Below are 144,179 nucleotides of genomic sequence, written 5' to 3' on the forward strand. Positions count from 1 at the left end.
TCCTCCACTAAAGCCCAAGAACTACTAGACACATAGTATTCTCCACTCATAGGACTAGGCTGGTGAACTTTGAAGCACACCAATACGGATAGCGAGTGAGACCCCCTCGTGCTTAGCTTTTCGACCTTGCCCAAGGTTGAAACCCTAGTCTATTGAGCTTCAAACCTAATGACTATGAAAGCTAGAACTGGTGTGCTACTTCTATCTAGGGTGTGCCCTATGGTTCACTCACTACTAACATTCTTCGACTTAGAATGGCCTACTATATGACAATAAAAGCATTAGTTCTCCTATGTGAGGTGGGCATCAATATCTCCCTGGAGGAGTAGTAGTAGTTAGTCCCTCTTCTTCTGAGCAATCGAAAGAAGCTACTATACTGGATTTTAACAAGTCTTTCCTTAACTAGCTAGGAAGTGATGGCAAACCAAGTTCTTCTTGCCACCATGTGGTATATCACTTCTTGTTTGGCCTTCTCACGGGCCTGCATTGGTTAGGTTCAACGATTGATCCACAACTTTCTGTGGGCTGGTGAGGATAGATTTGCACCCAATTTAGTACGAGCTTGGGAGGTGAAAGCATGATAAGGTGGACTGAAAACCTGTGTCTAGGACAATGGTTTACAACTGGTTGTAAAACACTTTTATGCAGCGTTAAAGAATTAAAACATGGTTTACAACTGGTTGTGAAACACTTTTATGCAGCGTTAAAGAATTAAAACATGGTTGTTTAATCTTGTTTCACATTTATTAGATCTAAAAGTCACTAGATAAATTGCTAAATACATCTTATGCGGATATTAAATCAACTAATATTGGTTATCTTCAAGTGTGGTAGCAACCAATGTAGCTGGTAGAAAGTGTACCCCTTATCATGCTTTCACCCTGGGATCATCTCAAACCAAGCAACACTCCAAGTGGTGGTCGGTGTCGAAGGCTCTCTCGTCTCGATGTGAGGCATAGCACTACAAGAGGTGGTCAGTGTGTTCGAAGGCTCGAGTCGGTGGATGCAAAGGCACTCTGAGGTGGTAGTGATATCCCAAGATGTGTCCTGATGATAAAACTGAAAGAGTGCATAGAGCGGAAGCAAGATAAGCACTAGAGTGTGTTGATCAAGAAGTGCGAGAGAGAGAGAGAGAGAGAGAGAGAGAGAGAGAGAGAGAGAGAGAGAGAGAGAGAGAGAGAGAGAGAGAGAGAGAGAGAGATGAAGCAACTATATTGAATATACTGCAATGAAGCAATCCCAAGAGAGACATAAAAGGTCTCATAAGTGGGGGATACAAAACAGGACTACACTATGAAAAATGAGGGAGGCATGCCCGACTATAAATAGGTCATGAAGGGCCTGGCCGACTGGACAAAGAGACATAGACAACTGGAGAAATGGAGATGGCCGATTGAAGAGACACCACCCAGCCTAAGAAAAATACCAAGAAAAAAGGGAAAAATGCCAGGAAAATAGGGGTGGCCAGCCCACAACCAAGGGGCAACTTGTACAAGCCACTATCCTAGACTCCCTGAGCCAAGATGCTACCAGTCTCCTTATCACGAATAGTAATCTCGTAACGAGACAAGATCACCTCTGCACCCTAAGCTATAATACCACTCACTAACAAAAGATTAAATGCCGAATCTGGAATGTATAAAATGTCAGAGAAGTACCTCTTGTCCTCGGAGGACCGGAAGATGGGGATGGTGCCACGTCCATGAATTGGCACGGAAGAAGAATCACCCAAAGTGATATTTCATGTCCTGGCAGTAAATTCCTTAAACCAATCCCGATGAATGTGTCATGTGAGCAGTAGCACTGCTATCTACAATCCCAGACCATGACTGAGAAGTCACAAGAGCCAGTACACGACGAGCATCGGCTAATACATCCTTCTTGGTCTGAGACACCGCTGTAGAGGTAGAGTCCTTTGCTTCTTCATCTAGCTTCTTCTTATGACATTGGGGCTATTTATGACCCTTCTTGCCACAGTAGTGACACTCAATGTCCTTGTTTTTAGAAGATTTATTTTTGTCTTTGTCTTTATCTTTGTCGTTATCCTTGGAGTTCTTGTCAAAACCCCCTTTCCATTTCTTGTGTCAATTCTTTCCTTTATCTCGAGCAACCAAACCTCCATCGGAACTATCAAAGGTGCCGGGCCGCTCCTTAAAGTGAGACTCAATCTCCATAATGGAGGGGAGAACTTCCTCCCAAGTTACTGAAACAGGACAAGGAGAGGAAATAAGTGCCTGAGGGCCACTCGGAGTTGAGGTTTTTCTTAAAAGCTTCTTGTGAAACTGTGCATGGGTGTGCATGAGTGGGACACATCTTTGTCACTTCATAGACTCAAACCTAGACTTTACCTTTATGCTTATTGCTGCATCTTATATAAACGACTTGACTTGACATTTAAGCTTATCCTTCTAACACAAGCGTCTTCACTTTGAAAATGATAGGAAGGACACGATGTGATGTGCTTAGGATTTACACTAGAGATATTTTTTGGCCTAACTCGACTCTAGAATCTTATACCGTATGTTTCGGCCTCCAACAACTTAATCTTGGCAGGTTACACACCTATCGTTGTTTTCTTCTTTATGTTTCCTAGGTGAGCAAAAACTTCTTATGTCCCTTGATTTGACATGTGGTTGATAGTAAACCCTTTATCACCACCATGTATGATGTTTGCTTTCCAATAGGCTCTTTTGCTCCCACCAAGTAAGAAATTAAGATTTGAGGGTCTTGGGGATTCCTAGGAATGAGGATTTCTTGCCAATAGTCTATTTTTCTCCCACCATCGGTGTGGAAATAGGGATTGCTGGAATAGGAATCTCCCTTAAGCAAGCATGAGGTTGATGGGAGTTTTTTGGATCTTCTTATTATAGATTTGTTCCCTTTCTCGCTCAGTTCATGGCTCCTCTACCTTGGCCTTGTCTTTGTTAATCTTTTTAGGCATCCATACCCTACTTTGGGATAGGCTAGTTGGTGTATCGTCTTTGAGCACAAATGATTTTTTATATCCTTTTTTTCTCATGCGCTTTTGGTCACACCCTTAAGCTCTTTCCAAACCTAAATATAAAACATGTGGTGGATCTCCTATCATAAACATCAATTGTCCAATCAATATCCACAAAAGATTCCAATTCAACATTTGCATCCGTCTCGTAAAATAAAACTTATTTACATATCCTTCTCAATATATCATGATATTGCTTTCTTGGTTTACCACTGTTACCAATGATGGGTTCTATTACCAAAAACAATAATTTTGGGAATATTTGAAAGATTTCTTTAAAAATATGGGGTTTTTATGCCACGTTAAAAAACCCATATGCATACTTAAAACTTTTTGTAGAATGACATGTTTTTTGCCATTTTTTTATGTATGCAAAAAACATTTTTTTAAAAACCTTTACCATTTTTAAAAAATAGGCAATGGCGAAGCATCTCCTTGTTTTGCATTCCAACCCCTCCATAACCTACAAATGAATCAATGTAATCTTGAGCCTCTATGGAGGTACTCACTAACCAATAATAACTTTCTTAATAGTTTATTTATTTTTTATATAACTTATGTCCTTGTTTATTCATATGCATTACTTATGGAATAATTCTAATCTCTTTGCATCTTCTCGAATTAGGCCAACTCTAGTTCAATGAGATTAGCCTCTAGGCATTCTAGAATCAAGCTCTTCTTTGCCGTAAAAACATCTTCGAATCCATAAGATCCCTTGCCTCTCTATTAATAACTACTTTTTTATACTTTATTCTTGTACATAACTTATAGCTTTGTTTTATTCATACTTTATAATTACTTTATAAATATTTTATTCTTATACATAACTTATAACTTGTTTATTGATACACATTCTCTTTACATTGTTTACATTAAAAAATACTTCTACTTTCTTATGGAACAATTCGGATCTCTTTGCATCTCCTCAAAGTAGAGTTGCAATATCGTCTTGGAGTTTAAAGAAACAACCAACTATTGCTCTGTATCAGCATAAGTCAGCATAAGTCAAGCATAGGAAATTGAGTACACTTTGGTTTGATAGGTTATGTGAAGATTTGACACCCTCTCAAAGGCCAATTGTTAAATTTGGAGTATGTGAGTTCAATTATGTCGTGACAATACAAAACATATTGAGGTGCAATATCATTTTTTTGAGAGAAAAAGTACTTGATGCTTTGATTGATTTGAAATTTTCAAGGACACATGAGTAGCTTCTAGATATCTTCACCAAAGCCTTGTTAAGAGACAAATTTGAAATATTTAAATATATGCTTGGATTACATCAAGTCAATTTGAGCTTGAGGGAGAGTGTTGTGGATAATGAGCATCTCAAGTTAACAAGCAAAGTTTATGTTGGTTGGCTCTAATTTCATGGAGGTTTTACATTGTGTTGTTAGATATAATTTCGTATATAAAAAGTGGTAAAAGTAGACACAACGCATGCAAAAATGTGGAGTTCAAAGATTTCAGTGTGGAACTCTCTTTTTAGCTCCATGTTGTACCACTTTATGAAAAACAAAAGGCCAAGATTTAACAAAAATAGAGAAAAAGAAAAACTAGCTCAAAAAATAGCACACAACAGCAACCTACAAAATACGCGCATGAAGGAATCAGAACATAGGAGAGCAACCCACAATACGTGCATGAAGGTTGGATTTTCAATGAAGTTTTTTAAACTTTTATGAAATTTGTATGAAAAAGCACACATAACGAAACACACCATATTATATGAAATTTGTGCTTATATTGACATTAGGAAATGTAACTGGTGCATAAGTTGTGTGCTGCTACTATAAGTGCTAAAAAGATTGTGCAAATACAAGTGTCAATATAGGTGCCGATACAAGCCCTAATAAAGGTGTCCATATAAGCATTAGTATACACTATTATGTGCTCTATAAAGTTGTACATTTCAAGGAGGAAACCCTAATCTATTGCATGCTATTATACACAACTATGTGCTCCATAAAGTTATACTTTTTTAAGAGGAAACCCCCAATCTACTATTGCATGCATAATCCTAACAAATGGATAGTATTTGAGGTATAGTCCCCCTCTTAAAAGGGCATCTCTTGAAAGGAAAATCCCTATCTCAAGATACTTAAATCTTAAAAGTTATGAGCATAAGGACCCCCCCTCCTTAAAGGCACATGCAAGACCAACCTTTAGATTGCCTGCACACTTTAGCTTGCCAAGTTTGGAGGTGATGCCCAGGTGGGGGCATGGCTAGGGAGTGAAAACGGGCAAATTACTTGCTTTTCCTAAGTCCTCCCATTTGTTTTGTCTAGCTTCACACCAACTTCAAGTCAGTGAATGTTGGGCCTATGGTATGTAAACAGATGTTGACGTGGTGCCCCATCTCACAATACGAGTACTACACACCCATGTATTATTGGGCTATAATTGATGTGGGGATTGAAAAGGTGTGAAAAAAACTCGCGTACAATGTAATTGGACATTTCAAAATTTAATTTTGAAGGATAAAAAATTGGTAGTTTCTAAGAAATTTTAGTAACATAAACCTGTAAATTTTATAAAATATACAAAGATTACTTGCACTTTTGTGAGATGGAGATTTTGTTTTTTGGTGAGAGAATTTAGCTTGCCAGATGGGCTTTTGTTCGATGCCGGGGTTTGAACTTGAGCCCTCAGTGTGACAAGCCTTGTGCTGCGCTGACCTAGCCCAATAGAGGCACCCATGAGAGAATTTATTTTGGGCGCCAAATTCTTTTTTTGAGGAGTGATAAGCACTCCCACAAATTAATTTTTTTTTGAGAGCAGTGATAAGCACCCACCCTACAACACACACAAATTTAATTGAGCACTAAAATGCATTCCACGTCAGCTTGCAAAAATGAAGTGACGTGCACGTGACGTGTCCTTAGCTTAAAAAATAATAATGCAAAATGTATATACGCTCGTGATTGCCATTTTGCGATTATCGAAATCCTGTTCGGGGACAGATCTCTCTCGTCTCTGCGCAGCAAACCCTAGCTTGTCCTCTCTGTTGCATTTTTGCGAGACAATCCGCCCAGCTTTTCTTGGAAAATTCTCCACCTTTTCTCTTGCCGATAATACCCAAGGTATGTGCTTTTTCTTCTTCTGCAATTTTTTCCCAGCCTTTTTAACTCCCGATCTTGCCATTAGGGTTTCTCTTCTTCAGCAGAGTGAAGGATTTCTCACACTGGTTTCTGCTTTTCAATCTTGCCTTTTTAGGGGTAAGCTTTCAAAGCTGCTCCCAGATTGCCGTACATTTGTCAGCTCACCGCAGAGATGGTAGGTCTCCGCTGGCCTGTTGCTGAGGAGGGTCATCATCAAGCTGCTGCCCAGATCATCAGGGTTCAGCCTGCAGAGCTGGGTAGAATGGCAGAGATAGAGGCAACATCTCATTATTCAGATGACGAGCGGTCCCTGGCTGCAGATTCGTGGTCGGTGAAAAGCGAGTATGGCAGTGTGTTGAGTCTGGAAGATCAAAGACAGACTGATACGGAATGCTTGGGTACTTCAAGTTTCCGTACCATTGACTACAGGTTAGTGTTGATGTAATCAAGTACCATGACATGCATGGACCTTTGATTATCACATTTCATGGTTAAAACTAAATGTTGGAGTCACAACTGCTGGGTACCCATGACATGCATGACACTAGCTAGCATGGTTATGGGCAATGGAGAAATAGAAATGGAAACAAGAACTTCAATTTTGAGGGGGTTGAAATGTGGAAAATGACACTTCAACAAAGGAGATGCAAAACACGGGGACGGGGGAGAAGACGGGGAAGGGAAGAAATACATAAACATGTTAGAATTTTGGAGAGTATATGACTAAAGATTGGGGAGGAGAAGGAACAAAAGAGAAGTGAATATTGGCAGGATTTTGCAGGGGAATGTCATGTGTTGTTAGGAAAGGGAACGTTTCTTGCCATTCCTCCTATTGGGAAGTGTTTCCCCAATGGGAACACAGTCCTGCTTGCAAGCAAAGGGGAAACATTATTTCCTCCTGGAGGGATGTTGTTTTGTCCATTTCTTGTAGCTATGCTAGCTCATTGAGTGTCTTTTTCACATATAATTTTTGCTTTCAAGGGATTAAATTGAATGCAGGCCATTGTCCATGGGCTTTTCAGGCATCCATTGCATTTAAGCTATCAGCTGCCTTGGTAGACTTTGAGCGCAACATGCGGAAGAACTGCTTGTCTTAAGAACTATGCAAAACAAAGGCGAAGAGAGAGAGAGAGATGTTGCTGAAAGTGTTTTCTATATTGATATATATATATATATATATATATATATATATATATATCAAGATGTACATAGATTCTAGCCAACATGGCCTCTGGCCTCCAATTGGAAAACACCTAAGCTTAAGACATATATTGCCTATTAGGGATCAAATGAAGACAAAAGGAATTGAACTTGCCTATTTATAGGCTCCTAAATATCCCATATGCTGCAGTCGGCTAGGTCCTTGGACAAATAAGTTGTCACGATTGTGACTTAGTTCATTATACACAGTCTCCTCATGGTTGCAGATACTGAAGTGACATGATTACAGAGGACCCCTACACTTGGATGGTCACGACTCTTCGCTCTAGAGACATGCCTCTTCATCAAGAGCCACACTCCGACGACTGGTCACACCCCTTCGCTCTATGGTTGCAACTCTTCACCCAATGGTTGTAGCTATTCGTCCAAAAGATGTGTCTCTTCGCCTAGAGTCATGACTATTTGTCATGGGATGTGTCTTTTCATTCGTGTCTCTTGGACTCCTATATAAGGAGCCTGTTGTATCATAGTTTCATTCAATCAATCAATCAAACATCTGTGCTCAAGTCTCTCGAGTCTACTTTCAGTTTCAGTCTTAAATACACAGATAATTAGGATGAAATACTAAGTAGTAACAGAACTCCTCACAGTGGTATCAGAGCAAAATTTTTTCCGGGCCTACGGTTGTGAGCCTCTCACCCTCTCCGCTCTACTCCCCTACCCGGCGTTGTATGGAAGCAGAAGAAAGATGGAACCTACACTTACGAGTATGAGGTAACCCTAGAACTTCTTTACTAATTACACATACATGAGACAGATACACAGATGTGTGTGTGGGGCGTACCTGGTATGTGTGCGGAGGTGACTTGCCGGTAACCCTTTGTGTGCCTTTTCATCGGGTCGTGCCCTTTCATGCGTACTTCTTCCATCAGCGCTGGTGCCTCTTCATCGCATGGTGCCTCTTCACCGCAGCCATCGCACCTCTTCCCAAGAGATGGCACCTCTTCACGATGCCCCATGGCTGCGCATTGTCAGAATATACAGCGGAAATGATATCCAAAATTGGGTAGACAAGAGCAAGTAGACTGCAGAAAATAATCAGCACAAGAAACACAGAGAGATGTGTGTAAACTCTTCTCTATACACAAGATCCCGGAAATACTGAATGAGAAAGTGGAGGAGGATGAGGGGCAATATATACAATCCCATGAGGGCAGTCGGCCAGCTCTAGAAAGTGCCCACGACTGAATAAAAACCCACGACTGCTGAAAATAGCAGTCGGCCAGCTCCAGATGCCTACGCCTGAGCAAATCAAGTCGGCCAGCACTCCTACAGCCCACGACTGATACAGATGCAGTCGGCCAGCTTCAGAGTGCTCCTGGCATCACCTGGCAGCCCTCCAGCCACTAGAAAAAATGGAAAAAATAGGAAAAAAATACGGGGAGTGTGGAAAAATGATATACGGGCGGGCACACCCACAACAGAGGCCTTGGTGTATACAAATAGACAGGAGATGACTTCTAACACCCCCTCTCAGCTCCTGGCTGTGAAACCAACCCCAGGGAGCTGGAGTGCCGCCTGACCGTAGCCTGAGGTAGAGACTTCGTGAAGAGGTCCGCCGCATTGTCCTCCGTCGAACAATAAAGTAGCAAGATGTCACCCGCCAAGATCTTCTCACGAACAAAGTGATACTGTATCTCTATATGCTTGGTCCGGGCATGGAAAACCGGGTTCCGAGCAATAGCTATACAACTCTGGTTATCACACTGGATGACTGTGGGCTCCCTCTGTGGAAACCCCATCTCGCCTAGTAGCCTCCGCAGCCATACAACCTCACAAGCAGCACCACAAGCAGCCCGATACTCTGCCTCTGTCGAAGAAAGGGCAATAGTTGGCTGCTTCTTGCTGCTCCAAGAAACCGCTCCTGAGCCGAGGGTAAAAGTGTATCCTGAAGTAGACCTCCTCGTGTCTGGATCTCCTCCCCAATCTGAGTCACTCCAACCTTGGAGCTTGACTCCATTCCCTCCTGTGTAAAAGAGTCCCAGATCCTTCGTACTCTACAGATACCGCAAGATCCGCAATCCTGCGTCCCAATGAGTCTTCAATGGCGTCTGCATAAAAGAGCTCAACAGCCCCACGGAGAAGCTCAAGTCCAATCTGGTGTTCAGCAACTAGATCAATGAACCAACCAACTTCCGGTACTGCGAGGCATCAACTGGCTCACAAGGATCTGTAACGGTTAACTTTGTGTTCGGGTCTATCGGCGAAGTAATAGGCTTGCAGTTCTCCATCCCAAAGGCCTCAAGCAACTCATGAACATACCGCTGTTGAGAGACGAAAAACCCCCTCTGGGTGTGCCAGATCTCCAATCCCAAGAAGAAGTGGAGTAAGCCTAAGTCGGTCATCTCAAACTCCTTTGACAAGGCAGCCTTCGTCACTCCAATGTGCTCCACATGACCGCCGGTGAGAATGAGATCATCCACATAAAGGATGATGAGTGTGACCATGCCGCGTTCCCGAAAGAGATACAGGTTCGGATCTGCAACCGATCTCTGAAATCCAGTCCGAATGAAGAAGGAATCAATCTTCTGATTCCAAGCCCTGGGAGCCTGCTTAAGACCATACAAGGCCTTACGTAACCTGTAAACCATCCCTTCCGATCCTGGAACAATAAAGCCTGGAGGCTGCTCAACGTACACCTCCTCCTGCAGGTCACCATTAAGGAACGTCGATTTTACATCCATCTGGTACATGGGCCACCTCTGAGAAGAAGCAAGGGCAAGAACGGTCCGAATCGTGGTCATCCGCGCTGTCGGTGCAAAGGTATCCTCGTAGTCGATGCATGGCCGCTGAGCATAACCCTTAGCCACGAGCCTGGCTTTGTGTTTGTCCACCGACCCATTAGCCGCGTACTTGGTCTTAAAGACCCATTTGACACCAATGACTGACCGCTTCGACGGCCTCGGTACCAACTCCCAAGTGTGGTTCTTCTCGATGGCGTCCAGTTCCACCTGCATGGCTTCCCTCCAAGTATCTTGTGAAAGGGCTTCCTTTACGGAAGTGGGCTCTTTATCCCGCATGATACGAGACATAAGAGCATAGTTCACCTGAAGAAGCTCCGCCGTGTTGCTTTTATCTCGAACTCGATGTGATCTTCGAGGACCGTCCTCTGTGGTCCACTCGGAGGGTAGCTCCGTGACACCTGACTCCCGAAGGGTGTCTAACAACCACCTAGGTACTCGAACAGATCGTGGAGCCTCTTGTGATCGCGGGGGCTCAACTCCAGCTGCGGGCTCAACCTCCTGTGATGACTGAGGTGGATCAACTGGAGTGGTAGACTGGGAATCATCATCAGACTCCTCTGGATCTCCAAGAAGTGGCAGCTCCTCGACAGTGGATGCTGGAACATGCTCGTCAAAGACCACATCCCGGCTGACAACAATCTCGTTCCTCTCTGGATCATACAACCTGTATCCCTTGGAAAGAGAGTTATACCCCACAAATGCCAGCTTGCGGGACTTGGAGTCAAGCTTCCCCCTCTGCTTCTTCGGAATATGTACATACGCGTCACTCCCAAAGACACGGAAGTGCGAGACATCGGGTTTCCTGCCAAAATATGCCTCAAATGGAGTCATATGGGGTACAGAAGTCGTCGGAGAGCGGTTAATGGTATGGACAGCTATTGCCACAGCCTCACCCCAAAGTGGACGAGGAAGATCACGATGCTCCAGCATGGTCCTCGCCATCTCCACCACAGTCCTGTTCTTACGTTCAACAACTCCATTCTCCGAAGGCGATCCAGTATTTGCCAATTCCCTCTTGATGCCATGATCTGCACAAAACCGGAAAAATACAGTCGAGGAGAATTCACCTCCTTTGTCAGCCCTGAGAGTCTTGACTTGAAATCCAGACTCTTTCTCCACCATCACGTGCCAATCCTTGAACTGAGCAAAAGCCTGGTCCTTCTGTGAAAGAAAGTAGACCCACGTGAATCTGGTACAATCATCAACAAGCAGCATGAAGTAGAGAGATCCTCCCAAGGATGGTATCTGCTGTGGTCCACACAAGTCAGTGTGAATCAACTCCAAAGGTTTCGAAGCCCGCCTGGAAGCCTGCTTCGGAAAGGATTCCCTGTGCTACTTACCACGTATGTAAGAACTGCAGCGTCCTTGCCTACTACCAACATCTGGCAAGCCAACCACCATCTGGTCCCGGAAGGCGCGCCGCAAAGCATCCACATTTAAGTGGCCAAAAAGAAAGTGCCACAAATCTCCGACCTGAGAGCCTGTCAGTGAGGAGAGTGCAGAGAGCTTGTAGATGCCATTCTCCACACCGCCTTCCCAAACAACTTTGCCTGTCTCACGGTCCCTCAGAGCAATTGAATGCTCCTCAAATTCCACCCGAAAGCCAGTCTTGCATACCTCATGCACTGACAAAAGATGAAAGCCCAGAGCAGGGACATAAAGAACACGGGAAGCATGCTTGCCCCCCTTGCCGTCGGGAATAATCTCCATCTGGCCCTCACTATGTATCGGAATAGTGGAGTTATCGCCAATAAAGATACGACCTGACTGCCGTTTCAGATCTAGGAAGAAGTCACGGGATGGAGTCATGTGCTTGGAAGCACCACTGTCGAGAATCCATTCCCGGGTATCCTTTGCGGTGAAGCCAACTGCCTCCTCGCTCGAAGATGATGAAGCATCGGAGTCCACCATCTCCAAGTGCACAAATGCCGGAGTCTTCGCAGCTGAGGCTGAGGACTCAACACTCTTCCTTGTCCGTTTAGGGCACTTCCTCCAGTAGTGGCCTTTCTCGCCACAATCATTACACGATCTTTCGGCCTTCAGCTTCTCTCGTTCTGGATCAGGCTTCTTCTCGGAAGACTTCTCCGGTGAAGCCTTCCCTTTGCCCTTGTTGGTATTACGGCCTTTCGACCGTTGGCCAGTTAAGGCCTCCGAACCTCCGCCGTGAGGAGGGTTCGTGAAACGTTCCTCCTGGTCCAAGACCATTGGCACAAGCTCCTCCCAAGTAATGGTGCTGAGCTTGCCACTAGTGATGAACGAGGAATAGAAAGCAGAATAGTGACCAGGCAAGTGGGAAAGTAACGTGATGGCCATATCTTTGGATGATATCTCTTTCCCAGCTTGAAGGACTTTCTGCTGAAGGGCCTGCAGCTTGTTAATGTGTTCCCGCATCGTTGAAGACTTTGCAGGGTTCATAACCCGCATCTGCACTTCCAAGGATATCCGCTTCATGGGTGACACCCTGTTGTACAAAGAAGCCAAGTGCTCCCATATGCCTCTCGCCAGCGTCATGTGCTTCACATGGTTAATCACCTGTGGTGTGCAATTGAGGAATATCTTTCGGCCTAGATTTTCAGGTCAGGCAGCAGCCTCACAAACAAGATCCTCTTCCAACAACAACAATCGAAATCGAGGACGCAACTGGCAAGGTCGCCGATCCAACAATCGTCGCAATTTTCGCGGCGATACCTCAGTAGGTCAGCAAGCCTCTACATCGGCACCTTCAACCTCTCAAGACAACCCTCCAGGTCTTTGCACAATTTGCAATGGACCACACAGGTGGTATGTGTGCCCAAAGCGTAATTCTCGCCAGAATTTCATAATGGAATGTTGTCCAAAAGGTGAACATGGACATCATCATCATCCTTCTGCGCCAGAAAAAGGCAAGCAGGTGGTTCATGCAGTGCGAGTTTCTAAAGTTGTCAGTGCTTTAATGTTAAATGCCCACAACCATACTTCAGTGTCTATTAACCTTTCCAATCAAGTTTTGAGCTTATTGGGATTTATTGGCCAGCATCCTATCAATGTTCTTGTTGATAGTGGATGCTCAACTAATTTTGTGGGAATTGCTCTCGTCAGCAAGTTGCAATTACCTACTCAGCAGAGTGCGGAAGTTTTCCAAGTGGAACTTGCAGATGGTTCTTTCTTGCATTGCAGTAAACGGATTCAGCAGTTGCATTTTCAGATTCAGGACTATCAGGATCAACTGAATTTCTCTATTATGCCTTTGTCGCACTATGACATGATCCTTGGACAGTCTTGGTTATATGAGTACGATCCTTTGATCAGCTTTCGAGATCATTTCATTCGACTTTATCATAATCATCGAGAAATGAAATTACGAGGTCTGTTTAATTCTAAGCCGATTACTGTGGTTTCTGCTATGCAAGTCAAACGCTTAGTGCGAAAATGCGACAGCACTTCTGCCTTAGTTATGTTGCGAGAAGCAGAAGACAATACAGTTGATCAATCCGAATCCTCGCCATCAGATATTTCTTATTTACAGCAGCCCTTCTTTCAACCTTATATGGATTTATTTCCTGACGAGCTGCCAACGACATTGCCTCCTCGACGTTCCGTAGATCATACGATTGATCTAATCCCTCGACAACCACCGCCAGTTCGAGCTCCTTATCGAGTTTCTTATTCAGAGTCTCAAGAAATTCAGAGACAATTGGTAGAGTTGTTGGATAAAGGTCATATACATCCAAGCAAAAGTCCTTTTGGTGCTCCAGTTTTATTGGTCAAGAAGAAGGATGGATTGAAGGCAATGAAGTGTTAGGGTTAGGGTTTACACAAGCTTCAAGCAGGCATGGAAAACCAAGAGAGAGAGAGAACACGACTTCAGTATATGCTTAATGATCAAAGTGAAGTACAATAGCCACATAATAGTGACCCTAAAGATAAGTGTTCACATGTCCGGCCATAAAATGTGCCGGGTGGACCAAAACACTTATAAACTACATATAAGTGAAACTGAACTAAACTGGGGGAAAAAACCTCCACTAACTGAAGTAAAAAGTGTCCCAGTAATCTACTGATGATCACTAGCACTCCTCTGGGTGCATACACAGCATAAAACCCAACAAACCCCCCTGGAGTGATATGTGATCACTGTACATCATCCACCAAAAGGAAACAAATTCAAAGCATTGCGGAATGCTTCAAATTTCGGACGTGGTAATGCCTTGGTGAAGATGTCTGCCACATTCTGATCTGTAGGACAGTAGATCAGATTGATATCTCCTGCCTGGAGTCTCTCCCGAACAAAAATTCCTGGCCACAGCAATGGCACTCTGACTATCAGTATAGATAGGTGTAGGCTCCTCCACTGAAATATCCATATCAGTCATGAGACGACGCAGCCAAACACACTCAACAGTAGTAGTGTAGGCTGCTCTGTACTCTGCCTCACAAGACGAAGTGGCCACTGTGGTCTGTTTCTTGCTTAGCCAAGAAATGCATGAAGAGCTAAGAAAGAAACAATTTCCACTAGTGGAATGTCTGGTATCAAAATCACCAGCCCAATCTGAATCACTGTAAGCGTATAACTGCATGTCACCCCCCTCAGGATAAAGCAATCCAAGAGACAAGGTACCCTGCAAATAACGGAATACACGCTTCACAGCTTGCCAATGTGACAACCGCGGGCTGTGCATGAATCTGCTCAACTGAGAGACTGCATACTGAATATCTGGCCTTGTATTACACAAGTAAATAAGGCACCCAACAGCCTGAGCATATGTAGTGGCATCAAAGGAAACACTGTCATCTTGTAGTGACAGTTTCATCCCAGGCTCCATAGGAGTCCAAATAGGCTTGCAATCCTGAAATTTAAACTTCTCCAGAAGTTTAGCAACATAGCGTGATTGCAACAACCCAATGCCTCTGTTATCCTGCACAAACTGTATGCCCAAATAGTAATGTACAAGGCCCAAGTCAGACATGTCAAATGTCTGTTGCAGTATCTCCTTAAAAGCTGCAATTTTGTCATCATTTGATCCCATGAGCAAGAGATCATCCACATAAAGACTGATGACCAGCAGATCTGTCTCTTCTTTCTTTACATACAGAGTGGCCTCTGATGGACTGTTCACAAATCCCTGAGTGAGTAGAAAAGCATCTATTTTTGCATACCAAGCTCGTGGAGCTTGTTTCAAACCATACAAGGCCTTTTTCAGCCTGCAAACTTTCCCCTCATGACCATGTTCTGCAAAACCCATGGGCTGAAATACATAAACTTCCTCCTCGAGGTCCCCATGTAGGAATGCAGTCTTTATGTCCAACTGGTGAACAACCCAACCACGATGTGCAGCCAATGCAATGACACACCTAAGTGTCGACATACGGGATGTAGGAGCAAATGTCTCCTCATAATCAATGCCCTTCTTCTGTGCATAGCCCTTTGCAACTAGACGGGCTTTGTACCTGTCAATGGATCCATCTGCATGTCTTTTCAACTTATAGACCCATTTAGTACCAATTGCTTTCTTGCCTTTGGGCAGATCAACCAAATCCCATGTTTGATTCCTTTTAATAGAATCAAGCTCATCCTGCATGGCTTTGTTCCAATGCACATTATCTCGTGCATCCACAAATGAATCAGGCTCATCATCATCCTGTAAACTGGCTGCCATAACCAGATTCAAATCCATGATGTGTGCATGCTCATTGGTCCTTGTCTCCCTACGAGTACGACCAGCAAGAGGACCCTCTAAATGGCTGTCCTGTAATGTCCTCATACCATCTAGGTATATGTCTGACCTGTGGTGCCTGCTGCCCCATATTTGGTTCAGCTTCTGGCTCATTTGGCTGCTGGATTTCTGCACCACCTACATCATTTGCTGGCTGTCCTGTACCCTCATGAGTTGGATCACCAACCATGGAATGAAACTCCATGGGTAGTAGACCTTCAAACACATCATTTTCAGCCTGATTTGCCTCATAACCAGCCATGGATATTTCTGATTTTTCATCAAAAATCACATCCCGACTAGTGAATATCTTCCTGGATAGTGGGTCATATAACCTGTAGCCCTTGCTCTCACGGCTATACCCAACAAAAATGCATTTTGTGGCTTTATCATCCAGCTTCCTCCTCAACTCTTTGGGTATGTGTGCATATGCAAGACACCCAAAGATACGAAAATGCGATACAGAAGGCTTGCGGCCATGCCAAGCCTCAAAAGGAGTAATAGAAACCAATGCCTTTGTGGGACATCGATTCAAAATATGACAAGCACACATGATTGCTTCCACCCAAAAGATATGTGGTAGCCTTTTTGCCTTTAGCATACATCTGGCCATCTCCATGAGTGACCGATTCTTCCTTTCTGCAACCCCATTCTGCTGTGGAGTGTAAGGAGTAGTATACTGATGTTTTATACCTCTACTCCCAAGAAAGGAATTCAGCATATGTGACATATATTCCCCCCCTCGGTCAGAACGGAGAGTCTTCACCTTGCATCGTGACTCTGTCTCAGCAAGTGCTACAAAGGCCAAAAATGCATCATATACCTGTGATTTCTGTGTCAAAGGATAGACCCAACATATACGAGAGAAGTCATCAATAAATGTTGCAAAATAGAAGCAACCACCTAATGACTTCGTCTGCATGGGACCACAAAGATCACTGTGTATAAGTTGCAACTTTGCAGTTGCTCTTAGCCCGTGGGAAGGAAAACCTGTGCATTTTTCCCAAAATACATCCTTCACAAATGTGATTTGGAGGCTTCTCCTTGAGAGGTAGATCTGTAAACATGTTATGTCGCTGCATAAGCATAAGACTACCAAAATTTACATGCCCCATGCGAGCATGCCATAACTCCGCATCAACCATAGCTGGAGTAAGAGTGAATGCATGATAAGCAGACTGATCCACTGGCTGAAATGCATCCAACTGATAAAGTCCATGACATAATGTACCAGTAAGCATCAAGGTCAAGGCATTAGCTTTGTCTCTGACCATGCATTTATCATCATCAAAGTGGACTTGCATACCACAATGTGCTAAAGAAGAAATGGACAACAAATTCTTCTTTATCCCTGGTACATATAAGGCATCTGTAAGGCGGAGAATGGAGCCATCAATGGCTGTGAGCTGAATCTCCCCAATACCACGAATTGGATATGAAGCATTGTTGGCACATTGAACAGTTTTGCCAACAGGGGCAGGGCCAACATGACTAAACAAATCCCTGCGAGATGTGATATGCTTTGAGGCACCACTATCAAAATACCAAGTACATGCATGCTCTGTCAAACTGAGTGCCTGTGAAGACCAAGAGGCATCATAGCTGCATGTATAAAAACAGTAATCCCTGTCCTCAACAAAAGAAGCAGTCTCTGGAGGAGCTTTAGAAGCATCATTAACAGACATCCCAGCTTCCTTTGCCTTCTCTTTGGCAATCCTCTTCCTACATTCCGTGATGTAGTGACCTGGCTTCTTACAGTAATGACATTTGCCCTTCTTCTTGGGCTGTCCATCACTTTTCTTGGTATCCTGTGAAGAACCACCATCACCTGAATTTTGATTTGCACTCTTTGGCTGAGTTTTTCCTTTCCCCTTTTGACCTGTAGTAAATGCTTGTTCAGCATTTGTGTTCATATTCATATTCTTCCTCATTTGCTCCTCTTGTAGTAAGAGAGCAACAAGTTACTGATACTTGGGTTCAACAGCATTCCTCATGCTGAGGTTCAAAGAGGTATGAAAAGCCAAGTAAGATCTTGGCAAAGAGTGCAAGATGGTGGACACAAGCTGTGTCTCAGGAATAATCTCATCCACATTGATGAGTTGTTCTCTCAAATCCTGCAGCTTGTTTAAGTGGCTAGACATATCATCTCCTTCATTCATTTTCTGATTTTCCAGCTCTCTTTTCAAAAATGAGATCCTAGCCTCATTACAAGCAGCATACATCTGCTCCAAAGTCACCCATGCATTCTGTGAAGAGCCAGTTGAACGAATATGAGGTATAATGGACCTCTGTACTGACAATGCAATGAGTGACAAAGCTTGTGCATCCCTGGCATCCCATGTCTTTTGAGCATTTGTTCTTTGAACAGGCAATGGCTGTCCTGGAGCCTGTACCTGTTGTCCTCGTCCACGAGCACCCCCTTGGGGAGGAGTCTCTGGAGCCAATGGACCTGGACGTGGTTCATCACCACTAACAAAATCCCAAAGACCTTTTGCCACAAGCACATTTTTCAGCATAAAACTCCACAAGGAGTAGTTCGTGCCATCCAATTTGTCTTCCTTAGACAAATATGTGAATACATCACTTTGTTGTTGATTTGCCATTATGCTTACGCACAATGTTGTACCTGTTTATCAAAAAACCCAATAGCAGAAACCCTGAAAATAACTGTACTCCAGTGAATACAGTTCACCCAAATATGCCTGCACTCTCAATCCTCTGAATGTGCAGTTCAAAGCACCAATGATTGAGTAGAGCAGCAAATGGCGTACACAATGCCAAAATGCCCCAAAAATGCCCAAATTTGCTGCACCCAAACTGTGCAAAAAACCTGTATAGTTCTTTGCTAGAAAATCTGCCTGATGTGCCTGTATATTTTCACAGAGAAAATGAAAATGCCCAATATTTAAAACTTGCAATGCTTACCACAGTGTGATGTTAGCAGGTACAAGTTGACTTCAATGCGAATAGACTGCAGGTACAGTTGAAGTACAATGAATGTACTCTTACGAAGCACTGTATTGAACAATGCGAACAGGTACTCTGCAGGTTTGGTCAAAGCAGGTACAGTGTTGAAACTTCAATCGAATGTATAGAAAGTACAGTCGACTGGTACAGAAGGTACGCAGCACTGAATGTTGCACGGTTCTCTGCGCAGGTGACAGTTGGCGTTGACAGGCACGGACGTACGTAGCAGGTACATCAGCGCTGACAGGCGCAGTCTATCGAAGCTGATACACGTGCGCTGACAGTACGGAAGCAAGTCGACGCCTGTTGCAGCAGTCGACTGAGTACACTAAGGCGACCAGGTACAGATGCTGACGGCTGCGAACAGTTACGGCAGGCTGCAGGCGACTATTTGCAGGCGGCGCACAGGTGTACGGGCAGGTACAGTAAGGCGGCGCTGACTGTACGGAAGCACCTATCTGCTGCGCAGAGCTGGAACAGTACGGGCAGCAGAGTTGTACGGCGAACTGGTACGGACAAGTACTTATGTACGGGCTGGACAGAAACTGAAGGCTGCTGTGTACTGCAATGGCAAGCCTTCACTGCTCTGATACCAAATGAAGGCAATGAAGTGTTAGGGTTAGGGTTTACACAAGCTTCAAGCAGGCATGGAAAACCAAGAGAGAGAGAGAACACGACTTCAGTATATGCTTAATGATCAAAGTGAAGTACAATAGCCACATAATAGTGACCCTAAAGATAAGTGTTCACATGTCCGGCCATAAAATGTGCCGGGTGGACCAAAACGCGTATAAACTGCATATAAGTGAAACTGAACTAAACTGGGGGTAAAAACCTCCACTAACTGAAGTAAAAAGTGTCCCAGTAATCTACTGATGATCACTAGCACTCCTCTGGGTGCATACACAGCATAAAACCCAACATGGATCTATGCGACTTTGCATTGATTATCGTGCCCTTAATAAGCAGACAATCAAGAATAAGTTTCCCTTGCCTCGTATCGATGAGCTCTTTGATCAGTTGCTTGGTGCGAAGGTATTTTCGAAGATTGATCTGAAGTCAGGCTATCATCAAATCAGGATTCGAATTGGAGATGAGTATAAGACAGCTTTCAGAACAAAGTATGGACATTATGAATTTTTGGTCATTCCTTTTGGGTTAACCAATGCCCCAGCTACTTTCATGACTTTGATGAATGACATCTTTGGTCCTTACTTGGATAAGTTTGTCATCGTTTATCTGGATGACATTTTGGTCTTCAATAAGACTTTAGCAGATCACAAGCAGCATTTGCAGATTGTCTTCGAAGTACTCCGTACGAATGTCTTGTACATCAACAAGAAGAGTCAATTTTTCAAAGATCATGTGGAATATCTTGGACACATCATCTCTGGACATGGTATTGCAATTGATCCCAAGAAGATAAAGGTCATTGTTGATTGGCCTTTGTCACTTACAATTTCAGATGTGCGATCTTTCTTGGGATTAGCAAATTTTTACCACACCAAGGTTCACAAGTTCTCAGATATTGCTGCTCCTTTGACGGCCCTTACAAAGTTAGATAAATTACACTGGTCACTTGAAGCTGAAAAGTCCTTTAATGATCTTAAGCATGCGTTGACAACTACTCCTGTTTTGGCTATTGCGGATCCAACTTAGCTGTTTCATGTCATGACAGATGCTTCGGATAGAGCATCTGGAGGCGTTCTTATGCAGAATGATCGTGTTATTGCTTTTGATAGTCATAAATTTTCGGCTATTCAAATGCGATATCCCGTTTATGACAAGGAATTTTTGGCAATTGTTCATGCTTATAGAACGCGGAAGCATTATCTTCTTGGTGCAGATTCAGTGGTTAACACAGATCATCAGTCTTTGACTTACATCTTTACTCAGCCAGTGATGAATCCTCGTCAAGGACGATGGGTTGAATTTTTGGCGAATTTTCACATGGCGATACTCTATGTTCCTGGATTACAGAATGTGGTAGCAGATGCTTTGAGCCGCATGCCTCCAGCTACGAACTTTGCTATCTCAAATGTGCAGATGGAGATTCCTGCGTGTTTTAAGCATGAGTATTTGACAGATAGAGACTTTGGAGATGTCTTTCGAGCTCTCAAATCTCTTCATCCTACTGTTGCAGAAATGAATATGTTTGCCGCATATACAATTGCAGATGATTTACTTTATTACTTAGATCGCATTTGTGTTCCTCACAATGCATGTTTGCGGAAACTCCTTATTCAAGAGCATCATGAAGTACCCTTTGCAGCTCATCCTGGAATTAACAAGACATATCGTCTGTTATCAGCAACATACTTTTGGCCTCAGATGCAACAGGATGTTATTAAGTTTGTTAAAGCTTGTCACTCTTGTCAAATTATGAAAGCTTCACGACAACTTCCTCAAGGATTGCTTCAGCCTTTGCCAGTTCCTCAGGAAAGATGGGAAAGCATAAGCATGGATTTCATCACTACTTTGCCGCGTTCGCAGAAAGGCAATGCTCAAATTTTAGTAGTGGTTGATCGGTTTTCAAAAATGGCACATTTTATTCCTTGCAAGAAGACAGTTTTTGCTCTAGATCTTGCAGCGTTGTTCGTACAGCATATTTTCGGAATTCATGGATTGCCAAGATCTATTGTTTTAGACAGAGATCCAAAGTTTACTGGACATTTTTGGACTTCCTTATTCAAATCTCTTGGTACGAATCTCTTGTTCAGTTCTGCTTATCATCCTCAGACAGATGGACAGACAGAAAGAGTAAATCAAATTTTGGAAGAAATGTTTAGACATTATATTCAGACAAGATTAGCTTCTTGGGAAGAATACTTGCCTCTTGTGGAGTTTGCTTACAATAATTCTCCGCATTCAGTCACTGGAATGACTCCTTTTCAAGCAGCATATGGTCACACTCCGCTTGTGCCTACAAACTTTGTTCTTCAACACAAGGTGGCATTAGCAGATCAGTTGGTTCAAGAAATGCAAGATTTTCTTGTGCAAGTTCGAGACAGACTGGTTCATGTTCAGCAGAAGTATCAGAAGTATGCGAATAAGCACAGAAGGTATACTGAGTTTCAAGAAGGTGACTTGGTTTTGCTTTATGTTGCACCGCATCGATATAAGACAGTAAAGTGAGTCTTTCCGAAGTTGCGACCGCGTTTCTATGGTCCATTTAAAGTTATAAAGAAGATTTCAGTTGTCAGTTATAAGTTGGATCTTCCACCATCTTGGGGAAAAATTCATCCGACATTTCACATCTCTTGGCTCAAGGAATACATACAAGGAGATTCATCTATTCCAGAGTTATCTTCTTATGTTCCTGAGATTGAAGATGATCACATTATTCTTGTTCCTGAGAAGATTCTTGATGTTCGTCAGAAAGAAACAAGACGGAAGATTACTACAGAATTTCTTGTTAAGTGAATGGACTTGGATGAGTCAGATTCTACTTGGCAGACAGATGAAGAAATGCAACAATATCCTCAACTCCTCCAAGAATTCTTTGGCAGACGACAGACTCATTTAATCACATGGGTTTTATTTTAAATGGGAGAGAATGTCACGATTGTGACTTAGTTCATTATACACAGTCTCCTCATGGTTGCAGATACTGAAGTGACATGATTACAGAGGACCCCTACACTCGGATGGTCACGACTCTTCGCTCTAGAGACATGCCTCTTTATCAAGAGCTACACTCCTTCGACGACTGGTCACACCCCTTTGCTCTATGGTTGCAACTCTTCACCCAATGGTTGCAGCTATTCGTCCAAAGGATGTGTCTCTTCGCCTAGAGTCACGACTATTGGTCATGGGATGTGTCTTTTCATTCTTGTCTCTTGGACTCCTATATAAGGAGCCTGTTGTATCACAGTTTCATTCAATCAATCAATCAAACATCTGTGCTCAAGTCTCTCGAGTCTACTTTCAGTTTCAGTCTTAAATACATAGATAATTAGGATGAAATACTAATTAGTAACAGTAATCCTCACATAAGTGCTAAGATACTAGTAAAATGCCAAAATTCCAGGTTATGTCCTCCAGCATTTTCTAACTACCTTAGGTAAAATACCATGGCTATTTATTGTCCCAAAAAGGTGCACAGCCTAAAATTAATCATGTCCACATGTTGTGCATGTGACATCCCCTTCTATGAAGCTTGATGACGGGAATCCAACTGATCTTGGATGAATGACATAATTCCCTTAATTGCATGTGAACTCCTTCCTTGGCATTCTACTTCCAAAACTTGAGGCACTCTTGACCACGTGGATCTTGTCTTGAAAATCTGCTGCTGCAACCTTGGATTGCTCCAATCTCTAATGTTGTGTTATGTGTTGAGAAATGTTCACTTGTTCTTCTTGTCCCCTATTGGGGCGGAAAACTTGTACCTTTCTTGAGCTAAGAGCCAGATCCCTTCTTGGAAAGTTGCAACTCCTTGTTCCTCCCCTTATCCTTGTACCATGGCTGTTGGGCTGAGCATCATGGGGCTTCATACCCCATGATACCCACATGGGGGCTCGCCACTCTATATCCCATGGCTGCCCTCATTTTGGCACCATCCGGTTACTTGATGTTGAAGAACCATTTGGCTGCGTTTTCTTGTTTTGACCAAAAGCAATCTACTATGGATTTTCCAAATTTGCACTAATTTGGTACCTGTAGGACTTCCACTAGGCTCTAATATTAATGTAACATACGGAAGAAGCGCATGCCTTAAGAACTATGCAAAATGCAAAGATGAATAGATATTGGAGAAATTCAATACATAGCTTCACGGGTATCCATTGCCAAATCCTCCATGCCAATGCATATGAAATTCAGCATTTAGAAAACAATGGTATGTCGATGTAGATCACCAAGGAGCTGCCTTGATGCCCGGCCTGACTTCAGTGCCCATATTCTCTACCATTGGCTCTATGTTCTACCAAGCAAGGTCATAGGACAAGAGAAATACTACACAGGGCGGCTAAACAAGGAGTCCTGTCCTTCTACTGAATAAGTAACGACAACACATTGTCCAATTAGCTTACGAGTCTTCATAGGAGTTGTTGCAAGCGGAAGCCTTCGCGTTGGAAGCTTTTGGAGTGTTGATATCTTCGATTTGCCGCAATCCTTCGCGACAAAAGTCTTCAAGAGGATGAAGGGAACCTTGGGAAAGCTTCCCCTATGGTTCAACTTGAGAAAGGAAGGCTGAAATTAGGGTTTTCAGCAAAAAGACCAGAAATTACTGCAAAAATGAGAGCTGTTTTGCTGAATTTCAGTCATTGGGAGTGAGTAGGAGAGTGATTAGCACTTGGAAACACTCTTGGAAGCTTGGAAAACACCCTAGCAAGTTGGGTATGGCTATGGAGAGCTTGGAAATGGAGAGAAATGGTGGAAAAACAGAGTTTTCAGCCTCCAAAAATCTTCATGAAGAGAAAACACGAATTTTCTTTCTCTTAATAAGTAAGTGAATTGGGGTCCAATCAGGTGAAGGGACATGGGGAGATGCCCATTTATGAGTAAAAGGGGAGGATCAGGTCCTGGACATTGAGTCTTGTCTGCCGCGGGACTTCAGTGAGTGTGAACTTGGAAGCGGTCATAATTTATAAGTGACTTTTGGGTGCCCAAACTTTAATGAAGTGGGAATGCACTCACTTATAAATATTGGCTAAGTTCTAAGGGCTATTTGAGCCTAGATTGGGTAATACTTACCACCTGTTCACATGCCACACAACCATGTCAGCAGACAGTTTCACACGCACGGTTCACGGGCGGGCGTCCCCTAGCCCGGAACTACACATAGGCCATGCAGGCATGAAAACAGCATGCAATTTCATTTGCAGGCAAGCACATAAAGATGCTATGCAATGCAACATTGGCATGAGCAATTTCCGTTCATGAAACCATATAAGACCAGGCATTTCTAGGCAAGTATATGCGATACCAGACCCAGTGGAAAGCCAATGCTCCAGGCGTTTCCGGGCATGTACACAAAGGCACAAGTCCCAGCGGAAAGCCAAGTCCTCCAGATATTCCGGGCATGATAAAATCAAGTCCCAGCGGAATATCATATCCAACTATACAGCATGACATGTGTCAATCACATGCATAGGCACATTCCATAAGCCATGGACACCAATCCAATATGTACATAGTGTGAAAGCAAGAGTGAACCATTTGGATAAAAACGCAAGAGAGAAAGCAGTGACCTAACCTACTCAAAATCTTATTAATATACTTGTCTGTTACAATGCCATGTTGGAAGCTTAGCTTCCCTTGAAAAAAGGTCACTTGTACTCCTACCTATGACCCAAGTCCCAAGTGGGAACTTGAATGACTGACTAAGAGATCTGGCCCTCTTTATATAGGCCCTTATAATCTGGCCGACTGGACCAAACCTGGCTGACCAGCATTTAATGTTGCCGACCAGCACTTCTGGGCGTTTTCCTCCTGTCGGGTTGCTGCTGGCTGCCTACCGACTGCTGGGTGCACTAATGAAAGCTCCATGCTGCCCTTCACAGCCTTGTCAGGCTACCGCCTGGTCCACGCCTTCTCATCCACTGGTGCTGGTCACTGGCTACAGTCCTCTTGGTCCCACTCAGTCCTAAAAAGGTGTCTGACCCTGTCCTGATCAGAAGAAGCATGTCCACGTGGCATGCACGTGACATCCCCCCTTGCTAAACTTGATGACGGGGATCCAACCTGCCTCTTTGGATGACTGTCATCATCCCTCATTCCCTGCCGTGTCTCCTCACTGTCATCCTTGGACGTCTGGCAACTTGACTTGACTTGGAAACATCGCTATCCTCCGTGATTGCTCCGCTTGAAGAACTTGCATCTTGATCCACTGAGTCCCCCTGCCTTCATGCCCTTTTCCTTGAACACGGGGTCTTGGTGTCCTTCCTTGAGGCTGATCACTGGCATCGTCGCTCCACCCTTGAATGACTACCATCCCTTGGAACCAGTATTCCTATGGGCTCACCGGTATGCCCTTTGGCATCCACCCATGGACTGCCTTTTCCCTATGGCTTTGCTGAACACCGACCATCCTCCTTTGGAGATCTACCCTTCGCTGTGTTCCCTGCCTCGGACTATGCACCTTCTCTTGGGACTGCTCTTGGAGTATTGGAAATCCTATTGAGTGCTGGCGTTGTGATACCAATGTCACATGCGGAAGCCTCTGTGGCCAGATCATCACTCGTAAGAAAACGCATCACTCCCACTAGATGCTTGATGCACAAACAACCGGATAAAAATGCAAGAGATGTCAGGCTGTTGCCTGGTCCACGCCTTCTCATCCACTGGTGCTGGTCACTGGTTACAGTCCTCTTGGTCCCACTCAGCCCTAAAAAGGTGTCTGACCCTGTCCTATTGCCTGTCCTGATCAGAAGAAGCATGTCCACGTGGCATGCACGTGACATCAACTTCCCATGCTTCCACTTATGGGATAATCCAAGGCACCTTCTAGTCATAGATCACAAGCTCGAAATCGCCAACCTTCCAACACCCTCCCTCGATTCGAGCTCCGCAAGCCACCGAGGCACAAGGGGGTCGCCCAGGACCACACACGCCTGAGCCGCCCAGGACCACACACGCCCGGGCTCTGATACCATGATAGAATGTGCAACGGAGATGATGACCAGATCTGGGAACACGAGCAAACGCAATGCAGAAAACAACAGCACAAGAGAGAGAGAGAGAGAGGCGTTGAACTCTGCTCTATATACACAAAGAAGATCCCGGAATGATACAACAGTGGCAAGGGGTTGTGGGGCCATTTTTTATGGCCCCCAAACAGCTGTCGGCTTGCTGTAGGGCAGCCGACAGGGCCTGAACCTCCATGACCAGCCATGATCACCAATCGGCCAGCAACAGGGTGTTGGCCAGCTCATGTGGGAGGTCGTGGACCTGAAGCATCATAATCAACCAGCAGCAGCATGTCCAAATGCAGTCGGCCGCCACCCAAGCCACAGAAAAATAGGGAAAAATGGGAAAAAAATACGGGGAGTGAGGAAAAATGAGAAAACACCTACAAGGGCGGGCACACCCACAACAAAGGCCCTGGTGTCAACATAAAGACAGGAGATGACTTCTAACAGTTACCACCCTAGAGATACTTCGTTGGAGAAGCTTGTGAAGATGGCCTTTTCAAAAATGTCTCTACATGTCTAAAGTGGAGGTCTGGGTCTTGTTTTGAAGAGAATGACGTAGTCCTTGCTCGGTATTCTTGAGCACAATGGGCTCATAGTTTCGAGCCAAAAAAAGAGCTTTATAAAAAGGTGAAGGCTTTAGCACATTAATGTAGCATTTAATAGTGTGAGGAAGCTAAAATGCAAGGACTTTGGGTGGCTCTCTCTTGACTTCTACAATTGGACACCAACTGGTGTGTGGCTTTGAAAAAAGACAGTCTTCTTGGCGCCCTTGTGTGCATGTTCTCTAGTAAGTGTTTATGAAGTGGTTTTGTGGCTTCATTTTAATGCATATTGTGAAAGGATTAGCCCCACAAAGATTATTGACTCATGCAATACATAATTGGAACTTTTCACAAAGATAATATAAATAATATAATGTACAATGAAATAGAGAATGCTGAAGTCTTGAGCACGTTAATGTAGTGTCTAATAGTGGGAAGGTCTCTGGGTGATTCTCTCTTGACTTCTACACCTGGACATTGCGCAGCTTTGCCACGTTGGAAAAAAACCATATCAAGAGGACATTGGAGAAGGAAGCTAGATCCAAGCAGAGGGGGAGGATGGCCAGAAGAAGGCCCAACTGTAGTAGAGCATGCTATCGTAAATAAATGTTGTATATGTATCTTGCGTTCGGGTATCTTGTATTAATTTGATCTTTTTATAATGTTGTTGCATCTTATGGTAAATTTAAGTTCTTACTTGCTTTAAAATGTAATCCCTTTTTAAGAACTTGGTGAGGACTTGCTACTAAATCTTAATCATGTAGGCATATGTGGTGGGAATGGTGTCATGTGCAAGACATGTGTAGGGCTGATGTCAAAGCTAATCTTGAAGGGCAACAAGATAAAGAACTTGATTTTGGAGCATGTGCTGCTTGGGTAGGTAGGGAAAGACTTGTGGAGGACACTAGAAGGTTGTCGGCCAACGCTGGAAGGAGACACCTGTCGGCTGTAGTATTTTTGGGAATGTGTGTCCAGGACCTAGCCGACCAGCAGTTGGCTAGTCCACTAGGACTTCCCAAGGCCCATCTAAGGTGCATGTTGCTCTTTGTAGATCTCATTCAGTCCAGCCAAGACTGAGTCATAGATTTAAGCATAGATCTGTACTACCGTTTTGTACTATATGAATATACTGAATACTCGGCTTCTCTCTCTTCTGCATGCATTTTGCATCAGCATGTTCCAAGATGGTGTTTAGGGCTAAAGGAAGACTCCTAGAGCTTCCGCATGTGACATTGGTATCAGAGCTTCAGGTTGGTTCTGAGATATTGTTGTTGCCCATGTCCCACCCGCCCTTACTTCATCGTGCGTGGATGAAACCATTGCCCATGTCTTGATCTTGTGGTGGTGTGGGGACCAGGCAACATTGTTTCAGCATCAGGCCCATAAAGGCTAAACACTGATTCAATCCGAGATGAAGGTGTGCAGGTCCAAGGTACAGGAAAGTGCACATGTACGAGGCCCAAGGAAAGGAACACGTTCCAAGGAGGTTGGTTGGTGGTATTCCACAAAATCCAAGGGAATGGTAGGCCTGTGAGTTGGGTGCCACTTGGGGCACACATGGAAAGGCTTTCAGGCAACGGTTCCAGGGGAGGATGATCCTCCAAGGGATGGAGTGAGAGTGCGAGACTCAATACTCAAGAAAGAAGTCCAGAGAAAGTGTTCAGGGACAAGGCAGGAATGGAAAGGGGACAGGATGGAACAGATGCAAAGATCTTCATGAGAGTTAAGAGTGGATTTGGAGACCGGGCAGCGTTTTCAGTGAAAAGGTTGCTAGGAAGGGAAGGATGACAGGTTTGGGACTCTGTGAATAGACAATGGGATGCTGACAATCATCCAAGGACAGAGATTGGAATCCGGTCATCGAGTTTAGCAAAGGGGGATGTCATGTGCAAGGCTGATCTCCAAGCTAATCGTAAAGGGCAACAAGTTAAAGAACCGGAGAAGAACCTGATTTTGGAGCATGTGCTGCTTGAGTGGGCAGGGAAAGACTTGTGGAGGACTCTAGAAGGTTGTCGGCCAGCGTTGGAAGGAGACACCTGTCGGCTGCAGTATTTTTGGGAATATATGTCTAGGACCTGGCCGACCAGCAGTGGGCCAGTCCACTAGGACTTCCCAAGGCCTATTTAAGGCACATGTTGCTCATTGAAGATCTCATTAAGTCCAGCCAGGACTGAGTCATAGATTTAGGCATAGATTAGGTTACACAGCTGCAAGATCTGTACTACCTTTTTGTACTATATGAATATACTGAATAGCTATCTCTCTCTCTCTTCTCTCTCTTCTGCATGCGTTTTGCATCAGCATGTTCCAAGATGGTGTTTGGGGCTGAAAGAAGACTCCTAGAGCTTCCGCATATGACAAATGGTTTCCTATGTTAGGGAAAGACCCGTTAGTTAAGTCCCTTTTGAGGATTCCTATAGAAACGGACACCATTTGTCACTAGTCGTGCCCGTGGATATTGCTTACAAGCTTTGGGAATGGGAGATTATCCAAATACAAGGGTTCTCCGGCACCTTGGAACCTTGTGAAGGGACACTCGACAAGAACTGGACTTCGAATGCTTGGTTTTGCAAGTGGCTGTTAGTGTGTAAAAATGGCATTTTGCCAGCCCTAAAAAACGGATTTTACTGGATTTATTAGGTTTTATTCTTGTTTTTTGGGTCTTGCTGCTGGCTGACTGCCCCTTGCACTGGGCCAACCAGCAGCCCCCTTACTATATATAGCATAGATTGACCATTCAGCAGTTCTACCACTTCATAGACCACATAAGGTACCACATCTGCCAGTGTTGCTGCTGCTGGGCCCTGCACTACATCTGCATCATCATCATCATCATCATCAGCTCTTTGCTACATAGAGCACACCAACGTTTTTACCTCAGCTTATGGGACAGCAGCTCTCTCTGCTACATAGAGCACACCAGTGTTTTTTACCTCAGCTTATGGGACAGCAGCCCTCTCTGCCACATAGAGCACACCGGCGTTGTTACCTCAGCTCATGGGACAGCAGCCCTCTCTGCTACATAGAGCACATCAGCCTTTTTGCCTCAGCTCATGGGACAGCAGCCCTCTCTGCTACACAGAACATACGAGCATTTTACATCGGCTGAGGTAACACCGGCGTTGTTACCTCAGCTCATGGGACAGCAGCCCTCTCTGCTACATAGAGCACATCAGCCTTTTTGCCTCAGCTCATGGGACAGCAGCCCTCTCTGCTACACAGAACATACGAGCATTTTACATCAGCTCACACCTACTCTCTACTACATTACAGCACATCATTGTTTTATCGTTAGTACATATCTTGGGACAGCAGCCCGCTCTTTGCTAGTACATAAGCGTTTTTCTTCTACAGTTCTCCTTGGGACAACAACCCTCTTTGCTCACCATCTCACATCATCGTGACGGCAGCCCTCTGCTCCTTTCTCGCACTCAGGTATTGCAGCACCCTTGTCACCAGAGCTTGCACCACTTCCACCACCTGGGATGGCAGCCCTCTTTGCTCCTCACCACCACTCAGGTATTGCAGCACCCTCGTCACCAGAGCCTGCAGCACTCGGGATGGCTGCCCTCTTTGCTCTTCATCACCCTTCAGGTACCGCAACACCCTTGTCCCCAGAGTCTGCATCACTTCACCTTCCGCTGCCCACTACCACCTTGGAGTGCCTCTGCATTTGTAACTATTTGGTCCTCCAAGCTCTTTTCACATGATAGAACTCATGCCCGGACACATGGAGAGGATGATGGACACATGGAAATAGGGTCTGTGTGAAAACAATATTTTTCCCAGCCCTAAAAAGGGGATTTTTTGGGGTATTTTTTGGTCTTTTTTGGGGATTTTTTGTCTTGGCTGCTGGCCTACAGCTTTTAGGCTGACCGACCAGCAGCTCTCCTCGGTATATATATAGCTTAGCCTCATCATTCTCTTCTGTGTACCACTTCATTGCACATATCAGGTATCATATGTTGCTGTTGCTGCTGTTTATGCTGGGCTCTACACAACATAGCTTTATCCTCCTTGCCTGACATTCAGCACATAGCGTTTCTGGTCTGGCCACACATCGGGACAGCAGCCCACCCTCTGCTACAGGCCACACCGTGAGACAGCAACCTTTTTTTTTTCCCATGAAAAGATCCTTTCATTAGTTATTAGAAAGCCCAATGGACTACAAACCCTCTCCTGCTCATAAGAAGGCAGAGCAGAGACCAATCAAGGCAGCTAGGGAGACTCTCCCTAGGTGCAGAAAAGTACAAATAAACTGAGAGGCTATATCATACAATAGGAGGGGGGAAAATCCAAACAGGTGGCCTGTAGTGCCAACGGGGGGTACCCGCGTGTAGAGTATAGAAAGGGCCGCTGTGCCAAGTGGTGTGGAAGGCCTGGCGCCGCAAGATCGCTGGATCCGAGTCGCCCTGGATGCGGTCATATTGTCCTCGCAGGGTGTGAATCAACTCCTGCCAGATATTCGAACAGTCTCTGCTGGTGGCTCTAGTCTCCCCTCAAAGGCCCTGAAACAACGGGCTCTCCAGGTGAACCATATGGTGAGGCTGCTGAGGAGCTCCCATCGTAAATCCCTCTCTTGTGTCCCGTCGGCTGTCGAGAAATCCGGTGCAGGAACAAGGCGAGGCTGGCCCCCAATGAATCTGATGGCCTGGTTGTCCTGCTCTGTCTTGTATCCCAAAGCTGGCCCTGACGAAGTCGACCAAGCAGCGGCTCCCCACGTATACATGCCCTCTGGAGAGAGGGGGGCCAAAATGCGCAACATCCTCAGCCAAATCTGTTGCGCCTGTGGATAGTCCCATAGGCAATGTCTCTGTGTCTCCAATGGGTGGCCGCATCGGACGCAGGCTGGCGGAAGGCCATTGTAGACAAGCCAGGTGCCAACTGCAGAGCCCCTGTGGGCAACCAGCCACTGGAAAGCCGAGATCCTGCGTGCCTGTCTGCTAGCCCAGAGCTTGGTCCAAAAATCCTCCAGGAACGCCTGTGAGAGTCCCTGTAGCCGCCAATGCTTCGATGCAGCTGGAGAGACCATCCTCCTCGCAGTCAAAATATGCCTCCCCAACCGAACAGTGTACTGAAAAAAGGTGATCTCTGTGGCCTCGAGGGACGCATAAGGATCATGCCACTTGTACTCGCCAGGGTTCCACTGGAGCCGGGCCAAGGGGCGCGAAGCATATGCCCATATTCGCCAATCAGAGTCCACATCTGAGGGTCTGGATCAATATGCCACTTCCGAGAAGCGGCGGCCACTATCCGTATCCTCTGAAAGATGCACTCTGCAACCAAAGGCGACTCCGCCTCCACTCTCTGAAGTCTGCCCTCATCCTGTATCTCATAGTAGAGGCATCTCAGTGCAAGCTCTGACAGCAATCAGGATCTCCAACTGTGTAAAGGCTCCCTTCCACCGTGGGGCCGCTGGCTCGAAAGGCGTGAACCACTCCTCAGTGAGTGCCTCCTGAATGTCATCCCTCATAATCAGCCCCCCTTTGAAGTGACTCGGCCTCTCCGCCTGGATCTCCTCTGGGAGACTGCAAAAGGCCTGCCAATCTCCAAAACTGCGTGCTGGGCCTGCCGCCAATGGTCCCCAGGCTAGACGAGGCCCATAACCTAGCATATGACCGTGTTGTGCGTACTGCGGGGCTCCAGATGAGCGGCTGTTTGGCCCGCTCCTCATCACAAGTGGGAGGTCTCTGAGAAAGCCCCGGTCTCAGCAACTCCCAAGCTCGCAGGATACTCAAGGCAAATCTGTCCTCCCATCCTCTACTGAGGCCTGTCCTCCTCATCTCTGTGAAGATCCACTGAATCTCTGGTGCCCAAGTGCCCCCTGCTGGGGGAGCTCTAGCCTGCAGCCGCTGAAAAAGAAGCTCCTTCCAAGGCTCATCACTTGGAAGCAGCCCCCGAACAATAAACTTCCCCAACAAGGCTCTACTCTGATCAGCTGGATCTATAATGCCCAAGCCCCCGTGGGCCAGCGGAAGAGTAATAACTGCCCAAACAACCTTAGCCCAGGCCGGCTGACCATCCCGCCTAGACCAAAGAAAGTTCCCGATCAGCCTCTGTACCTGGCTGATGGAAGAGCTCGAGAAAATCCAGTAAGACGTGATATACCACATAGTCGCTAAAAGCACCTGATTTGTCACCACCACCCTCCCAGCCAAGGATAGCCGAGCTGTACTCCAATATAAAAGCTTCTTCCGAATGCTCAGAAGAAGCGGGGCGATCTGTTGCTCAGGTGACAAATCAAGTCCAATTTGGCATCCCAGATACCGCACTGCTGTGCCAGGAGGAATCCATCTAAAACCTGGGTCTGGGCTCCATGCCGGAGCGGGAGCGCTACTGATCCAAAAAGCCACTGTCTTGCGCCAAACCCAAGGGCCAAAACCTGCAGACCAAAATATGTCCCATCTACCAGGCATCACCGAACCATATCTCCGAATCTTGCTCTCACTCAAATGGTGCTCCTGCATCATCAGAATATCAATACTGCCCCCAACCAGGCATCTCTGAAGCTCCTGCCTCAAGCAGCCACCCACGATAGCGTACATACTACATAGTGTGCACCGCTAAGGCCCTGTACATTCCATGAGATGATCCTCATGGATGACCTGTTGAGGTGGAGGTTGTCTGAGCCATACGGCGGGCCTTCGCAAGCGGCTTGGATGGAGAGTAATCCCCATCCGAGCGGCTACGAATCTGCCCACCCGGTGTGCTGCAAGAGTCTCGGACCAGGCGCCAGTGGCTGTGTCCCATAGTGACTGCCTCCCGGTCGGAGAGAGAAACCTCATGTATGCATACATAGCCAGGGTCTTGCGCTAGGTCTGCCACTATGCGAACCACCAAATGTCGATTCCCGGAGGCATCCGCACTCCCGGTATCAAAGAAATGTGCCAACTCCCAGAGTTGGCCTATCACGTCTGTCATCTCCAAATCGCTCACATGGTGAGAAAACTCAACTGCCTGTGTCTGCAAAATACTAAGAGCGAGATCCATAGTCCACTCCCGGTCACTAGTGCCGCAAAGAGGGAAGGAGAAGGTCGCTGCTGAATGAAGTGCCTCCTCCCCTCGGGCCGGAGGTATCACCACATGAACTCTGATGGGTGCTGGCTCATGGGGGCCCTTCGCTCCAAAAAGGCGTGTAAAGGAGTAGTCGAAAGAGTCCGAGCGCTGTCTAGTGTCGAGACTACTCAGCCAATTGCGGATAGAGGATATCCGTGAAGCATGAATTGGCATGGTAGGTCTCCTCTGCGGTGCACGAGCAAGGTCGGTGCTCAGTGCTCGCCGGACTGCAGGTGAGCGCCAGGGCACTGCCAGTGCCTCCCGGGGAGCTGAGGCGAGCGGAGGGGGAGGAGGGGGGGGAGAAGGGGGTGGGGAAGGAGACACTGGAAATGCGGGAGCGGGAACGGGAGGAGACGAGGGTGGAAGCGAGGCGGGAGGGGGGGACGGGGGAGGGGGGGTGGAGGTGAAGGGGGGGGGGGGTGCTGGTATCTCCTGATCCTCAGTCTGCGCTGGGGTCTCCTCCTGGAGGGGAGCAAAGCTGTTCCTCACTGGAACCCAGTGATGCTGAGGCTGTGTCTGCTGCTGCGTCGGTCTCTGGGCATGCTGCTGTGGCTGTCTCCCTCTACCGCGCCCTTGTCCAGGCTGCCAATCAGAGGTCTCTGTGGGCTGAGTAGGTGTCCCGGAGGCTGCCTGCCGAGCCGCATCTGTGGGCGGGCCATCGGAGGTCTGCTGCTGCTGCGGTGAAGGTCGGGGTCTCCTGCGAGGGCAGGCCTTGGCCAGGTGGCCGACCTGCCTGCATATAAAACACTGGTTCGGGAGCCCCGAAAACTCCACTCTTTGATCGATCCATGCCCCCCCCTATCCTAGGTAACTGAATGACCTTCGGAAGGGAGGAGATGTCAGGAACCAAAACTCTGACGGCCAGCTGCTCTAGCCACCACTGAAGCTGCTGTGGGACCGGTCTCAAGCACTGAGCCCACCAATGATCCTATCCTAGAGAGGAGCGGAAGGTACTCGCGGCGAAGTCCAGGAAAGCAAACTGTGACATGGAATAGGCGCTCTCCCTGCTCGGCCGCTGCTGGGTCGAAACCATGCTGCCAATGTCTGAAGAAGGCCCGAGCGCCCCCGATGTCAAGGGGACTCATGGCTAGGACCTGGGCCATGCTCTGGGCTGTCTCGAACTCAATCTGGTAGTGTCCGCGGCCCAGTAACTGAACGTCCAGGATCTTGCCCACATCTGCAAGAAGGCGGGCCTGGAGAAGATCCATGATCTCCCCTCTGCTGGGGCGAGTGCCAACTATACGGCAAATGGTGGAGTGTGCCTGGAGGCGTTCCACCTCTGCGGCGAGGCTCGCTTCCTCTTCTGGCGAAAAAGAGAGCCTGATGGGGGTATCCTCAGGGGCAGGCGAGGGGGCTGCGGAAGAGTCCCTCTGAGGTGGGGCGGGAGGAACCTCCATCAGAGTCTAAAGCTGAGTCGAGGGCGAAGCGAAGACGGAGGGTCCTGCAAGAACCAAGCTGCACGAAAACGGAGCGGGGAGGGGAAGAGGGGGGAAGGGCGGAAGACAAAAAAGGGGGGAGGGGCAGAAGACAGAGCTTGACGTCACTTTAGGTACGTAGCACCCGTGTCACCAGAGCTTGCACCACTCCAGACGGCAGCCCTCTCTGCTCCTCACCACTCAGGTATGCAGCACCCGTGTCACCAGAGCTTGCACCACTCGGGACGGCAGCCCTCTCTGCTCGTCACTACCCTTCAGGTACACATCACCCTTGTTACTAGAGCTTGCACCACTTGGGACGGCAGCCCTCTCTGCTCCTCACCACTCTTTAGGTATGCAGCACCCTTGTCACTATAGTGTGCACCCTTCAAGTCTTGCAGCACCCTTGTCATCATCAGAGCTTGCTCCACCACCACCACCACCACTCGCGACGGCAGCCCACTTTGCTCTTCATCTACCACCTCAGGTGCAATAGCATTCTTGTCACCAGAGCCTGCATCACCTCATCTTCCGCTGCCACTACCACCTTAGAGTGCCTCTGCATCCACCGACGGGAGCCTTCGACATCGACCACCTCTCAGAGTGCTTTGCCTCACATCTACTCGAGCCTTCGTCACCAGCCGTGCTTTAGCTCCGACATCATCTCTGCTTCTGCATTGGTCTTTCTACTCAGAGTCACCTCACATCAGAGGGCTCTTGTACATATGTTCACTCACCATTATATATATAGACTCACTCACTTATTTCATGTTGTGTTGTTTTGCTCTGATCTCTCGTACATGTTGTCCTTTTGCCCTTACATGGTATTAGAGCTATCGTGAGCAAAGGGATTGAAGACCTCGAGAGCACACAACATGGATCGTCTACCCGCACTCCCGGAGGACCAATTCTTCTCACCCGAAGTTGATTCTCCAAACTCTAATCTGGACCACACAGGGAATGGGGCTTCTTACTTAGTGGAGAGTCCTGTTCAAGATCTTGCTTTGGGAGACGATCAACCATGTACATCCACTCATCTTCATCACCTTTTCCATCACGATTGCCCACTTTGACTTTATCAGATTTTGTTTCCAGAGGGGGATACATTCCTTCTGCGAATGTGTCAATGTGGGACCCTGGAATCCATCATCTTCTCTCATGGTCCCCTTTTTGGACTGAGAGGGGGTGTGTGAAAACAATATTTTTCCCAACCCTGAAAGGGGATTTTTCTGGGTATTTTTTGGTCTTTTTTGGAGATTTTTGTCTTGGCTGCTCACCTACAACTTTTAGGCTAACCGACTAGCAGCTCCCCTCAGTATATATAGCTTAGCCTTGTCATTCTCTTTTGTGTACCACTTCATTGCACATATCCGGTACCATATGTTGCTGTTGCTGCTGCTTCTACCGGGCTCTACACAACATAGCTTCATCCTCCTCGCTTGACATTCAGCACATCAGCGTTTCTGGTCTGGCCACACATGTATCTGACTTCGGATCATGGATGTGGATTTATGGCTGAAATATTATGGATTGGCAATGCATCTACTATACTTGAAGGATATGTTAGTGGTATCAGGTTTATACAGTTGTGGACGTCTTTATAAGACGGAGGGGATGTCACCATTTGGTCCCTTCACGAGTCTTGACCAGTGTTTCACACACTGAGTGGAACCAAGGTGTGAACGAGGATTTTCCACAGAAGAAAGCTAGAGCATTTTACTGGCATGGTTTGGCCAAAAAGATGGCCATACGGCATGAGTAGCATGGGATTTTATTCATCAAAGTGACTTATAATATTTATAAGTTGGTGTGTTCACTTATCATTAATGATGGCTGGACATATTATTGTTTTTGGGCTTGGACAGGTGGACAAAAGGAGGCGCCTAGATGAAACTTGGGCATCAAGCGAGGAAAAGCATAAAAGTTGATATATTTGGGCAAGTTCAGTTATTTTTGGGCCAAAACTTGGAGTACAAGCCAAGGAAAGCATAAAGTGGATATTTTGGGTTGGTTCAGCCACTTTTAGCCAAAAAGGGGAAAAGCACTTCAAAAATAGAGCTAGTTGACTCTATTAAAGTAGGTTTGGGCTATTTCATCATCATGCGCATCCCTCCAGGAGATTTTCTCTCCTCTCTGCTGGCCGACTTGTTCCAAAGATGCTACAGGGCTGGTCGACTTCCTCCATAGATGCTAACAGGGCTAGCCAACTGCAGATTTTATCTCTCTTCTCTGTTGCACTGGCTGTACAGCATATAGCCCTGTCTTCCCTCTTGCGCAAGCCTTACAGAGGCTGTACAACACCCCGTCTTCTCTCTACGCTGATTGTATGCATGGTACAACAGCCATACAGTGGTGCTGCAGCCGTACAGAAGGCGGTACAAGTTTCCACAACAAAGGGCTATTTTTGGCTGTTTTTATGGAGCTATTTTTGGGACACGTTTGAGGTTTTCTTCGGGGGTTGATTTGAGGCCCAGTTTTGGGGCTGATTTGGCACGGAGTTTGGGGCAGCTTTTGGCTCCGTACCAGGCTGATTTAAGGATGGTTTATGAGCTGATTTTTGGGGACTGTTTTGGGACAGTTTTGGACAGCTCCTAGAGATGTTTGTATCTTGGCACTAGATAGATTATCTGGACAAGATTTGTGCTAATGCTGTTACGACCCTGTGTTTTTCCCTCTGGACAACAAGCAGGTGGGCACGGGCACGGGCACGGGCACGGGATGGACAGTGTGGACAGGCATCAGTTTGAATGTGAAAAGAAAACTCATAAGTGTGGCTAGCCCAAGTGTGAAAGGGGACAAAAAGAGATTTATAAGGTTATAAGGTTTTTAAACCTTTGATGGCTAAAAATATTATTATTTATTTTGAAAAGCATGTGTTTTCTTAAACTTTACTTTTGGCGTTTTTGAGAAAAAAAACGCATCACCTCTTTAAAAGGTGAAGGGTGGCGAGCATGAAGGTGGCCGTGTGGTGGTCGCTGTATGGATCTTCAGGGGTGGCCGGATGGTTTACGCAAGTGTATCCCCTAGGGTGCTACTGCTGCCGCCGTCGCCAGGAGCTGCTGCTGCTGCCGCCGTCGCCAAGAGCTGCTGCTGTCGCTATCGAGTGCTGCCGCTGCCGCCGTTGCCGGGCGTTATTGCTGCTGCTGCCGCCGTGTTGCTGCTGGGCGCTGACAAGGGGGCTGAGCGCATGGCTACAGCTAGATGGATTGCTGCCAGCAACATGACACCTAACATGCTATGTGCACGGGCTGCCAGCGACCAGCGACCAGATAGGTGGACAGCCAGGCAAGCGTCAGTTAGGCGGACAGCTAGTTGGGCAGCCAGGTGGACGCGAGGAGTGGGAAGGCGGTGCAGAGGATGGACACACAACAGTGAATTTGTCCAGGTACTGGTGGTCGTGAAGCAGGCTACTTGTATGTGACAGCCAGGCGGGCAGGTTTTCTGCAGCATGGAGCAGACCGCATCACTGAGGCATCTCACAGCCAGACTGGACAGGCTTAGACTAGCATGATGGAAGCGGGTCTATGGGTTTTTGGCATCGTGATTGGATGGTGCATATGTGGATTTATTTGTCATGAAAACAGGACATTGGTCTGTTGAGAAGGAACAGGACTTTGGTATCGAGGATACAAGACTATGGTTTATGGATAGAGGTCTTTGGTTTCGTGTGGAAAGCATGTCTTTGGATTCATGTGAACAGGTTCTAGTTTTCTCGAGGTTACATGCAAGCTGTGATTGTAGGAAGGACATATGGTTTGGTACAGCCCTATTGCTGTTTGGGAAAGGGTTCGTGGGATCCATGGTTGAGATGGAGAAGACCTTTTCAAGCAGGAAGGTGTCGTACAGGTGTGCCTTCTCTATGGAATGGTTTGCTGTGATAACGAGAGTTTTTATTTGGAAGCCGTGGGTGAAAAGCTAAAAGGGATCCTATTGGTAAAGGATTCGACAAGTTGTGCTTTGTACTCATTTTTGATCAAGTACAGAAATACCGCAAGGGGTGCCACTGCGTTTTGGGGCCAATCGGCATCCTTGTACTATTTGCAGGAGCATTCTATGTTTGTTTTCCTTTTCTAGGTTCTCATGGGTGATGAAGTGTTTTGTGTGCGAGTGTTTGTTCCACCACTCGTCAGGTTTCTGAAGGCCGGTTTCAAATGCTTTGTAGGAAAATCCGGTGCTGTTTGCACCCGCACCTTGGTATCTTGTAAAAACTTCTGTGTGAATAAAGAAGTTCCTATGGGGAGCCGGCCGTTCTGGCTCAATGCGGTGTTTTTATATTTATATGGTTCTTCCACTGTGTTTTTCATGCTCTGTTTGATATTTGAAGTGTACATCGTCTATTACCGTTCCGAGTCCCCTACCTATTTGTGATAGTATCTGCTACATTTGGAGTTTTCTTGTAATAGTTCCAAACATTTGGCAATTGGATTTAGTCCCTTTATGTTGATGTATGGATTTCAGCCTAGATCTCCTATGGCCGTAGGGCTAGAGAAGGAGAAGATGCAACTCGTGCGAGATTTTATCCAGGATATGCTCAAAGTAGCATGGGATAGCGTTCGTAGCGCACAAGATCGTGTGAAGGCTTATGTGGATAAAAACCGCAGGCAGGTAACCTTTTTCATTGAAAAAGGTGATCGAGTCTTTTTGAAAGTCTCCGCAAAGTCGGAGACTCTCAAAACGGGAAAGTGTCAAAAACTTTACCGAGGTATATTGTGGTCCATTCACTATCCTTAAAAGGATTGGTAGTGTGGCTTACAAACTCAAGTTGCCGGAGAGCTCTCAAGTGCATCCAATTTTTCATTTTAGTAGACTATGAAAAACTGTGGATCAACAGGATAACGTGGTTAGTCCCGAGGTTTTCGTTGAATTCATAGAACCTCCATCACTTCCACACGAACCAGAAAAGTTTCTTGAGTTTGGAAATTGGAACACGAGGCATAACGTGTATGGAGAGGCACTTGTTAAGTGAAAGGATAGGTCGGAGGACTCAGGAGGCCTCAACATGGGAACGATTAAGTACGCTTACCCAAAGATTTCGCCAGTTTGTTTTCGCGGACGAAAGAGTAATGTTACATAGCGTGTAATATGCTTATGGCTCGACCACTAGCGGAGTCCGGGTGCATTGGAGTATGACCAGCGTGGGCTGGTGGGGTTCAGGGGTGAGACGTCTAGCGGTCGGAGAGTCGGTGTTGCCGTAGAGCGGGATGGCTGGGTGACCAGGTTGCTGGAGGGCCGACCATGTGTGAAAGACGAGGCAGGCCTACACATGACTAGGGGGTGTGTGTTTGTACACACCTTATCTCTTTGGATGGGTGATGAACAAGGGGCCAATCAGTCTTTCTTCTCTCATCCTACAGTTTGCAGGAGAGACGGAGAGGGTCACCTTCATGAGGAAGAGGGTCATACTACGAGGTTTACAGGGAGCTCCTATTTTCTTGGATGATGATCTCACGAGGATGCAGCTTGAGCATAGGAGAGCTTGCATGCCACGAGTCTTACACGCGAGGAGAGAAGGCAAGAAGGCCTTCTAACGAGATGGTCGGGTCATCATTGATGGCTGGCCCATGGATTAGCGGTTTGGGGCCTATGGGACACAGACCAGGCCAGTGACAGAGATACACATGGCAGTATGGAACTGTAATGCTTCACTATGGGTGCAGCCTCGACGACTGGAGCATGTTATGGTGGGGAGAGACATCATACTTTTGACAGAGACACATCAGAGCCCAGAGAGAGGGCTACCTCGAGTAGAGGGATTCCAGTGGGAGTCAGCATACAGGAGGACCACACGCCAGGGTACCTTGAGAGGGTCGGGGGGAGTAGCTGTTCGTTTCAGACGGGAGCTACAGGGGAGACTGAGAGTGGTAGCACAGGATCCAGAGGCCAGATACATGTGGATCAGCTTACAACTCTCACAGGACAGGGTTATATACATAGCTCTATGTTACTTTTCTCCATCAGGATCCTCCTATGTCATTACAGAGGACATGCCACAGGAGGAGGAGACAGGAGCCTCGCCATACACTTGTCTGTCAGAGGAGATTATGCATTATTCTACACTAGGGGAAGTATTTCTTACGGGCGACTTCAATGCCCACACACAGAGCAGACAGTGTGAGGTGTATGACTATGATGACATGGAGATCCTCCACCCTGTGGATCCAGAGGAGATAGCGTCTGGTCGGGCATCAGAGGACACTGGATCAGACAGAGGACATTATGGGAACCACTTACTAGAGTTGGGAGCCAGGCATCGTCTGGTTATTTATAACGGGATGCTACAGTGGCCGAGATCAGGAGGGCTGACATGCTTCCCACATGGGGGTCATACACGGACCGGAGGCACGGTGGTAGACTACATTATGGGGTCTTTGGAAGCATCACAGCTTGTCACCTCATTCTCCATTCCACATCGTCCTATTGGGGCAGATCATACATACTTGGCATTTTCACTAGCCGGATCACAAGTATCACCAGCCCCCCACATACCGACGCCACACACTACCATCTACTTCACACATGACATGGCAGACATATACACTGGCAGAGTAGAGGATGGGCTCCTACTCATGGATCCCCTGGCACCTATGGATACCATTACAGCCTAGCTGGCATCACTCCTACACACGGCTGCATTACAGAGCTTCCCACATCGTGTCCACTCAGGAGAGCCTGCGAGATCTGGGACTATGCCCCAGAACAGATGGTATGATGACGAGTGCAGAGCCCTATACTCACGGCTCCGCATACAGAGAGCCTTGGGAGCCATCACAGAGCAGGAGTCGAGGAGAGAGATGAGGAGACTTACTCGCCGCTAAAGGCGGGCCTTCGCAGAGATACAGGAGCTAGAGATCTTTCATTTCTTCATGAGTAGAGATAGCCCTGTCTCATGGTGGCACTTCAGAGAGCCCCGGACACCGACACCTATTGCAGACCCACAGACATGGCACACATATGCAGAGGGCCTATACCACGCCCCACAGCAGCCACCTATACCTCAGCCACAGGAGCCTCAACCTACCACAGCTAGCTTCTTTACCCACTCGATGGTACAGGAAGCTATCCGCCGCCTACAGCATGGACAGGCCGCCGACCATGTGGGCCTACAGGGTGAGCATCTCATATATGCAGTAGATTCTTTGGCTCCTTTTCTTGCACACCTGTTTAACAGGGCAAGCAGAGGGTTTGCCTGCGGAGTGGACGATGCACACCATTGTGCCGATTCACAAAACAGGGGAGATGCTCGATCCGAGCAACTACAAGATGGTTATGGTTGGCCACGTGCTGGCCAAACTCTATGGTGCAGTGTTGGAGCAAGAGCTTAGCTTATATGCTGAGCGAGCAGGTTTACGCTCATCAGGGCGGCAGGCAGGCTTCAGGAGAGCTCTCTACACTGACCAGAGTGAGGAAGAGAAAGCTATATTGCTGCTTTGTGGATTTCTGCAAGGCATTTGACACTGTACCATGAGAGAGGCTCTTTCAGCGCCTGCAGTCATGGGGCATCTATGCATTATATGAGCAGGTTTTTGGGCGAGTCAGATGTCCAGGAGGTATGTCCGAGACTATTGCTAGCACCATTGGTGTGAAGCAAGGATGCCCATTTTCCCCCACGCTATTTGGGTTATACATTGATGAGGTGGCTGACTTCATTACACGGGGAGGCGGAGATGGAGTTGATTTAGGAGATTCATTCTAGACATACAGCGCCACAGAGAGACATCATTACAGGCTCAGACAGCTCTAGAGGGGGGACGACAGACACAGATTACTACATTTTTTCAGAGATCCATCCCACTCCCAGCCCCTACACGACAGGGAATTACTATCCAGACACTCACAGCCCGCAGGAGACAGAGGACACCTGGCTTTCGGACACCACGCCTATACCAGAGAGAGATGACAGAGATCAGAGCTCAGTTTCACAGAGAGGGTGCGTAGCGATTGGCTCGCTTCAGAGCACACCTAGGCATGTTCTTCAGGGAGCTGTGGACACCCCCTTCATTGATGTATACCATTTTATACCCCCAGTGTGGTACAGGATGGAGCTAGCTTGTATACTCCATGCATATAGCTTTGCATTCTCCTAGTAATAGAGCTCCATCCCCTCCACCACTCATTGTACTTATTGCACACCCAGATTCAGCTTTTTAGTTCAGTACTTTTTCATTTTGTTGGGATGACAGAGGATACCCCATACAGGTACACCGATTTGTCTCAACACCTGGCTTTCGGACACTTTCCCTATACCAGAGAGAGATGACAGAGATCGGAGCTCAGTTTCACAGAGAGGGTGCGTAGCGATTGGCTCGCTTCAGAGCACACCCAGGCATGTTCTTCAGGGAGCTGTGGACACCCCCTTCATTGATGTATACCATTTTATACCCCCAGTGTGGTACAGGATGGAGCTAGCTAGGGTGCATGTCATGATTGTATACTCCATGCATATAGCTTTGCATTCTCCTAGTAGTAGAGCTCCATCCCCTCCACCACTCATTGTACTTATTGCACACCCAGATTCAGCTTTTTAGTTCAGTACTTTTTCATTTTGTTGGGATGACAGAGGATACCCCATACAGGTACACCGATTTGTCTCATAGGCCGAGTTCGGTCTTTTGGAAGACGTTAATAAAATCTTTCTTTCTTTCTCTCTCTCTCTCTCTCTCTCTCATCTGGGAAGCTATGGAAACTTGGAGCAGCAAAGCCATGGGCTGGTGTGACAGAGAGCATCCAAGAAAGGGCTATACATAGGAGCAGCCATACATGCTCAATGTGTCAATGTTTGGGCACAGAGGTGTAGACACAGGCCAGCCAGACCATTTCAAGATGTGGACGGGCAAATAGTGTAGGCAGCAGGCCAGCAAGTTTGGAATCGCAATCTGCGTGTAACCGGTTTGACAATTGCTCATGTTGAAGTACTTTTATGCATGTAATTTTGCACTATTTTACCTTAATTGTGCATGATGGATACAGCCTGAAATTATATTGTGCATGTCATTTTATATTGGAGCCTTTTTGTCTTACAGTAAGTTCATTTTTGTAGCTTTGACAAGGAGGATGAGGATGAGTTGGAACAGTCAATGCTGGGATTGCAAAGCCATTGGGATGCCGCTTATGCAGAGGAACTTACAAACTTCCATGAGCATGGAGATGCGGGGGAGGTTTGGTGAGACCTTAGATCTACTGCATGGCGAAGGAACAGGGTTGAAGTATTATCAATTAAGAGTATAACTATTGAAGGTATGCTACTTGAATAAAGCAATGCTAGATGCTTATGTATATAATTAATAACTTCTTACAGGTTTGGGGAAGGAGTTATGGAGACCATGGCTGCATGGACGGCAAAAATATGCACTAGTGTTGCAGCAGGACTTTCTGCAGATAACTTGGATAATTTTTCTTTGCTGTCAATCGTGGACTTGGATATCTTTTCAGAAGCTCGGATGGTCACCGAATTGTCCGGTTGGAATGTATTAGATATCGGCACGGGCAATGGAGTTTTGCTGCATGCTTTAGCAAAACAGGGGTAATTTTCATCCCTTGTAAAATTTCTCGCTTAAGTTATGTATTTGTGCATAGCTGCATTTGTATTACCTTTGATGGCAAAAAATCATATCTTGGTGTCATCGTGGCGTGAGCCATATGAGTTTAAAAAATTGGAGCATTGCTGCTGACATGTGCTCTAGTATATGGCCCAAAAAATCATATCTTGGTGTCATCATGGCGTGAGGCATATGAGTTTTAAAAATTGGAGCATTGCTGCTGACATGTGCTTTAGTATATGGCCCAAGTATAGTTAATATTTGGGAGTGGCAGGAGGCCTGAAAATAAGCACATCCCTATGCGTACAATGTTCTCTTCTTTCAAAATTTGAAGGGGAAGAGGGGGCATGATAGAAGATGAAGGGACATTGCCTACAAGCCAAAACTAAAATATTTAAGCCCCAGTTTTACTTAAGGTGTGATGGTTTACATATGAGGATTTGTGTTTTAGTAATCTGTATTTCTGTAATGTGTGTGTGAAGTGGCAAGCTGGAAGATTGAGGATAGTGAGGATCTGTGGCATTGCATAGGGCTAGAGAAGGGTGTCCAACAGTGGTTCACTCTGTCGAAACTTTAAACCAGAAAAGGCCGAAGAAGATCAGTAACACAATGCTGGAGACCCCCCCCTCCCCCTCTCTCCGGCTGCCGTGCGCGCTTTTTCTGTCCAACATCTGTGCTTCCCTCCTGCCTTTGCTCACACCCTCCCCTCCCCTCCCCCTCTCTGGCTGCCGTGCGCGCTTTTTCTGTCCAACATCTGTGCTTCCCTCCTGCCTTTGCTCACACCCGCATGGAGCCTCCTTTCCCACCTTTATCCTCACCTTCTCTTTTCTCCTCCACTCGCAGCACTGTGTCCCACCTCCATGTCGCTTTTGTGCTCAGTCTGTTTCTGTCCTCTCGCCTTCCTCTCGCCTGCCCTCCCCCAAGTTCCATTCTTCTTGTCTGGATCGTTAGTTGCCACTTTTTATTTGGTTTTTAGAGTGAAGCAACACCCCCCGCACACGCACACGCACACGCCCCCGCCCCCGCCCCCCCCCCCCCCCCCAAAAAAAAAAAAAAAACTCCGACTCTCCATGCAGCTGCTCCATCATCCCTGACCAAGGCCACCCTCAAGTACTGCTTCTTCCAGAACTGGACCTCCATCTCCTGTCATCCTCAGTAGCCTCTTTGACCCCTCACCCTCATTTGCAGATTTGCTGGCAGCAAACCTGCCAGAGGGCAGATTCAGCATCTCCTACAAGCTGCCTTAGCTAGCGAGCATCTTTAGCAATGACTATATTTGGATTGAATTTGATTTGGCTGCCTTCTCGGATCAAGTCCTGCAGCAGAGCGCCATTGTGGTACGTAGTGGACATGCTTATTTTACTTGATAGCACCCAACTTCGCCTCCATGGTCGACTTTTGAGTTATAGTCAGCTTTCCCAGCCTTCCCAAAGAGTACATACTACAACGAGCTCCTTATGGCAATGTGGGGTCACCTTGTACAGGTGATAAGAGTCGGCTTCTAATCAGTTGTCCACAACTGAAAAAGCGTCCATATATGCAATAAGGAGATCCGAGTACTCCTTAAAATAATCTTCATCAGCCCACTTCCCATCAAGTGCTGGGTAGTTTTTGAATTTAGCTAGATGTCTACGAACAAGCTTGCCACGAGGCGCTTTTCGTTCTTTGTGAAAGACAATCTGCTTAGGTTGTAGGATTTCTTCCAATTCATCAATCTGAGGTTGGTCCTCTACTACTGGTTCCACAGGATCAGGTTCAACATACGGCTTCAAGAGACTGACATGAAATGCATTATGTATCCGCCAATGATCTGGTAACACCAATCGAAAAGCTACCACATTGATCTTCTGCAAGATCTCGAATGGTCCATAATACTTGCAAGATAGTTTGGGATACATTTTCTCTTTGCCCGTCTTCTTACCGAGGTGAGATTTTTTGGAATTTCAATAAAACCCAATCACCCTTATACTGCAACTATTGTCGATGTTTATCTCCAGCTTTCTTTTACTTTTCCTGGGATCTCTATATGGTTGTCATGACCTGTGAAAAGGCAGTGTCTAGATCCCTGACATGCTCATCTGTTGCAAATATTTCAACCTTTGTGCGCAGGATAGGAGGCAAAACAACTTTGTTGTAAACAAATTCAAAGGGTGCATTTCTTGTAGAAGTATGCACTGTATTGTTGTAGGCGAACTTAACAAGTGGTAGATACTTCTCTCAGTTTGACTTGCGGTCGAGACATAAGATTTCAGCAAATCAAGCATTGCCGAATTTGCAATTTCACTCTGCCGATCCGTCTGTGGATGATATGCGGAAGAGAAATTCAGCTTGGTGCTCATATTATCAAATAAAGCGCGCCAAAAGAGACTAGTGGTGCGAGGATCACGGTCCCCCACAATTGTCTTTGGCATGCCATGATGCTTGAAGATTTGGGCCAAAAATATCTTTGCCATATGCTCTAGCTTTATGGTCTTCTGCACTAGAATGAAATGTGCTTGTTTATTGAACCTATCCACAATAGTCCAAATAGCATCATTCCCTTGCTGCATTTTTGGAAGATCCATGATAAAATCCATGGCGATATTTTTCTAAGGTTGATTCAAAATCGGTAATGGTTGAAGCTGCTTGTCAAATTTGAACTTCTGGCAAACCAAACATTGAGGTACATAATCATCAATGTCTTCACGCATCTGAGGCCAAAAGAAATACTTCTCCAAAGTCTGCATAGTGGCAAGAATTCCTCTATGGCTTGCATAAGGTGGTATATGGCATTCTCCTAACACTTTTTGCCTTAAGTTTTTATGTACACAGGCGGCAGTGGTTGTGTATCATCAAATATCCATCACGTATGGAATAATTCGGGGCTGAATTACCCTATTGTAAATCATCATCATTTGTGTGATGGGCATTAGGCATCACACATATCTGAGAGATCTTGATGATAGGCCACGGTAATGGCATGAACATGAGGCCTTCGGGAAAGCGCATCAGCCACTACATTTGTAACTATTTGACCATCCTAGCGCATTTCACATGATGGAACCCTTGCCCGCACACCAGATAGGTGGAAGAAGGCATGGAGACAAGGACCATAAGGTTCGCTCAAGAAAAAGCACCAGTCTTGGTTAAAAAGCAGGAAAAAGAAGAAAGTCAAACTGGATTGATTGCGACCTAGGAGCACCACTGGCAAGAGGAGACTGCGTCGGACCAAAAAGCTAAAAGCCACTTTTTCAAAAAGTAGCTCCAAGGCCAAAAAGCAAGGCCTTGAAGTTAGAAAAGAAAAGTTAAAGAACTTTGACAAAAGTTGAGTAATAATAAATATTTTATTAATTAAAAAGCAAAAGGAAAAAGCAAAGGGTAAAAAGACCAAAAGCAAAGTAAAAGAAGAAAGCAAAGCAAAAACATTGCTTTTGACAAAAAGCAGGGATCTCCTCAGGTATAAAAAGGCTTGAACCTCTCTTGTAGAATTAGGAATGAGATCGTGGAGTATCTGAAAATCATCTTCATTATCATCTTTGTTATCAAAGCCATGGAAGTGTGAAGACCATCGATCAAGGCTTGGGGATTTACATCATCAATGTCATCATCTCACCGGCCACCTTTGTATAGCTGCTGCAACCCTTGACTGTTGTTGAACTCCTCCTTTTTTCACCGCCTGTATCTTCTTGCGCCAGCCACCTTTTGCCAAACGCTAGCCAGCTAAGCGCCAGTCATCAGCGCAGCGCTCAGTCTTGCCAGCACTCAGCACTGCCAGCTAGCTAGGTAGTGGTCCACAAATTCGTCAGTAGCCTCTATGTCGCCGGCACCAGAGTTGCTATTGCCGCCTTCATCATCAGGGTTTTGACAAACATCATTGCCAAACAACAGGAGCTCTATCATCTCCTATCGTACAGTTGTCTATTGTGTTGCTATTTGGGTCTAGTTTTTACTCAGTTACACGACCTATTTGGGTTTGTCTTTCTGTTAGTTTGAGCACCAACTCTACAAGTTGACCACCTTGAGCTCTGTCATGATTTCGGGCCGCTTGTGTATCAAGTTTACTTGGATTTAGACTTGGATGTGGACTTGGATTTGGATTTGGATCTAGACTAGGATTTGGACTTGGACATGGATTCATTTTGGATGTTGGATCTAGTACTAGTTCATCGAGAGATTCTTGTGGGTCATCCCTGTGATGTGCACGGCATCAAATATCTCATGCCTTGACACCGATTTTGACTTGGGATTCTACATCGACATATTTGTTTGCTTTTGTATTCATTGTTGTATTGATCGTGGCCAGTGTGCCTGTGGATTGTTTCCTTAATAAATTACTGAAAGGGAGCGGGGTTTGTTCTCCGTTCAGTGTGGTGTATTGTGCAAAGATCCCCAATCCCTTTTGTGTCTCCCCCTCTCTGTATATCTTTATCTCTTGGATATGTGCTTGACACGGCACACCCCGTGGATATGTGCTTGACACGGCACACCCCGCTGGGCTTACACATTCTTCTTTCCGGGAGCGTGTAAAATCTGAAAATGAAACATAGAGAGGAAATTTGTCCATCTCATATGCTTTTCAGACAACTTCGTTTGCGTAAGAAAGTACCAAAGTATTGATGATGTGTCTTAACGGTAAATTCAGCTCCCAACTAATAATGCTTCCACATCGTGAGCGCATGAATCACTACAAAAAGCTCTCTCTCATAAACCTGCAATTGAAGTTCCACGTGTTATAACCGACGGCTTTCGCATGCTATAGCATGTCCTTCCTGGTTCAATATTGCACCAATATAATCTCCACATGCATCACAGTCAACGAAGAACGGTTTATGCAAGTTTGGCACAATCAAAACCGGTCCAGACATGATGGCTTGCTTTAAATCATAAAAAGCCTTCTTTTGTGAAATACAGCCTTTTTCCAGATCATGTAACGGCGAAGCAATTTCAGCAAAGTGCTTAATAAATCAATGGTAATACGAGCATAATACCAAGAAACTTCAGATTTCATGAACCATCTGTAACTTTGGCCAATCCTTGGTTGCCTGCAATTTGGCTGGATCCATGCGTGCCCTTCCTTTGATACCACGTGACCAAGATAGTGGATTTTTGATAGAAAGAATTCACTTGTCTTACCATTAATGTAGAGCTTGTGACTATGAAGCTCTTCGAACACAACAGCCAAGTGCTCTTGATGCTTTTCCTCATCTGAACAATAAGGAGAATAGCTGGGTTGTATCAATCCTTTCTCAAGTAAGTCATTTACTTGCGCCATAATCTCTTCTTAATGACTAGCACTTACCCTGTATGGAGACTGATTGGATGGTGTGCTACTAGGTATCACATCAATACGGTGATCTTCAGGACGCTTAGGTGGTAACTCACCAAGCAATGCATCTCGAAAACAATCACTATAGCAATGTAAGAAATCTACTCACTCTCAAGTTAGTCGATCAACATTCACTCTTTCATGCCTAGCACTCTCTTACAAAAACCAAGTAAGAACAAGTTGATTTCTTTATTACGACCTGTACATGACTGACAATAGGTATGGTACTTCTTGGTGTACCAATATCTATAACAATCTCTCTTTCTCTATGCATGAAATTGATCTTCTTTATTTTGTATGATTTCTTTGGCTCCATGTAGGCATATGCTCACTTATGGTAGTGCTATGTGTGAACAGGGCTTAACCAAGGGCACTTTTTCCCATGTGGTTTTTTCCCTTGGATATCAAGTGTGAAAGGACACTCTAACATATAATATTTTGTACTTCTATATTATATGGATGTGGCACGCATGCAAGGGTTGACTTGCATTTTGTGGATACCACACTTTTGGCTCTCTCTCTCTCTCTCTCTCATTTTCTGTGTGTGAGCTTCTCCATCCTGCACCTAACCCTAATTTGCAGGTTTGTGTGTGTGTGTGTGAGTCCAACACCAACAATTGGTATCAGAGCTGGGAGCTGGCCCTGGAGTTCTGCCCCTTGAAAAGCTGCAGCAAGCCTGCGAAATTCCGTCGCTTGTTGCAAAGCTTTGTTCTGTCGCTGACGACTCCAGCCCATTCCGGCCTCCCGATGGCTTGCCTGCGACCTCCGTGCTTCCCCTGCGCCTATCGCCTCTGCTTGGTCTGTCTGCTCTGCACCTACCGCCTCCGCCTGGCCCGCCTGACCTACGTGGACCTCGTGTGCTCCTCCGCGTCAACTGTGCAGCTCCGTGTGCTCCTCCTCGTCAACTGTGCAGCTCCGGCAACTCTCTCTGCACGCCTGCGCCGCCTGGCTGCTGGCCCGTCAACATCTGCACGCCTGCGCCTAGCTGCTGGCCCGTCAACGTATGCGCTTGTGTGCTCCCCGCCTAACACCTGCTTTACATGCCTACAGGTATTCTTTGTACACATTTTTATTCAAATACAAATACAAATTTTGCAGCCATTTCAGGGCAGGGCAGATTAAACAAAATTCTGGGGATTTGTCAGAAGTTGCCCTCCGCCAGAAAAATTGCAGGTGGTGCCATTCACTTTGTTTGGTTTGGAATTTGGGGGTTTTCAAAATTGAGGTCAAAATCAGCAAATTGAACCTCTTTCAGTTGCAGAAAATTGGGGCTTTTGTGAAAATTGGCCAATTAAATGCACATTGAAGCGATTGGAGTGCATAAAAATTAGGGATTTTCAGATTGGAGCATGTAATTGAGCATTACAGCTGTGATTTGTCGTGTATGTATACACATTGTGTGTAATTGGACAATTTGGTGCAGGTTTACACTTGCTTTGGTTTGCAGGCATACATTTACACAGGACATTTGGTTGCCTGGCAGTGCACATTGGTGCTTGGTTTGCTTGCAGGTATATTTTGTTGACATCGCACATAATGCTACAGATGTATTTGGTGTGCTCACCCAGGAGGACAAGTTGGATGGATCTAACTACTTCCTCTGGAGTTTCATGATCCGTAATTTGCTGGTAGCCAAAGGGCTTTGGGGCATCGTGTGTGGTGATGACACACGCCCACTTACCATACAGCCAGCCACGCCTCAAAGGGGAGGTGATCAAAGAGCTCCTGATGTAGAACCTGCTCCCACACAAGAGCAGAAGAGATGGGACTCTAGAGATGCACAGGCCATGTCATTGATAGCCCTTTCAGTGAAAAGGACTATTATTCCGCACATTCGTTCTTGCAAGACATCGAAGCTTACATGGGACACATTGGAAGCAATGTATCAGGTACGCAACGAAGCAAGAGTTGCCTACTTGAAGAGGCAATTGGATCTTCTTTCTATGGATGAGGTTGACTCCATGGCAGATCATCTCACCAAAGTGAAAGATTTGCAGGAACAATTGCTCAACATTGATGAGGTTATCCCAGACAGACAGATGGTCACCAACACTCTTCATTCTTTACCACCTTTCTACTTAGGCTTTCACACCTCTCTCAACCTCTCAATGAGAGGAGGTGGTGATCCTGTCACTTTTGAAGAGCTGGTGGGTTTACTCTTGCAGGAGGAGCAAACAAGAGCAAACTTATCGAGTAACCGTGGTGGAGACAAGGCATTTACAGCCAAGGATAAGGGTAAAGCAAAGAGCTTTAAGCATGGGGGACAACAGTCTAGCAAGGTTGGTCATGGACAGCCCTCTTCTGGTGGTGAAAAGTTTGACAAAGGGGATGCAAACAAGCCCAAAAAGAAGGGCAAATGTCACTACTGCCATAAGCCTGGACACTACATCAGTGAATGTAGGAAGCGGATTGCAAAAGAGAAAAGGAAAGAAGCAGGCAATGCAGTAGCAGACTCTTTTGATGACAAAGCACAGCAATGCAGTAGCAGACTCTTTTGATGACAAAGCACAGCAATCAGCTAATGTAATCCAGGAAGAGTACACTTTTTTGGTCACATGCACTAGTCGCACACCAAGTGCTTCAGACACTGATATGTCTTGCATTGCATCTGACAGACAGAATGCATCATGGTATTTTGATAGTGGTGCTTCGAGCCACATCACTTCATGCAAAGATGTATTTCAGCACTTGGTTTATGCTTCAAATGGCCGCACTGTATCATGTGCAGATCATACCACATATCCAGTAAAGGGAATTAGCAATGTCATACTTATTGCAGCCAATGGTGCCAATATATGTATGAAAAATGTATTGTATGTTCCAGGGATAAAGAAAAATCTGCTCTCCGTCTCAGCCATAAACGACCAAGGTTTAAAGGTTGAATTTGAAGATGGGAAGTGTTTGGTAAAAGACCCATCAAAGGGTTATGAAATAGTCACTTCTGGAACACGATACAAAGGCTTGTATAAGCTTGCAGCTATGACAAGCGTACTTATGATGCAAATACAGTGGCTGCCCACAATCCTGCTATGCATGATGCAGAGCTACGGCATGCTCGTTTTGGGCATGTAAATTTTCGGAGTTTGATGCTTTTGCAGAAGCATCATATGGTTGATAATATGCCGCCTCTTGAGTCTCCACCAAGACATGTATGTGAGGGGTGTATTTTGGGAAAGATGCAACGAAAACCATTCCCCAAAGATGGAGCTGTTAGAGTTGAAAGTAAATTACAGCTCATACATAGTGATGTATGTGGTCCGATGCGGACACCATCCATAGGGGGGCATCTTTACCTTCGTCACATTCATTGATGACTACTCCAGGTTTGCTTGGGCTTACCCCTTGAAAGCGAAAGCAGATGTGTTTACATGCTTTCGACACTTTGTAGCAATGGCTGAAAATATGTGTGGATGTAAAGTCCAAACACTCCGCTCAGATAGAGGTGGAGAATACATGTCAAATGCATTCAAGGATTATATGCTTCAAAAGGGCATCAAACACCAATGTACTGTGCCTTATACACCGCAGCAGAATGGTGTAGCTGAAAGGAAAAATAGATCTCTCATGGAGATGGCAAGATGCATGGTGAAAGCACAAAAGTTGCCTCACAAATTTTGGATTGAAGCTATAATGTGTGCAACTCATGTGTTGAACAGGTGTTCAACAAAAACTTTGAAAACCATAACACCATTTGAGGCTTGGTATAGCCGAAAGCCAACAGTGGACTATATGCGTACATTTGGGTGTTTGGCATATGCACATGTGCCAGAACAACTCCGAACAAAGCTAGATGACAAAGTAATGAAATGCATTTTTGTGGGCTATAGCAATGAGAGCAAAGGATACCGTCTTTATAATCCAACTACACGAAGGATTTTTGTCAGTAGAGATGTGGTATTTGCTGAAAATTCAGAACAGCCCATGTACACCTTGTATAAAAGCAATGATACAGACATACAGGACATGTTTGATGGACTTTTACCCATTGCAATTAGGGGGGATTCAGATCAGCCAGCCCCTACACAAGAAAATCCTCATGTAGAACATGTGGAACAGCCAGCCATTCAGCCCCCTTCTATGGAAGAAGTGGAAGATCTTGTCAGGGAAGAGCAAACAGCCATAGACACAGCCAAGTCAGTGCTAAGATGGTTGCTGAAAACTTTGCAAGAAAGCAAACTTGTAGCTCCACTCACATGTAGAACAAGGGCTAGTTCCAGCCATGCTTTGAATATACATCGTGGGGAGTCAGCATTAGCAATGGGTGGTCTCTTTGATTCAGAAGTGCCTTCTTCTTATGAAGAAGCACACGAGAATGAGCATTGGGTGCAAGCTATGCAAGCTGAAATTTCTTCTATCATGAAGAACAATACATGGGATCTTGTGGAATTGCCTAAAGGCAAGCATGTCATTGGAACAAAGTGGGTGTACAAAGTCAAAAGAAAGTCTGATGGTACTATTGACAGGTACAAAGCAAGACTTGTGGCTAAAGGCTACTCCCAGAAAAAGGGAATAGATTATGAAGAGACTTTTTCTCCTACTTCGAGAATGACCACAATAAGATCAGTGATTGCATCGGCTGCACATAAAGGATGGATAGTGCATCAATTGGACATCAAAACTGCATTCTTAAATGGGGATTTACAGGAGGAAGTATATGTAAATCCGCCCATTGGTTTTGTAGTTTTTGGTGAGGAACATAAAGTATGCAGGTTACACAAAGCATTGTATGGGTTAAAGCAAGCTCGAAGAGCTTGGTATGATAAGATACATGCTCATCTAACCAGCCAAGGTTATGTGAGTAGTCCAGCTGAAAGCACATTGTATGTGAAGGAAACAGATGCCGATATTCTCATAGTCATCTTGTATGTAAAGCACAAATTTCAGATTTCAAAGCTGATTTGAAAGCTGAATTTGATATGTCAGATTCGGGGCCTTTACACTACTATCTCGGCATACATTTTATGCATACAGATGATGGCATTATTATGCAGCAAACTAAGTACATAAAAAGTTTGCTAAAAAGGTTTCACATGGATGAATGTAAGCCCATTTCTACTCTAGTAGAACCAAGTGTATGGCTTACTATGCATGATATTGGAGAGCCTTTTGAGGCTGGCATTTACAGCCGGGCAGTGGGATGTCTCATTTACTTGTGTAACACGAGGCCAGACATATCTTTTGGGGTGTCTTTGTTGAGCAAATTCATGCACAGTCTAGGCACAAAGCATTGGCAAGCAGTCAAACGCATTTTTCGTTATCTTAAGGGTACCCTGGATCTTGGTTTGTTCTATCCTAGGGGGGGCAGCTTGCAGCTTTATGCATACAATGATTCAGATTGGGCTAGTAATTATAATACCAGGCAATCAACCAGTGGGAATTGTTTTTTTCTTGGCAGTTCATGCATATCTTGGTTGAGTAAAAAGCAACCCACTGTTGCCACATCTACTTGTGAGGCTGAGTACAGGGCAGCCTTCACAGCTACAGTAGATTGTGTATGGTTGAGGAGACTATTGGCTGATCTTTGTGAGTGTTATCAGACACCCACCACCATTCTCACTGATAGCTAGAGTGCTATGGCCGTGGCACGAAATCCAGTATTTCATGCACGTACCAAGCACATTGAGATTCATTATCACTATGTCAGAGAGGCTACATGCAGGGGAGATCAGTTTATCTTACTGCCCTACACAGGATAATGTTGCAGATCTATTCACAAAGGCTTTACCTCGAGAAACGTTTGAAGCTTTCCGCAAAGCTTTGGGCTTACTCTCATACAGAGAGTGATCTGCTACCTTGTACAGGTTTACACTTCCACTACAGGGGGGATTTGTAGGCATATGCTCACTTATGGTAGTGCTATGTGTGAACAGGGCTTAACCAAGGGCACTTTTTCCCATGTGGTTTTTCCCCTATGATATCAAGTGTGAAAGGACACTTAACATATAATATTTTGTACTTCTATATCATATGGATGTGGCACACATGCAAGGGTTGACTTGCATTTTGTGGATACCACACTTTTGGCTCTCTCTCTCTCTCTCTCTCTCTCTCTCTCTCTCTCTCTCTCTCATTTTCTGTGTGTGAGCTTCTCCATCCTGCACCTAACCCTAATGTGCAGGTTTGTGTGTGTGAGTGTGTGAGTCCAATACCAACACTCCATACGAGCATGCCAAGGCATTTCCAACAAAACATAAGAGCCAGTGAGAGGAGCAACCATAAAGCTCTCGTGATCAAGATATTCCTGTATGTGAATGCGGAGCTTGCCAATGATTGGCGTAACATCACTCCTTTACTCTCAAAAGCTACATCTGCATCCATTTGAGTGCCATAATCCGATACATCCAACCCTATGGCGACAACCATATGCACATAAATGAAATTGTCCGATCATCAAAAAAAAAAGTGCATGTTGATCTTTTAGCTGTCCCCATGCTTTACATATAAGTCTTTCAATTGAAGTATGTCCTGTGTTTCCCAGTACATCTGGCACATCATTTACATTAGGCTTTTTGGTGCCACTATCTGCATTTTTCGCGTTTCGTCATAGGGGAAGAGACACTTCTCCTCTGGCTGGCCGCTGTATGAGGAGAAAGCTATCTCGGGGGGGCGGGGGGGTGTCTCGTCTATAGCCTATTTTCAACTCAGCCAGCACAAGAAAAGAGAGAAATCATTGACAACCGCCAAGCAACACATGCTTTTGTAGTTGGCCAGCCCTACAACACAGTCTTGAAGTCGACCAGCTGTCTAGCACGAGTACGAGTAGTCTACCAGCTTCAAGTCTGTTCTCACTATTGTCCAATAGCCCTAAGCTGGTAAGCTCCCTCGAGAAGAAGTCAGCTTGCTCTTTTTGGCTGCCCTGACTTGTTCAACACACCATGCTCCCAGAAAAGCAACTTGTATGCCAATAAAATAAGCAACTCGTTGAGTGCCCAGGTGCCCAACACTCATAACTGGTCCCGGTTCATTAATAAAGTCTAGCTCGATGTGAACTCTCTTATAATTTATATGTGTGCACCCAAACTTTAATGAGTATGAACCTGCAACCATAGACGAAGGAAATAATAATTAAATAAGGTTTGAGTGTGCACACTTACCACTTGCAAAACACATAAAAATCACCGCCTTAGTCCCAAACAGGTGTGCACACACGCGTCCATGGGGTGTCCAAGCGTCCCCGACATTCACAGGCAAAATACCAGGCAATGTCCAAGCAAACAAAACAAGTCACACATGGTTTTTGAGAAAAAGCGAATCACCTCTTTTAAAAAGGCGAAGGATGGCGCATGGAGCAACGCGCATCCCCTTGAGGTGGTCGCTGTGTGGAGTCAGCGCCGCTATGCGTGGTATAGACGGGCTACCAGGCGGGTGACTAGGCGGCGGGTGTTGCTGCTGCGCATGGGCTCCAGGCAGGTGCAGCTGCGCATGGACTACAGGCAGGCACTGCTGCGCATGGGCTACAGCCGGGTGTGGCTTCGCATAAGGACTGCAACTAGTCGGGCAGCCAGGCAGGCAACCAGGTGGCTGCGCATGGGCTACTGCCAGGAAAAGGGGACCAGGTGGCTGTGCGTAGGGGCTGCTGCTAGCCGGGTAGCCAGGCGGGCTTCAGGTGGAGGCTGCACGTGTGGAAGACCAGGTGGCTACGCATATGGGCTGCAACCAGCAACGGGAGCCAGGTGGATGCAAGCGGTTTGCATGTGTGGAAGCAGCCAGTAGAGACATATCCAGGCGACTGTTGGGCTGAACAACACGACTCTATCTCTCTCTCTTGGAAGAAGGCGAGCTAAAGGAAGTGTTGAGGGACTAACAGCCAAGGGGTTTTCTCTCTCTCTCTCTCTCTCTCTCTCTCTCTTCGCAAGCAGGTGGGGTTGCAGGAAATACACTGCCTAGAGACCTCTCTCTCTCTCTCTCTCTCTCTCTCTCTCTCTCTCTCTCATCGTGGATTACAGGCCTTGTTTACGAGATTGGGATACAGAGGATCAAGCTAAGATGCACGGGATGATGTTCTTGGAATAGATGTGTGTTACTCTTCGTCTGGGACTTATGTGTATTCAGGGATTGCTTGACACGTCCTCTATCTTTCTCTCTCTAGGTTTTGGCAACCATGCTTGTATGGTTTATCTGTCTTGGAAACAGGACTTTGGTTTCGAGGAAACAGGCCTTTGGTTTATGGGATACATGTTTATGGTTTATCGGATACAGGTCTTTGGTTTCATATGGAAAGCATGTCTCTGGATACATGTGAACAGGTTCTAGTTTTCTCGAGGTTACATGCAAGCTGTGACTACAGGGGAGGACATGTGGTTTGGTACAGCCCTACTGCTGTTTGGGAAAGGGTTTATGGGATCCATGATGGAGAAGACCTTTTCAAGCAGGGAGGTGTCGTACAAGTGTGCCTTCTCTATGGAATGCTTTGTTCTAATAACGAGAGTTCTTATTTGGAAGTCCTGGGTGAAAGCTTTGAGGGATCCTATTGGTAGAGAATTCGACAAGTTGTACTTTGTACTCAAATTTGATCAAGTAAAGAAATACCGCAAGGGGCGCCACTACGTTTTGGGGCCAATCGGTGTCCTTGTACCATTTGCAGGAGCACTCTAGCTCCCCCTGTATGTTTCCTTGTCCAGGTTCCCATGGGTGATGAAGTGTTTTATGTGCGAGTGTTTGTTTCACCGCCCGTCAGATTTCTGAAGGCCGGTTTCAGGAGAAGTGAATCCAGGACCAACGGGATTGGGTCGGGCTCGAGTCCAAACTCCTCCAGTAGAGGTAAGTGTGAAACTGAAGCTAATGGTTGAGGAGGGGAGGCGGAGACCAAGTCGTTCCAAACCAATTGCGTCCACAAACGCTCCTAGTTTTTTTTTTGGGTCCTTTTTTTTTGGGGGGGGGGTGGTGTTTTTATATTTTCAGTTTCTTCCAAGCGCAAAACAGGCTAGCTGAGAATTCGTTCATCACATGAAAGGTATTGAGCTGATGGGCGAGTGTTGGTGAAGATCCAGCTATGGAAGGCAAGGTCCGCCTTGGAAGGTGCTCATGACGAGGCAAGCGTGAAGAAAGTCCTTCCACAGATTTTCACCATACTGGAGACCATGGACTATAAGCTTGCAGAGAAGTGCTCCACTCGGTACCACATGATCAAAAAAGGCTAGTTGAGAATTCGTTCCATCACATGAAAGGTATTGAGCTGATGGGCTAGTGTTGGTGAAGATCCAGCTATGGAAGGCAAGGCCCGCCTTGGAAGGGTGCTCATGACGAGGCAAGCGTGAAGAAAGTCCTTCCACGGATTTTCACCACACTGGAGACCATGGACTATAAGCTTGCAGTGAAGTACTCCACTCAGTACCACATGATCAATGTTTTATTATCCCTTGTAAGGAGGTAAAATAATAATGGCACATGCCACTTTGGCACAGCCTGCGTGACCAAAGTTAGTTCCTGAGAACTCCTCCAACACTATGGTAGAGGTTTCCCTCGCCTGATAGGTATGCCGCCAGGTAGTCCGCAAACTTGGAGTCCAGTAGCTCCTCCAGGGTGCATGGGGAACCAGATGCTCTGAAGTCTGATGTACTGCCGTTGCCATGAACAAGGCGAGGAAAGGGACAAAGAGGCACCCTTGTGAATCATGCGGGGAAAGGGGAGAAATCTCCTACACGAGATACGAATGTCCACCTGGCATCCAAGAAAGTGGACCGGGGTCCACTGAGGATTCATTGAAAGCCATCCACATGTTCCTACGGTTGAGAGGGGAGTGTCATTACACAGAAACCACATGATTTGTGCCAGTTGATCCATGAGCCCAAGGTGGAACTTCTCAAATCACGGCGGCAAACACAGGGGAGACCATTACAATAGTCTCCATTTGATCAATGACAGAAACATTGCCACCTTTGGTGCAAGCTGGGTCAGTCAATTCGGCGTTGGCAACAACTACTGCTATTGCTAATGGTCCTCCTGGCAAAGTGGCTGATTCTCTCCATCTTCTCAAGGTGGTGGGCACAGCTCATCCTGCGTGGAACCTTGTGGGCGGGGAGCATTCTTCCGTAGTGGCTGTCGGCGCCCTCCATTGGTGCAGAGTAATGTCTCAAGTGGCCAATCTGACAGTTACACGAAACGCTGGCCGAAGAAACCAGAGAACTCCATGTCATAAGGACATGCATCATCTCTAGATGTGGAATTGAGTATTGTTGGAGGTTCTCTGGAGGAAGCCGCCGAGCCAAGATAACCGGTGGACATGCAGGTAACAGTGGGTCTGGGCTAGGGTTGGATGTTTTGTGCACGAAGTGTAAGAACCAGGGTCATACAAAAGAGGAATGTAAAATGCCTCCTGCCCAACGGTGTGCCATCTGTAACAAAGACCAATCCCACAACTAACAAGTGTTACTACAACACCAGGAATAGGACGTAAGGGTGGCAGAAAGCCAGCAAAGACAAGTTCAGCTACAGGAAGTGAATCAAGTAGCAGTAGCACCACAAAATACCTATCAATTTGGACAAGGAGACAAGGAGGACGCTTTGTACCGAGAGGATTAACCTTTCACTATTGAAATGCACCTGACACAAAAGAACAGAGTGCCTAGTCTGGTACAGGCATCAAAAGCAGTTGTAAAACACAAGACAACAATGTGACATGGCCCGAGGAGGACCAATGCCAATTGTTAACAATCTCCCAAAGGTGATGGTTGTAACCAAGTCACAAGGCATGTGCTAGAAAAGTGCAAACAGAAACCAAAACCGGAGAAGCTAAAGAAGCCAAAAGAATGGGTGGGACAACAGAGGATCTGACAACAAGTCACCATGCTCATCAAAGAAGCACAAGGAGTGATCCACACAATGCAAAAGAGAACCCACGCCATCTGAAGACCATTGGGAGCAATCTGAACATGGTTGACTTGACAAAAAAGAAGAAATAGCCACTGGAAAGAAACCATGTGGAGGAGGTGAACGAGGCAAGGAATGGGTGCAAGAGCGCCATAAGGGCCCGTAAGCAACCCTAAAGAGGATGGACAAGAAGACCATCGATCTGGACACTCTGGAAGAAGATTAACAGTGGAACCCAAAGATGGAAGTGAGAGGCACTTCTGAAGAAAAGAAAGAGCAAGTGGAAAAGGGAGAGACGACCAGTCTTGCCAGGAGCACGAGAACAGGTCTCACAAAGAAGAGGGAAATGCAGCAGGATATGAGGTTTGAAAAGACCTTAGTAAAATGAAGTTTAATCTAGATCAATTCTTGTCTCTTGTGAAAATTATTACAGGCAAAAACTGCTCCAAAAATTGGTACCCAACAGAAGCTAGTGGAGATACCTAGAATGGAGCCGGAAACCATGACTGACTAGACTACCAGTCTAGAGAAGATTGTAGATTGTGATACAATCATGCCAGAAGTGATGGTCAAGGTGAGAGGACACATCATTCCTCATGTGATTCTGGAGGGAGGATCAGGGGTTAACATACTATCAGAAAGTTTGGCCAAATGAATGGGCATAACGGCGATGCAGCCCAGCACTGTTTTAAGTCAAAATGATGGACCAGAGGAGACTCCACTTAGTCAAAGGGGAAGAAATAGAGATATGGCTACGTGTGTATTCCCCATAGTTTTCATTATATAAAAATGGAGGAAATATTCAGGAGCCTACCCAATGCTATTCGGAGGACCATGGCTGCCCGATCAAGACCAACATTTCAGTGGTTCTAACACCACCTAGCCGGCATCAGCTAACCAAGCTATCCTTCTGTGCGCGATGCCATAAGGTGGTGACAATTAATGCCATACCAGTCTATGTGACTCATGGGGAAAGCATCGGGACAAGCACTAATATGAGCTGGACTAGTATCCAGACAGCATCTGGATGGAATAGACGAGTGTTGGGGTGACTCTAATGAGTGATTAGAGTTGGTGACTCTAATGAGTGATTAGAGTTGGTGACTTTGACTATTGAATTTATGCACTCATGCAAGGGTTGGTGATTGTAGTGAGTGTGTAAACTTATGAAAGAGTTGGTGATTCTGTTCAGTGAGCATGTGAACTCATGGAAGGGTTGGTGACCCTAGTGAGTTAATTGGACTCATGCAAGGTAGTTGCTCTAGTGAGTACATTATTTGGATCTTGCCCATGGTTGCGATTGTTTTGGTGTACAAGATGGCAAGTTTGGAGATCTAATCCAAATTATTGCTGACAAGCATTTGCTTGTGAAATGCACTTGCATGTGTGGCTTGTTTTGTTTGCCTGGACATTGCTTAGTATTTTACCTGTGAATGTCCACGAGGACCGGGGACGCCTCGACACCCCGTGCATGTATGTGTGCACACTTGTTTGGGACTAAGGCGGTGATTTTTATGTGTTTTGCAGGTGGTAAGTGTGCACACTCAAACCTTATTTAATTATTATTTCCTTTGTATACTAAAGTCTATGGTTGCAGGTTCACACACATTAAAGTTTGGGTGGACAAACTTATAAATTATAAGAGTTCACATCGGCTGAACTTTATTAATGAACCGGGACCAATTATGAGTGTGGGGCACCCGAGCATTGGACCAAAAGCCCACGAGTTGCTAAAAGTGGTTGAGAAGGTATTTTTATGGCACACGAGTTGCTTTTCTAGGAGCATGATGTGTTGAACAAGTCAGGGCAGCCAAAAAGAGCAAGTCGACTTCTTTTGGAGGGAGCTTAGGGCTGTTGGACAGCAGTGAGAAGAGACTTGAAGCTGGCCGACTGCTCCTACTGGTGCTAGACTGCTAGTCGACTGCAAGAATATGTGCTGTAGGATTGGTTGTCAGTGATTTCTCTCTTTTCTTGTGTTGGTCAGGTTGAATACAAGCTATAGGGAGCCAGCTGAGTTGAATACAGGCTCTCTAGGGCTGGTTGGCAGCTTCTCTTGCTTCTCTACAGGCTGGCTGTGCTGATTTACAGCATAACCCCGCAAGATAACAAGGCTTTCTGGGGTTGGAATTGATGCAACTTGTGCCTGGCTTCAACCCTACTCACTAGTTGCAAAACGATTTGGCCGAAGTGCTGTTTTGGGCCTGTTTGGAGCTGTTGGTTTGCACAATTGTGTGGACCGTCGTGAAATCAAGGACACAGTTGGTGACTGTTTAGCCTTGGTTGGTGATCGAGGGCTTGGTTTCACTAGAAGGCAGTTGGTGATTTCTTTGGCCTTGGTTGATAACCGAGGGTTGGCTGTCTTTGAAGAGCAGTTGGTGACTACTTTGGCGCTGGTTGGTGACCGAGGGTTGGTTTTCTTTGAAGAGTAGATGGTGATTGCTTTCCCCTGGTTGGTGACTGAGGGTTTGTTTTCTTTATTGAGAAGTTGGTGACTGCTTTGCTCTGGTTGGTGACCGAGAGCTTGTATTTCTTTGTTTTTCACAGATTTGGACAAATCTGGTGTTGGCAGAGGAGTGGAACTCCCGAGGAGCCGCATCTTGTACAAGAGAATACTCTGTTGGTAATAAAGATACCTCGGGGGGCTGGCCCAACATCAGCCCCTAGTGCTGTGTCATGTGCAAGATTATCTTATGTGGTTTCAGGATGTATTTGTTTATGATCCCCGTGACAAATGTATTGATTCATGCTCATGTTGTGATGGATGTTGAATGTATGCTGTGATTTGGGCCAATTTTTTTTTTTGTATTCACGTGCCCACCTGTGACACACTGTGCCTAATGTAAAAAGCTTAGGTCAAGGTTAGGAGAGGAAGAAGAAAGCTCACTAATGTGTGAAGCTAGCATGCCAGTAGAGAGAAGACGAATCTCATAGATTGCAGCATAATTGTGAGCAGGATTGAGGTGATGGAAGAGGCGGCCACTGGGGAAAAAAGGAAGGAGGGGGATGGTCTTTTCCCTTGTCTCTTGATCTGAAGGGATGTGATGGAAGGGAGATTTCAATTCAATTTCATGGGGATGAGATTTTCCATGGGATGAACTGCACTGACAATAGTGGTTCAATGATAATTGACAAGATTGCTTGATTTACTCATGATTGGACACTTCAAAAGATTGACTTGCGGAATTGGGCTTGTGCAGTTTCACCAACCTAACTGGGATTGATTATAGTGAAGGTGCCGTGGAGCTGGCAAAAGCGGTTGCTGACCGCAATGGTTATAGTGACATCAAGTTCATGGTAATGTTTCCTTTTTGAGCAGTCAAGCTGCCTAGACTTTAACACTCTCTTGATTAGATGTGCTTCTCTGGAGTTCATCCTTACTCCCCTTAGACTTATGATGGTTGATATTCAGTACTGTGTAATGTTGGAATGTATCTTAACCTTGAGTTTATGTGAAATGTGAGTCATCTGATTAAAGGAGAAGATAAAAAAATGCCATTTGATTTCATGCAGGTGGATGATATTCTAGAGACAAAGCTGCATTCACAATTCAAGCTTATAACTGACAAAGGCACTCTTGACGCAATCGGTCTCCACCCAGAAGGTGCCCAGAAAAGGTAACTAACTGATTTAAGCTGCTGCTTTTTTTTTTTGATTGAGGTAGTTTGGCTTCAATTAGATGCCTGACTGTAATGCTTTTTTATGCATGTACATACATGTAGCTTCTCAGTTCTTCAAAGAAGCTTGACCTTGCACAAGTTTACTATAATGCTTACTTATGCATGTACAAATTCAGCTTGTATTTTCTCAAACTCTCTCTCTCTCTCTCTCTCTCTCTCTTCCTGTAGGGTCATGTATTGGAAAGCTGTATCAAAGCTCATTGCTCCAGGCGGTGTTTTGGTAACTTTATTCCAGCCCCATAACCATCAATGTGTGGTTTTAATAATGCTTTGTGCTAGGTTTATGCATAACTGCTAATGTATCCTGTGGTGGGTCATTGTGTAGGTTATCACTTCATGCAATAGTACCAAAGATGAACTGGTGGATGAAGCATGCTCTTACATGCAGAGCCCAATTATTGGTACCTTCTATCTTCGAGGAGAGGATTCCGTTTCGACTTCTTCTACATCATCTTCATCTTCAGATGTACAGCATGTATTTCATTACATTGATCATGTTAGAACCTATCCAACATTTCGATTTGGAGGTATAGAAGGGACAAAGGTTTCTACAGTCGCGTTCCTCCGCACATCAGCATAAGATAAAGGCCAACCTCCTAGTTTGAACACACTGTGATCTGTAACTTATGGGTATTTGTTCTTTGGACTTTTTTTTGCTTCCAATGGAGGTCAATTGGGAGGGGGTTTTAAAGGTAAAAAAACTCTTCAAAGGTGTTGTGTTTACTATGGTATAACAAGATGGTATTTGAAACGGACCTGTTCACTTTTACAATAATCTAGCATACAATCTGTACATGTGGGAATGCACAATTGTTGCCTTGTAATTAATTAAGGTTGGACCACAACGTGACATAAGTAGGAATGCTTGGATTATCTGAAATAGCTTCATTTTGATAAATTCAACGTAGACTCGGTCCATCTATAATGATGCGAGTTGTGTGGGGCAGACATTGTTCAAACCAACTTTTGATTACGGATTGATGTTGTTTACATGAAGGACTTGCTCCTTGGAAACCCCTTGCATGGTTGATATTCTTGTTTAAAACTTTACACACATAAAACACACACTACTAAGCAAAACAACTATTCTCGCAAGAGAGAGAATGGAAGATTATGATTGCTTCTATGCTTTCACCTCGCATTGAAAATGATTGGTTACTCAACCTCTTTCCCTTGAATTATTTTTTCTTCCTTCATTTTCTTTTTCTTTGGGGTGGTGAAAAAATGGGGAAGGAGACAGTGGGGGATAAGAGTAGGTTTTGTGACTCTTATTTATGTGAGAACATAGAACACAGGACCAGACTTTGTACAATAGATAGAGGGAGAATAATACTCAATTATAGTTGCAAAATGATGATTATAAATGATGGCTTGTGCTTCTACATGTGTGCTTCAGAGCTGATAATAGAGTTGATGGCATGTTTAGGAAATGTACTTGTATGCTTTAGGTAATAGCAGCTTTGTTGGCAAGTTAGGAAATCTATGGGGAAAGGCTATGTGTGCAATATGAATAGGAGTGAAGGTAGATCATACCACTCGTTGGTCATCTTTGGTTGTGTCCACTTGGACCCAATAAATCATACCATTCGATTGAGGTAATGTAAGACTATAAAGAAGACCAAGCATCTTGATGTAGCTTTTAATCTTTGGATGTTGGACCCAACCGAGAGAGAGAGAGAGAGAGAGAGAGAGAGAGAGAGAGAGAGGATCTCAACTCTTCGTTAATGCTGCAAAGTGGATTTTCATCAGTTACAAACCATGGGCATGTTCACACGAATGTCAAAAATAAATTTTTTTCCTAACTAGTGAAAAAAAGAATGACCTTCAATTTCAAAAAGCTTTTAACCAGTTTTATAACTAAAATAGCAAAATTTTAGTCTTTAAAAAGGCAGATGCAAGGAAGGTGGCATACAAAATGAGGTGGTTTATGTGTTTGAGCAACTTGGGATCCTTCTACAAGAAGATGACAATAATTTTGTGCCAGTTGTTTCTTGAAGATCGAAGAGGGGAAGGAATGCTAAAGAAAGGTTGCATACAACTTATGTTGAAATGGCCAAGGGATGCCAATTTGCAACGTTTCTATGGTTAAAAATGCTGAGATAATTGCAAAAAAAGCCTCTACTTGGCTATCGTTGATGTCAATTTTAAGGACACTACACACATCCTATGCATCCGTGGTTAAAGGAGAAAAGAAAGATGAAAGTGGCCATGTTCGAAAAACCATTGTAAGTTCTTCTATGGTTGCATTTTCAGCTTATGATATGTTGCCACAAAGAAGCTTGATCATGATGATTACATTGATAAATTGTTGGATTGCATATTGATTGAGGTGTCATGTGGATGATGCAATCTTAGAGGCCGACCCATGCACATGAAAGATCTATTGCAATACATTGTTTGAGCAACAATCCTTCACAAAGGATTGGAAAATTTATGATTGTGCTCTTTATGAGGATGTTCTATATGGTGCATTGGTGACTCATTGTTGGGACAATATATTGTTGTTTGAAGTGATGATCATGGTATTACCACTTATTTTAAGGATGAGGATATCTATGAAGATGCAAATGATAGTAGCCTTGATGAAGAAGATATTCATTTATGAGGATGCACGTTCTATGCTTTGCAGGAGATCTTCAAGTGGATTTTGAGGATGACAATAAAGTTCAGTTGATTTTTAGGTGTGCACTTCAGGAGGCTACTTGTGCTTGAGGAGGTTTGATCATGGGTCCATGGGTCTCTAGGTATTTCTTTTAATCTGGGAGCTACTTGTGCTTGAGAAGGCTTGATCGTTGGTCTCTCGATTTGCATTTTGATATGAGAGGGTACTTGTGCTTGAGGACATTTGATCGTTGGTCTCTTGGTTTGCCTTTTCATCCAAGAGGTCAAAGCTTTTGATAGGTGTCCTTCGGCTTCCTTTGAGGATTCAATTGGTGAATAAAAACATTGATTATGGTTTGTTGGAATTTTTGAAAATAATTTTTTTAACAACCCTATACCTTTCGATTTTAGATGTGTAATGCATGGAAGCTTCACAAATTGCATATGTCACTATGGAGTATGTTATATTTCTTGATTGGAGGACACTGGGGATAGTTTACTATCTTTGTAGCTCCAACATACATGGCTCATGCATGAGCATTCTACTTGACATGAGTCCTTGATGGCATTCTCCATTCATGTGAGTTGGTATATGTAAACCTAAGGTTTTGAGGATGAAACCTCTTGGGTGGGGATAGTTTACTATCTTTGTAGCTCCAACATACATGGCTCATGCATGAGCATTCTACTTGACATGAGTCCTTGATGGCATTCTCCATTCATGTGAGTTGGTATATGTAAACCTAAGGTTTTGAGGATGAAACCTCTTGGGTGGGGATGGTTTGTAACAAAGTAAAAGAGACTTAAGTCAATTTGGGCTTAAGGCCAAAGGAAAAAGGGGATGTGAAAGGGGCCAATGGTTAGGACTAGGGTTGGGCAAGCCCATGAACACTTTTAAGTGTAGTGCAAATTTAAGAAAATAATAAAAATAAAATTTAAAAATTAGGCCCTCCTCTATGTGTCAAAAGTTTTCCCTCTTTGTCGTATTTGGACACAGAAAAGCTACCCCATGTCCTCTTGCACAACAATGCAAAAATGCCCTCTCTTGATGCCAAGCATTTTTGTTTTTGAATATTGAATGGTTTATCTATTACATTAATGTTCATGATTAGGTTTTCCCCTTGAGCACCGTTAGGGTTTTTAATCACAATTAGGGCTTTGTCTTTGAACACGATTAGGAGTTTTGGGTCATTTAACATTTTTGTACCTGCTCAACTTTTTGCCATTTTCAATACTAAGTGCAATTTAGATGCCATGGTGCACCTAACCAAAACATATGATTTTTTGTACCTGCTCAACTTTTTATCATTTTCAATACTAAGTGCAATTTAGATGCCATGGTGCACCTAACCAAAACATATGATTTTTTGCAACACCAAAACAAGATGACATGGATGAAGGACTGAGACTTTTTGTTGGGATCTCAGCTAAAAGTAGAAAGTACACATGTTATCACCCACATACCCATAGGTTCCATCGCTCACACAGGGGGATTGTACAGTGTTAACTTATTTCAAAGCGTGTACTACATTGGGAAGGAAGATCTTCCATTTTATAAATATCCAGCACTCCTAGATCTTATGTCAATGTGTGGGGCTCCCTAACTTCTCAAAGATATGTATCAAAATGACAAGGTGGCATCCACATCTACTGGCTACATCAATGAACCCATCCGAATACTATTATTCTAAAAAAAACCATTTTTTAGGGATTCTCATTGGATGATTTGATACATCTATGCTATAGAACATTTGATTGTGTATGCAAGCTACACGAATGAGAATGAGTTTGTAATATCTATGCTGTAGAACATTTGATTGTGTATGCAAGCTACATGAATGATAAAATGAGTTTGTAACATCTTTTTTAGGTTTACTTGAGGTTGTAGCTTGTATAGTGAAGGGCTTGGAAATGGCCTTGGTAAATTTGCCTGAAGAATATTATCTTGATTAGTCGATGTTGATTAATTTTGGATCAAATGAAGCTTTTGTAATGGTAGGTGTAACTAATGGCTTAAAGCTCTTTTGAGAAAGAAAAGTCCCTTCATGAATTCAACACGTTGGGAAGCCCATCACACTCAGTTATGTGTTTTAGATGCATTCAAGCATAATGATAGTGCTAAATTCATGGGTGTAGTTTTAAATGATATTGCAAGTGTCAAAAAAACAATTCTAGTAAGCTAACAAAGCTACAAGGATATCTAATATGGTTAAGTAGACACAAGGTAGTTGTAAAGGTATGTGAAGCTATGGAGCCACTTCTATGCTTGAAAGAGGAAAGTGTGAGTCTACAAGATGGTAGATTTGTATGCTGCATCCTTTATGGTTGATATATTGGATCATCTAGCTACATTGTCATTAGTGATTTAAACAAGATATGTTGATGTAACAAGCATACCTAGCTTAACATCTTCCATAATTAATACAGTGTTGGAAATGGAGTTTAAGGAGCTAGAAAGCTTTGGAGTCTTTGAGCTAGATACTTTTGTATGGAAATACTCCCACTTTGGAAGATGGTGTATGTTTTGACACATTAATTGATGAAAGGGCTTTAACGAGGCAATTTCATGTCTTCAAATTATAAGGGGCATCATATTGGAAAGGTAAAGTTCTCAAGGAAGCATGGTGATTTATAGGTACAAGTGAAGCAAGGTGTCTAAAGTATCCGACTTTGCTTTGCTTGGCTTAAATTGCCATGCCATATAGTGTTATAGCAAGGTTATTTATGAAAGAGGATTTAGTGTGCAAAACATAGCAAAAATAAATTGAGGAATGGTTTGTCAACCAAATGCATTGATATAGTCATATGTATATCAAAATAAAATAAGGAATGGTTTGGATACGAAACGTATTGATATACTCATATGTATATCCATCGGGCTAATGAGGAATGGTTTGGATACTAAACGCATTGATATACTCATATGTAGGCTAACTCTAGTTCCATTTGATTTCATAGATGCCATGGTCTTATGGAGTGGCAGTGCAAAAACCTTAAGATAACTCTAAAAAGTTTATGAATTGGCATTATGTATTTATGAGCATTCTATGAGAAGAAAGTGTAATATTATTTGGGTTTTACTATGAAATCTTGTAAGAGTGGAAACATTTTTCTATCTTGTTTAGGATTGAATTATTTCTTTAGTTTGGAACTTGCATGCTCTAAGGAGTTATTCGTGTGGAGAAACATGATGTTCCCCTTTAATTCTTTTATTTTTTATTTTTGGAAGGTAATTTTTGTGTAGAGGTTATATTGCAAGTTTTTGCAATTAATTTAAAAAAAATTCAAAGAAAAATGTTAAGCTTTCCTTTATAGGGGTAGAGAGAGAGAGAGAGAGAGAGAGAGAGAGAGAGAGAGAGATGATGATGATGATGATGATGGTGATGTATTAGCATCCTCAAGAGGCCAGTGAGACATGACCTATGGGACCTAGCAAGAACATTACATAGTCTCCTCTCAAGGACTAGAGGGTCCAACTCTTATACATATTGTCATGGTTTCTTGTCTATGCTCAAATAAGAGACATAAAAAGGTACCTAGGATACGAGGATTGCTATGGCTGACCTCAAGGAGTTGGGATAGATTGGCACATTGGGTGATCAATGTCAGAAAGTACACTCTAATGTCAGCATAGGCTAGGCATGTGAGCATGAAGTGTTCCTCATCCTTAATTTCATGACCATGACATAATGTGCATACTCGATCTTTTATTTCTAGACCACTCCATGCTCCGGTTTCAATGGCCAAATCATGGGATTAGGTGCGAAGAAGTGTGATAGCTCATCTAGCCTTGGATGGCATGGGAATGGCAATATGTGGTGGCTGTGTGTGCCCTGGTGTTTCTTTATAGGTTTCCCAACATGTTGGATTGATGCGAGTGCAATAGTACTTAAGTTTACTATTATTTGCATACTCTTCCCATTTGATCTTAAGTGTAAGATTTCTCCCTCTAGCTTTTGAGGTGTACAAGTGTAAGAACCTTCCCTTGTGATCTTGTAGTTATTCCCCTCTCTGAAATAGAAGAAAGATCCTGTTTTATCCTGGAGAGAGAAAATATCTAGAGAGAGATAATCCAAAATTGAGATATTTTTGGATAAAAAAACCTCCTAGTGTCTAAAATAGTTTCCCCTAAAACAGAAATTCAAAAAGAACTTTCCAATGTGCAATTGGAGTTAATTGAAAATGTGTATAAAGGACCTTAGCCTAAGGGTCTAGATTTTCAGAAATTTTTGGATTATGGTCCAATTAAGGTTCTTATGGGCCAATAGAATCAATCCAAGTCTAGGGAGGAGATAAATCCAATGAATAAAAGAAAATACCCAAAAATGAGTAAATATCCACATAAGATGAGGAGTTGATTGAGTATAAGGTTTATTAGTTAAAAACTATGAGATATTACTAAAAAATGAGATATTTTGGTATAATGATACATTTTTGACACCTTGGTAAGGAGGGGGGAGACTTCAAGGAGGCGCCTATTTCACACATGTGGTGGAGTTTTTAACTCAAAAAATTGTGATATTTTTATCTCTCCTCTCTCCTCGATCAAACCAAATCAAAAGGGAGCCAAACTAGGTCCAAATCTTGTCCAAATTCAGCCAAACTGAGCCTGGAAAATTCGAGAACCTAGTTGGACTTGGTTAGAGGCCTCCCTCACCTATAAATATATTATTAGTCTTTTGCAAAAAAAATTGTGAACTATACCATGCTAGTATTACATTAAAATAATGATATTTTTTTATTATCCCATTGATTGGTTGGGGGCTTCTTCTAAGATAGAGAAGCAAGCAAAAACAAGAGGTAAAGTGTAATTTTATGGTTTTTCTATCATATTCTCAATGTTTTCACTTCTCAACCCCTCTCAAGCTTGAGAAGTTTCTAAATTAAGTGTTTATAATGCAAATCAAGCTTTTCTTAACAGTTGTAAAATGAATAATTAATAAAAGTTTACATTTATTCTTAATTAGGATGCTTTTTATGTTTATCTCTCTCTCCCCCAAAGAATGGTCACATACATCTTTCCTTTCACATACATCCTTCACATAAATACATCTACATCCATTCCTCGTTCATTTTCATCTATCTGATTCGTTTCACATCCTCATATCTATTTATAGAATGCAAGAGAATTCTTATTTTTGATATAAGATTTTTTTACATATCTATTTATGCATAAATTTCATTTTAAGGAGAATAACACTTTCGAAATAAAAATCAATCTTTTATGCATCTTCCTATGCATAAATTTATTTTAAATGAGAATGACACTTTTGAATTAAAATTCAATCTTTTATGTATCTTCTCATGCATAAAATCAAAATTGATAAAAATAACTCTTTTGAACTAAAAAAAAGATTTCTTTATGCATCTTTCTAGGCATAAAATCAAAATTGATGAGAATAACACTTTTGGATTAAAGTAAATTCTTTATGCATCTTTCCATGCATGAATCCAATTTAGTAGGAATTATACTTTTAGAATAAAAGAATTCCTCTTATGCATCTTATTTATGCATAAAATCATTTTTGATAAAAATCACACTTTTAATATTAAAAAAATATCTTTTATGTATATGTTTATGCATACAAATCATTTATGATGAAAATCACTCTTTTAATATAAAAGAATTTCTTTTATGCATCTAATTTATGCATAAAATCGTTTATGATAAAAATCACACTTTTAATATAAAAAATATCTTTTATGCATATAAATTATTTATGATGAAAATCACTCTTTTAATATAAAAGAATTTCTTTTATGAATCTAATTTATGCATAAAATCATTTATGATGAAAATTAAACTTTTAATTTATAAAAAAATATCTTTTATGCATATGTTTATGCATACAAATTATTTATGATGAAAATCACTCTTTTAATATAAAAGAATATCTTTTATGCATCTAATTTATGCATAAAATCATTTATGAAAAATCACTCCTTTGAATTAAAAAAAATAAAATTCTTTATGCATAAAATAAAAATTGATGAAAATAATACTTTTTGAATTAATTTAAATTCTTTATGCATCTATCCATGCATAAATCCAATTTAGTAGGAATTACACTTTTAGAATAAAAAAGTAAAACTTATTTTTACACAATTTTAGAAAATTTTGCCATAACCTTCTTTGTATGACTGACCATTTTTCAATTTTTAACTTTCTAAAATCAACTAGAATTTCACCAAGAGTATTTAATTCATTCTAAAAAGAGCAAGTTCTACTTATTCAAGAGAAACATTATGAAAAACTTGATTTGAACCCAACAGAATCCGGGGATAAAGATCCCTTATATAAAACTCATTATTAAATAACAATTCACTCAGATCATAACATTCAATTCTTTATCACAATAATGGTCTATTAGACCAATTTTCTATCTGAACAGTCCTTTATGGAAATTTTTCATTTATGCAGATTTTTAATTTGACCTTGCTTTAACTTGATCTACTAGGTCAAGTGTTAACATCAGCAATCTGCCAGCACAATCCACTAATCTTATAGTGATTTGCTGGAGTCATTAACATTATTCTAACTACGAACATTATCACAGGGACTCGTCTCATTCATCCTCATTGAGGTTTTGCTTAGTTATTACAATTCAACCAAAATTCAAAAATCTTCATTTTTCAATCAGAATCCAAATTAACTCATCATTTCTCAATCAGAATTTAAAATCATATCAACCACATTTGAATTCATCATCTGGATAGTATTAATGCTTATAACTTCAAGTCTTAGATTTACTTGTATATACTGCCAGTAGTAAAGAGCTGCAGTTATACCCTCGGTATATATGGGTAGTCATGGTTCTTGGAACTATAAGGTAAATACCATCATGTCTAGGTCTCAAGCAAGTCAAGGACTCCATACAATTATGGTACTTCCATCTGAAGACCCAGTTACTAAATTACGAATTTCAGTTTGAATAACAAATTGTATGAATTTTATCACACAATTACAACCTTTTAGTACTTCTTGATAAACTTTTGACATATTTGGCTTCTCGCTTGATCCTTATTACCCAAATAGCTCTAATACCAACTATAAGATCCCAAACCCCACTGCGCAACGAATTTTGAGTTGCTAGCAGCAGAAATAGCACTTCTTGCGCAGGGTAGGGTCCCACACTCGGGGCCTCGCCCACGGATATCCGGGGGTTGTTGCAAGATCAGGGTATCCAGTTTTATCCAGTTTATGCTGGGACAATGCTTGGAGAGCAAATTTTGGGGGGCAAGGTACTTAAAATGAGATCAAGCAAATAATAGAAAATACGCTTGTCCTTAAATTAATCCAATATAACTTAAATTAATATAAATTAGTCTAATTAATTAAAATTAATCAAAAATATGATGAAATGATAAACAAATGATCTTTCCATACTTAGAGTGATCCAATTTATTTTTCCATAGATGCACCATTACAAGTCCACTAGTCCCTATAGGTTTTAGATGATTCACATCAAAAATGTAATTTTACTAATTAGATTATTAATATTTACAGGCCTTCTGATAGTCTGGAAGAATTTTAAAAAAGAGATCATTAAAAATCCAACCATTGGATTTGCAATTTTTACTAACCACCACATTCTACTAATGTCTCAGTATCTACCCACTCTTTTGATCTACAAGATTGAGGATTTTAAGTGGTAGCTATTGTGGGTACAAAAAGTGGCGTATATTATAACACTTTAAAGACCTTGAAATATTTAAAGAAAATAGACAAATATCTTAAAATTTTCTCAAAAAATCAAGTTAAGCTCCATATTATGTGAAGATCTAAAGTACAAAGTGGGAATCTCATATGAGTTTATATCTAAAAGATATTAGCATTTTATGGAATCAGTTCAAATTTGGGACAGGGTGTATACATTGACTTTGTACCTAAGAAAATGAGGACTTTTGACTATCTAATGCTTAATCAAATTATGCAACTATATTTCCAACTTTGAATATGATGTTCCAACAAAAGAACTTGAAACAAAATTCCTTCATTTTCTAGGAGAGATTAGCCACTAAAGGTAAATAAATGCCTGTTTTTATATTGTTTACAGGATGCCTTAGTGGACAAAACTGGGCACCCTGATCTTGCAACCACCCCCGGACAAGAGACTAATCCATCGGTTTTTTCAAAACCGAACCCAAAAAAACTTCCTTTGCTCGGAAAGCACGGGCGATTCCACCAGGATAACTTTTTCCTAACGTAGTTAAAAGCCTTAACTAACTGAACTGATCTGACCAAACTCGTAAGCTCCATAGTCAGATCAAGGGACAATTTGCACTTGGATCATAGAGACCAACGCGTTTTTCCACAACCGTTGATTCTTATCCATAGAACAATTACTATTTACTTCATCTATCGTATTATAATAGAATTGAGTCTCATTTTACGGATCCATTAGTCCAGCCTAACCCCATCCAGTCCCATGGGGGTTAGCTAACCGCCCAACCATTGTAGTGATGGGATCCAATTAGGAATTTGGTTAGGTTTTGTCCCAGGTACTAGGGAAAAGAGTTCCCAGGTCCCCTAGCCGGATGTTCATGCAAACATAAAACTAGTCACACCACTTACATACCCAATATGAAATTGCCTTTTTCTTAGCATCAGCTATCTTTAAAACAATCCTTTGATGAAACCATTGTATCACTGATCACAATCCTCAAAATCTCTGGTTGAATCCTTATTTCCAATTATTTCTTCATCGGAGTATCTATGGCATCATTGGCAACCAGAACGCTCACCACCTGTCCACTTAGGGACCTTTTCAATAGTTCCTAGCTCATAGTACCCGACAATATAATCACTTATAAAAATCAAGATGGAATCTCCGTTGAAGATCAGCAAGATCAACCACAACAAATTCATATAAAAGAGCCATGGACTCATCCATTGAGGACCAGCAAGGTCAATCAACCAGATCCATGCCCGGTTTCAGAAAACAACTCTTACTCCTTGATTCAATATCTTCCACGACACACGTGTGGGTATCTTCGGTGACCCAAAGCCCGAGCACCGCATGGTAAGCACCCTCTAGGATCCTTCGTAGGTCACCTAGTGCTTCACTCATAGGCCGCTTCCTTGGTCCCTCATCCACCGTACCGGAAGCTCACCATTTAAATCGAACTGAGGCTGGTCAAGACCTCGGCCGACCTTGCTACGCGAGACGTCCTCCGTTGACTCTTCGTCAGCTGTTGCAACTTTATCAGGTAGGTCTCCATGACCACATTCTCAAGAGAGTCAAAATGCTTTCCCAGCATTCTTGACATAAAACAGTCATTTACAGACAGTTCACAATTACAGTTTCTATAATGAATTCACATCTTTCCAGATTGTTCCACATCAATCCATATTACTTAACCCAAATCCAAATCATAAGTGTATCCATTCTTGACCAGATACATCATTTTCCATCCTATCTCATCAGATTCATTCACTTCACATAACATCCATTCCTATCTTTCTTAATTTACATTATGTCTCATCACATCCATTTCTCATTACATCTCATTGGTTCACATATTATATTATTCATTTCACATTCTGATTCACATGACATCTCATCTCATCCATTCGTTCATATCGACTTCATATCCATTCACATACATATTCGCATTCATTATTCCACATACACATCCACATTCGTACATCCACATTCACATCTACATCCATACATCCATTTTCACATCCACATTCATATCCACATCCACATCCACATCCACATCCACATGCATACATCCACATCCACATCCACATTCATACATCCACATCTATATCTACATCCATATATCCATTTTCACATCCACATTCATACATCAACATCCACATCCGTATATCCATACATCTACATCCACATCCACATTCATACATCCACATCCACATCCATACATCCATTTCCACATCCACATCCACATCCACATCCATACATCCATTTTCACATCCACATTCATACATTCACATCCCCATTCACATTCATACATCTACATCCACATCCATACATCCATTTCCACATCCACATCCATACATCCATTTCCACATCCACATTCATACATTCACATCCCCATTCACATTCATACATCCACATCCGCATTCACATCCATACATCCATTTTCACATCCACATCCACATTCATACATTCACATCCACATTTACATTCATACATCCACATCCACATCCACATCCATACATCCACACATTTTCACATCCACATTCATACATTCACATCCACATTCACATTCATACATTCATTTCCACATTCACATTCATATATCCACATCCACATCCACATCCACATCCACATCCATACATCCACATCTATATCTACATCCATACATCCATTTTCACATCCACATTCATACATCGACATCCACATCCATACATCCACATCCACATCCACATCCACATTCATACATCCATACATCCACATCCACATCCACATCCACATCCACATCCACATCCATACATCCATTTCCTCCATACATCCACATCCACATTCATACATCCACATCTACATTCATACATACACATCCATATCCACATCCATACATCCACATCTACATTCATACATCCACATTCATAATCATATCCACATTCACACATGCACATTCACATTCACATTCACATATATCTACATTCTTACATCCATGTCCACATCTATCCACATTCCACATTCATACATCCATGTCCACATCCATATCCTTATCCACATTTCACATTCATACATCCATTTCCACATACATCTTTCCTTTCACATACATACATCTACATCCATTCCTCGTTCATTTTCATCTATCTGATTCGTTTCACATCCTCATATCTATTTATAGAATGCAAGAGAATTATTATTTTTGATATAAGATTTCTTTACACATCTATTTATGCATAAATTTCATTTTAAGGAGAATAACACTTTTGAAATAAAACTCAATCTTTTATGCATAAATTCATTTTAAATGAGAATGACACTTTTGAATTAAAATTCAATCTTTTATGTATCTTCTCATGTATAAAATCAAAATTGATGAAAATAACTCTTTTGAACTAAAAAAAGATTTCTTTATGCATCTTTCTATGCATAAAATCAAAATTGATGAGAATAACACTTTTGGGTTAAAATAAATTCTTTATGCATCTTTCCATGCATAAATCCAATTTAGTAGGAATTACACTTTTAGAATAAAAGAATTCCTCTTATGCATCTTATTTATGCATAAAATCATTTTTGATGATAATCACACTTTTAATATAAAAAATATCTTTTATGCATATGTTTATGCATACAAATCATGTATGATGAAAATCACTCTTTTAATATAAAAGAATTTCTTTTATGCATCTAATTTATGCATAAAGTCATTTATGATGAAAATCACACTTTTAATATAAAAAAATATCTTTTATGCATACAAATTATTTATGATGAAAATCACTCTTTTAATATAAAATAATTTCTTTTATGCATCTAATTTATGCATAAAATCATTTATGATAAAAATAAAACTTTTAATATAAAAAAATATCTTTTATGCATATGTTTATGCATACAAATTATTTATGATCAAAATCACTCTTTTAATATAAAAGAATTTCTTTTATGCATCTAATTTATGCATAAAATCATTTATGATAAAAATCATATTTTTAAATTAAAAAAATAAAATTCTTTATGCATAAAATAAAAATTGATAAAAATAACACTTTTTGGATTAATTTAAATTCTTTATGCATCTATCCATGCATAAATCCAATTTAGTAGAAATTACACTATTTTTACATAATTTTAAAAAATTTTGCCATAACCTCCTTTGTATGACTGACCATTTTTTAATTTTTAACTTTCTAAAATCAACTAGAATTTCACCAAGAGTATTTAATTCATTCTAATGTAAGAAATTTCTACTTATTCAAGAGAAACATTATGAAAAACTTGATTTTATCTATTAATCATTCATCTAGGATAAAGAATGGTTGGATTTACTAAAGAAGAGAGGGGAATGCCTTTTTTCAATGAGGCATAACATTATAATCATTTTAGAGAAGACAAAAAATCATAAAAACTATAAAAATTAAGCATACATGGGAATTTATATATTTCCTTACTTCCATTCATCAATTAACTTCAATAGCATTAAAAAGCCATTCCAATTAAGCTTCTCAAGCTTGAGAGGGGTTGAGAAGAGAGAAACATTGAGAAATTATGGAAAAAGATCAAAATTCACACTTTACCTTACAAAATTGCTTGATTCTTTGATCACGGTAGAGGCCCCCAACCAATCAATTGGTTTGGTGTGTTGATGGAGCCACCAATGGAGATTGAAGAAGGAGGGAAGCTCCAATTTCTTCAATTTGGAGAGAATTTTAGAGAATAGTAAAAATTATCATTATTTCAGCATAATTCTGGCATAGTATAATTCTCCTATTTTTTACAAAGGGCTCAGGTTCTATTTATAGCAGAGGGAGGCTCTAACCAAGACCAACTGATTTCTAGAATTTTTCAAATTCAGTTTGGTTGAATTTGGATCAGATTTGGACCTAGTTTGGTTCTTTTTTTATTCGGTTTGGTTCCTTTTTGATTCGGTTTGATCCAAGAGAGAGGAGAGATAAACATATCACATTATTTTTGAGTTTAAAACTCATTAAAGCATGTGAAGTAGGCACCTCCTTGAAGGGACTTCCCTTCCTTACACATGTGTCAAAATGGAATCATTATACCCAAAATATCTCATTTTTTTAGTAATACTCATAGTTTTTTACTAATAAACCTTGTACATAGTCAACTCGAAGATCTTATGTGAGCATTTACTCATTTTTGGGTATTTTCTTTTACAAATTGGATTTATCTTCTCCCCACACATGGATTGATCTTATTGGCCCATAGGAACCTTAATTTAAAATTTCAAAAAAAATCTTGACCCTCAGGATAATGCCTCTTGAAACAGATTATACTTGATTTCTAATGCACCTTTTGGAAATCTTTTTGAGCTTCTGTTTTAGGGAAACTTATATTAATAAGATGAGAAATTTTTCTATCCAAAAATATTCAAAATTTGAATAACCTCTCTCTAGAACATTTTCTCTCTCTCGGCCAAAACAGGCAGAAACAAGATCTTTTATATTTCTGAAGAGGGGATTGGTCAGGGGAAGATACTGGACATCCCGAGAGGTTGGGGAGGAATCTTACAATGGAGTTGCTCTAGTAGTGTATTTAGACACTGTGTTGGGGCTAATATAAAGAAGATCAAGGAGGTTTACTGGGAGTGTATTTGCCTTGAGGAGGAGAGCCTCCACATAGAAAGGTGTAAGTAGTGGTTTGGGATGTGGGAGGGAGGGGTTAGGTGGTTTTTCTAACATAGAAGGTAGGTTGTGGAGGTCCTTGAAGGATTGTAAGAAGGACTGATCTATGACTATGCAACCATTAGGGGAAGGTTGGGGTCTATAGGAGCCCTTTAAGATGCCATGTGATTAAAAGGTTATTAAGGAAAAGGGCCAATCGTGTGATGCCATGTATACAAAAATGTTGGGTGATTAAAGGTGGTCAAAAGATTCTCTAGAAGATGCCTTTTTGTACTTTTCATTTTCAAAAAGTGGGAGGGAAAGTTTTTGAAATTTCGGACATCCATAACTTCTACATATGAGCTCAAAATTTGTCGGAGATTACAGATCCAGAATCTACTCGTCGAGCTCTTTCCATAGATATGTCACATGATATAGTTTTGCCCACTCGATTTCAAATTCAATTTTAGCGAGAAAATTTGAAATTCAAACTTCTAGCCGTTTGAAGAACAAGAAGGTATCTAAAGTCAAAGAAACTTAATATTTTAACAAAAAGTCATTAAAATCATAATATGGCAGCTTAAAGGGCCCCTATAGACCTCAACCTTCCCCTAATGAAAGCATAAGAGGGTTATGAGGGGGCTCATCCCCTTGTTGCTCTTTTAGGCATGGCCTTCCTTTAGGATTGGGTGACCACGATGGCGGATGGTGGATCCTCAGGAGTGGTTGTGGTTGGTGTGATGGACACACCAAGGGTGGGAGAGGGAGGGGCACAAGTGGATGGAGGATGTCCAATAGAGACTAAGTGGGTGATCAGAGCTAGAAATGTGAAATTGGAAGAAGTGGAGGCCCTTTGCTGGGGGCAGTCCTGGGTATAATGATCTTTGGATTCGGGGTAGTGCCTGCAGGGGGTAGGGCACCTTCAGGAAGGGGGCAGAGGCTTTGGTAAAATGACCATATTCCCCACAACTATAGTAGAGGACAAGGAAATTGTAGGGTTGGGAGGGGGAGGAGTATGGTTCATGGGGGTTTTTGCCATGGTGGTTGGTGTGCAGGAGGATTGGGGATAAGTGGTGGGAGGTAGGTCACGAACATCAAGGATTTCTTCACGTTGGACTTCCATCTGCCCTTGGGTTGAAGAAGTTAAGATTTCATCATCAAGCACATAATTCGGGCTTGGTATATACTTTTTAAGAAGGCTGACATGAAATACATTATATACTTTAAGATGAGGAGGCAGAAGAAGCTCGTAGGCTAATCACCTACTTTCTTTGTAATCAGATATAGCCCACAATATCTAGGAGATAACTTCTTGTACTTCCAAAGAGATAGAGAACTTCGTTTGGGGCGTACTCGAATGAATACCATATCTGCTTCTTTGAATTCTATGTCTATCCTCTTCTTGTCTGCATATTGCTTCTGTCGATCCTCGGCAGCTTTAATATCTTTACGAATTGCCTGCATCTGTTGTTCCATGTCGTCAAGCATCTGTCTAGACATCTCGACCTTAATCAATGGGTCAAACCAAGTTAATGGAGTTAGGCAATCTTGTCCATACAGAGCTTTAAAAGGGCTCATCCCGATACTTCGGTGATAAGAAGCATTGTAGGCAAAATCGACTAGGTGCAGATAGCTTAGCCACTTCTTGGGTTCCCTGCCAACAGCATGACCGAAGTATATCTTCGATTACTTGGTTTACCCTTTTAGTTTGACCATCGGTCTCAGGGTGATAAGCTGTACTGAGATCCAAGTAAGTTCCCACTACTTCAAAAAATGCAGTCCAGAACCTTGAAGTAAACTTGATCTCGATCACTTACTATTCTCCTGGGTGGGCCATGCAATCTGAAGATTTCCTTAAGGAACACTCTGGCCACCTCACCACTTCGATCACTGACACAGATTTTACTGGAGCAGCGACGTAGCTGCAGAGGCACACGCAGGAGAGGTAGTTCCCCATGATATAAATGCTTGACTAGGCAGATTATTTAAAAGCAGATGAGGAGGCTAATGCATTAAAGGCGATAATTGGCTGTTGTAGCTAAGCCTGAATATCAGTGATCACAGAAGAATACGAGCAGATTGCCTACTATATTGATAGATCATGAGCTAGATGATATTATAGGTGCCTTGAAAAGCTTCTGATGATGAATGCTGCCGACGCTAGTTGGAGTGTGGCTGTCGATCATGTCATGTGGTGGAAGACACAGCAGTTCACTTGTCGTTAGATGCTCGGTGGATGATGCTATGTGAGCGCGTGCTTTTGGCCCAACTTTTCGAGGCATGCGGCCCATGTAGTCTGAAGGTGATAAATGCACAACATGCCATCAACCTCTTGGCCCAGTATTTAAGCCGCCTAAAACACAATATAGAAGCGTTTTGGCCCAGGCCACAATTTTCTTTTTTTCATGAGGTCTTATTTCATTCCTAGTCGCACACGGGAATTTCACACAGCTACACACACCATACAACGTAGAGTACCCCTCTCTCTCTCTTATCATAGAGTACCTCTGTGTCCCCCCACCAGCCATAACGTAGCCCCAGCTTCCATAATGCCCCTCGACCCACCGTTCACCCCTATCCCCATGCGTATTGTGTGTATGCCCTATGCCACAACAAAGGATAAGAGCTATGGCCATGAGCACAGTCACGCCTGCTCCAAACAAAGAAAAAGGGAGATTTAAAATTTGATATTGGGGTCCATACCATGTAGAAAAGTATACTCTTTCCAAAACATGGGCACATGGATGCTTGTGCACATGCACAAACACACACACCCAACACAAATGCATGCACATGTACACAAACAGGCTTTTGTGTTTATTTATGTAAAAGCATGTATTGTATACATTGAGCTATTGTTATCATTTGAATCATTGACCTATTTTTTTCTTGTATAATGTTTGACTCTTCACTAGATAATGCTATATGTCAATGTTATTATATTATGTGTGGTAAGGTAAATAGATTATATGATGACGTGTTATGCTTATTTGGATAAACATATCGTGTAATTACACATGCTCAGAAGCATGGTATGATTAAAAGAAGAACAATCTCTGTGGATAGATTTGTAGTTTGCAAGTAAGTGCAGAACTACATGGAAATAGCAATTTGAGGAAATTGACATCCAAACTTCGTTCGTTTTCTTGAACATGTATTCTTACTGTTATATTTTAAATAGAAGCTATAAGTTGCTATGCATAAGCAAACCAATTCGCATGCAATTTGAGGAAATTGACATCTAAACTTGGTTGGTTTTCTTGAACATGTATTCTTACTGTTATATTTTAAATAGAAGCTATAAGTTGTTATGCATAAGCAAACCATTTCGCATGTGTTTGCATTAGCTACTCAAACACATTTCTTTGCTTTCATCTAACAAGTGCATATTATTAAAGGACTTTTGGAAAATATGCCCTTGTTCCCTTGGCTATATGGTGTTTCTCATGTTGATATGAGAAAACACTTATGCATGCATACAATGATAACCATAAATTATATTTAAAAAAATTCACTGCACAAAAATAGCATCCAATACACTTATGAACTACAAGGGCATCGAGTTTAACTGTGGAAAATGTTCGATTCCTTTTATCTTTGAAAAGACACACAACTCATAAAAAACAACATACAAAAGCAAACACATAAATACATCAAGAACACAAAACAACACTATGATCGAAATTCATCAACCTTAATCACTCTCTATGCCATTTCTCTCTCACCTTTGTTCTCATCTAAAGACAATCACATGACATGGGGGTCCTCCATGCCATCTAGAAAAGTATAATCTTTCCAAAATATGGACACATGGATGCACGTGCAGATGCACAAACACACACCCCACACAAATGCATGCACATGTACATAAACATGTCCGTGTATGCCTTTGTTTTTATGCATGCACATATAACATAAGCATAAGTTTATGTATGTATGTGTCTATGAGGCTATGATTGATTTTGCAGTGATTTTTATGCTTATGCACATAAACATATAACATAATCATAAGCTTATGTATGTATGTGCTTATGAGGCTATGCATGCACATATAACATAGGCATAAGCTTAATGTATGTATGAATGTGCTTATGAGGCTATGATTGATATTGCATTGCTTTTTATGCTTATGCACATACAACATAAGCATAAGCTTATGTATGTATGTGTTTATGAGGCGATGTATGTTTATGCACAAGCATAAGCTTATGCATATACATGAGCTAAATCTTTTGTACAAGCATGCACATGCATTGCTATTTAAAGTATGCATATTACGTTTTTATTGCTTTTTACGCATGCCCATCTAGTATAAGTATATGTGCTTACGAGGCTATGCATGTATATGCACGAGCATAAAATTATGCATATATATGAGCTTATGTATATCTACACAAGTATTAACTCATCTTGGAGAGTGAAGACCTAGCTCTCTTCACAAATATGTGGAGCTTCTCAAAATTCACCTCTCATGGGAAAGTATTGTGGTGTCTTTAGAGTATCTCCCGCATCTCAGATTGATGAGGGGAGTATGCTCTCTATCTCACCCGTCTCGAGCGTCTGGCCCTTTGCATCTAGAATGCTCTCTTGAGGATACTCCTAGGAACTTTGAGTGTGGATGAGTGGGAATTGGTTGACCTATATGGTGGATGAGGTCTCATCCCTATGTCATCTTGATGCATGTTGGTGCTATCGACATGCTTAGGTAGCTACCAACATGCTTCGATGGTTACCTGGAATGCACCGAGAGCTTCCAACATGCCTAAGTAGCTACCAAATGCATGACATATGCTATCTTAGCATGCCAGTGCATGCAAGTAGCTATTAGCATACTTAGGTATCTATAAGCATGCATTGGGAGATACAAATGCACATTGCTAACTATCGGTGAGAGTTGTTTCCAACTCTCACTCTAGCTATAACTAGTTAGCACTGTAAGAAGGCTAGATGAGATCAAGTACACAAATACACCAACTCCAAACATCAAACTGAATATCTTGGCTTGTCTCTCCACACCTTAGCGCTTTCCCTCTTCAAAATCTAACACATGTCCACCAACATCCAACTCCTTGGACAAATCTATCTAGAAAATACTCCTATTTGCTGAAGTGTCTAGATCAACATCTACAATTCCAAACCACGCCAAATTTGATAGAGGGATACCTCAACACCTAAAGAGCATACACACCAAGACTCAGCTCCAAATTCACTTGGTAAGATTCCCTGCAACCCTACTATATGTATGTGGCCTGGCAATTTGAGACTGCTTGTCCTAATCTCTAAATTCTCAATTACTCACCCCAAAATGATGAAAACTTAACAATTAGGTCCATAGGAATATCCCACATGTCCCTATCAAATCTCACCCAAAACTCCACGAGGGAAGGCCTCCGAAATCACCTTAGACCTCTTACGGCCTATGCAATCCAAACCATGTAAACAATTTTCAGGTAGCCCATTTAACTAGCCCCCAAATCACACCTCCCTTTCTTCTAATTCAATCATACCTGGTATGCACCTTCAATAATATACCTTCTAGCTCTATACAAGGCCCCTAGTCCAAACTTCTTCATGGTTAGGAGAAAATAGGGATGAAATAGGGCTTGTTGAGAAAACTAGACTGCCTATCACCAAACAACATTGCTTGTCTGTATCTTCCAATTCCTCTCCTATCCATTCTTGAGTAATCACTTCTCTCCAATCTCAAGAACCATTATTACCTATTTTCTTTGCTGAATGAACTCGTGCTTACCCTGAATCTCACATGTACACACACACATCTCAAGAAGATAGATTGAGAGACAACAAGCTTGGAATCCCCTAATCGTACAACACCTGTTGCTTTTCTTCCAATCTCTTTATGAAATGCAAAACAAAACCACTAACACAAAACTCATAATCACTTGACAACTCAAAATTATAAGAGTAATCGGCAATTGCTATGTTCATGTGAAGAAGTGACAATTCTTCTTAGATCGAAAAGAAAAAGAAGAAGAAAGATATAATCGAACTCTGTTTTCTTTTTTTTGTCCCCCATGTTCTTCTAAATCTCCTTGCATCACACGATCAGCCTACTCTTCTTAGCATGTGCATGAACTTTCCATGGCTTTCATAAAGCCAACTACACACCTATTCTTTCATATGGGCCAAACCAAACTACCAAAAATCTATCTAAACCATGTCCCCTAACTGCCACTCCTGCAAGCACGTTATTGAATGCAAGTACATTTGAGTGAGATTTCATCAAGTAGCTTCACTACTTTCATCTACACTATTGAGAAGAATATATTGGTATCCTAAAGACCTACATCACTAGCATGCTTAGTGTTGCACCTAGTAGCTCCAGTGGCGGTAGTGCGATCAGACCTTCCACGTCGTGAGTACCACCTCAGTACTGCACATGTGAAGATGGCTAGCTATAACCACCGGAGTATCTATTTCCCCAAGAACAAGAAGATCAAGCATAAAAGGATGGTGTAAGGCGATAAATTGAGTGAGTGAATGAGAGAGAGAGGAGAAGGTGCCAATTGAAGATAGTAGTAGAGCATGTCTTTAGTCTTATGTCTAGCAATTGCTCAGTTGTGAGTTTGTACTCGTTCTCTAGAAGAAGTAATACAAGAGTAATGTTTCTCTCCTCTTCGTATTTATGTAATTTATGCATTATGTTGAATATGAATGCTGTAACATTGTCCTAAGAATAAGAAATACATTGTGTACTTAAGACATAGAGAGAGAGTAAGAGAGTTATGTGGTAGTGTAAGGGCAATGCATGAGTGTGAGAAGTTCCAAGCAGAGCGGTGTTCTGTGTGTCCACATGACCACACTAGAGTTGGTGTTTGAATCCAAAAGCTCTGGCAATTGGCTACATGTCTCCCACGACATTTCCTAACTAGTCTGTTTACCCGGGACTACTATCTTTCCATTCCATTGAGAGTGAAAGTAGCGAGAAACACTTGGCGATCCTGTCGGTGGGAAATCGCTACTGCAAAACCGCTGGGAAACTTCTTGTTTTGAAAGAACTCTACTCTTCCTTGTGGGATACCATGGTGAAGTGAAAAAATCTCCATTGAGTAGCATTGTGAATGTGAGGTCCCCCGCCCGCTCCAGGGCTCCTTCTGGGCGCAGCGAAAGTGGCATCGACCTCCCACGCTGGGGCAGGGTCCACACACTCGGGGCCTCGCCGCGGATGTTTGGGACAAGAGGCTAGCCCGGCCGCGGCCCCTCCCAGATGAGAGGCTAGCCCGGAAGACTCCCTCGCCCGGAAGGCACGGGTGATTCCGCCAATTGGGAAAAATTTTCTAACGGGGAAATTACTCTAACGAGTCAAGTCTTAACTAGAAAAATTGATCTAACAAAACCTAAAGTCACATGGTCAGATCAAGAAGAGACTGGCACTTGGTCCATAGAATCACCGCTTTTTTCCTCATTTACGAGGCACAGCCGATGATCCCCTGCCAACAGAACAAGGTCTTCTCAGGATTTAAAACTAAATAACATAACTAATCGTATCTAGTTATTTCTCAGGAATCTTCTAATCCAGATCCAGCCCATGGGTTAGCCAACCACCCGACCACTGAATTGGTGGGATTCCTTTATAAAGATTTGGTTGGGTTTTTGCCCGGGTACCGAGGAAAAGAGTTCCCAGGCCCCCAAGCCGACGATTCATGCAAAAATCAAGGTAGGCATACAACGTACACACCCAATATGGAATTGCCATTTATAACAGAATTCGACTAGCTTTTAAAACAATCCTTCAATAGAAATCATAATATTTCTGATCATCATTTTCCAAAATTCCGAGTCCATTGTATTACCAAAATGTATTCTCTGAACTCTCCGTTGAAGACCAGCTGGCCAACCAATGAGATCCAGTATCAAAATTTGGTTCTCAAAAATCTTTCCTTTTTGTCCATCCGAAATCTTCCTCGACGTATCATAGGTGTCCTAGCAACCACGAGCCCGTGCATCGCCTGGTTAGAACCCTCTAGGATCCTCCTGAGGTGTCCTAGCACTTCACTCAGGGAGACCGCTTCGCCGATCCTCGCCCATCGTACTGGAAGCACACCATTTTAACCGTACCGAGGTTGGTCAAGACCTCGGTAGCGAGCAACGTCCCTTGACGACTTTTCCCTTCAACTAAACATCTAGATTCTGGATAAATATCAATTTAGTGATTTCACTAATTAAATATCCAAGGATATTCCTTCTCCCACATAATTTCTCAACCTTAATTCATTAGGTATAATTATGATGGAAATTCATCTTTTAACTAAAATATCAATACCTATTTTTTTGAATAAACTTGAAATCCTTCTTTTTCTCATTTCAATGAGTGCAATCCAATAATTGTGGGAATTTCTCTTTTACCATAAATTAAATCTACTTAAAATTATTCTTAAAAATTACATAAAATATCCATTAATTTCATTAAGCTAAAAATTAAATCTACTTAAAAATTACATAAAATATCCATTAATTTTATTAAGCTAAAAATTTCACTTTTCTTATTTAAACATTTTAATTCCAATATGGTGGGAATTCCTCTTTCATCATTTAATCTTATCTATACAAAAAGATAAATTTCACTAAATTTTCTCTTAAAATTTAAATAAAAATCTTCATTAACTCCTTTACATTAGGAATTGCACTTTTCTCATTTAAATATTTGGATTCCAATATAGTGGAAATTCCTCTTTCATCATTTAAAATTTATCTATGCAAAAAGATAAATTTAACTAAATTTTCTCTTAAAATTTTAAATAAAAATCTTCATTAATTCCTTTACACTAGGAATTACACTTTCCTCATTTAAATATTTGAATTAAAATATGGTGGTAATTTCTCTTTCATCATTTAAACTTATCTATACAAAAAGATAAATTTAACTAGAATCCTTCTTTAATTTTTAAATAAAATATGCATTATTTCAGCATCACAATTTTTCTCTTACTTCATTGAAATACATGGATTTTCATTGTCATGGGGATTACTCTTTTAACATAAAAATGGATTACTAGAAATTTCTCTTTTTTCTAATTAACTATTTATGCATAAACATAAAAATTAATTTTCCATGATTATAATGAGAATCATTCAATTAATCTAGGATGATTAATCCTAGAATATGGTAGGAAGTACTCTTTTCATAATATAAATAAAAATTATTAATGTGTTTATTTTTGAGAAATTTTATCATAACTCCACTGGTATTACTGATAATTCTCAATAAATTTGAAAGAATAAAGTTTAGTATTATTCATGTGATTATAATAACCACTAATTGGATCATTATCCAATTATGGATTGATTCTTAATTTTATCATAAATTAAATTACATAAAAGTATTAAAAAGCCATTACTTTGGCCTCCAATTAGACAAGCATAGAAATTACTTTTAGACTAGAGAAATGCTTCATGAGAAGCTTCATTGGAATTGAGAATAGGTCATATGAATGACCATTCTTTGGGGGAGAGAGAAAAATGCTTAAAAAACCATTATAAATTAAGCATAAATGAAAATTTGTGTGTTTTTTTATTACAATACATTAAAGAACTTCAATAGTATTCCAAAGCCATTCAAATTAAAGCTTCTCAAGCTTGAGAGGGGTTGAGAAGAGAAACATTTGAAGATTTAAGAAAAAGAAGACAATAATCTACACTTAACCTCGTAAATTACTTGATTCTTTGATCATAGTAGAGGCCCCCAACCAATCAATTGGTTTGGTATGTTGTTGGAGTCTCCAAGGAAGATTGAAGAGAGAGAGAAGCTCCAATCTCTTCAATTTGTAGAGGGTTTTTAGAGGATAATAGAAAATAAGCTTAGCTTAGAGTAATACCGACATAGTTTAGTTCACAGAAGATGAGAATACAAAGGAATGAGGGTCTATTTATAGGTGAGGGAGACCACTAACTGAGTCCAACTGAGTTCTAGAATTTTCCAGCTTCAGTTTGGCTGAATTTGGACAAGTTTTGGACCAGTTTGGCTCCCTTTTTGATTTGGTTTGATTTAGGAGAGAGGAGAGATAAAAATATCCTATTATTTTTTAGTTTAAAACTCATCCACACAATTGAAATAGGCATCTCCTTGAAGGGCCCCCTTTTTCTTACCCATGTGTGAAAAATGAATGATTACTCTAAAATATCTCATTTTTTTATTAATACTTCATAATTTTTAACTAATAAACCTAGTACTTAGTCAACATTTCATCTTATGTGGGCATTTACTCATTTTTTGGTATTTTCTTTTATTGTTTGGATTTATCTTGTCCCAACACTTGGATTAATCTTATTGGTCCATAGGAACGTTAATCTAAAATTTTCAAAAAATCTTGACCCTTAGGATAAGGTCTTCTATATCATTTTTAATTAATTCCAATTGCACCTTGGAAAATCTATTTTGATTTTTTGTTTCAGGGATACATTTTTTTGATATCTGTAGAATTTATTTATCAAAAAAAATACCAATATTGATTTACCACTCTCTCGAAATTTTTATCTCACTAGGCAAAACAAGGAAAAATAATATTTTTTTGTATTCTGAAACATAGAATGATTACAAGGGATTGAATTAGAGGCTTAATCAATATTCAGATTGACGAGGAATCTTACATCCTCTCCCACTTGAAAAATGCGAGATGTCCTCATCTCGCAAAGTGGGGGTAATCCTTCACCAACTCTTCTTCTTTCTCCCAGGTGGCATCTTCTAGAGGGAAGAACTTCCACTTTACTAAGAATTCTCTGAGGACAATGCTCCTGAGAATCTTCTCCCGAATGTCAAGGATTTCCTCATGTTGGAGTACCATCTGGCCTTGAGTCGGAGAGATCAAGAGATCAATTGCTCATCATCAAGCACGTGACTCGAGCTAGGTACATACTTCTTAAGCAAACTGACATGGAATACATCATGTACCTTGAGATGGGGAGGCAGAATAAGTTTGTAGGCTAGATCGCCCACTTTCTTTTATGACAGCATACGGCCCATAGTATCCGGAGAGAGCTTCTTGTACTTCCCTAAGGATAAGGAACTTCTTTTTGGTCGTACTCGAATGAAGACCGTATCCGATTCTTCGAACTCTCTCTTAGATCTCTTTTTATTTGCATACTGCTTTTGCCTATCTTGGGTTGCCTTTATATCTTTACAGATTGATTGCATCTGCTGGTCCATGTCATCAACCATTAGTATAGACATTTTGACTCTGATCAATGGGTCACAAACCAAGTCAATGGTGTAATGCAATCTTTTCCATACAAAGCTTTGAAAGGACTCATCCCAATGTTCTGATGATAAGAAGCATTGTAAGAAAATTCGACCAGATGCAGATGACAACCACTTCTTGGGTTCCCTGCTCTACAACATGACCGAAGAATATCTTCTATTACCGGATTCACCCTTTCAATCTGGCCAGCTGTTTTGGGGTGATAGGATGTGCTAAGATCCAGGAAAGTTCCTACTGCTTCAAAGAACGCAGTCCGAAATTTCAATGTGAATTTGGGATCTCTGTCACTTACTATCCTCCTGTGGGTAAACCATGCAATCTGAAGATCTCCTTAAGGAAAACTCTGGCAACATCCACCACTGGAGAGTATGTTTCTTTCACTGCTGGGAATCAGATGGGCAACTTTGGTTAGCCTGTCAACTATCACAAAAATGGAGTTGTAACCTGATTGCACTGAAGGTAATCTAGTGACAAAGTCCATACTAATGCATTCCCACTTCATCTGTGGAATGTCTAGAGGTTGCAATTTCCCTCGCATCTTGACTCTTTTTCATATCAAGCATTTTCGCACATGATCAAGTACATCCTTTTTGAGTCGTGGTGGCCAGAAGAAGCTTTTCTTCACAGACATATAGGTTTTTATAAACCCTGGATGTCCAGCTATCAGGCTATCATGGGCTTCTCTCAGAATTCTTCCCTTGATTCCCTCATCATTGGGGATACATAGCCGATTATTATAATACATGCATCCTTGATCTAGTTTGTACCCAAGAACTCGACTCATTTCCTGAGGAGTCTTGCTTTCCTGCATCAAAAGGGTAGCAATAGGGGCAAAGAATTTGTCCTACATGATTTTCTCCTTTGCTTCATTGATCAATGGATTTGACACCACTATAATTGCAAGCAAGGAGGCTTTTCTGCTGAGCGCATCTGCAACCACATTTTCTTTCCTCGGTCGATACCTTATTTCAAAATCAAATTCTTACAGGGTCTGCATCCATCTCCTTTGACGCATGTTGAGATCCCTTTGGGTGAAGATCCACTTCAAACTTTGATGATCTATCATCAAGGTGAACCTTTGTCCCAAAAGATAATGTCTCCACAACTTCAGAGCATACACTACTAAGAGTAACTCCAAGTCATGGATGGCATAATTCCTCTCATGTGTTCTGAGTTTTTTGGATTCATAGGCCACTGCATGACCTTCCTGCATTAGAGCACCGCCTAAGGCAAATCCACTGGCATCAATAACTACCTTAAAGGGTTTGGTAAAATCTGGAAATTTAAGAATAGGTTTGGTTACTAAGGCTGTCTTTAGCTTGTCAAAGGCACTCTGACACATTGCAGTCCACTAAAAAAGTGTACTTTTCCTGACAAGGTTAGTCAAAGGGGACGCTATCTGAGCATACCTAGGTATAAAGATCCTATACCATCCGGTTAATCCTAGGAATCCTCTGACTTCCTTTACTGACTTGGGCTCTGGCCAATCAACTACTGCTTGGATCTTTGCGGGGTCAGGAGAAATCCCATCCTTTGACACTATGAGTCCCAAGTATTCAACCTGGTCAACAGAGAAGGAACACTTGCTCTTCTTTGCAAAGAGTTGGTGTTTCCTTAGGATTTCCAGGACTTTGCGCACATGATCTTCATGGTCTGCAGCATTCTTTGAGTATACTAAGATATCGTCAAAGAAGACAAGAACAAAATCATGATCCAAGTATTCTTTGAGAATATCCTTGATTAATTGAATGATTCTCATTATAATCATGAAAAATTAATTTTTATGTTTATGCATAAATAGTCAATTATAGAAAAAAGAGGAATTTCTAGTAATCCATTTTTATGTTAGAAGAGTAATCCTCATGACAATGGAAATCCATGTATTTCAATGAAGTAAGAGAAAAATTGTGATGCTAAAATAATGCATATTTTATTTAAAAATTAAAGAAGGATTCTAGGTAAATTTATCTTTTTGTATAGATAAGTTTAAATGATGAAAGAGGAATTCCCACCATATTGTAATTCAAATATTTAAATGAGGAAAGTGTAATTCCTAGTATAAAGGAATTAATGAAGATTTTTATTTAAATTTTTAAGAGAAAATTTAGTTAAATTTATCTTTTTGCATAGATAAATTTTAAATGATGAAAGAGGAATTCCCACTATATTGGAATCCAAATATTTAAATGAGGAAAGTATAATTCCTAATGTCAAGGAATTAATGAAGATTTTTATTTATATTTTAAGAGAAAATTTAGTTAAATTTATCTTTTTGCATAGATAAATTTTAAATGATGAAAGAGGAATTCCCACTATATTGGAATCCAAATATTTAAATGAGGAAAGTATAATTCCTAATGTCAAGGAATTAATGAAGATTTTTATTTATATTTTAAGAGAAAATTTAGTTAAATTTATCTTTGTGTATAGATAAGATTAAATGATGAAAGAGGAATTCCCACCATATTGGAATTCAAATGTTTAAATGAGAAAAGTGGAATTTTTAGCTTAATGGAATTAATGGATATTTTATGTAATTTTTAAGAAGAATTTTAAGTAGATTTAATTTATGGTAAAAGAGGAATTCCCACGATAATTGGATTGCACTCATTGAAATGAGAAAAAGAAGGATTTCAAGTTTATTCAAAAAAATAGATATTGATATTTTAGTTAAAAGATGAATTTCCATCATAATTCTACCTAATGAATTAAGGTTGAGAAATTATGTGGGAGAAGGAATATCCTTGGATATTTAATTTTAGTGAAATCACTAAATTGATATTTATCCAAAATCTAGATGTTTAGTTAAAGGAAATCCTTGTAGAACTAAACCGAATGAATTTGGTTAGACTACGTGAGGGACGGACAGTAAACCTAATTGTCCTTCTCTCGATCTGAATCAGACAAAAACTTTGTGACCAATTCCAGTTACTAAATCCAAAGAATAGACTACCGAAACTAATCTAGTTTTTCCTTGACCAAACTCACCAAGAATCTAGTTAGACAAATGGACAAATGATGGGTAGATTACCCTCATGAGAGATCAAGGATCCTCATTATGAAACTGGGAATTATGGAAAAAGGGTTGCCGGAATCGATCTCAAACTGGAATTTTACTTGCATTGGAACCTCTGTTCTTTCATTCAAAGGACTGTTTTACGCCAGAATGCTGGAGGAAGCATTTGGCTTATGTTTTTCTAAGAGGAGGTTCGTTGTTGGAACAGCTGGCGGGGAGTCATCAAGGGATGTTGCTCACGGCAAACCCTACCGAGGTCTTGACCAGCCTCAGTACGGTTAAAATGGTGTGCTTCCGGTACGATAGGCGAGGACCGACAAAGTGGTCCCTGAGTGAAGTGCTATGACACCTAAGGAGGATCCTAGAGGGTTCTGACCAGGCGATGCACGGGCTCACTAGTGCTAGGACACCCATGCGTACATTGAGAAAGATTTTTGAGAACCAAGTTTTGATACTGGATCTCGTTGTAGTTGGCCAGCTGGTCTTCAATGGAGAGTTCAGAGGATACATTTTTGTAATACAATGGACTCAGAATTTTGGAAAATGATGATCAGAAATATTATGATTTGTATTGAAGGATTGTTTTTAAAGCTAGTCAAATCTGTTATAAATGGCAATATCGGGTGTGTACGTGGTATGTCTACCTTGATTTTTGCATGAATCGCTGGCTAGGAGGCCTGGGAACTCTTTTCCTCGGTACCCGGGCAAAAACCCAGCCAAATCTTTATAAAGGAATCCCATTAATTCAGTGGTCGGGTGGTTGGCTAACCCATGGGCCGGATGGGGTTAGGCTGGATCATTAGAGGAGTCCTGAGAAACAACCAGATACAATTAATTATGTTATTTAGTTTTAAATTCTGAGAAGACCTTGTTCTGTGGGAGGGGATCATCGGCTGTGCCTCGTAAATGAGGAAAAAAGCGGTGATTCTATGGACCAAGTGCAAGTCTCTTCTTAATCTGACCATGTGACTTCAGGTTTGGTCAGATCAGTTTTTCTAGTTAAGACTTGACTCGTTATTTCCTCGTTAGAAGATTTTTCCCGATTGGCGGAATCGTCTGTGCCTTTCGGGCGAGGGAAGTCTTCCAGGCTCGGTCTCGGAGGGGCCGCCCGGGCTAGCCTCTCATCCCGGACATCCGCGGGCGAGGCCCCGAGTGTGTGGACCCCGCCCCGCGCGGGAGGCCGACGCCGCTTCCGCTGTCGGAAGGAGCCTTGGAGCGGGCGGGGGACCTCACATGCACAATGCTACTCAGTGGATATTTTTCCGCTTCACCATGGTATCCCACCCACAAGGAAGAGTAGAGTTCTTTCAACAAGAAGTTTCCCAGCGGTTTTGCAGTAGCGATTTCCCAACAGGATCACCAAGTGTTTCTCGCTACTTTCACTCTCAATGGAATGGAAAGATAGCAGTCTAGGGTAAACAGACTAGTTAGGAAATGTCGTGGAAGATATGTAGCCACCTGCTAAAGCTTTTGGATTCAAACACCAACTCTAGTGTGGTCATGTGTGGACATCCAGAACACCGCTCTGCTTGGAACTTCTCACACTCATGCTTTGCCCTTTCACTACCACATAACTCTCTTACTCTCTCTCTCTATGTCTTAAGTACACACTTAAGTACACAATGTATTTCTTAGGACAATGTTACAGCATTTATATTCAACATAATGCATAAATTACATAGATAGGAAGAGGAGAGAAAAATTATTCTTGTATTACTTCTAGAACCAGTACAAACTCACAACAACTGAGCAATTGCTAGACATAAGACTAAAGACATGCTCTACTACTATATTCAATTGGCACCTTCTCCGCTCTCTCTCTCATTCACTCACTCAATTTCTCGCCTTACACCATCCTTTTAAGCTTGATCTTATTGTTCTTGGCAACAGATACTCCGGTGGTTATAGCCAGCCATCTTCACATGTGCAGTACCGAGGTGGTGCTACGATGTGGAAGGTCTGATCACACTACCACCACTAGAGCTGCTAGGTTGTACCGAGGTGGTGCTACGATGTGGAAGGTCTGATCACACTACCACCACTGGAGCAACACTAAGCATGCGAGTGATGTAGGTCTTTAGGATACCAATATATTCTTCTCAATAGTGTAGATGAAAGTAGTGAAGCTACTTGATGAAATCTCACTCAGATGTACTTGCATTCAATAACGTGCTTGCATGAGTGGCAGTTAGGGGGCATGGTCTAGACAGATTTTCGGTAGTTTGGTTTGGCCCATATGAAAGAATAGGTGGGTAGTTAGCTTTATAAAAGCCATGGAAAGTTCATGCACATGATAAGAAGAGTAGGCTGATCGTGATGATGCAAGGAGATTCAGAAGAACATGGGGGACAAAAAAAAGAAAACAGAGTTTGATTATATTTTGCTTCTTCTTTTTCTTTTTGATCTAAGAAGAATTGTCGCTTCCTCATTCACATAGCAATTTTCGATTACTCTTCTAATTTTGCTTCTTCTTTTTCTTTTTGATCTAAGAAGAATTGTCGCTTCCTCATGAACATAGCAATTTTCGATTACTCTTCTATTTTTAGTTGTCAAGTGATTATGAGTTTTGTGTTAGTGGTTTTGTTTTGCATTTCATGAAGAGATTGGAAGAAAAGCAGCAGGTGTTGTAGGATTAGGGGATTCCAAGCTTGTTGTCTCTCAATCTGTCTTCTTGAGAGACGTGTGTGTGTACGTGTGAGATTCACGATAAGCACAGGTCAATTCCGCAAAGAAAATAGGTAATAATGCTTCTTGAGATTGGAGAGAAGTGATTACTCAAGAATGGATAGGAGAGGAATTGGAAGATACAGACAAGCAACCTTGTTTGGTGATAGGCAGTCTAGTTTTCTCAACAAGCCCTATTTCATCCCTTTTTTCTCCTAACCATGAAGAAGTTTGGACTAGGGGCCTTGTATAGAGCTAGAAGGTATATTATTGAAGGTGCATACAAGGTATCATTGAATTAGAAGAAAGGGAGGTGTGATTTTGGGGCTAGTTAAATGGGCTGCCTGAAAATTGTTTACATAGTTTGGATTGCATAGGCCCCAACACGTCTAAGGTGATTTCGGAGGCCTTCCCTCGTGGAGTTTTGGGTGAGATTTGATAGGGAGATGTGGGATACTCCTATGGACCTAATTGTTAAGTTTTCATCATTTTGGGGTGAGTTATTGAGAATTTAGAGATTAGGACAAGCAGTCTCAAATTGCCAGGCCACATACACATATAGGGTTGCACGGAGTCTTACCAAGTGAATTTGGAGCTGAGTCTTGGTGTGTATAATCTTTAGGTGTTGAGGTATCCCTCTATCAAATTTGGTGTGGTTTGGAATTGTAGATGTTGATCTAGACACTTCAGCAAATAGGAGTATTTTCTAGACAGATTTGTCCAAGGAATTGGATGTTGGACATGTGTTAGATTTTGAAGTGGGAAAGCACTAAGGTGTGGAGAGACAAGCCAAGATATTTAGTTTGATGTTTGGAGTTCGTGTATTTGTGTACCTGATCTCATCTAGCCTTCTTATTACAGTGCTAACTAGTTATAGCTAGAGTGAGAGTTGGAAACAACTCTCACCGATAGTTAGCAATGTGCATTGGTATCTCCCAATGCATGCTCATAGATACCTAAGTATGCTAATAGCTACTTGCATGCACCGGCATACTAAGATAGCATACGTCATGCATTTGGTAGCTACTTAAGCATGTTGGAAGCTCTCGGTGCATTCCAGGTAACCATCGAAGCATGCTGGTAGCTACCTAAGCATGTCGATAGTTCCAACATGCATCAAGATGACATAGGGATGAGACCTCATCCACCATATAGGTCAACCTCATTCACACTCAAGTTCCTAGGAGTATCCTCAAGAGAGCATTCTAGATGTAAAAGGCCAGATGCTCGAGACGGGTGAGATAGAGAGCATACTCCCCTCATCAATCTGAGATGCCGGAGATACCCTAAAGACACCACAATACTTTCCCATGAGAGGTGAATTTTGAGAATCTCCACATATTTGTGAAGAGAGCTAGGTCTTCACTCTCCAAGATGAGTTAATACTTGTGTAGATATACATAAGCTCATATATATCCATAATTTCATGCTTGTGCATATACATGCATAGTCTCGTAAGCACATATATACTTATACTAGATGGGCAAGCGTAAAAAGCAATAAAAACGTAATATGGATACTTAAAATAGCAATACATGTGCATGCTTGTACAAAAGATTTAGCTCATGTATATACATAAGCTTATGCTTGTGCATAAACATACATCGCCTCATAAACACATACATACATAAGCTTATGCTTATGTTGTATGTGCATAAGCATAAAAAGCAATGCAAAATCAATCATAACCTCATAAGCACATACATACATACATTAAGCTTATGCCTATGTTATATGTGCATGCATAGCCTCATAAGCACATACATACATAAGCTTATGATTATGTTATATGTTTATGTGCATAAGCATAAAAATCACTGCAAAATCAATCATAGCCTCATAAACATATACATACATAAACTTATGCTTATGTTATATGTGCATGCATAAAAACAAAGGCATACACAGACATGTTTATGTACATGTGCATGCATTTGTGTGGGGTGTGTGTTTGTGCATCTGCACGTGCATCCATGTATTTTGGAAAGATTATACTTTTATGCTTTAGCTCTAATAATTCGTTCATTTTGGTTTCCAAAAATCTAGGGGGACAAAATCTCTTTCTCAAATAGGTTTTTAGGTCGGTCCAGGACTGAGTATTTCTGTCCAGACGGTTGGTGTCACAGTGATTCCTCCATGCTACCTGGGTTGTTTCCACTATTTTCAGCCTGGCAAGAGCCATTTTGCTCCGCTCATTGTAACCTGTGACATCAAAATATTCTTCCATGGCTTCCACCCATTTCTCCAACGAACATCAGGTTCAAGCTCGTCATCTTCAGAGAGAGGGTCTGGCTGACGGCCACAGTTTCCTCGTCTCATGATTCTGCCAAAATTTATATATTATTAAATTTTTATATTGATATCGTCATGAGATCCTAAGACTTAAGAGGTTCGAAAATCAATTTCTTAAACAAGACAATGATCTTATTGGAGATCTATGAGATATGTCTGATAACAGATTTTTCTTTATCAGATCGTCTATAAACAATCACTTATACAACAGGAAATTTTTTCTCTAGAAAACATTTCTTTATTTATATATAAGTTGCAATATGTACATAGAGCAGCTCGGCTCCAAAATTCAAAATCTCCTTGGTAGACGCATATGACGATGGTATTGGGCCATAGCCATGCCCTAATACAAACGTCCACTTACTGACAAAGGAGCTATTATCTTCCTCTTAGGAATAAAGCAACTAAAGAGTTTGTAGACTTGACATGAAAGTCTGAAATTTCGAGGCGTCGAATGATATAGAATGACACCACGTACCATTTTCAGCTTTAACAGAATCATTGCCAATGAGAGGTTCTACCTTAACATTGCACGCCGGTCACAAGAGACGTGGACATACTGCCCTGCAAACCACTTATGGTGTCGTCTCTCCGCTAGGTCAGGAAAATATAGTTCCTCCAAATGGCTTTAACAGAATGATATAGAATGACACCACGTACCATTTTCAACTTTAAGAGAATCATTGCTAATGAGAGGTTCTGCCTTAACATTGCATGCCGGTCACAAGAGGCGTGGACATACTGCCCTGCAAACCACTTATGGTGTCGTCTCTCCGCTGGGTCAAGAAAATATAGTTCCTCGAAATGGCTTGCGAGTCTTGCTCGGCTTGATGTTCGAGTTGAAGCGGAAGAGATGAGATGCTCGAAGGCGAACGCAGTCATATCTTGTGACTGGGTGAGGTCGGGAATACCGGATAAGTATGGAACTTCCATCTATAATTTCCAATTCAATTTATAAGTTTTCAATTTTTTTGAAGTTTACTCAACATCATATTAGCAAGCGAAAGACATTATTTCTCAAAATTTTAAACACCATATTAGATAATTTGGGAAAAATCCCATTCCTATTTGAAAAATGGGATCATGGTGAACTTATCCAAGAATTTATCAAAACCATCTCATGTGACATATCGTTGGAAAGATCTTTAAGAGTAGAATCTAAATCCAAAATCTCCAACAAATTTGGAGTTAGTATACTCAAGATATGGCCAAAACTATATTGAGAAGTTGATTCCCAAAGCGTGAGATAATTCCCAAATTATCTAATATTGACTTTTTAAGCAATTTGCTATTGTTACGCAAATTTTACAACAGCGCTCTGATACCAACTGTGAGATCCCTCTGTCCCCTCCGCACACCGGACTCCCGGTAGCTGACAGCGGAAGCAGCCCCCTCATGCGCGGGGCAGGGTTTCTCACTCGGCACCTCGCCCACGAATGTTCGGGCACGAGACTAAGCTGTTGGTCACTCCGAAAACCGAAACCGGGAAAATTTCCCATGCCCGGAAAGCGAGGACGATTCCAACATTTTTAATTTTCTTAAGGAATTTTTCTAACGTGATCAATTCTAAGCTATCCTTCAACTGAATAAACCAGATAGAAGGAAACTATCACTGATATAATTTGATCATTTTAGTAAATTCAACGCTTTTTTCCTGATCAAGATCAGGCATAGCCGTTGATCCACTCATTTGAAAAATTTATCAAGGAATTGACTAGAATAATCCTAAGATTTTTAAGTTTGATTATTAAAACTCCACTGATTCCAGCTTAACTCCATCCGGCCCATGGGTTAGCCACCACCCTACCACTGGAATCGGTGGAACCGAACAAGTACTCACCCACCCATAATTGAAATGCCATTCTTAACTTTGGCTTTACAAAACAGGTATGCACACACTCCTCTTTAAAACTTTAATCTATAAAACAATCCATTGACAAATAATTTACTCGTTACACATGTCATACTTCAAAATTTCCATTGAGTCTTTGTTTCTCACAAAACAGTATCACTCTGGACTCTCCGTTGAGACCAGCGAGTCAACAACGAGATCCAGTGATAGATTACAATAAACATAGGTCCATCATATAATATCTTCCTCGACATACGCATGGATGTCCTCGGCACTGCGAGCCCGTGCATCTCCTGTGGTCAGAACCCTCCAGGATCCTCCTTAGATGTCCTGGCACTTCACTCAGGGACCGCTTCGTCGGCCCTCGTCCATCGTACGGGAAGCGCACCATTTTAACTATACCGAGGCTGGTCAACACCTAGGCAGGCTTTGCCACGTGAGCTATCCCTTGAACACTCCTGTGAACATGATGGCGTATGTCTTGAAGTGGACCTCTCTAACCGGTTGGGCCTTCAACCCACTACGGCCATTCCTAGTTTGGCTTTGATAGTGCTATCCCAAGGGGCGTCGAAATAAGGATTATTGAGAGATCTCGTCGAGACCGGGTCGTCGTGCATCGCTCAGTTAGAATTTAGTCCCCGCCAGCTGTTGCAACTGAACTTCCCTTAGAAAACATAAATGCCAAATGCTCCCTCTAGCATTCTGGCGTAAGACAATCCTTTTAAGAAAACAGGGTTTCTATGCAAGTTTTCAGTTTTGATTTTGTTTAAATACCATGAATAAATCTTAAATCCGTATCCCAATACTTCTAGATCCAGGTCTGAATTCCAAACAGAATTCGTCGAATTCTGTTAACTTGATCCTCAGATCAAAATCAAAGTCTTAACTTAGTTTCAGATTCAGAGGGAAATTTGAGTACATTTTTCCTGAACTGGGCACATCGTCATTGATTGAAATTGAAGGAATTAGGTCTTGGTCAATAGTCTGAATCAGAGTTTGGTCCTGGAAAGGTTCCTCCTAAGCTATCTTTCTCGAAAGGTACTATGTCAATTTCTCTTTTTCTAAATTTCGTTCGACGAATATTTACTTACAGATTTCTAAAACATGAATTTCTTATATGAGGAATAAAATAATCATTTATCTCGATCTCCGACTTCGATAGTTTAATTGAACTTTCTCATTACCATCTTAGTGAATATGAAACGGTAGCATTTCTTCTCACATATTATCTACTTATACATTTTTTCAATTTTTGTGAAAATTAAACAGAGGATTAAGGAGAACCCTCATTTTATTATAAAGATTCTATATGCATCTATTTATGATTAAAATCTATTTCTGATGAAAGTCACACTTTTGTCATCATAAAAATCATTTATGTTGAAAATCGCTCTTTTATCATGAAAGAGTTTCTTTTATGCATATAAATCATTTATGATGAAAATCACTCTTTTAATATAGAAGAATTTCTTTTATGCATATGTTTATGCATAAAATCATTTATAATGAAATTTACTCTTTTGATATAAAGAAAATATCTTTTATGCATATAAATCATTTATGATGGAAATCACTCTTTTAATATATAAAAATATATCTTTTATGCATAAAAATCATTTATGATGAAAATCAGACTTTTAATAAAAAAAATTATTCTTTTATGCATACTTTTAAGCATAGAAATCAATAATGATAAGAGTAACACTTTTTTAAAAAAAAAACTCATTTATACATACTTTTATGCATGAAAATCAATTATGATAAAAGTCACACTTTTATGATAAAAAATAATCTTTTATGCATGAAAATCAATTATGATAAAAGTAACACTTTTATAATAAAAAAATTATCTTTTATGCATACTTTTATGCATGAAAATCAATTATGATAAAAGTAACACTTTTATAATAAAAAATAATCTTTTATGCATAGAATTCAATAATGATAAAAGTAACACTTTTATAATTAAAAAAATCTATTTTGATGAAAGTAACACTTTCATAATAAAAGAAAATTATTCCTTCGTGCATAAAAATCTATTTTGATGAAAGTAACACTTTCATAATAAAAAGAAAATTATTCCTTTATGCATAAAAATCTATTTTGATGAAAGTAACACTTTCATAATAAAAAGATTATTCTTTTATGCATTTAAAAAAATAATCAATATGCATCTTCTATGCATAAAAATGACACTTTTAGAGTATAGAATTGATAGGAATTACTCTTTTAGCATAATAAAAGATAATTCTTATTTCCAAAAATTTTGCCATAACCTCCTTTGTATGGCTGACCATTTTTTAATTTTTCTTACTTAATTTTATCTTAAAAATTAACTCTAATTAATAATAAACAATATACATCTTCTATGCATGAAAATGACACTTTTAGAGTATAGAAACGATAGGGAATACTCTTTTAGCATAATAAAAGATAATACTTGTTTTCAAAAAAATTTACCATAACCTGCTTTGTATGGCTGACCATTTTTTAAAATTTCCTACTTAATTTGTCTTAAAAATTAACTGTAATTGATTTAAAGTAATCTATACTAATCAAAATTCACTTATAAAAGAGAAAACATTATAAAAAGTTTAATTCTAACAATTATCACTTAACTAGGATAAAGAAGGGTTGATTCTAAGAAGAAAGAGGGGAAAAGCCTTTCGATCAAGGCATATAGCATCCATTTATCACTTTAAACAATCATAAAAATTAGAAAAACATAAAATCAATAAAGAAAATTACAAGAATCTCTACTTACATAATTTCCTGGAGCTTTCCTTTGGCTTGATGGTTTGAGGGTTCTACTCTTGTTTGTAACAAGAGTGGCCACCAATCTTTGGAAGAGGAAAATGTCAAAAACTAGTGAATTATTAATAAATTCATAGTTCTTGGCTTGGGAGGAGTAGAGTAACAGTGCATAAACACTATTGTTTTTCAACAAAGGGGGAGGCTTTTATTTATAGGAAAATTTGAGCTTCTAACCAAACAAATTGATCCTAGAATTTTCCAAATCAGTTTGGTCAATTTTTGACCATTTTTAGGTCAGTTGAGCTAACTTTTTGAAACTAGACTTGAATTAGGAGAGAGGAGAGATGAAATATCTCAATTTTTGAAGATTTAAAACTCAATTGCACATGTGAAGTAGGTGCCTCATTCATGAGGGGGAGAATACCCCATGCAGAGGTGTCAAAAATGCATCATTACTTCTAAATATCTTTCCTTTTTAACTATTAACCTTGTCCTTAGTCAACTCTTCATCTTATGTGAGTATTTACTCATTTTTGGGAGATTTTTCTTTTATTTCTTCATTTATCTCCTCCCTACATTTGGATGAATCTTATTGGTCCATAGGAACCTTAATTTAAAATTTCGAAAAAATCTTCACCCCCCCAGGATAATGCCTCTTGAAGAGATTATACTTTTGAAAATATTTTTAAACTTCTATTTTCGGGAAACTTATTTTAATAAGGAAAGAATTTTTTCCATCCAAAAATATTCAAAATCTGAATATTCTCTCTCTAGGCTAAAACAGGTAAAAACAAGATCTTTTATATTTCTGAAGAGGGAATTGATTTACAGGGGAAGATGCTGGACATCTTGAGAGGCTGGGAAGGAATCTTACATTCTCTCACACTTGAAAAACGCGAGATGTCCTCATCTCGCAAACTGGGGGTAATCTCGCAACAGATCGGCTTCTTTCTCCCAGGTGGCATCTTCAAAAGGATAGAACTTCCATTTGACCAATAATTCTCTCAGAATTCTGTTCATGAGAATCTTTTCTCGAACATCAAGGATTTCTTCACGTTGGTGGACTTCCATCTGCCCTTGGGTTGAAGAAGTTAAGATTTCATCATCAAGCACATGATTCGGGCTTGGTATATACTTTTTAAGAAGGCTGACATGAAATACATTATATACTTTAAGATGAGGAGGCAGAAGAAGCTCGTAGGCTAAGTCACCTACTTTCTTTGTAATCAGATATAGCCCACAATATCTAGGAGATAACTTCTTGTACTTCCAAAGAGATAGAGAACTTCTTTTGGGGCGTACTCGAATGAATACCATATCTGCTTCTTTGAATTCTCTGTCTATCCTCTTCTTGTCTGCATATTGCTTCTGTCGATCCTAGGCAGCTTTAATATCTTTACGAATTGCCTGCATCTGTTGTTCCATGTCATCAAGCATCTGTCTAGACATCTTGACCTTAATCAATGGGTCAAACCAAGTTAATGGAGTTAAGCAATCTTGTCCATACAGAGCTTTAAAAGGGCTCATCCCGATACTTCGGTGATAAGAAGCATTGTAGGCAAAATCGACTAGGTGCAGATAGCTTAGCCACTTCTTGGGTTCCCTGCCACACAGCATGACCGAAGTATATCTTCGATTACTTGGTTTACCCTTTTAGTTTGACCATCGGTCTCAGGGTGATAAGCTGTACTGAGATCCAAGAAAGTTCCCACTGCTTCGAAAAATGCAGTCCAGAACCTTGAAGTAAACTTGGGATCTCGATCACTTACTATTCTCCTGGGTGGGCCATGCAATCTGAAGATTTCCTTAAGGATCACTCTGGCCACCTCCACTATAGTAGTGTAGGTTTCTTTTACTCGAATCAGATGAGCAACTTTGGTTAGTCTATCGACTACCACGAAGATGGAGTTGTAACCTGATTGCACTGAAGGTAATCCAATAATGAAGTCCATACTGATACATTCCCACTTCATCTGGGGGGATGTCCAATGGATGTAACTTCCCAGGCATTTTTACTCTTTCAGCTTTGACTTTCTGGCATGTTAGACATTGACGTACATGATTCAGTACATCCTTTTTTAGACTAGGCCAAAAGAAGCTTTTCTTTACAGACATGTAGGTTTGATGAAACCTGGATGTCCTGCAATAAGGCTGTCATGGGCTTCATTCAGAATTTGTCCTTTGGTTCCCTCATCATTGGGAATGCATAGCCTGCGATTATAATACATAATTCCATCATCCAGGCTGTACCCTTGAACTCGGTTCAACTCCTATGGAGTTTTGCTTTCCTGCATAAGTAGGGTAGCAATAGGGCCAAAGAATCTATCCTGCATGATCTTCTCCCTTGCTTCAATAATTAAAGGATTTGATACTACAGTAATTGTGCAAGCAAGGAGGCTTTTCTGCTGAGGGCATCTGCTACCACATTTTCTTTGCCTGGGCTGTACTTGATTTCAAAATCAAACTCCTGTAAGGTCTGCATCCACCTTCTTTGGCGCATGTTGAGGTCCTTCTGAGTAAAGATCCACTTTAAGCTCTGATGATCTATCATCAAAGTGAATCTTTTTCCTAGTAGGTAATGTCTCCACAACTTTAGGGCATAGACTACTGAAAGTAATTCCAGGTCATGAACAGCATAATTCCCCTCATGCGTTCTGAGCTTTCGGGATTCATAGGCCACTGCATGACCTTCCTGCATGAGTGCACCTCCCAGGGCAAAACCACTTGTATCAGTTACTACCTCAAAGGGTAGAGAGAAATCTGGCAGCTTCAGAACAGGACTGGTTACCAAGGCAGTCTTAAGCTTATCAAAAGCAATCTGGCACCTGGCAGACCATTGAAATGGGGTATTCTTTTTGAGAAGGTTAGTCAAGGGGGAAGCTATGAGAGCATACTTTGGTATATAAATTCTATACCAACCAGTCAATCCCAAGAATCCTCTGACTTCTTTCACTGTCTTTGGTTCAGGCCAATCTATGACTGCTTGGACTTTTGCGGAATCTGGAGAAATTCCATCTTTTGATACCAGAAAGCCCAAGTATTTAACATGGTCGGCAGAGAAAGTGCATTTGCTCTTTTTGACAAGAGTTGGTGCTTCCTTAGAATCTAAAGAACTTTTCTGACATGAGCTTCATGGTCAGCTGCATTATTTGAGTAAATCAGAATATCATCAAAGAAAACAAGAACAAAATCATCCAAGTATTCTCTGAGAATGTCTTGCATTAAGCGATTGAATGTAGCTGGGGCATTTGTCAATCCAAACGGCATGACAGTGAATTCATAATGCCCATACCGAGTATTGATGGCTATCTTCGGGATATCTTGCTCATTAATCCTGATCTGATAATACCCCGATTTAAGATCTATCTTTGTGGTGAAGATCTGGGCTCCACTTAGCCTGTCCAAAAGCTCATCAATTCTGGCGGTAGGATACTTATTCTTAACTGTCAGTTGCTTTAGACCTCTGTAGTCCACACAGAGTCTTAGCATTCTATCTTTCTTTTTCTGAAAGAGAACTGGCGCACCTCAAGGTGAAGCACTGGGTCTTACAAACCCTTGTTCCAACAGTTGTCTAAGCTGTTCCTTGAGTTCGATGGCTTCAGGAATTGGCATTTTGTACGTGCACAGGGCTACTCACTGAGCTCCCTGGGGTCAATTCTATCACATGATCTACTTCCCGTATATTGGAGGCATCTCTGTTAGCTCTGCTGGGAATAAATCATCATATTCACTTAACCATTCAGGTTCTTTAGCTTTTAACTTTGAGTCTACCGGATTCATTTTGACAAGATAAATGCGCTGTTTCTTTCTAAGTCCTTTTAGTAACTTAGAAGCCTTTACTAATTGCAAACTTGGGGATCCTAAAATTCCAGTTCCTTGAACTTTGTTTCCGTGAAGGTCACGGAAGGAAATGGTTCCATTATGACTGTGAATGTCAGCTTGATTTTTATGGAGCCAATCCATTCCACGGATCCCATCAAAAACTCCCAAAGGTATAACTCTAAACTGACAGTCAGTTAAATTTCCATCTAGATGGAACTGAATACGATCTGTCTCAAGGTGAGTGAAAAGAATCTTCCCACTTGCCAATTCAACTTGCATAGATTTCCTTGATTTCTAATCTAAGACTACCTTACGCAAGCATCCAGGGAAAATGAAAGAATGAGTACTGCCTGAATCAATCAAAAGCTTAAAAGGCTTACCCTGATACTCAGCTGGAGTATTGATGATGTAGAATTGACGATTTGGCCCTTGATTTTCAATTGCTGCATAAATCTGGCCTCTTTCTTCTTCCACTACTTCTGCTATTGTGACTGCTCTGGCTGCTACAGTATGAGGCGGAACTCTTTCTCTTTGGTTGCCCCAGTTTTGGGAAGGAGTTCTGAGGCTACTCTAGACAGAGGCAGATGGCTGAGCTGGAGTTCTCCTAGGATTTTCCTAATTCTAGCGCGGGGGACCCTGATTGGACTGACAAGAAGGAGTCTGTCTCTCGGAACTTTGGGACCCTGGCTTCCTTGGCCCATAGAAGCAGATGGCCAGTCCTTGAGCTGGTGCCCAAGACCTTGACATCCGAAGCATCTGTTCTCGCTTTTGAAGGTCTTCTCTTTGCATTTTGGAGAGAGCCGGAGTTGCGAAGAAAGTACTTCGAGGGAAAGGTCTCCCTTCATTTCTAAAGCTTCCCTTCTCCACATTCTGGTTAGGACCTTGGAGTCTCTTTAGAGACGGAAAGTTGAAAGAACTTCTCGGTGTCTGAAATCTCTTGAAGGATGAGGGAGCTGGCTTTGGCAAAGTCCTTCGCCATTCTGACAGCTTCAGCCATGGACACTGGCTTGGCATTTTTGACCAATGTGTCCAAGGGTTCGTTCATTTCCCAAATGGACCTCGCCATGAGTTGCTCTTTATCAAGAGGTGGTGAATATTTGAGTAGAAGAGCAAAGGCCTGGTGATATTCCTCGATGGTTTTGCTCCCCTGCTTTAGCTCTAAGAATTCCTTCATTTTGGTTTCCAAAAATCCAGGGGGACAAAATCTCTTTCTCAAATAGGTTTCTAGGCTGAGTATTTCTGTCCAGACAGTTGGTGTCACAGTGGTTCATCCATGCTACCCGGGCTGTTTCCACTATTTTCAGCCTAGCAAGAGCCATTTTGCTCTGCTCATTGTAACCTGTGACATCAAAATATTCTTCCATGGCTTCCACCCATTTCTCCACAGCCTCGCCTAGGTTCTCCCCTTCTCCTTTGAAGGGTCCTGGTGGCTGAGTCCTATGAAGAGCCTTACGAACATCAAGGTCAAGCTCGTCATCTTCAGAGAGAGGGTCTGGCTGACAACCACGGTTTCCTCGTCTCTTGATTCTGCCAAAATTTATATATTATTAAATTTTTATATTGATATCGTCGTGAGATCCTAAGACTTAAGAGGTTCAGAAATCAATTTCTTAAACAAGACAATGATCTTATTGGAGATCTATGACATATGTCCGATAACAGATTTTTCTTTATCAGATCGTCTATAAACAATCACTTATACAACAGGGAATTATTTCTCCAGAAAACATTTCTTTATTTATATATAAGTTGCAATATGTACATAGAGCAGCTCGGCTCTAGAATTCAAAATCTCCTCGGTAGACGTATATGACGACGGTACTAGGCCATAGCCATGCCCTGATACAAACGTCCACTTACTGACAAAGGAGCTATTATCTTCCACTTAGGAATAAAGCAACTAAAGAGTCTGTAGACTTGACATGAAAGTCTGAAATTTCGAGGTGTCGAATGATATAGAATGACACCACGTACCATTTTCAGCTTTAACAGAATCATTGCCAATGAGAGGTTCTGCCTTAACATTGCACGCCGGTCACAAGAGGCGTGGGCATACTGCCCTGCAAAACCACTTATGTTGTCGTCTCTCTGCTGGGTCAGGAAAATATAATTCCTTGAAATGGCTTGCGAGTCTTGCTCGGCTTGTTGTTCGAGTTGAAGCGGAAGAGATGAGATGCTCGAAGGCGAATGCAGTCATATCTTGTGTGACTGGGTGAGGTCGGGAATACCGGATAAGTATGGAACTTCCATCTATAATTTCCAACTCAATTTATAAGTTTTCAATTTTTTTGAAGTTTACTCAACATAATATTAGCAAGCAAAAAACATTATTTCTCAAAATTTTAAGCAATTTGCTATTGTTACGTAAATTTTACAACAGCGCTAGAAAGAGGGGAAAAGCCTTTCGATCAAGGCATATAGCATCCATTTATCACTTCAAACAATCATAAAAATTAGAAAAACATAAAATCAATAAAGAAAATTACAAGAATCTCTACTTACATAATTTCATGGAGCTTTCCTTTGGCTTGATGGTTTGAGGGTTCTACTCTTGTTTGTAACAAGAGTGGCCACCAATCTTTGGAAGAGGAAAATGTCAAAAACTAGTGAATTATTAATAAATTCATAGTTCTTGGCTTGGGAGGAGTAGAGTAACAGTGCATAAACACTATTGTTTTTCAACAAAGGGGGAGGCTTCTATTTATAGGAAAATTTGAGCTCCTAACCAAACAAACTGATCCTAGAATTTTCCAAATCAGTTTGGTCAATTTTTGACCATTTTTAGGTCAGTTGAGCTAACTTTTTGGAACTAGACTTGAATTAGGAGAGAGGAGAGATGAAATATCTCAATTTTTAAAGATTTAAAACTCAATTGCACATGTGAAGTAGGCGCCTCATTCATGAGGGGGAGAATCCCCCATGTAGAGGTGTCAAAAATGCATCATTACTTCTAAATATCTCCCCTTTTTAACTATTAACCTTGTCCTTAGTCAACTCTTCATCTTATGTGAGTATTTACTCATTTTTTTGGAAATTTTCTTTTTTTTCTTCATTTATCTCCTCCCTACATTTGGATGAATCTTATTGGTCCATAGGAACCTTAATTTAAAATTTTAAAAAAATCTTCACTCCCGGGATAATGCCTCTTGAACAGATTATACTTAATTTCTAATGCACCTTCTGAAAATGTTTTTGAACTTCTATTTCAGGAAAACTTATTTTGATAAGGAGAGAATTTTTTCCATCCAAAAATATTCAAAATCTAAATATTCTCTCTCTAGAATATTTTCTCTCTCTAGGCTAAAACAGGTAGAAACAAGATCTTTTATATTTCTGAAGAGGAAATTGATTACAGGCGAAGATGCTGGACATCTTGAGAGGCTGGGGAGGAATCTTACATTATCTCCCACTTGAAAAACGTGAGATGTCCTCATCTCGCAAATTGGGGATAATCTCGCAACAGATCGGCTTCTTTCTCCCAGGTGGCATCTCCACTATTTCCATTTATGAAGTGGGGATTGGATTTTGTTGGATCTCCACAAAGGAATCAGGTGTGAACACATAATTGTGGCAATTGGTTACTTCACTAAGTGGCCAGAAGCTAAAGCTGTAAAGAGCAATTCTGTAGAAGAAGTAGTGAAGTAGTAAAGAGAAATTCCGTAGAAAAAGTAGTGAAGAGGAAAGGCAACTCACCTCTCTACATGATGCAGAGATAGAAAGCCTAGATTAATAGGCATCTCAAGCATAAAATTTTCAAACAAGGAGACTTGGTATTGGTCTACAACCAGGGATTTCATTGACGTAAACGAGAACATGTGAACATGTTAATGACATATGTTAATAACACAAAAAATCTTGTGATCACATGTTATATTCACAAAGCTTTCACAAGGGCCTTAAAAATTTATCTTTGTCGAGCATAAAAAATCTTCTTAGGTGGCCACTGACCTGCTATTATGTGAAGATGGTAACATGAGAACATGTGAATAGCTTATTCCCATAGTGGGGAGCCACTGGAGCATGTGACCTCTTATGTATACCTTGGGATCACTTTTACCATACCGGTTGTGGCCCAAAATATTATGTCTCATGCCATCACTACAGTGGAAGATTATGAGTCAAAGGCCTGGAAAACTATTCACAAGATGTGCGCCCTAAACCATCAACACTGCCTACTCACAAAAACTACAAACAAAGCCAAGGAATTGGAGAACAAAGCACAAATCATGGCTCAACACCACATAAGATGGAGACATAGAATAAACTTGTAGTTGTGGAGAAGGCCTTGGTCTAGCAAAAAGCGCTGAGTGAAGGGAAGATGAGAACCCTCACCAATGAGGAAAACATGCTCCAAGATTAGGTGGAGAGACTCAAGGTAGAATTAGGATAAGCCCAAAAGAATGCCAAAGTCTAGAGTGACATCATACAAGGGTTGAAAGAAGAAGTGCTGAAGAGCACTACAGCATTGGAAGTCCCCTAGACAGAGGCCCAAGCTTTGAAGAGCTAGGAGGAAGAGGAGATATTGTGCATTCCGCTAGATGCCAAAACAACAATTTTAGAGACAGCAAAGCCCAAACTCAACAAAGTATGGGACTGAGCTTTAGAATCTCTGATTGCAATACAATAACATATGGCTTCCAAAGCTCAAAAGGCGATCCATGACCTAGATGAAGATGATGATGCTGACAAGGAGCAACAACAATAGCCACAACAACAACATCAAACACAATAGCAGTAGAAATAGCATACAAACCAAGGATCTCCTAGGCCAAATACTTCCAGAAAAGAAAAGCAAGCAGAAAGGGAGGAGCGGAGCATGGTGCAAGTCCTAAATGCTACCACATGGAAAGCAACTCACTAGGAAAAGGAGGCCAAAAAGCTGGCAAATAGAAACAAAGAATTACAACAAGAATCGCAAGATGCAACACCCTCCCAAGAGTATGCAGAGATTTTACGAAAAGCTTATAAAGACAAATCACATGCAGAAGAGTATAATTCTAAAAGGTTCAATGGTGGGTGATGGCTACTCAACCTAAAATTATGGAGCCCAAGCTTGATCAAATAAAGGAGTCCACTAACCAAATCTGCATTGTAGTAGAAATTAATAAATTGTTGACTAACCTAAAGTTCTTTGCACACATGAAGGGGATGCTATTGCCTAATCAGGGAGGAATTTCGATTCACAAAACAAGGCAAGAAGATTCTCAAACCCTTATTATTCCAATCTTTGGCTCCACACCTAAATATGAAAAATTGAGATAGAATACGGGAGACATTAACCTCCCCTATTTTTTTTGTGATTCTGTTTTCCTGTTTTGGGGTTATAAACAACGTGGTTAAAACGTGCAGGTTTTAAACATGGTTAAATTGCAAAGTAGTTATAAACATGTAGCCATGTTGTGAACTGCATTTATAATTGTGAAACATTATTTTTTCAATCTCTATATCCTTTGTTTTCTATGCAAAAAAAGAAACACGGCTAGCCCCCTATTTGTTATAGTGACAAACAACTTTAGTACAAGTATGTGAATAACAAAATTTCTCGAATCAAACATTAAAGAAGAGATAGAAATAGACATTAAAAGAAGAGGAATTGTATGCTCCTTGTCCTAGCTAGGAATTCTATAAGAATTTGATGGATACCATTAGCATACCACTACCCAAAGGGATAACACATTTGGATAGAGAGCTAATAAAGAATGTTCGATTGACCCCTGTGCTAATGCTAAGAGCAGAGCTATTTAATACAGAACCTCAACTAAATACATCTAGTTAAAGTTTAGGGACTGATGGTTTTCATCATCTTCAGAGGTGGTTAGGCTTATGCCTCTAAAAATGGTTAAGAAGAACCAAGCTAGATGTAATGACGTGTAGTGACTAATTTCGAACTTGGCAGACTTTGCCCACCCATTATACGTATATAGTTTATTCATTTCTTCATGTATGGGAAGCTCATGGCTGGATTTAGATTGCTCACCCATAAATAGCATCAGATCCTCATGTGAGATGTTTGATTTTATAGCATTGATTGGGAAGAGATATAGGTGTAAGATATGCACTCTAGAGACCTACACTACTAGAGAGAGAAAGAGAGAGAGAGAGAGAGAAGCTCAACAACACTTTTTTTTGCAAATTGCATTAGAACATGGTGGAGAGAGGTGCTTGTCACCTCACAATGTTTGGATTACCTAAAGCTCGTGCATTTTTTTACAATGGTGAGAGCACTATTATGACGTGGGTTGGTTTAGACCTTATCTTGTTGAATGGTTACGATGGCACTAGTGGCTGCATCATCTGGAGTTCAAGAGCTTGAATGTTATGTTGAAGATTGATTGAATGTTATGCGGAGGGAGCGGTCGTCTCTCTCGCTATAGGAGGAGGAAAAACGCCCATCTGCATGAATGTAACCACTGCTCAAATGGAGGCACAACATGGGCAGAAAGAAGGCCACATGGTGATCCAAGATGAAAACGGAGGACTTGAATGAACAACACTATCGAGGCTCCATGTTGTGATGAGATTTATGCGGCCCCCGCCCCTCCATGGATAAACAGTCACTGGTAGAAGAGGCTTCTTGTGGCGGTAAACAGCCACTCTGGTAAACACCGAGAGGCGGATATGGATGAGCAAAAATTGTTGTGGAAGATTGTTGCAGAAGCCGTGTAAACACCAAGAGGAGGATATGGATGAGCAAAATTGTCCGTTCTACTTGTGTAAACACCCAATTGTCGATGAAGGTTGTATGTTGAAGCCGATGCTCATTTGCCTACCCATGAGTCGGTAGAATCTGTGCCTCATTAGTACACTTGATGGATACCTTCCGCACACTGAGTGATGCACGGAACCCATCTCTTCTTCATAGAGTGAAGGCTCAGACTGATTTGTAGGTGATGCAAGCAACCTCTGTCTTCTTCATAGAGTGAAGGGCTCAGACTGTGGGAGGCAAGCTCTCACTGATGGTGTCCAGCTTTGGAACCCACGCCTTGGACCTCCTGATCAGCATCGTGCACTGCTTCGGATGGGAGGTTAATCCTTGTGCACCACCTTGCTGGAAGAGCTGGGGGGCGCTACATTCTAGATCTATGCTGTCATTCTTAGAAGGCTGACGCTCACACGGGAGTAGAGGATCTTGCACACAAATCGAAGTGCTGAGGGGTGTGACTTTGGCGCTTGTGACGCCTGCACGCTTTGGAGGTTTAGTAGCCTTTGCAGCTGCAAAACACGTTGAGTTAAGAAGCTTCGCAAAGGAGGCCAACTCCTCGGCAGCCACACGTGTGTGCAACCTGTGCATGGGGAAGAGGATGTACACACGGCCGGGCTTGGCTTCATCGTCTGCAGCCAAGGGGGCGGCGCGCTTGCCTCCCGCTAATTCACCATATCCCTTTTCAAACTCGGCCACGAAATGGCCGGGGAACTCCAGCATCAGCTCGGCCACCTGCATGGGGGTGCCGCCCAACACCAACACCCGGCCTTCCACAGAGTGCACCACTTCGATCACTGACACAGATTTTACTGGAGCAGCGACGTAGCTGCAGAGGCACACGCAGGAGAGGTAGTTCCCCATGATATAAATGCTTGACTAGGCAGATTATTTAAAAGCAGATGAGGAGGCTAATGCATTAAAGGCGATAATTGGCTGTTGTAGCTAAGCCTGAATATCAGTGATCAGAGAAGAATACGAGCAGATTGCCTACTATATTGATAGATCATGAGCTAGATGATATTATAGGTGCCTTGAAAAGCTTCTGATGATGAATGCTGCCGACGCTTAAAGCAATCTAGTTGGAGTGTGGCTGTCGATCATGTCATGTGGTGGAAGACACAGCAGTTCACTTGTCGTCGGATGCTCGGTGGATGATGCTATGTGAGCGCGTGCTTTTGGCCCAACTTTCCGAGGCATGCGGCCCATGTAGTCTGAAGGTGATAAATGCACAACATGCCATCAACCTCTTGGCCCCGTATTTAAGCCGCCTAAAACACAATATAGAAGCGTTTTGGCCCAGGCCACAATTTTCTTTTTTTCATGAGGTCTTATTTCATTCCTAGTCGCACACGGGAATTTCACACAGCTACACACACCATACAACGTAGAGTACCCCTCTCTCTCTCTTATCATAGAGTACCTCTGTGTCCCCCCACCAGCCATAACGTAGCCCCAGCTTCCACAATGCCCCTCGACCCACCCTTCACTGCTGTCCCCATGCGTATTGTGTGTATGCCCTATGCCACAACAAGGGATACGAGCTATGGCCATGAGCACAGTCACGCCTGCTCCAAACAAAGAAAAAGAGAGATTTAAAATTTGATATTGGGGTCCATACCATGTAGAAAAGTATACTCTTTCCAAAACATGGGCACATGGATGCTTGTGCACATGCACAAACACACACACCCACCAACACAAATGCATGCACATGTACACAAACAGGCTTTTGTGTTTATTTATGTAAAAGCATGTATTGTATACATTGAGCTATTGTTATCACTTGAATCATTGACCTATTTTTTTCTTGTATAATGTTTGACTCTTCACTAGATAATGCTATATGTCAATGTTATTATATTATGTGTGGTAAGGTAAATAGATTATATGATGACGTGTTATGCTTATTTTGGATAAACATATCGTGTAATTACACATGCTCGGAAGCATGGTATGATTAAAAGAAGAACAATCTCTGTGGATAGATCAAGTAAGTGTAGAACTACATGGAATTAGCAATTTGAGGAAATTGACATCTAAACTTGGTTCGTTTTCTTGAACATGTATTCTTACTGTTATATTTTAAATAGAACCTATAAGTTGTTATGCATAAGCAAACCAATTCACATGTAATTTGAGGAAATTGACATCTAAACTTGGTTGGTTTTCTTGAACATATATTCTTACTATTATATTTTAAAAAGAAGCTATAAGTTGTTATGAATAAGCAAACCATTTCGCATGTGTTTACATTAGCTACTCAAACACATTTCGTTGCTTTCATCTAACAAGTGCATATTATTAAAGGACTTTTGGAAAATATGCCCTTCCAATTTTTCTCATCACCTTATGTGGAGGATGAAATGCTTCAAAAAGAAGGAACAACGTTTCCAATCAAAATGAGAACTGTTTGAACCTTTAAAAGGCTCCCTTGGCTATATGGTGTTTCTCATGTTGATATGAGAAAACACTTATGCATGCATACAATGATAACCATAAATTATATTTAAAAAAATTCACTGCACAAAAATAGCATGCAATACACTTATGAACTACAAGGGCATCGAGTTTAACTGTGGAAAATGTTCGGTTCCTTTTATCTTTGAAAAGACACACAACTCATAAAAAACAACATACAAAAGCAAACACATAAATACATCAAGAACACAAAACAACACTATGATCGAAATTCATCAACCTTAATCACTCTCTATGCCATTGCTCTCTCACCTTTGTTCTCATCTAAAGACAATCACATGACATGGGGGTCCTCCATGCCATCTAGAAAAGTATAATCTTTCCAAAATATGGACACATGGATGCACGTGCAGATGCACAAACACACACCCCACACAAATGCATGCACATGTACATAAACATGTCCGTGTATGCCTTTGTTTTTATGCATGCACATATAACATAAGCATAAGTTTATGTATGTATGTGTCTATGAGGCTATGATTGATTTTGCAGTGATTTTTATGCTTATGCACATAAACATATAACATAATCATAAGCTTATGTATGTATGTGCTTATGAGGCTATGCATGCACATATAACATAGGCATAAGCTTAATGTATGTATGTATGTGCTTATGAGGCTATGATTGATTTTGCATTGCTTTTTATGCTTATGCACATACAACATAAGCATAAGCTTATGTATGTATGTGTTTATGAGGCGATGTATGTTTATGCACAAGCATAAGCTTATGTATATACATGAGCTAAATCTTTTGTACAAGCATGCACATGCATTGCTATTTGAAGTATGCATATTACGTTTTTATTGCTTTTTACGCATGCCCATCTAGTATAAGTATATATGTGCTTACGAGGCTATGCATGTATATGCACGAGCATAAAATTATGCATATATATGAGCTTATGTATATCTACACAAGTATTAACTCATCTTGGAGAGTGAAAACCTAGCTCTCTTCACAAATATGTGGAGCTTCTCAAAATTCACCTCTCATGGGAAAGTATTGTGGTGTCTTTAGAGTATCTCCCGCATCTCAGATTGATGAGGGGAGTATGCTCTCTATCTCACCCGTCTCGAGCGTCTGGCCCTTTGCATCTAGAATGCTCTCTTGAGGATACTCCTAGGAACTTGAGTGTGGATGAGTGGGAATTGGTTGACCTATATGGTGGATGAGGTCTCATCCCTATGTCATCTTGATGCATGTTGGTGCTATCGACATGCTTCGGTAGCTACCGGAATGCACCGAGAGCTTCCAACATGCTTAAGTAGCTACCAAATGCATGACATATGCTATCTTAGCATGCCAGTGCATGCAAGTAGCTATTAGCATACTTAGGTATCTATGAGCATGCATTGGGAGATAAAAATGCACATTGCTAACTATCGGTGAGAGTTGTTTCCAACTCTCACTCTAGCTATAACTAGTTAGCACTGTAAGAAGGCTAGATGAGATCAAGTACACAAATACACCAACTCCAAACATCAAACTGAATATCTTGGCTTGTCTCTCCACACCTTAGCGCTTTCCCTCTTCAAAATCTAACACATCCAACTCCTTGGACAAATCTATCTAGAAAATACTCCTATTTGCTGAAGTGTCTAGATCAACATCTACAATTCCAAACCATGCCAAATTTGATAGAGGGATACCTCAACACCTAAAGAGCATACACACCAAGACTCAGCTCCAAATTCACTTGGTAAGATTCCCTGCAACCCTACTATATGTATGTGGCCTGGCAATTTGAGACTGCTTGTCCTAATCTCTAAATTCTCAATAACTCACCCCAAAATGATGAAAACTTAACAATTAGGTCCATAGGAATATCCCACATGTCCCTATCAAATCTCACCCAAAACTCCACGAGGGAAGGCCTCCGAAATCACCTTAGATCTCTTAGGGCCTATGCAATCCAAACCATGTAAACAATTTTCAGGCAGCCCATTTAACTAGCCCCCAAATCACACCTCCCTTTCTTCTAATTCAATGATACCTGGTATGCACCTTCAATAATATACCTTCTAGCTCTATACAAGGCCCCTAGTCCAAACTTCTTCATGGTTAGGAGAAAATAGGGATGAAATAGGGCTTGTTGAGAAAACTAGACTGCCTATCACCAAACAACATTGCTTGTCTGTATCTTCCAATTCCTCTCCTATCCATTCTTGAGTAATCACTTCTCTCCAATCTCAAGAACCATTATTACCTATTTTCTTTGCTGAATTGACTCGTGCTTACCCTGAATCTCACATGTACACACACACATCTCAAGAAGATAGATTGAGAGACAACAAGCTTGGAATCCCCTAATCGTACAACACCTGTTGCTTTTCTTCCAATCTCTTCATGAAATGCAAAACAAAACTACTAACACAAAACTCATAATCACTTGACAACTCAAAATTATAAGAGTAATCGGCAATTGCTATGTTCATGTGAAGAAGCGACAATTCTTCTTAGATCGAAAAGAAAAAGAAGAAGAAAGATATAATCGAACTCTGTTTTCTTTTTTTTGTCCCCCATGTTCTTCTGAATCTCCTTGCATCACACGATCAGCCTACTCTTCTTAGCATGTGCATGAACTTTCCATGGCTTTCATAAAGCCAACTACACACCTATTCTTTCATATGGGCCAAACCAAACTACCAAAAATCTATCTAGACCATGTCCCCTAACTGCCACTCATGCAAGCACGTTATTGAATGCAAGTACATCTGAGTGAGATTTCATCAAGTAGCTTCACTACTTTCATCTACACTATTGAGAAGAATATATTGGTATCCTAAAGACCTACATCACTAGCATGCTTAGTGTTGCACCTAGCAGCTCCAGTGGTGGTAGTGCGATCAGACCTTCCACGTTGTGAGTACCACCTCGGTACTGCACATGTGAAGATGGCTAGCTATAACCACCGGAGTATCTATTGCCCCAAGAACAATAAGATCAAGCTTAAAAGGATGGTGTAAGGCGATAAATTGAGTGAGTGAATGAGAGAGAGAGGAGAAGGTGCCAATTGAAGATAGTAGTAGAGCATGTCTTTAGTCTTATTACTAGCAATTGCTCAGTTGTGAGTTTGTACTCGTTCTCTAGAAGAAGTAATACAAGAGTAATGTTTCTCTCCTCTTCGTATCTATGTAATTTATGCATTATGTTGAATATGAATGCTGTAACATTGTCCTAAGAATAAGAAATACATTGTGTACTTAAGACATAGAGAGAGAGTAAGAGAGTTATGTGGTAGTGTAAGGGCAAAGGATGAGTGTGAGAAGTTCCAAGCAAAGCGGTGTTCTGTGTGTCCACATGACCACACTAGAGTTGGTGTTTGAATCCAAAAGCTCTGGCAATTGGCTACATGTCTCCCACGACATTTCCTAACTAGTCTGTTTACCCGGGACTGTAACTATCTTTCCATTCCATTGAGAGTGAAAGTAGCGAGAAACACTTGGCGATCCTGTTGGTGGGAAATCGCTACTACAAAACCGCTGGGAAACTTCTTGTTTTGAAAGAACTCTACTCTTCCTTGTGGGATACCATGGTGAAGTGAAAAAATCTCCATTGAGTAGCATTGTGAATGTGAGGTCCCCCGCCCGCTCCAGGGCTCCTTCTGGGCGTAGCGAAAGTGGCGTCGACCTCCCACGCTGGGGCAGGGTCCACACACTCGGGGCCTCGCCCGCGGATGTTTGGGACGAGAGGCTAGCCCGGCCGCGGCCCGGCCTCCCAGATGAGAGGCTAGCTCGGAAGACTCCCTCGCCCGGAAGGCACGGGCGATTCCGCCAATTGGGAAAAATCTTCTAACGGGGAAATTACTCTAACGAGTCAAGTCTTAACTAGAAAAACTGATCTGACAAAACCTGAAGTCACATGGTCAGATCAAGAAGAGACTGGCACTTGGTCCATAGAATCACTGCTTTTTTCCTCATTTACGAGGCACAGCCGATGATCCCCTCCCACAGAACAAGGTCTTCTCAGGATTTAAAACTAAATAACATAACTAATCGTATCTAGTTATTTCTCAGGAATCTTCTAATCCAGATCCAGCCCATGGGTTAGCCAACCACCCGACCACTGAATTGGTGGGATTCCTTTATAAAGATTTGGTTGGGTTTTTGCCCGGGTACCGAGGAAAAGAGTTCCCAGGCCCCCAAGCTGGCGATTCATGCAAAAATCAAGGTAGGCATACAACGTACACACCCAATATGGAATTGCCATTTATAAGAGAATTCGACTAGCTTTTAAAACAATCCTTCAATAGAAATCATAATACTTCTGATCATCATTTTCCAAAATTCCGAGTCCATTGTATTACCAAAATGTATTCTCTGAACTCTCCATTGAAGACCAGCTGGCCAACCAATGAGATCCAGTATCAAAATTTGGTTCTCAAAAATCTTTCCTTTTTGTCCATCCGAAATCTTCCTCGACGTATGCATGGGTGTCCTAGCAACCACGAGCTCGTGCATTGCCTGGTTAGAACCCTCTAGGATCCTCCTGAGGTGTCCTAGCACTTCACTCAGGGAGACCGCTTCGCTGATCCTCGCCCATCGTACTGGAAGCACACCATTTTAACCGTACCGACGTTGGTCAAGACCTCGGTAGCGAGCAACGTCCCTTGACGACTTTTTCCTTCAACTAAACATCTAGATTCTGGATAAATATCAATTTAGTGATTTCACTAATTAAATATCCAAGGATATTCCTTCTCCCACATAATTTCTCAACCTTAATTCATTAGGTATAATTATGATGAAAATTCATCTTTTAACTAAAATATCAATACCTATTTTTTTGAATAAACTTGAAATCCTTCTTTTTCTCATTTCAATGAGTGCAATCCAATAATTGTGGGAATTTCTCTTTTACCATAAATTAAATCTACTTAAAATTATTCTTAAAAATTACATAAAATATCCATTAATTTCATTAAGCTAAAAATTAAATCTACTTAAAAATTACATAAAATATCCATTAATTCCATTAAGCTAAAAATTTCACTTTTCTCATTTAAACATTTTAATTCCAATATGGTGGGAATTCCTCTTTCATCATTTAATCTTATCTATACAAAAAGATAAATTTCACTAAATTTTCTCTTAAAATTTAAATAAAAATCTTCATTAACTCCTTTACATTAGTAATTGCACTTTTCTCATTTAAATATTTGGATTCCAATATAGTGGGAATTCCTCTTTCATCATTTAAAATTTATCTATGCAAAAAGATAAATTTAACTAAATTTTCTCTTAAAATTTTAAATAAAAATCTTCATTAATTCCTTTACACTAGGAATTACACTTTTCTCATTTAAATATTTGAATTAGAATATGGTGGTATTTTCTCTTTCATCATTTAAACTTATCTATACAAAAAGATAAATTTAACTAGAATCCTTATTTAATTTTTAAATAAAATATGCATTATTTCAGCATCACAATTTTTCTCTTACTTCATTGAAATACATGGATTTTCATTGTCATGGGGATTACTCTTTTAACATAAAAATGGATTACTAGAAATTTCTCTTTTTTCTAATTAACTATTTATGCATAAACATAAAAATTAATTTTTCATGATTATAATGAGAATCATCCAATTAATCTAGGATAATTAATCCTAGAATATGGTAGGAAGTTCTCTTTTCATAATGATAATTAATCCTAGAATATGGTAGGAAGTTCTCTTTTCATAATATAAATAAAAATGATTAATGTGTTTATTTTTGAGAAATTTTGTCATAACTCCACTGGTATTACTGATAATTCTCAATAAATTTGAAAGAATAAATTTTAGCATTATTCATGTGATTATAATAACCACTAATTGGATCATTATCCAAATATGGATTGATTCTTAATTTTACCATAAATTAAATTGCATAAAAGTATTAAAAAGCCATTATTTTGGCCTCCAATTAGACAAGCATAGAAATTACTTTTAGACTAGAGAAATGCTTCATGAGAAGCTTCATTGGAATTGAGAATAGGTCATATGAATGACCATTCTTTGGGGGAGAGAGAGAAATGCTTAAAAAACCATTATAAATTAAGCATAAATAAAAATTTATGTGTTTTTTTATTACAATACATTAAAGAACTTCAATAGTATTCCAAAGCCATTCAAATTAAAGCTTCTCAAGCTTGAGAGGGGTTGAGAAGAGAAACATTTGAAGATTTAAGAAAAAGAAGACAATAATCTACACTTAACCTCCTAAATTACTTGATTCTTTGATCATAGTAGAGGCCCCCAACCAATCAGTTGGTTTGGTATGTTGTTGGAGTCTCCAAGGAAGATTGAAGAGAGAGAGAAGCTCCAATCTCTTCAATTTGTAGAGGATTTTTAGAGGATAATAGAAAATAAGCTTAGCTTAGAGTAATACCGACATAGTTTAGTTCACAGAAGATGAGAATACAAAGGAATGAGGGTCTATTTATAGGTGAGGGAGGCCACTAACTGAGTCCAACTGAGTTCTAGAATTTTCCAGCTTCAGTTTGGCTGAATTTGGACAAGTTTTGGACCAGTTTGGCTCCCTTTTTTATTTGGTTTGATTTAGGAGAGAGGAGAGATAAAAAATATCCTATTATTTTTTAGTTTAAAACTCATCCACACAATTGAAATAGGCATCTCCTTGAAGGGCCCCCTTTTCCTTACCCATGTGTGAAAAATGAATGATTACTCCAAAATATCTCATTTTTTTATTAATACTTCATAATTTTTAACTAATAAACCTAGTACTTAGTCAACATTTCATCTTATGTGGGCATTTACTCATTTTTTGGTATTTTCTTTTATTGTTTGGATTTATCTTGTTCCAACACTTGGATTAATCTTATTGGTCCATAGGAACGTTAATCTAAAATTTTCAAAAAATCTTGACCCTTAGGATAAGGTCTTCTATATCATTTTTAATTAATTCCAATTGCACCTTGGAAAATCTATTTTGATTTTTTGTTTCAGGGATGCATTTTTTTGATATCTGTAGAATTTATTTATCCAAAAAAATCCCAATATTGATTTACCACTCTCTAGAAATTTTTATCTCACTAGGCAAAACAAGGAAAAATAATATTTTTTTGTATTCTGAAACATAGAATGATTACAAGGGATTGAATTAGAGGCTTAATCAATATTTAGATTGACGAGGAATCTTACATCCTCTCCCACTTGAAAAATGCGAGATGTCCTCATCTCGCAAAGTGGGGGTAATCCTTCACCAACTCTTCTTCTTTCTCCCAGGTGGCATCTTCTAGAGGGAAGAACTTCCACTTTACTAAGAATTCTCTGAGGACAATGCTCCTGAGAATCTTCTCCCGAATGTCAAGGATTTCCTCATGTTGGAGTACCATCTGGCCTTAAGTCGGAGAGATCAAGAGATCAATTGCTCATCATCAAGCACGTGACTCGGGCTAGGTACATACTTCTTAAGCAAACTGACATGGAATACATCATGTACCTTGAGATGGGGAGGCAGAAGAAGTTTGTAGGCTAGATCGCCCACTTTCTTTTATGACAGCATACGGCCCATAGTATGTGGAGAGAGCTTCTTGTACTTCCCTAAGGATAAGGAACTTCTTTTTGGTCGTACTCGAATGAAGACCGTATCCGATTCTTCGAACTCTCTCTCAGATCTCTTTTTATTTGCATACTGCTTTTGCATATCTTGGGTTGCCTTTATATCTTTACGGATTGATTGCGTCTGCTGGTCCATGTCATCAAGCATTAGTATAGACATTTCGACTCTGATCAATGGGTCAAACCAAGTCAATTGTGTAATGCAATCTTGTCCATACAAAGCTTTGAAAGGACTCATCCCAATGTTCCGATGATAAGAAGCATTGTAAGAAAATTCGACCAGATGCAGATGACTTAACCACTTCTTGGGTTCCCTGCTCTACAGCATGACCGAAGGATATCTTCTATTACCTGATTCACCCTTTCCATCTGGCCATCTGTTTTGGGGTGATAGGATGTGCTAAGATCCAGGAAAGTTCCTACTGCTTCAAAGAACGCAGTCCGGAATTTCAATGTGAATTTGGGATCTCTGTCACTTACTATCCTCCTGTGGGTAAACCATGCAATCTGAAGATCTCCTTAAGGAAAACTCTAGCAACATCCACCACTAGAGAGTATGTTTCTTTCACTGCTGGGAATCAGATGGGCAACTTTGGTTAGCCTGTCAACTATCACAAAAATGGAGTTGTAACCTGACTGAAGGTAATATAGTGACAAAGTCCATACTAATGCATTCCCACTTCATCTGTGGACTGTCTAGAGGCTGCAATTTCCCTGGCATCTTGACTCTTTTCCACATCAAGCATTTTCGCACATGATCAAGTACATCCTTTTTGAGTCGTGGTGGCCAGAAGAAGCTTTTCTTCATAGACATATAGGTTTTTATAAACCCTAGATGTCCAGCTATTAGGCTATCATGGGCTTCTCTCAGAATTCTTCCCTTGATTCCCTCATCATTGGGGATACATAGCCGATTATTATAATACATGCATCCTTGATCTAGTTTGTACCCAAGAACTCGACTCATTTCCTGAGGAGTCTTGCTTTCCTGCATCAAAAGGGTAGCAATAGGGGCAAAGAATTTGTCCTACATGATTTTCTCCTTTGCTTCATTGATCAATGGATTTGACACCACTATAATTGCAAGCAAGGAGGCTTTTCTGCTGAGCGCATCTGCAACCACATTTTCTTTCCTCGGTCGATACCTTATTTCGAAATCAAATTCTTACAGGGTCTGCATCCATCTTCTTTGACGCATGTTGAGATCCCTTTGGGTGAAGATCCACTTCAAACTTTGATGATCTATCATCAAGGTGAACCTTTGTCCCAAAAGATAATGTCTCCACAACTTCAGAGCATACACTACTAAGAGTAACTCCAAGTCATGGATGGCATAATTCCTCTCATGTGTTCTGAGTTTTTTGGATTCATAGGCCACTGCATGACCTTCCTGCATTAGAGCACCGCCTAAGGCAAATCCACTGGCATCAATAACTACCTCAAAGGGTTTGGTAAAATCTGGAAATTTAAGAATAGGTTTGGTTACTAAGGCTGTCTTTAGCTTGTCAAAGGCACTCTGACACATTGCAGTCCACTAAAAAAGTGTACTTTTCCTGACAAGGTTAGTCAAAGGGGACGCTATCTGAGCATACCTAGGTATAAAGATCCTATACCATCCGGTTAATCCTAGGAATCCTCTGACTTCCTTTACTGACTTGGGCTCTGAATCAACTACTGCTTGGATCTTTGCGGGGTCAGGAGAAATCCCATCCTTTGACACTATGAGTCCCAAGTATTCAACCTGGTCAACAGAGAAGGAACACTTGCTCTTCTTTGCAAAGAGTTGGTGTTTCCTTAGGATTTCCAGGACTTTGCGCACATGATCTTCATGGTCTGCAGCATTCTTTGAGTATACTAAGATATCGTCAAAGAAGACAAGAACAAAATCATCAACACCATATTCGTGAGTTTGGGAATCTCCCAAGTCCCATTTTTGTAATACTAAAAAGGTGGGACCCGATTAACATGTCTATAATTTTCTCAAAACCCTATCATGTGACCTATCATTAGAAAGCACTTGAAAAGAGCTCTATTAAGCTTTAAAGCGCACAATTTGGAGTAATGGTGTTCAAGTTATGGCAAATCCAAAGTTTTGACCACGTGTCCCAAACTTATGGGAAATTTCCATATTCCCCAATATGGTGTTCATCCAAGTATTCTTTGAGAATATCCTAGATTAATTGAATGATTCTCATTATAATCATGAAAAATTAATTTTTATATTTATGCATAAATAGTCAATTATAGAAAAAAGAGAAATTTCTAGTAATCCATTTTTATGTTAAAAGAGTAATCCCCATGACAATGGAAATCCATGTATTTCAATGAAGTAAGAGAAAAATTGTGATGCTAAAATAATGCATATTTTATTTAAAAATTAAAGAAGGATTCTAGTTAAATTTAACTTTTTGTATAGATAAGTTTAAATGATGAAAGAGGAATTCCCACCATATTGTAATTCAAATATTTAAATGAGGAAAGTGTAATTCCTAGTGTAAAGGAATTAATGAAGATTTTTATTTAAATTTTTAAGAGAAAATTTAGTTAAATTTATCTTTTTGCATAGATAAATTTTAAATGATGAAAGAGGAATTCCCACTATATTGGAATCCAAATATTTAAATGAGGAAAGTGTAATTACTAATGTCAAGGAATTAATGAAGATTTTTATTTACATTTTAAGAGAAAATTTAGTTAAATTTATCTTTGTGTATAGATAAGATTAAATGATGAAAGAGGAATTCCCACCATATTGGAATTCAAATGTTTAAATGAGAAAAGTGGAGAGCTTAATGGAATTAATGGATATTTTATGTAATTTTTAAGAAGAATTTTAAGTAGATTTAATTTATGGTAAAAGAGGAATTCCCACGATAATTGGATTGCACTCATTGAAATGAGAAAAAGAAGGATTTCAAGTTTATTCAAAAAAATAGGTATTGATATTTTAGTTAAAAGATGAATTTCCATCATAATTCTACCTAATGAATTAAGGTTGAGAAATTATGTGGGAGAAGGAATATCCTTGGATATTTAATTAGTGAAATCACTAAATTGATATTTATCCAAAATCTAGATGTTTAGTTGAAGGAAATCCTTGTAGAACTAAACCGAATGAATTTGGTTAGACTACGTGAGGGACGGACAGTAAACCTAATTGTCCTTCTCTCGATCTAAATCAGACAAAAACTTCGTGACCAATTCCAGTTACTAAATCCAAAGAATAGACTACCAAAACTAATCTAGTTTTTCCTTGACCAAACTCACCAAGAATCTAGTTAGACAAATGGACAAATGATGGGTAGATTACCCTCATGAGAGATCAAGGATCCTCATTATGAAACTGGGAATTATGGAAAAAGGGTTGTCGGAATCGATCTCAAACTGGAATTTTACTTGCATTGGAACCTCTGTTCTTTCATTCCAAGGACTGTTTTACGCCAAAATGCTAGAGGAAGCATTTGGCTTATGTTTTTCTAAGAGGAGGTTCGTTGTTGGAACAGCTGGCGGGGAGTCATCAAGGGATGTTGCTCACGGCAAAGCCTACCGAGGTCTTGACCAGCCTTAGTACGGTTAAAATGGTGTGCTTCTGGTACGATAGGCGAGGACCGACAAAGTGGTCCCTCAGTGAAGTGCTATGACACCTAAGGAGGATCCTAAAGGGTTCTGACCAGGCGATGCACGGGCTCACTGTTGCTAGGACACCCAGGCGTATATTGAGGAAGATTTTTGAGAACCAAACTTTGATACTGGATCTCGTTGTAGTTGGCCAGCTGGTCTTCAATGAAGAGTTCAGAGAATACATTTTTGTAATACAATGGACTTATGCTACTCAGTGGATATTTTTCCGCTTCACCATGGTATCCCACCCACAAGGAAGAGTAGAGTTCTTTCAACAAGAAGTTTCCCAGCGGTTTTGCAGTAGCGATTTCCCAACAGGATCACCAAGTGTTTCTCGCTACTTTCACTCTCAATGGAATGGAAAGATAGCAGTCTAGGGTAAACAGACTAGTTAGGAAATGTCGTGGAAGATATGTAGCCACCTGCTAAAGCTTTTGGATTCAAACACCAACTCTAGTGTGGTCATGTGTGGACACACAGAACACCGCTCTGCTTGGAACTTCTCACACTCATGCTTTGCCCTTTCACTACCACATAACTCTCTTACTCTCTCTCTCTATGTCTTAAGTACACACTTAAGTACACAATGTATTTCTTAGGACAATGTTACAGCATTTATATTCAACATAATGCATAAATTACATAGATACGAAGAGGAGAGAAAAATTATTCTTGTATTACTTCTAGAACCAGTACAAACTCACAACAACTGAGCAATTGCTAGACATAAGACTAAAGACATGCTCTACTACTATATTCAATTGGCACCTTCTCCTCTCTCTCTCTCATTCACTCACTCAATTTCTCGCCTTACACCATCCTTTTAAGCTTGATCTTATTGTTCTTGGCAACAGATACTCCGGTGGTTATAGCCAGCCATCTTCACACGTGCAGTACCGAGGTGGTGCTACGATGTGGAAGGTCTGATCACACTACCACCACTGGAGCTGCTATGTTGTACCGAGGTGGTGCTACGACGTGGAAGGTCTGATCACACTACCACCACTGGAGCAACGCTAAGCATGCGAGTGATGTAGGTCTTTAGGATACCAATATATTCTTCTCAATAGTGTAGATGAAAGTAGTGAAGCTACTTGATGAAATCTCACTCAGATGTACTTGCATTCAATAACGTGCTTGCATGAGTGGCAGTTAGGGGGCATGGTCTAGACAGATTTTCGGTAGTTTGGTTTGGCCCATATGAAAGAATAGGTGGGTAGTTAGCTTTATGAAAGCCATGGAAAGTTCATGCACGTGATAAGAAGAGTAGGCTGATCGTGATGATGCAAGGAGATTCAGAAGAACATGGGGGACAAAAAAAAGAAAACAAAGTTTGATTATATTTTGCTTCTTCTTTTTCTTTTTGATCTATGAAGAATTGTCGCTTCCTCATTCACATAGCAATTTTCGATTACTCTTCTAATTTTGAGTTGTCAAGTGATTATGAGTTTTGTGTTAGTGGTTTTGTTTTGCATTTCATGAAGAGATTGGAAGAAAAGCAGCAGGTGTTGTAGGATTAGGGGATTCCAAGCTTGTTGTCTCTCAATCTGTCTTCTTGAGAGACGTGTGTGTGTACGTGTGAGATTCACGAGATAAGCACAGGTCAATTCCGCAAAGAAAATAGGTAATAATGCTTCTTGAGATTGGAGAGAAGTGATTACTCAAGAATGGATAGGAGAGGAATTGGAAGATACAAACAAGCAACCTTGTTTGGTGATAGGCAGTCTAGTTTTCTCAACAAGCCCTATTTCATCCCTTTTTTCTCCTAACCATGAAGAAGTTTGGACTAGGGGCCTTGTATAGAGCTAGAAGGTATATTATTGAAGGTGCATACAAGGTATCATTGAATTAGAAGAAAGGGAGGTGTGATTTTGGGGCTAGTTAAATGGGCTACCTGAAAATTGTTTACATAGTTTGGATTGCATAGGCCCCAAGAGGTCTAAGGTGATTTCGGAGGCCTTCCCTGGTGGAGTTTAAATGGGCTAGTTAAATGGGCTACCTCAAAATTGTTTACATAGTTTGGATTGCATAGGCCCCAAGAGGTCTAAGGTGATTTCGGAGGCCTTCCCTGGGTGAGATTTGATAGGGAGATGTGGGATACTCCTATGGACCTAATTGTTAAGTTTTCGTCATTTTGGGGTGAGTTATTGAGAATTTAGAGATTAGGACAAGCAGTCTCAAATTGCCAAGCCACATACATATAGTAGGGTTGCAGGGAGTCTTACCAAGTGAATTTGGAGCTGAGTCTTGGTGTGTATAATCTTTAGGCGTTGAGGTATCCCTCTATCAAATTTGGTGTGGTTTGGAATTGTAGATGTTGATCTAGACACTTCAGCAAATAGGAGTATTTTCTAGACAGATTTGTCCAAGGAGTTGGATGTTGGACATGTGTTAGACATGTGTTAGATTTTGAAGAGGGAAAGCACTAAGGTGTGGAGAGACAAGCCAAGATATTTAGTTTGATGTTTGGAGTTCGTGTATTTGTGTACCTGATCTCATCTAGCCTTCTTATTACAGGGCTAACTAGTTATAGCTAGAGTGAGAGTTGGAAACAACTCTCACCGATAGTTAGCAATGTGCATTGGTATCTCCCAATGCATGCTCATAGATACCTAAGTATGCTAATAGCTACTTGCATGCACCGGCATGCTAAGATAGCATACGTCATGCATTTGGTAGCTACTTAAGCATGTTGGAAGCTCTCGGTGCATTCCAGGTAACCATCGAAGCATGCTGGTAGCTACCTAAGCATGTCGATAGTTCCAACATGCATCAAGATGACATAGGGATGAGACCTCATCCACCATATAGGTCAACCAATTCCCACTCATTCACACTCAAGTTCCTAGGAGTATCCTCAAGAGAGCATTCTAGATGTAAAAGGCCAGATACTCGAGACGGGTGAGATAGAGAGCATACTCCCCTCATCAATCTGAGATGCGGGAGATACCCTAAAGACACCACAATACTTTCCCATGAGAGGTGAATTTTGAGAATCTCCACATATTTGTGAAGAGAGCTAGGTCTTCACTCTCCAAGATGAGTTAATACTTGTGTAGATATACATAAGCTCATATATATCCATAATTTCATGCTCGTGCATATACATGCATAGCCTCGTAAGCACATATATACTTATACTAGATGGGCATGCGTAAAAAGCAATAAAAACGTAATATGGATACTTAAAATAGCAATGCATGTGCATGCTTGTACAAAAGATTTAGCTCATGTATATACATAAGCTTATGCTTGTGCATAAACATACATCGCCTCATAAACACATACATACATAAGCTTATGCTTATGTTGTATGTGCATAAGCATAAAAAGCAATGCAAAATCAATCATAGCCTCATAAGCACATACATACATACATTAAGCTTATGCCTATGTTATATGTGCATGCATAGCCTCATAAGCACATACATACATAAGCTTATGATTATGTTATATGTTTATGTGCATAAGCATAAAAATCAATTCAAAATCAATCATAGCCTCATAAACATATACATACATAAACTTATGCTTATGTTATATGTGCATGCATAAAAACAAAGGCATACACAGACATGTTTATGTACATGTGCATGCATTTGTGTGGGGTGTGTGTTTGTGCATCTGCACGTGCATCCATGTGTCCATATTTTGGAAAGATTATACTTTTCTAGATGGCATGGAGGACCCCCATGTCATGTGATTGTCTTTAGATGAGAACAAAGGTGAGAGAGCAATGGCATAGAGAGTGATTAAGGTTGATGAATTTCGATCATAGTGTTGTTTTGTGTTCTTGATGTATTTATGTGTTTGCTTTTGTATGTTGTTTTTTATGAGTTGTGTGTCTTTTCAAAGATAAAAGGAATCGAACATTTTCCACAGTTAAACTCGATGCCCTTGTAGTTCATAAGTGTATTGCATGCTATTTTTGTGCAGTGAATTTTTTTAAATATAATTTATGGTTATCATTGTATGCATGCATAAGTGTTTTCTCATATCAACATGAGAAACACCATATAGCCAAGGGAACCTTTTAAAGGTTCAAACAGTTCTCATTTTGATTGGAAACGTTGTTCCTTCTTTTTGAAGCATTTCATCCTCCACATAAGGTGATGAGAAAAAGTGGAAGGGCATATTTTCCAAAAGTCCTTTAATAATATGCACTTGTTAGATGAAAGCAAAGAAATGTGTTTGAGTAGCTAATGCAAACACATGCGAAATGGTTTGCTTATGCATAACAACTTATAGCTTCTATTTAAGATATAACAGTAAGAATACATGTTCAAGAAAACCAACCAAGTTTAGATGTGAATTTCCTCAAATTGCATGTGAATTGGTTTGCTTATGCATAGCAACTTATAGCTTCTATTTAAAATATAACAGTAAGAATACATGTTTAAGAAAACGAACGAAGTGTAGATGTCAATTTCCTCAAATTGCTAATTCCATGTAGTTCTGCACTTACTTGAAAACTACAAATCTATCCACAGAGATTGTTCTTCTTTTAATCTCTCTTTTTCTTTGTTTGGAGCAGGCGTGACTGTGCTCATGGCCATAGCTCGTATCCCTTGTTGTGGCATAGGGCATACACACAATACGCATGGGGACAGCAGTGAAGGGTGGGTCGAGGGGCATTGTGGAAGCTGGGGCTACGTTATGGCTGGTGGGGGGACACAGAGGTACTCTATGATAAGAGAGAGAGAGGGGTACTCTACGTTGTATGGTGTGTGTAGCTGTGTGAAATTCCCGTGTGCGACTAGGAATGAAATAAGACCTCATGAAAAAAAGAAAATTGTGGCCTGGGCCAAAACGCTTCTATATTGTGTTTTAGGCGGCTTAAATACGGGGCCAAGAGGTTGATGGCATGTTGTGCATTTATCACCTTCAGACTACATGGGCCGCATGCCTCGGAAAGTTGGGCCAAAAGCACGCGCTCACATAGCATCATCCACCGAGCATCCGACGACAAGTGAACTGCTGTGTCTTCCACCACATGACATGATCGACAGCCACACTCCAACTAGATTGCTTTAAGCGTCGGCAGCATTCATCATCAGAAGCTTTTCAAGGCACCTATAATATCATCTAGCTCATGATCTATCAATATAGTAGGCAATCTGCTCGTATTCTTCTCTGATCACTGATATTCAGGCTTAGCTACAACAGCCAATTATCGCCTTTAATGCATTAGCCTCCTCATCTGCTTTTAAATAATCTGCCTAGTCAAGCATTTATATCATGGGGAACTACCTCTCCTGCGTGTGCCTCTGCAGCTACGTCGCTGCTCCAGTAAAATCTGTGTCAGTGATCGAAGTGGTGCACTCTGTGGAAGGCCGGGTGTTGGTGTTGGGCGGCACCCCCATGCAGGTGGCCGAGCTGATGCTGGAGTTCCCCGGCCATTTCGTGGCCGAGTTTGAAAAGGGATATGGTGATTTAGCGGGAGGCAAGCGCGCCGCCCCCTTGGCTGCAGACGATGAAGCCAAGCCCGGCCGTGTGTACATCCTCTTCCCCATGCACAGGTTGCACACACGTGTGGCTGCCGAGGAGTTGGCCTCCTTTGCGAAGCTTCTTAGCTCAACGTGTTTTGCAGCTGCAAAGGCTACTAAACCTCCAAAGCGTGCAGGCGTCACAAGCGCCAAAGTCACACCCCTCAGCACTTCTATTTGTGTGCAAGATCCTCTACTCCCGTGTGAGCATCAGCCTTCTAAGAATGACAGCATAGATCTAGAATGTAGCGCCCCCCAGCTCTTCCAGCAAGGTGGTGCACAAGTATTAACCGAAGCAGTGCACGATGCTGATCAGGAGGTCCAAGGCGTGGGTTCCAAAGCTGGACACCATCAGTGAGAGCTTGCCTCCCACAGTCTGAGCCCTTCACTCTATGAAGAAGACAGAGGTTCCTTGCATCACCTACAAATCAGTCTGAGCCTTCACTCTATGAAGAAGAGATGGGTTCCCTGCATCACTCAGTGTGCGGAAGGTATCCATCAAGTGTACTAATGAGGCACAGATTCTACCGACTCATGGGTAGGCAAATGAGCATCGGCTTCAACATACAACCTTCATCGACAATTGGGTGTTTACACAAGTAGAACGGACAATTTTGCTCATCCATATCCTCCTCTTGGTGTTTACACGGCTTCTGCAACAATCTTCCACAACAATTTTTGCTCATCCATATCCGCCTCTCGGTGTTTACCAGAGTGGCTGTTTACCGCCACAAGAAGCCTCTTCTACCAGTGGCTGTTTATCCATGGAGGGGCGGGGGCCGCATAAATCTCATCACAACATGGAGCCTCGATAGTGTTGTTCATTCAAGTCCTCCGTTTTCATCTTGGACCATGTGGCCTTCTTTCTGCCCATGTTGTGCCTCCATTTGAGCAGTGGTTACACCATATGCAGATGGGCGTTTTTCCTCCTCCTATAGCGAGAGAGACGACCGCTCCCTCCGCATAACATTCAATCAATCTTCAACATAACATTCAAGCTCTTGAACTCCAGATGATGCAGCCACTAGTGCCATCGTAACCATTCAACAAGATAAGGTCTAAACCAACCCACGTCATAATAGTGCTCTCACCATTGTAAAAAAATGCACGAGCTTTAGGTAATCCAAACATTGTGAGGTGACAATCACCTCTCTCCACCATGTTGTAATGCAATTTGCAAAAAAAAGTGTTGTTGAGCTTTTCTCTCTCTCTCTCTCTCTCTCTCTCTCTCTCTCTCTCTCTCTCTCTCTCTCTCTCTCTCTCTATAGTAGTGTAGGTCTCTAGAGTGCATATCTTACACCTATATCTCTTCCTAATCAATGCTATAAAATCAAGCATCTCGCATGAGGATCTGATGCTATTTATGGGTGAGCAATCTAAATCCAGCCATGAGCTTCCCATACATGAAGAAATGAATAAACTATATACTTATAATGGGTTGGCAAAGTCTGCCAAGTTGGAAATTAGTCACTACACATCATTACATCTAGCTTGGTTCTTCTTAACCATTTTTAGAGGCATAAGCCTTACCACCTTTCTGGAGATGATGAAAACCATCAGTCCCTAAACTTTAACTAGATGTATTTAGTTGAGGTTGTGTATTAAATAGCTCTGCTCTTAGCATTAGCACAGAGGTCAATCGAACATTCTTTATTAGCTCTCTATCCAAATGTGTTATCCCTTTGGGTAGTGGTATGTTAATGGTATCCATCAAATTCTTATAGAATTCCTAGCTAGGACAAGGAGCATACAATTCCTCTTCTTTTAATGTCTATTTCTATCTCTTCTTTAATGTTTAATTCGAGAAATTTTGTTATTCACATACTTGTACTAAAGTTGTTTGTCACTATAACAAATAGGGGGCTAGCCGTGTTTCTTTTTTTGCATAGAAAACAAAGGATATAGAGATTGAAAAAATAATGTTTCACAATTATAAATGCAGTTCACAACATGGCTACATGTTTATAACTACTTTGCAATTTAACCATGTTTAAAACCTGCACGTTTTAACCACGTTGTTTATAACCCCAAAACAGGAAAACAGAATCACCAAAAAAAATAGGGGAGGTTAATGTCTCCCGTATTCTATCCCAATTTTTCATATTTAGGTGTGGAGCAAAAGATTGGAATAATAAGGGTTTGAGAATCTTCTTGCCTTGTTTTGTGAATCATATTTCCTCCCTGATTAGGCAATAGCATCCCCTTCATGTGTGCAAAGAACTTTAGGTTAGTCAACAATTTGTTAATTTCTACTACAATGCAGATTTGGTTAGTGGACTCCTTTATTTGATTAGGCTTGGGCTCCATAATTTTAGGTTGAGTAGCCATCACCCACCATTGAACCTTTTAGAATTGCCTCTAATTATGGTATGAATCCTTCTTGCCTCCTTTTAGAATTGCCTCTAATTATGGTATGAATACTTCTTGCCAAGCTGCTTCACTGAGAGCTTGAGATCATGCAACTATGTGAAATTCAAACCTAGAATTATCTAGGGGTTGTGCATATTTAATCACTAAGTCCATTAATTTGGTGTTGTTGAAAGCTAAGAATTTTAACTCCAAAATATTGAATAGTCAAAAAGTTTAACACAAGTAGACTTCCTCTTACTGAGCAAATAGAGAGCACTTCCATAGTTGGGATTGAAGCATTGATGGATGCAAGAAGTATGCATAGCGATACTCGTAGTAAATCTCAACAACAATGACAAGATATGAGAAATCCTAATGAAACAAGGTTCATAGATTTCTGGCATGAAACCATATCAATTAATTGGACTAGCTAAAAGATTGGGTTGAAAAGGAGGACCTACCTCGAAGGCTCAATCTACAAAGGCATATGTAAATAGATTATTAAATGAGTATGGTCTTCTCAATTGAAATAATTAATAAAAAGGTACTAATCTATTTTGGATTTAAACCATAATAAAAAACACAAATTTTAGGTAATAAATATACATTCTAACTGAAATAACTTTTTTTGTTTCAAAAAGTTAATCTCAAAATGATAATGTGATGCACTCCGGAGATCAAGCAATTTGAACGAAGTTAGGAATTGGAAATAATTCTAGATAGAGGAAGTCCATGTGTGCCTGTGATATGAGAAGATAAGTTTCACTGTAACTATTCAATTTCAAAACAAATTCAATAAAGCTTATGCTCACACCAACTCTTCACCCTTTGAGGTAGAAGTTTGCATAAAATGTTAACATAGTTCTTACTGTATATATTTGGAGTACTGTACCCCATTCTAAGGGGAATCTTGTGTTGGAGTGCATCCTATTCTAAGGGGACTCCTTTTTTCAATATAAATGTTGTTTGCAAATGATTTTATGAGATTCAATACAAACCCACATTCTATTTTAATAGGCCATTTTAATGCTCTAGAATGGCCCTAGGGCCATTCTACCACTAGCAAGCCCTTGTTTTTGAGGTAAGACATGAATTATTTAATGAGGCTCCACAAATTTTTTCTCGTATTGAATGTAAGAGTTTAGCTTGATTATGTGTGTTCTCATTTTAGGTGTTGATGTTATGTTGGCATTATTTGTTGCCTTTGGCACCCCATGATAATCAGCCCTCTCAGTGTAGCACCATCTCTTAAATATCAGAGGAGGGTACTCATTCTTGATATGACTGGGATACTTCTTGATTAGTTTTATCTACACCATGGTGATGTGATGCCAGATTAAACTCAGCACACATGTATAGTTCAAGAAAGCATCAAAGTGTACCAATGTGATATGCATTTGAATGTAGAAATTTTCTTAGACTTCTACTTTAAATGGTTTTAAGTTTGGATTTCGAGTAGTTGTAGATTACAGGATGTTCTTCGCATCATCAAATTTCTTTTCCCAAACATCACATGAAGTTCAAGTATGTGATCGGCCAAGATATGTGCCAAAAAGCTAGTATGTTCTTTTATTTTGAGAAAATTTACCATAAGAACTTACCAGCAATTTGGACGGAGTTTCATGAATTGGATGGAGACAATACTCTAATTTTTTATGACACACCGTATCAGATTATGTGGAACATGCTAGGTTCTTATCTTGTATTTCCAAATCCGTAAAACCAGACATGTCAAGAAATTCAAAGCTTCTTGGAAACCACAACCATCCATTAGTTGTGTCGATGCTTATATGCTAAAAACAAGAGATGCTACAAATGAAATAAATCTTTTCGAACTAAATGGAATCTTGAAACAAATCTTGTGTTGGAAGAATATTTGTCAAGATGACATCAATAAAGGACGAGCTGCTGTAGAAGACAAAAGGTAATATTTATTCATGTACTGCCTTTCATCCATGCACATATTTGTTCTAGTGCAGTATGAAATGATCCTAGTGTCATTCTTGATATTCCATGCATACAAGATGTAGAGAATGTCCCTAGGGGCATTCTTCTATGCACATTATTGTTCTAGCGTAGCACAAGGAGGGAGACTCAAGCAAGCATGTAGCACTCGAAAATCACATTGACTTAAGAAAGATGAGACATGTTTTCTTAACAATTTCGTGTTTTCTTTCAAAGCTACAATACAGGAGAAATATATCTAAACGATAGATTATGTACATCCATCCAATGTATTACTGTTAGACTTTATATCTACCCGCTCTCTTACCCAACATTAAAAGTGTTGATAAGCAAGGAGGAATGTCAGAGTGCAAATATTATTCTTGGCTACAAATCGGTTTACCGTAAGAAATTTGGATTGAGTTTGGAAGGTGTTTTAATAATTGGATATTCAAGCATACAAGGCTATGTGGAATATGCCACGAACTTATCTTAATTCTCCAATGATGTGGAACCAGATATTTGAGTAGCTTTAAAGCTTCTTAGAAAGAATGACTATCCTATGGTTTTTGGTGTGGATGTATGCTAAAGACAAGAGAACTTACATGTGTAACAGCTTTTGAATACCATTCATGCTAAAAAGACCAAGTATGTAGTGGATATTTACATGTCAAGAAGACATATAGAATCATGATGGTAAGAAGACAGAGAATCTTGAGAGAGATTTGTATTATGGACAAAAGAAATGTAATTCTATTGTGTATAATTTTTTTGTCCATGTGAGGCCATGTACATTTCTCAATAGAAATAATTTTTTTATTGAGAGAGGATCAAGCTTATGTACCTTGTTTATTGGGCTTTCTCTTTTCTTTTTCATTCTCATACTTGTCTCAAGTTTATTTACGAGTTCTTATACTCGATAATTGACAACACTTAGACTTTTTAATGTTTGACCAACACTTGTGTAGTCTTTCGAGGCCCTATACAAACTGCAACATGAATTACATCTACGGGTATCATTTGCTAGTGTCTCATTTGTTTCATATTATTATATTTATCTTATCTTGTATTCTCAAGAATGGTACCAATCCCAGTCTTGATATTACATGAATGCAAGAGGTAGAGAATGGTCATTCTTCTATCCTCTTTGGTGCTCCAATGTAGCACAATAAGTAGACTCAAGCAAGCATGCACTCACAAATCACATTGACTCTAGAAAGCAGTCTGGTGCTGGGAGAGAATGATTGAACATGTGTACTTTTTTAGAGGCCATACACAACTTTCAACATGACTTGCATTTTGTTTGAGAGATGATAAAATCTTGTGTGTCTTGTCCACTACTATGGCCATGTCTTGTCCTATTATTATTATTTTCTCATCTCCAACTTGCCAGGTCTTGGTTGGTTGTGTACCCATTTTTGGCCTAGATAGAAAAACCTATAAAAACAAACTTCACATTTGTCCTTGTTTTCATATACGATACTAGTATATTTTTCATTTTCTTATACTAATGAAGTACCTAAAAAATGAAAAATAGGGTTGACCTAGGAATGAGATTTTGCCCACTTTACCTAATATTGACTTAACACATGAATCTTCATACTCTTTTAAATATTGACTTAACACATGAATCTTCATACTCTTTTAAATATTGTTTATTAACATCACTTATCTCCACAAATAAGTTGCTATTATAAATTCTAAAAAAATTAGATTGACAAAGAGTCTCTTAGCATAGTGTAGACAGATTATAAGGCGTGAGCCTACATACATGAACTTGTAGATGTGCCCTAGAGGCATGAACCTAGATAAGCAACGCTCTAGAAGATGATGAAAATGCAAGAAAAGATAGGATTTAAGCTAAGGCCAAGAAAAAGAAAGGGATATTAAATATACAGAATCCCTAAATAATTCTAGGTTCAAATTTGACATACTTGCATGACTCTCAAGCTCTTGCTCAAGCTTGGAAAGAATCATTCATGCCACAATTAGAGGTAATTCTAAAAGGTTCAATGGAGAATTGGTGTGAGATGGCTACTCAAACTAAAATTATGGAGCCCAAGCTTGATCAAATAAAGGAGTCCACAAACCAAATGTGCATCAAAGTAGAAATTAACAAATTGTTGACTAACCTTAAGTTACTTGCACACATACAGGTGATGCTATTGCCTAGTGAGGGAGGACATTCGATTGACACCATAAGGGAAGAAGATTCTCAAACCCTATTATTTCCAATCTTTCGCTCCAAACCTAAATATGGAAAAAAATTTGGGATAGACTATGTATGGGAAAGCTTAATCTCCCCTATTCTACCCCCATTTTTTGGTGATTCTATTTTTTCATTTTGCCGTTATAAAAATGACGTGGGTTAAATGTGGTTAGAATGCAAAGTAGTTGTGAACCTCTAGCCATTACCCTGATTCTGTTGAGATTACCCTTGATGATGATGAGGAGACTCCACCTTTGGCCAGAGAGGAGGATACTGTGAGAGTTCCTATAAAGGGGGATGAGAAAGTTGTGCTTTTGGGAACTTCTTTAGATCCACCGTTGAGGGAGGAGATTATTGCTTTATGTCGGGAGTATCAGGACATCTTTGCATGGGATTACACCGAGTTGAGAGGTTTTCCACCCGAGCTTGTTGTGCACTGCATTCCTCTTAAACCCGGCACTACACCTGTGCGCCAACGTCAGTGCAGATTGCCTGAGCATTATAGAGAGGGGGTTTACATGGAAATTAAAAAGCTTTTAGAAGCGGGTTTGATTTTTCCTGTCGATAACACTGAATGGGTGTCTCCTATTGTTGTAGTCCCTAAAAAGAATAAGCAGTTTCGCATATGTGTTGATTATAAGCAGCTTAACAAAGCTACCATTAAGGACTACTACACTTTACCTTTTATTGACCAAATCCTTGACTCTTTGGTGGGGAGAGAGATATATGCTTTCTTGGATTGCTTTTCTGGGTACAATCAAACGGCTATCGCTGATGAGGATAAGCTCAAAACCACTTTCACCATTATATTTGGCACATATGCATATCATGTCATGCCGTTTGGGCTTTGCAACGCGGGTGCTTCATATCAGCGCTATAAGCATGAATCCTTTCGTGATGATTTGGCCGATTTCTTAAAGATCTTCATGGATGATTTGGGGATTGGGACCACGCATGATAAACTTGTCAGCCCTTAGGTATGTCTTTCACAAGTGCCGTGAAAAATCAATAGCTTTGAATGCAAAAAAGTGTGTGTTTGGGGTCACTTATGGCATTTTGTTGGGCCACCTCATTAGCAAGCATGGCATTTCTATGGATCTACAAAAAGTTGAGGCTATTCTTGCATTTTTGCCACCCACTACCGTGCATCAAGTAAGGGGTTTTCTTGGAGCCACTAAGCACTATAGCCGCTTCATTAAAGATATGGCACATCTTATTTTACCACTGAATACACTTCTACGAGTTGAGCACAAGTTCATTTGGGGGGAACCTCAACAAAATTCTTTCTCTTCTCTTAAAAGTGCATTCACTACTGCCCCTATCCTCAAACCACCTGATGCTTCCAAGCCTTATCATTTATTTTCTTCTTGTTCTCATTTGGTAATATCCACTTGCATTGCACAACTTTATGATAAAAAAATGCACCCCATTGCATATTATAGTCGCAAGCTTAAAGATGCTGAAACGCACTACACACATGGGTTGAGAGAGCTTGTCTAGCTATTGTGCTGAGAGTGCTAGGAAGTTTCGCACATATATGGCTACCCAGCACACCATCATCTATGTCTCTAAAGATTCATTGCGCCTTTTATTGAATAAGTTAGAGCCCCCTGAGCGTATTATACGATGGATTGTCGAGTTGCAAGCCTTTGACTATGAGCTTAAATCTAAACCTCCTACATTGCAAAAGTTAGTGGATTGCTTAGCTGATGTAATCCCATGCAAAGATGAGCCTATTGCACTTGCACACCTGAGTTGTTTCGCATTGAGTATGCACGTGAGTGGTATGACCAAATTGCTCATTATTTGTCCACACTTGAGTTTCCTTCTGACACTTTTAAGCCGCAAAGAAGAGACTAGTTACGCATGCTTAGAAATTCACTATCATTGATGGGTCTTTGTACCACAAGGGGTTTGAGGGCATTTATCGCCGATGTGTTGCATGAGAGGAAATTCCACACATTTTGAAAGAGTGTCATGATAGTGCATGTGGAGGTCATTTTGCTGGGAAACTCACTACATTGAAAATTTTGAGGGTTGGGTATTGGTGGCCATCTGTTTTTAAAGATTCATTTGAGTGGTGTAAAATATGTGATGTTTTCTAGAGAGCCACCCACCTTGAGAATCGTTTGCGCCCTAATAATCCTATTCTAGCTGCCCTTCCTTTCGAGAAGTGGGGGATTGACTATGTGGGCCCTATTACACCTACTTCCAGGCATGGGAAATCTTATATCATTGTTGCTACGGATTACTTAACTAAGTGGAGTGAGGATAGAGCTAAGAGGAAAGATGATGCACACACTACTGCTACATTTTTGACTGAGCATATCATTTGTCATTTTGGGGCACCTACTGAGTTAGTTTCTGATAGGGGGACCCATCTTAATGATGGCATTGAGGAAATCACTGCTTATTTCAATATCCGTCATGATAAAACCACCCCCTACAAACCTTCTACTAATGGGCAAGTTGAGAGCACAAACAAAACTTTGGTCACTATCCTTAGAAAAACTATGGACACTCATAAAAAGGATTGGGATGAGAAGTTGCCAGTAGCTATTTGGGCTTATAACACTACTTTCAAGGAAGCCACGGGGTTCACTCCTTTCTCTTTAGTTTATGGGCAAGAATGTGTGTTACCTATTGAGCATGAGTTGGCGAGTTTGAGGTTGCAGATGATGTTGAATCTACCATGCCTTTTTGGAGTCTATACTTTGATGGAGCATGTAGGGGCAAGGACAAACTTAGTAGTTGCGGCATTGGCATATATCGACCTGAAGGGAATGCTATTCTTTTGGGAGTTCTTTTGGGAGATCATTTGAGCAACAACATTGCTGAATATCAAGCACTCTTGATTGGGTTGAGAGCACTATTTCTTTTGGGAGCATCTCATGTTCATATCTATGGAGATTCACAACTCGTGGTCCACCAGTTTCATGGCGAAGCCCACACCCTCCACCCTTTGATGCACTACTATAGTCTTTTAGCCTGTGACCTCTTCACCCATTTCACCTCTTCTTCCTTGACCTCTTCACCCATTTCACCTCTTCTTCCTTGACCTTTTTGCCTCGTCATGGAAATCATGTTGCAGATTCCTTAGCATTGACATTGATCCTTGGGAAATAGTGCAAGACCTTAAGTGTTTGGGAGTTGAGGAGTTGGGTAGTCTTTTAAGGGTTTTCAAGTCATCCCATCCTTCCACTTTTGCTTCTCTCATTCTATCCATGACCCGTCGATTGATTCATTTGTCAGATGTTACTTTTCTCACTATAGATCCTAACCATTTGCTCATGATCCTATAGCCCAATGGAGAAGGCACTAGTCTAACTGGAAATTCTGGGTTCACACTAGCCAGCTAGCTTTCCCTTTAGGATGCCACTGTTGTTTTTTTCCGCCCTTCCACTATGTTTTGATGCATGAGCATATGCATGGCAACATGCGCATATCGAAGAGTGATGCTTTCCCTTTGTACCCTCACTTGGTTTTGGCACACAAGCAAATTTTTTTGCAGGCAAAGCTAGCATCAAGGCACCGCACTCAAGCATGTGTGGGACTAAGCATGTGAAATATGTACCAAACATGATACATCGGCGAAGAGAGTAGAAGCTTGATAACAACAC

At 41.4% G+C, this 144,179-nt stretch overlaps 2 protein-coding genes across 2 annotated transcripts; both read left to right on the forward strand.

The window, feature by feature from the left end:
• Positions 1 to 5,941: 5,941 nt before the first annotated feature.
• On the forward strand, positions 5,942 to 65,455 carry LOC147614965 (uncharacterized). The gene is made up of 8 exons (XM_086780261.1): positions 5,942 to 6,084; positions 6,218 to 6,531; positions 44,415 to 44,537; positions 44,673 to 44,897; positions 64,225 to 64,321; positions 64,538 to 64,641; positions 64,873 to 64,924; positions 65,030 to 65,455. The coding sequence occupies exons 2-8, from the start codon at positions 6,275 to 6,277 to the stop codon at positions 65,282 to 65,284; spliced, it is 1,113 nt and encodes a 370-aa protein (XP_086636387.1). The 5' UTR covers positions 5,942 to 6,084; positions 6,218 to 6,274; the 3' UTR covers positions 65,285 to 65,455.
• Positions 65,456 to 133,702: 68,247 nt separating this feature from the next.
• Positions 133,703 to 135,258, forward strand: LOC147614966 (uncharacterized). The gene has a single exon (XM_086779822.1). It carries the CDS (start codon positions 133,810 to 133,812, stop codon positions 134,413 to 134,415), a length of 606 nt encoding a protein of 201 aa, XP_086635948.1. The 5' UTR covers positions 133,703 to 133,809; the 3' UTR covers positions 134,416 to 135,258.
• Positions 135,259 to 144,179: the final 8,921 nt, after the last annotated feature.

This window comes from Cibotium barometz, chromosome 41 (assembly GCF_041138505.1).
Source record: "Cibotium barometz isolate CiBa-2024 chromosome 41, ASM4113850v1, whole genome shotgun sequence".
NCBI lineage: Eukaryota > Viridiplantae > Streptophyta > Polypodiopsida > Cyatheales > Cibotiaceae > Cibotium > Cibotium barometz.

Bases quoted from the DNA above. Each gene is read 5' to 3' on its own strand.
- LOC147614966 (XM_086779822.1), top strand. From the start codon at position 133,810: ATGGGGAACTACCTCTCCTGCGTGTGCCTCTGCAGCTACGTCGCTGCT.
- LOC147614965 (XM_086780261.1), top strand. From the start codon at position 6,275: ATGGTAGGTCTCCGCTGGCCTGTTGCTGAGGAGGGTCATCATCAAGCT. The intron at 6,532-44,414 runs GTTAGTGTTGAT...TCATTTTTGTAG, and splicing joins TTCCGTACCATTGACTACAG to CTTTGACAAGGAGGATGAGG. The intron at 64,322-64,537 runs GTAATGTTTCCT...GATTTCATGCAG, and splicing joins ATAGTGACATCAAGTTCATG to GTGGATGATATTCTAGAGAC.